Here is a 137,388-nt window from a genome sequence, read left to right on the forward strand (position 1 = left end):
TTATATGTACATGACTCCATTTTATCCACCGCCACAATTTCTGTTCGAAAACAGAAATTAGCGAAGACATGAATCATGATATATCACTCGATGGTCAAGCCCATTTTCACAACAGATTCCCTAAGCGCCCTGGGATGAGATAACCTGCGTTAGTCACAGATATATGGATCGAAGGCTTTCATAAACCAAATATATATATATATGTCAATTTAGACCAGAGCGGATTCAGCTCACTCGACTAACTGATGCTGACCACGATAGTTTATTTTAAGTCCAAAGAGTCTGGTGAAAACCACAGAGGAATACGGCTCTTGGCAATTAATCAACATCCATGTCAATAGAAGTCAAAATAGGGGCCGGGGATACTTGCAACTTCAGCCCTACGAGAATCCAAAGGATTAATAACCAACTAATCATCACATTGCCGGCGGGCCGAAACACGCGTAGTAGCTAGAGCCAATTGGTAGAAAATGCAAGAATATATTTCCATTAAAAAATAACCGACCCAGCTCGTGACATTAGCTCATCGCGGACCAACCCCCCCCATGGCCAAATCCTCCTCGATCGAGACGAAATAAAAACTCAATAATAACATAACAGTACAATATATACCTCCCCCCAACTCTGGGCCACCCACCCCAAGAAACATGACGCTTTTTTTTGGTTTCCTCCGAAGAAAGAAATACTGTAAGAAAAAGAAAAATTGAAGAAAAAAGAGAAATAAAAAAGTAAAGGGAATCTAATCGTTCCACAAGCCCTCATAGCCCCTTGAATACTACCTCAGCCAACCCTATGTATCCCAGAAAAAAAAAGCCCCGCCCAAGTGTAACTCCAATCGAAATGAGTGAATGAAAAGAAAGGTACATATATATATATAATCGGATATAAATGAATGAATTAATACGTCAGAGGAAACGTGTACGCCAAATGACACCATAAAATACGGGGGAAAAAATATAGAAAATATACAACAAACCCGCGCAACGAATACTAGAAATACATTGCCTTGAATAGGAAAGAACCAAAGAGAAGCGAGAAATAAGAGTAGCGGAGATCAGCAATATAAAGATTATTAAAGGTTGTTGTCGAAAGAAGTCTCAGCTCACACAACCTCTCTTGTAAATTGGAATCGTAAAAAGAGAGACAACAAGGGCGCCCTCCTCGAAGGGTTAGGAGCGAAGAGCTGCCGATGTACTTGCCTCGTGGGTGAAACCAATAAACTGAAATCATAGGGATCGTGATAACTGTCCCCCGTTCTTTCAAGGTGAGGCGTTTGCCTTACCCTTCTCCTCATCTGTTGGCTTCTTCTCCTTCTTCTCGCGCCGAGGAATTGCGCGCCACCCGCTCTCGAGTCCTCTCATGACAGGGGCGAAGAAGATGACGAGTTTGGCCCAGCATGCACCGACAAAGGGATCGGGGATGCAGCGGATGAGGACAGCGGCAGGGAGAGATAGGAAAGCGATGACAATACAGATTGCCCATTGGGTTCCGTTGATGGGTTTGATGGAGAAGGCCTGGTTACCAACAAAGATGATGCCGACCTGTCCACCAATCATAATACAGTTGATACCCATAAAGAAGTAGTTCCTGAACATCCCCTCAAAGATGTTGAACTTATTATCAAGACGACGGTTGCTGTAAAGATCGTCAGTATAAATAAATCATTAGATGGAATGGGAGGCGGGACATACTTGAACTCGTTGAAGATCTGCATCCAGACAAAGGTGTTGAAAATCATAGTCTTGAGTTCCTTGATCTCAGTCTCAGTGGAGTAGCCCAAGATGCTAGCACCCGCGAAGTACATGATGAATGTGACAACCAGCTGAAAGATTGCTTGACCAATGATCATCTTCCACATGTTCAGCGAGATGAGGCTGGCACTCTTTGGCGTAGGCTTTCTATTTAAGATCTCGGGTGTAGGAGCATCTGTAGCCAAAGCAAGCGCAGCGAACGTATCCATGATAAGATTGACCCACAGAAGCTGCACCGCAGTCAAGACAGAGGTACGGTCGGAGCTGGAGACGGCGGAAACAAAGGTAAGAAGGACGGCCGTGATGTTGACAGTAAGCTGGAATTGCAAGAACTTGCGGACGGCATCGTTAACGGCACGACCCCACATCATAGCCTTGACAATGGATGAGAAGTTATCGTCCATGAGAATGATTGAGGAGGCCTCCTTTGCGACTTCGGTACCGGCAATCCCCATACTGAAACCAACATCGGCCATCTTGAGGGCAGGTCCATCGTTCGTTCCATCCCCAGTGACAGCAACGGTTTCCCCAAGCTCTTTGAGACGGCGAACAAGGATACGTTTGTCCTCAGGGGATGATCTAGCCAGTACCTGCAAGCGTGGGAGTATATCGTCCATTTCAGTTTCACTGAGCTGGCGGAAGGCAGGACCCTCCATAACTATACCATCACTGTATATACCACATTCCTTAGCGATAGCACGCGCAGTAACAACGTTGTCACCAGTAACCATGCGGACGATGACACCAGCCTTTTGACAAGCGGCAACAGCTTCAGAGACACCAGGGCGGAGTGGGTCCATGATACCGACAAGTCCAAGGAAGGTCATATCGTTGAAGATGGTGTCGAAATCAGCCATGTTCGGGTCATCTTCCATCACCTTAGCACCGATAGGCGGCCATTGGTTGTAGTCCTTGTACAGCATTCCAATGGTCCTGAGAGAGCGCTCGGCGTAGTAGTTGATTGTAGCGTTCAGTGACTCAATATCCGTTCCCGTCAACTCGATTTCCTCGATTGTCTGGTTGGAAACATCCCCGGTGTATCTGGTGGCCTTTCCGAGCAAGATCTCCGAAGCACCCTTGACATAGAGCCTGTAGTTACCAGTGCGAAGCTTGACGACAACACCCATACATTTGCGAGCAGAGTCGAAAGGAATAAGTTGAACAATGTGTGCAGAAGATCTCTCACGTGCAACCGAATCCATACCAAGGTAGTCACGTGCGAACATCAACATGGCTGTTTCCGTCTTTGACCCGATGAAAGCTTGAACACCATCCTCCTCGCCCTCGAAAGCAGTAGAGTTGACCACAATAGACTGGAGCAGGAGATCTTTGATTGCCGGTGAAAACGTGGCAACGGCTTGTGCGGTTGGAAGTGTCTTCTCACCGGCGTCTGAAGATGCGGATTCGAATCTTGCATCTCTACCAATCGTCCCGGCAACAACAGTCATCTTGTTCTGAGTGAGAGTACCGGTTTTGTCGGAGCAAATCGTTGTGGCGTTTCCCATAGTCTCGCAAGCACGTAGAACACGTACGAGGTTGTTTTCCTTTAACATACGAGTGGTTGCAAATGCCAAGGCAAGGGTTACAGCCAAAGGAAGACCCTCTGGGACGGCGACGACAATAAGAGTAATGGCAACGATGAGAATGTCCATAAACTGCGATCCCTTCTCGGCGGCACCAACATTGCTAGTGGGGAGGGTGGCGAGGAAGCGAATGAAGAGCACAAAGAACAAAAGGACAGCACCACTAAAAGAACATTATTAGCACAAGATATCACTCGCAGGTCATGGTAGGATGATAGTGTAACGCACCCTCCACCAAGGTAGGCAATCTGATCAGCCAATTTGCCAAGCTTGACCTGGAGAGGCGTAGCCTCAGCCTCAGTACGAAGAGCCATCATGATCTTTCCAAAACTGGAGTTGACACCAGTAGAGGTAACCAAGTAAGTACCCATGCCTTCAAGAACCTTGGAACCGGAAATGATAAAGGGATCAAGTTTGACCGATGCGGTTCCTGCCTCGATTTGGCGCATAACCTCGTCACCAGGGGTTTTCTTCATTTGGTCGGATTCACCGGTCGCACTTGATTCGTCACATTTCAGGTTGTGTCCGTGAACAAAGATACCGTCTGCAGGAATAAGATCTCCAGGCTCGATGTGGAGAATATCGCCAACGAGAATTTCGTGAACCGAGAGTTGGATGGATTTACCGGAGCGAATAGCCTTGACAACACGATCTTCTTTCTGTAAACAGCAAAAACAAAGCAGATTAGTACAATTTCCGAAATTGGGTGCAGGAGTGCAGTTCAGGCTGAAGGCTGACCTTTTCGTTGAGCTTAACAAACTGTCTTTCCTTCTGCCAATCGTTTAAAGATCCAACCAACACAACAATAATAATAGCCACGACAATAGCAACACCTTCTATCCAGTCAACAGCCGGGGGCGACCCAGGCGCGTGTTCCACCCCAAATGTCTCATACAATCCAAGGGCCAATGAAATGACAGCAGCACCGGTCAACAACAACAGAATCTTATCCTGGTACTGTTCCCACATAAGCATCCAAATACTCTTCGCATTTTTTGTCGGTAGCACATTATCCTTAAAAACTCTTTTTCTGTCAATAAAAGATGTTGAGTTTACTGTTCCACCGGCCGTTGTAATCCTCGTAATCTCAGCCGCGCTGCTGCCTCCGCTACCCTGACCCCTCGAGGAGTCAGAATTAAGGCTATCATTTTTCTTATATGCCGACGCCTCCTCAAAAGTCACTCGTCCGTCCAGATGAGACTCGTCGATGCTCAACCCGGCCTCCAGGTCTGTTCTTAGCCCCTTTTCCAAACCCCTGATTCCCCCCACAGCCTTGTAAGCTGGAAGACTCTTTGGATTCAAAAATCTGTTAAGCTGTCCAGGGCTAAACGCGAAGGGATTGTTGTCAACTTTGAAGTCATCCTCGGTCCCTGGGTCGGGCTTAAGAGCGTCCTCGACGGTGCTAAAATCAATTCCATTGTAGGGCGTGTCGGGCCGAGCAGTGACTCCGGAAAGTATGGACGCGTCTCCGACTGAAGAGGAACGAGACCGGTTGGTATCCACACCCAGGAAATTACGTTCGAAGCCAGCTGGTGAGAGAGCTGTAGGTGTTATAGCATCTGAATCTCTTCGAAAATGGCTGAGGGACGTTGGGGATATTGGGGAACGCTCTATGGTAGAGGGAGCATCATCATTTTCAAAAGTCTAATTATATTATATTTCAGCCTTGATCTATATCTTCTCTTCTGTGTAGTCTTTTAATGACTACATGTAGGGACTAGTGTTATAACTTACGGTTGTAACCTGGATAGCAGGAGGTAGCAGATTCGGCGGTACGGGCATTGTGAAGTAAATATGCGCTGGACTACCAAAGTTGCTAATAGATGTATAGTTGATCTATCAGAATTGTGAGGTTTGAATAGATGTAAAGTCGGGATAACTAATGCTGAAGTGAGTCTAATATAATCCCTTGCTGGTTCCTCAGTTGCAATTGTTGGAGGAATGATTGAAGAATCCGGTGCGCATGCATTATCTTATACTTCTCCTATTACTGTCCATGTTTCATGGGACCTTGGCGAAAGCGCCACAGCCTAAGGCCTCGGATAGAGGGTTCTTCCTTACAACCACCGCCTGGCTAAAGTTTTCTTCTACGGCGGCGATACTACCGTTAGCTAGTCGGCAATAACATCTATGTATTGTACGTAGAGTAGATGGATTTTCTCATCATGATCTCTTTACGATTCCCATTCAAGTTCGCAGGATCTTCCTTCGGAACGTCTGGACGATAAGAATTACTTTTGCATATTATTTCTTGATTCGCGTTCGGAGGGTATTGCGTCTCGGACGGAGCTCCGTATGGACAGCACAGCCCCCCCCCCCCCCAAAAAACCTGGCCGCCCATGGCCAGCGGAATATTCACACAACAACATTTACTTTTAAATTTTGTAGGTACAGTGGAACACCAGTTTTCTTAGAAGAGGGGAAAGATCGAGGGAATTGATTATTGAAACACTTGTACGTATCGAGGGTTAAATTTTGAATAATTGATTGAGTGGGATGATTTCAGTGATACAGGCAGGCACAACCAAGAAAAAGGCGCGCGGTACGACCATCGCTATATTGGGCTAGGGGGAAAGGTTTTGTTGTGGAGCGACTAACACCTGTTCCTTGGCGCCATGTATGTAGGCGTCGGGGGGGCGCAGCTAGCAGCCACACATGTGGCTGAGCTATGAGCCAGGGGGACGATTCAAGATCCCGAGGCCGATATTCGCAATGAGCGCAGCAATCTTGATATTAGAAATCCTGTTCAGTTCTAGATCTGCTGAAGTTGACATTTAAGGTTGGTCACTAATGTGCACAGCACACGACCTTAAGAACCCTGAACAGCTGGAGGCTCTATAGAACCCCCGCAAGTAGGATCCCGTTACCCAATATTCGTACACTATATATCAAGCACAGCCCGCGAAAAAGTCATTTTTTAAAGTTTTTCGCCATCGATCAGGGAGCAGCATTCTATACCTACGTACATATGAAGGCAGAAGGGTAGACCTTGTGACTAAACCAGCAGCAGCAGAGACTCTATCGTCCGTTCTCGCCTTCATTTCGCCTTCGTTCCGTAACTAGCTTCATGAATGACAAATATCTCAGCTCGGGGACGTTTACAGTATCTGGATGAGCCATGGAAGATCAGATCAGTGACGGGGATAATCACCGTCGCCGCACTGGGCCTCAGTGGCTTTGATCTCAAATTGGCTCGAGTAAGAACAAAGCTGGAGAGTAGAAGGGCGTAGACAATGGGGAATGGAGAGGCAGTCAGGGAAGGAGTAGTTAAGAAGGTTAACGAAATTGGGATAATATTACTCAGCCTATAGCGTATCAAACCAGAATTAGAACCGATTGAGATATCGCATAAAGCTGTTAAATTTGATAATCAGAATTAAGATTGACCTTGTGATGACAGCCAAGCAGGTAAAGCCTTGGCCAGGTGTTGTTGGTTTTTGCTTTGTGACACCATGGAATTTAGGGACGAAGTTAACTGTCAACGAACGACACATCCAAACCCTCATCGACCTGAGCATGAAACTTGACATGGCATCTCATGCACTGCGGATCTGGCCGCGGCTTGCGTCATCTTCAGATGAGTCTGAAGTATGCGTAGCTTTACCCCAGGTATCGATCATGAATACATGTAGGTACCATGCAAAATCCTAAAAGTTTACCTCGTGAGCCCCATATAGCCCATTCTAGCTACGAAAGCAACAGAGCCTCACTCTAAGCCACCCACTACCATGGGAACCCAAACGAGCGCCACTCAGGTGCATGAGGACGTTACTAGCAATAACTTAGGCGACCACATCTAGTTGTGCTTCTAGCAAAATAAGCTTATAAATGTTTCTTTTTCTTCACAACACGAGATCGTGAGAGCGTCCTTTTCTTCACAAGGCTCGATGAGCCAGTCATGTCAGCTGTAAGAACATGCATCCGCGGCGAGATCCGCTATTGGCTACTCATATTGACTCGTCCTACCATCGTGCCTAGAGTAGAAGCTATATAGCTCTCCCCCTCCCCACCACCACCACTCTTGCGAGTTCTCGAGGCAGACCAGTTTCTGAGTTTTGACACCGAGCTGCGGCCATTGGGCTTTAATTACTTCACCAGCTAACTATATAAGCAGAGATGTCTGAAGATTATACGACCTCACCGATCACTCTTTGGCAGGGCTTCTGGTGTGAACATTCGTAATCGAATCCGTATATTACGAAGTACCGGCCGTATCTGCTCGACTGTGGCGTGGGTGGTGGACTTTCCGGTGCGAAGCCTCGCTGACCCAGGAATATATCTAATACGCGGTTACAGACGTCAATAAGGCTCTCGCGTGTATGTACTAGTTTCTGTGCAACCTTGGCTCACGATCCTTACGTTATTACGTTTCGCACCATTAAGGCTTGCTTACTCTGAATCCACCATAATACCTTGTGTAGAGCCTGTTATAAAAATACATCAGGTGCATATATGTAGTGCCTAAATTCTAATGAAACCTCGTGCACATAATTCCAAAGCCCTATTAATTTCGGATCGCATTGTCGCGTTCATGAGTGAAGTAGTTACTTGTACCTACATAGGTCCAAAATAGCCCATATTGCCAAGACAATTCGCTCTTCACCGGCGTCAGACCCAGGGCGCGGGAGCTGTTGATCATGAGCCACAATTCTGGAATCCTTTGGAGAGTTAGTAAATTTTGGATGGAATGAGCTGTCAGTCATACATACGTAGCGGTGGGTTGTTGGGTTTGAGAATAGATCAACACCTGCCTACATAGAGTAAAGTTGGTTCACAACAGGTGCCTACATTTTTACTAGTCGGTATAGTTTTCCACAACGGATCTTAGATATAGATCATCATGATCGGTTTAAGGGATCCTCAAGGCTGTGAACCTATCAGGGCCAACAAATCCCAACCAGGAACTGGTACCCGTGCATAGACGCTACCCGTATGGTCCAAGGCTTTTGGCGACTTGATACTCTACCTAATTCAAAACCTGGATGCTAAAATCAAGACTCAAAACTGCACCTTGAGGTTTTCCGCATCAGTCTACCCTACCCAATAATAATCCAATCGTTCCAGTATCATTCGTCCAGCGCAGACTAGGCATAATTTTGATACCCCTCAAGTTTGTCTCTCAGTACCGGATCTCCCTGATCTCAACTACCGCCCTAGCCCGGGGTCACTCTTTTGGCCCGCGCGCTCGACTGCTTTGCTCTTTGCTTTTCCAGAACCCTTCCTCAGCCTTCCAGAACGAAGCATCATTGGCCTACTCCGTTCTATTTCCACTCTAGCCTATCCAAATAGCTCTCCCACACACGTGTCTCATAATTAAGGGTACCATATGTTAGGGTTAGGGTTCGCTAGGGTTAGGTGTTTTGTCCGTTTTCGGTGTCATGACCTCCTGAAGACGCAAACTCCTAACTTCACCGAAAGGCCTGAAGTGAGCTAGGTGGTGTAGAATACCTTGGCACACACTATATGAGACCCGAAAGTGTGGTTAGCTACGGAGGGAGCTCCGTTGCATTGCATTAGTGCGTCGACAGGGGTTATGTGCTTAGTTGAACCTTTGTAGTTCGTGGGAAGTTGCGAGGTGGAGAACTTTGAAGATGAAGAGGATGGCAGAAGGTACGAACGAGGAATGGGGGGAAGGCGAGAAAGGTTAGGAGTAAAGAAGGAAACCTCGAAAGAAGGAAGAGAGTTAGAGTGAGGTCAGAGGAGGCAGTGTGTGATGTAAGGTGAAGGGGAGTAAGGTTTGCATGCCAAGAGTTAGTTGAGTTTTGACAATGGAATGCGGTTTTCAAGGCAGCAGAACTGATCACGCACTCATGCCTTTCTTCCAAGATCAACTTGTGTTCCCAGGAATGAGACGAAAAACAAAGGCACCTAACTACTCAACCTCCACCGTATATTGCGCCTCCACATATGAAACTGAACGTTTTTCTCTCTCGATGGAAGCAGTAAACAAGCAGCCCAACTGAGAAGCCATATACACGTGCACTGAGAATTTCCAGATTCTGGCATGAAGCCAATTGCCACGTTTCCGAAAAAGCAGAGGCGAATTGCGGCCTCATCTCCATCTCCGTGTATCGCTCAACGCCCCGCAATCCGCTCTTTTTTCTTTTTCTTCCCTTTTCCGCAATTCGCAATTCGCAATTTCCACGATGGGTGTTTTCTTGCCATTTCCTTCCTTTCCTTCCTCTGGAGGCTTGCAGTGCAGTCGGAGTCGCATCCGAAGAGCGGGTGCAGGTTCCATACGATATCTGTGAATACCTAGTACTCAGATGATTAGAATCATGCCTCCTCACTCATGTTTCCCGAGCGTTGCCGTGGACGGAGTACACGCCTGGTATGGAATGATCAACATTGATGCAGAGCTAAAGTGGGGAAGATGAGGAGAAGAGGAGGAGAAGAGGAGGAGGAGAAGAGGGGGGTAATGCAGGTGTGAGAGATCGGGTTATGGGCTTCGGTAATCTAGGTACAGAAAATACGCGAGCCCGTCATTGTCGAGCGAGGGAGTGTGGGTGGGTGGTTGGGTAGTTATCATATTTGAGGGAAAAAATCTCGGAACCTGTACCGAACTTGTGGTTTATAAGAACACCGCCACGATTTGTGATTGTAAGGTATCAATCACATCGTGGGTTGCGGTCACGGAAATTTGATCATTACCTCTTTGCTTACCTACCCACCTGCCTGCCTGTCTAAGCCCTCTACCCCACGGGAGAGCGTATACCTATGGGATTGGATTGCGGAATGAAACAAAACGAGCTCTCGTTTGTGTCATGGGACTTTGTTCCAAGAAGGCGTTTTGTTTGAGGTGAGTATGAGCCTTATGATACTCTTTTCCTTTTTGAACATCCTATCTACCTACCGGAAGAAATCCAAAAACTTGCTATAGAGAATACAGTAGGTATCACAGATAGGGCTAGCAATTGATGAGATTCCATTTCCGGATAATTGTATGTACGAGTCTACCTTATGTCAGAGGCTTGAGACCTCGGGCCTGGTAACGGTTACGTAGACACTGAATCAAAATCAGTAAATATCGGAAATGACCAAGAGACGCAGGAATAGGAGTATTTCCTCATGATAAGTCTTAAACATAGTATTCAGCTTGAGAACTCCACACATACTCGAACAATATTATTATATAATTATGCCCTAACTCTATGTCGAGTAAACATAATCGGCGGCGGCGGTCAACTAGTGTTTCTAAGTATAGGGTAATGTAGAGTAGTGCCTAGAGCCTGCTCTACATTTTCTGCCTGTATGCAGAGTATATTCGAGACGTGCCCTGCAATTGGATACCAGATGCCTGTGCTCACGTTTACACTTGCTGGTTGTCCCCACCCCAAACCACCATCGTGGCCACAAACATGGCCACTCTACGCGACAACCGAGGGGAACACAGGGAAGAGACGGAGAAGGAAGGGAGAATGGATGAAGTGGAGTGAGGGAGTTGAGAGAGAAGGCCGGCGCGCAGCACAGCCCTGTAGCGAACGAATATCGAGCGAGACGAGATGAGGCAGGCCAGGGAGGGGGAGGAATCTTACAGAGAGCTACATGTAATTGTTACATGTAGTTGGTGAGGTAGGCGTCCACCGACTCCTACGTATTGATGGATGAGGATGTACGACCATATGGAGAGGTGGTAAAAACGTGGGCAAACATCATATGCACAACACAAAAAAGCCAAAATCGTGAGAAGCGAAGCCACAATGCTAAATAGATGGCGAGGCCTCATCGTCGACCTTGAAATCTCCCTCTCTCTTTCCTGCTACTCAATCGCCCTTGGGCTTACCCCCCACCATCTCCTGACATCTCCTTACTACTTGACCTCTACTTTTGTAGACTTTCCTTCTCTCGTCTCCTTTAGTACCCCCTCTCTCTATCTCCCCCACCCTCATCCCCGCACGCCCGCTCTCTCTCATCACATCACTTCACTTCGGGCTTCTCTGTGTTGTTCAACCGCTTACTTGACAACGATATGGTTGTGATGCCCATGTTGTGCTGACCTGGCAAGCGCCGAGTGCACCTAACAAGACGAGATTCGAGCGCCCACCTCCATACATACCTAACACTCGCCTTGTCTCGCCTCTCTCATTAGTTAAACGTCACCTTAAAAAGTTGTTCCTGGCTTCGTCTGATTTCTCCCCCCACACACCCCCTCCAAGATCCCTATTCTGCTTTTGATCAACTTCCTACTTCACCCACCCCATGAACTGCGCCTAAAATAAAGCACTCCCAATAAATCTTCAATTTCAAAGTAGACAGGCAGCTGTTAGATGAGACTTGTCCGCGAAGATCCCATTCCATCTTTGACCTAGTCTAGTATCCCCGGGAGTATCTATCACTTTACTACGTATATATCATTCGTTTATTACATTTCATCCCTCTTACATCCACCTACCTACATACTCACATACATAACTCACAACCTTCTTCTCCTTCACCTGCGTGTGTGGTAGATCCTGGCGGAAGTTGGTCGTTTCTCTTTTCAAACCCCCCTCCTCTCTCCACCCTCCCCCACACCCACTCACTCGCTCATCCACCTGGGCTGCACGTCTCTCGCCACTTGCTAGCGGCAACTACCATGAGCTTGACCTACCACCGCACCACAATTACTGATACTACCGCCTATTCCGCGTCCCCCTCCGCTGTTTCAGGAATCGATCGTTTCTGCTGCTGCTCTCTTTGGTGTTGATCTGGTACATACTACTACTGCAGGGAAATAACAAAAAGGTCTCAGGGAACTTCTACAGGAAAAAAGAGAAAGGGAATCGAAAGTCGACGGGAAGTTTTTGAGGGACAAAGGGTATAAAGAGCAAGCAAAAAAAAGAGTGACGCATAGTTGAATAAGGGAGTTTCGAAGATCGAAAGAAGAAGGGAAAGAAAGGAAAGGATCAGCTTGAAAAGGAAGGGAGGGAGGAAAGGGAAAGGGTTATTATTGGGAAAATAAAGTCCCAGGGAAGGAGATAAAACTTGGCCCGGGTTCTTTCTTCGTACACGATATCGCCAAATAATTTGTACCCCCCTTCGGAGAAGGGCACTCACAACCCGAAAAAAAGGGAAGGAGATATTCTCCAACCTACATTGATGAAGAGGGAGCGTCGGACGCTGTCAGTGCCTTCAATACACTACCAGGACGAAGTTGGTAGCAGCGGTGTCATTATGGACTCTGGAGGGTTTCTGGGAACAGGAGCCGGAGGTGGTGGAAGAGGAGGTGGAGCAGGTGGAGGAGCAGGTGGTGTTGGAAATGGTGGAGGTAACGGGAGCGCGGGGTGGCCTCCGCAACAGCAGCAGCAGCAGCAACATCAATTACCATCATCCAATTCTTTGTCTTTAGGGCAGCCGCATCAGACGTTCAATCGGTCTCGTTCCGCCTCCACATCATCGTTATCAACACCAACGGGCGCAACCCCGTCTTCAACGAGTGGCACCGCTAAAAAGAAGGTTGTCACTGCTTGCCAGAGATGCCGGACCAGGAAGATCCGCTGCGACGGAGTACTTCCGTCCTGCAAAAGCTGCGTTAAGGCTGGTGTTGATTGCATTGAGGTCGACCGATCTGGTGATAACAACGTACCAAGGAGGTAAGAAATTATGCACTAAATTATCCTCAGTCCCCTGACTGAGATACTGTGGCGAGCTTTTGACTGACTTCAATGCTGTACTCTTTTCATCTCGTGCTTGCTAGTCATGTCCTCGAATTGGAAAATAGGATCAAATGGTTAGAAGAGCTTTTACGCACCAATTGCCCCGATGTGGATCTTTCTGTTGGGCCACCGGCGGAGCTTAGGTCTCGTCCGGCACCTCCAGCAATTCGGATTGTTACTACTGGGCCTGATATGCACCCTCCACCATCGTCGATAAGCTCGACTTCGTCTCCAGCGTTTGCTCACTCCCCCGCCTCGACTTGTCCTACCCCAGCGTCCTTTGAGTTTTCGCCCTCAGGCATGTCACCGGGCTACCTGGCTGCATACAGTCCATACACCTTCTCCGACTGCCCATCTCCGGCCCCAAGCCCAGCCCCCTCGAGCCCACTACTGCCAAGTCCTATGTTGCTACCGCAACAGGATACGACCGCTCAGGATGTTGCTCTTATATCACTATCAGCTATCGAGGAACCTAAATACATTGGCCCATCATCCGGAATTTCATTCACTCGCCTCGTATTTCGCGAAGCACAGGATGACCTCCGCCTCACTGAGTTTGATACAGGCAACAGAGATATAAAACCCAATTTTGCGGCTTCTGGAAGGCGCTGGCCAGGAACTAATGCAGAGCCAATACCTCTCCCTAGTTTGGACGAATGTGGGACCTTATCAGGTAACTACTTCGACACTGTCGCCCTACAATACCCATTCCTATATCGTCCACACTTCGAGTCTTGTCTCGAAGCCGTACATCAGGCAGCGAACAATGCGCCTTATCAGCTTCCACAAGGCTACACTCTTGCTGTCGCACGGTTTCATGTTTTTCTTGTGCTTTCCATTGGTGCAAATATTCTTTCAAATCGTACCGGCCACCCTATGGATTCCGAACGATATTTTGCTAGTGCTATGCAGTGTATCGATGACATCACTCTCACAGGAAGTGTCCAGGCAACACAAAGTGCGTTGCTGTTGGCAATGAGATCTTTCCACACTAGTTCTGGCGGGCTTAACCTCTGGTACTTGAACGCGATCATCATGGCAACTTGTGTCGACCTAGGATTGCAAAGAAAGATATTTTTGTTTCAAGAACATGCTGCGATAAAACGTCGGGTATTCTGGTGCGCTTATACACTCGACCGTAATCTTGGCATTTCTCTTGGCAGACCATTCTCGTTGAGGGACGAAGCGTTTGATGTGGACTTTCCACGTGAAAATGACAGCGACGAGGATTTACATTATCCTTCTTCATTATCGATTGGTTCAAGTATTCCCGCAGGCGCAGGGACTCCTCACTCTTCATTTTTGGGATCGATTTATCTATTCCGGATGACTAGAATACTGAGCAGCATTAAATCTACATTATATCGAATAACTCCACCTTCAATGGGGAAATGGCCCGCCGATACACAAGATTGGCAGAATAATATTCACCGCCAACTTATGGACCTTCGTGACCAAGCACGACTTGGGTTAGGAGCATCTCGAAGAGGATCAGGAAGTAGCGGGAACCACCTTGGAAGTGGCCAAATGGTAGATCTCAAGTTTCACGAAGCCATTCAATTGCTTTTCAGGCCGTCACCCGCATTTCCGCTCCCTTCCGTATCAGCTCTTCAACATTGTTTTACCGCAGCCGTAGAGACCGTTCGAATATACCACAAGCTTAAGATCTATGGAGGGCTGCAGTATACCTGGTTAACGGCGCACTCAATCTTTCTCAGTGGATTCACAATGTTGAAAGTGTACAGTCAGTGCAGGGAGGTTCAGGCGCAGACAGCACACGAAACTCTATCTGAAGATATTAGGCATTGCTCTATGCTGCTCGACAGCTTGGCTTCCTCGTGGCCTATAGCACAGAGGTCGAAGGCAAAGTTTGACGCACTTGCTCAGACTACGTTATTACAAGCGTCGGCATCCTCATCTCGGATGCTATCGCCGCATGATGGCACTCGTCGTACTTCGTCGTCATCATCTCATGGACGGATGTTCCCAGAGTTCTCAGGTCACACGCTAGAGGTTCCAGGAATGTCACATCACCCAACCCCTCACCCGAGTCCACACCCAAGCCCACACCCGAGCCCACACCCAAGTCCACAACCTCAAATGAGTAATGCAGCGGGTAGTTGGTTTCCCAGTGAGCCTACTAGTAGCGGTGGGGGGGCTGCGCCCATGGATACGAACTGGATGGAAACCCTCAATTGGCCGACTGAGCCCCTGATCTCCAGCGGTACAGGGTTTGAGGGACTGGATCCAAACGACGAGAGCCTAGGACTGCTAAGTGCATTCTTACATGTTCCAGCCCCCGGTGTCACAAACGGCGGAGATACCTCCATGTGGGGTATGGAACAAGAGCACGAGACGAGGCTGTAACAAAATTCGTTTTCCTTGGGAGTACTTCAGGTTTATTGGTTTTTGCTTCTTCTGTTTGGCTACTTCCCCGATTTACTGAAGGCTATGGCATATCCTAAGGCAGTAAAACAATGGGGTAAGGCTGTCCTATTAGACTGGGGGGCGTACGATTAGGGTTTATTTCTATCGTCATTTTTTATTACTGTCTGTTGTTTTATTGTGTTTCACTATAGGAAGGTCTTTGCGCGGTCGTACATGGAACTAAGATTAGTTATGGGGGCTGTGGTCAGCGCTTGTGTTTTGATAGCGGTACTTTTTGTGGGGATTTCATTTGGCATATTTTTCATTTTTAAGGTTCCAGAAGCAGCATCGTCTTTGGTGCGTTTGGTGTTTTTTCTTTCTTCTTTCATTTTTTCCTCCTCCCAGGCCATTGTATTTTCTTTCTTATTTCAGCTAGCTAAAATGTTTTTTTTTCTCCGTTTTTTTCCTTTTGGTTTTTGTACTGGGTTTGATCGCTTGAAATACCTATGTTCATTATTTGTGTATGTATGTATCCTGAGATTGACATTTTTGACGTCGGGTTTAAGACATTTAGCACATATATATGGATAGGTAGTGCATATCGCCGAAGGATAGTACGTACCTACATAGTACACGCAGCAGGTAGAACTCACTCATTATCATTGGGCTCCAATACTTCTAGAATATGATATGTAGATATCGATCGATGCAATGATTGGAGCGGTTATGCAACTAAAGTAACTATGTACTTTCACCTCTGGAAACGTATCTTGGAGCATGCGCACTGTTAGATGCACAGATATCAAGGCAGAAAATTGACTCTACAAGGCTTCTTCGAGTCAATATTGCCCGCTCCCCCTGATGCTTTGGCCACCGAATTCCAAGGTGACTTCTAGATGGCTTTCGCCACATCCATACGTTGCGTCGTTGTAGTAGTACCAAGACCCAAGCAACGAAAATCATTGACGCCCCTCGTATATAACGCCACACCTGCAATGCACAGCCTCAATCAACCTCGGCCCCACCCCCCCCGGACCCCGACCGCACATGTAGAGAAATATTGCCAAGCCTGAAACGTCCAGACACGCCTGAACCTCAGAGCCTGAAGAAACAATACCCAGAGCAGTAGAAGACACAAAGCGGTTGACGCTGAACAACGGGCCATATTTGTACCGGGAGAGTACATACATACGCACGCCTGACCAGCTTGCTGCTTACTAACCACACGGACGTGACTCCGTCCTGCGCACGCGTATCAGGGCCAAACCAGGTAAAGTACCTCACAGAGGTGAACTATGGCATTATGCTCCATTAGTAAGGATTGGGCATTCCGATCGCAGCGGGTACTCCACGGGAAGGGGGTACGTTGTGTTAAAACCACGGTTATTTTATATAATGGAGGCGAGATGATCACATGTTAATCGTTGTCGTTTGTGGGTTTGGTTTTGCATAGCCCCGTTATTTGGCATGGGCGCAGCGCGGTATGTAGCCTTACTGATGTTAATTTCCGGCGAATCCGTCGGGGTTGAGGGGTCCGCGGCCGGGGGGTTGGTGGTTAGTACGACACCTGGGGTTGAGGGGAAGGGCGGTTGTTTCGTTTCGAGGGTGGTCTTGGGTGTAGTTATGTGTGTTTGGAACTGGCTGTGGTGAGAGTAGGGCGTTGTGTTTATAGGATCGTGGGTGGGGATGGGGGCCCGTGGGAGGTGTAGAACTTCTTTTTAATCTGGCTACATGTAGCTACGTTACATATGTGTGTATTTGTATGGACATGAGTACGTACATATCAGCTTAGGCTGTAATCTTGTGCCAACATGTACAGTTAGGCTATATATATAGCAAAGAGCCCTTTTTAGGCTCCGTCTCATCACAAGGCTACCGTAGATAAGGGTTTAGAGCATGAAATACACGTAGTAAGTATGAAGCCAATGTCTTGGATGCGCCTTCAACCTTTTTTGGGGAGAGGAGGGATTTTGATTGAATGTCTCGGGGATTTTCTAAAGTGAAGTCGTATATCGAGTGATAATTCATGACACAGACTATCGCTTTATTGTTTAATTCATTAATTGCATGCAGACTTACGTAATTACGTAATTACGTATATGGCATTATCACACATTTTCTCCCCAGAACGCCTCTCCACCCACCGCTATCTCAACAGTAAAGAAATGGAAAGTAACTATAAAAACTCAATCTGTGCTGTCTCCCTTTGCCCTCCCTTTGGACCGACTATGTCTTTTCCCCTGTAGCTTCGATACATATCTCTAGATATAGCCCGGCATTCCTGCATCTCGAACTTGAAATTAATTCCCTCGATCTCGACAACGCCTGTTTTCCTTTCGATGTCTCTAATCTTGAAAGCCTTCTCGCCCCATGTTGTCCCAATGAGTGTCGCTCGGTTTTCGTCGTCTTTATGCCATGCTCATCCTCTCAGTGTATACTGTTCGCTGTTCGATCTATTCCATTCGTCGACAGAGACTATATATCGCGAATAATATTTATTTATTTATTTTGAACTATGGAGAAGGATGAGCGGTAAATATATTTTATTCTATTGATAGAGATTCCGAACTGCGCTGGTTATGGGCGGGAGTGATTTATCTTGAAATGATTTATATATTGGAGTACATACATAGTCTTGGGTCGTAGTGTTCTAGCTACACAGCCCAGAGTAATAGTAATAGTTAAATCTCGGATCCGTTAGATCTCGACCCCCCAAACAGCGTGGGGAACTATATACCGTGAATAGTGTAGGTAGTCATGTATGGCATTGCATATCTTGAGATTCTAGCGAGGTTTTATGACTTTGAGAACTAACCTAAATAGCCAAATAATTGGTCTTGATAAACTCTGACGTTGTGTGTATACGTCTTTCCAGCCCTTTATTTTCGATGTTGGATTTGGTTGTTCTCATTCATCATTGTATTTACACACTGTCTACGGAGGCCTATATTATTAGAACCGTCATATCAACAGTAAACCCTACTTGAATGCCGCAACAACCAGCAGGCAACACATCTCGAAATATCATAACTGTCACGGAGACTTCAAATTTCTAACCTGTGATTTGGGATATATTATTTGAATGGCTTTTGGGTTACTCGTAAGAAAGGAAGCGAACTACTATAGGCCACCAAACTTCTAAAATTTCTAGGTTTCGCCATGGCATTGAGTCTTTTACCGAATTTTCTGTTTTCTAAAAAAAAAAAGATTTATCAGAGGTACTCGGACTGCCTGATTGAAGCTACACAGGCAGAAAAGGTAACTGATCTAATTTAGATAGCAGCTCGACTATCTTCCATCTCCAAGAAATCATCTATCTCCAAGTTGTTAAGCGGTGAACACCACAATGATTTGCAACAGTACAGTCCTATTCGCGGTTGCGACCACGCCCAACCAGCCCTGCTTAGAACATGATATGACGGTTTTAATAGTACAGGCCTCCGTACACTGTCTATGTTAACAGGTTATTGAACTTCGATAAGAGTTAACTCGAATTCTGGGAGCTTGGGATTGGGTGTATGTTCAAGCTCATCTCTACTTAAAGTATTGTCCCAATTGCGCTGGCAACCATTCAACCCCTCCAAACTTGAGGCCCTATAAAACCACAACCAGTAGCTAAAACCAAGTGGATTAAAGTCATAGTCATTTTTATGCCCAAAAGTAATTATCTCCTGCTTTAATTATCATGGTTATGGTGGTGGTTGGTGGGCCTATAAAGGAAATGGTGAGATCGATGGTTTCTATCGCGAGAGACAATACTTAATTTCACCGCAAGTACATGTAGTACGTTAATTAGTTGGTATGAAAACAACGTATATATCGATTGATTTAGGTGAGCTAATCGTCGGTAGAAAAGGGTTTTGTAGTGTGAAGAGTGGAGCAGTGATTTCAATCCTTAGTACTCTAGACACATATATACTCGAAGACAAAGGCAGCGGATCGTGTAGAATCAAAGCGTTCTAGATATAGATAGCGAGTAAGAGATGCAAGGTATAGAAATCATGTTTTATACGGAAGCTTTGAAGGATAACCCTCGGGTGAAGTTTTTCGATCCTAAATGCTCCCCACTATCTCATAACCCATCCTCTGTAAAAGAGGACTAGTGATAATCTCTTTCTTCGTTGGGTATTTGCATCACATAAGGGGACAGTATCACACTTCTAGTCATACGTCATCATTTATTTCCCGCAGATTTTCCCTTTCCCCTTCTCCTGAACCATCTATCTCATGCGGTATCAACTCTAGCACATTTTCCGAGGAATTAAATCGCCATGTATATACACATATACATTCGGGTTGTATGAGAACATTACAAATTTCATGAATTTCCCTCGGCCGCACAAATCTCCATAGCATCAGGGTCTGTATGTGAGTCCAGGGACTGTTTGACAAGTTCTAACTTTCTGTCTTGATAACGCATCATGTCCTGATTAGAGGTTAGTATATACACCTGGGCTACAAAAGGAGTGTAAAGAAGTCTTACGATCTCAAATGAGTCTTTCATGATATACCTGGTAATCGTAACGTCTCGGCGTTGTCCAAGTCTATGCACACGTTCTACCGCCTGCTGCTCGATCATCGGATTCCAATGTGATTCTAAAACATGGACTTTGGAGGCACAGGTGAGGTTTATACTACACGAATTTAGGGCCTGTCATATTCAACAATTTTATGCTGGACTGAGTTTTGTGAATTACATACCCTAAACCTCCAGCCATGAGAGATACTAAAATTACGATCACCTGTGGGTTTGTAGAGAAGTTGGCGAGCGTGTTGTTTCTTTGCAAACGTGACATTGAGCCATCGAGGCGGCAGAACATGATACCATTGGATACGAGGGCAAGGCCAATTAAATCCAGCATTCTTGTCCAGCTTGAGAAGACAACGCTAAAGAGAGATGATATATGTCAGCAGGATTCATATACATGCGGGGAAATTGATCGGAGTATAGCGTATATAGAGGGCTCTTACTGTTTTGAAACCGGTTCGCGGTTCATAATGTCCTCAGAGGTACAGGTTTTTATAGAATCGATAAGTGCTTGGACCTTTGTCGAAGGCCCTTGATAATTTGGAAAGGCAGTTCCTATATTTTCTTGAACTCTAGTGCACAATCCACAGCCAGGGCTGGGGGTGTCTCTATCCTCCGGGACAGCTCGGATATTTGAAATCTGCCCAGCATCCATTTCCCAATCCCTTAGCTGCATATCGCAAATTGAACAACGAATTTCGACGTCTCCCCGAGGTAGAAGGTCTTTGCCGTGATCACAAATTAATCTCAGTCTAAGAAGCACTTGGAATGTACTGTCACAAGCACTTTTGACAACAGAGCTTAGTTTGTCTTTGTGGCTGTCATAAAGTATTCTTTCGCGATTATTGAAGTCGAGGTATTTTATGTTTACAGTCCGTGTAGGTAATCTATCACCTATCGTTTCTTTTGCTCTTCGGAGACATATCTGTCGTAATACATCACGTAAGGTCTTCATCCCAGAAGCATCTCCAGCCTTCCACTTGGCAGTAATATGGCGATCAAAGTTCTGTTTGGTATTTAAAGGTTCGAGTCTGAGAAATTTGAACAGTATAGCGATATCGGTGATATCGTTTTGCAATGGTGTTCCAGTAATACACCATCTTCGATCTGCGGAGATGGCACATGCTGCCTGGCATTTAATTGTTGTTTGAGTACGGATCTCATGCGCTGGAAATATAGGTATAAGCAGTTATTTATTTTGAATTTCGGGGGATTGCACCTTCATCTAAGACTACTCTAAACCAATCGATTGCGTACAAAGGGCCACAGGAAGAGGAGTTCCGTGTAGGCTTCCATTCTTGGGTAAGGGTTTGGAAACTGGTGAACACAATATCATATTGGCTCAGTGCTCGGGGATTGGTCGGTTTATTTCTACGGTAATAAACCAAATATCTTAAAGCTTTGGGTTGGGTGTGGCTATGGGTGCTGTTACAAACGGTTATAAGAAGCGACTAATTAAGAAAACTCACACTGCTATTTGCCCTTCCCAGTTCCCCAAAACTATACACATGTAGAAGAAGAAATGCCGAGTTAGTACATATGAGAACTAGCCCTGCTGGGGTGTTCGTAGCTTTGGCTTTGGAAATGACTGACCTGAGACAGGCGCAACTATTAATGTGGCCCCAGAACGAATCATCTCTCCAGGGACTGAAAGTAGACAACCACTTCTAGTATTCAGTGCTCGGGCTTCATCGAGAGATCTAACTATTAGCGATAATATTGTTAAAGTCTTTCCCAATCCCATATAATCAGCAAGGATTCCTCCTCTATTTGAACTTTAAAATTCGTCAGAAGGTAAATATAAAATTCCGGTGGTAGAATTCTCACTAGTTTCCGGGATAGGACGAGTTTCGTTCAGCTTGTTCTCTCATGGCAAGAAAGTATAAACCTTGGCTCTGGTGCCTAATATTGATGTTAGCTAACACCGACTTGTTTTGTACTAGTTTGAGCCTTTGGACATACTCATATAGGGGAGTCTTTAAATATCTCTTATCACCAAGAAGCTTACCTTGGGTCGTTGACCCACAGAGCCCATCAAAAATGTGGGATAAACTTGCATGAACGGATACCTCGTCTTTCGTGTCCCTTATCAAGTTGTCTACTGGTATGACCCCGCCTGTTAAAGTGGGTTTCGTGATGTATATTATAGACCCAGGTCTCGATAGAAAGTGAGGGTTGCGATAAGGATGCCCTGGTTCTGGGAATTTGGGATGCTGTAAGAAAACACTATTTTTGGATAGGAAAAGCCCAATTTTGCTCCTGATAGTTGAATCCCCATAGATATTGATGAAAATCTTTATATTTTGAGCTTAGGCTTGTCTTTTACCTTGCCGTTCTATGACCTCTTCGAAAGGCGGGAATGTCAATGCCTGCATACGGACCAAAGAGAAACCCAGTAGTGGTAAGAGTACTACAGATAATGAGGCTAGGAGGCGTCCGACTGCTGGTGACGTGGGATAGATATCGATTGCAACCTGTATTTCCTCCTGGATAACCACCAATTTCAGGCTTAGAGGACGGTGTTGAGCCTCTCCTAACCTTTCCGCATGAAGTTTCCGCATCAAGTCTAGGATGGGATCTGTTGAGATTATCGTCCCTTTAATCTTCACTGAAGTTTTAGCTATACATGATATGTAAAGTAATAGAGATCTCTTTGCTGGGACCCCGTAGGAAATTCCCGGCGTTTATGTGTCGGGAATATCTGCCCGATGAAGCTACAAGTCATCGATTCAAACATACCATTCCGAAACATGCTTCTTCATCGCCTTCGTCCAGAACGTTAAGATTGGCCATGGTCATGGTATTGAAATCTATATCTTGCTTTTCCATCCATTCTCCCTGGGATTTGCTGATGTTCGTTTGATTGCCAAATCATCGAGTGTTCCCCCCTTCCGTTCTACCTGGCTGTAGAGGGAGCTTGAGTGAGCAAGATATTAATAGGAACTTGTGAAGGCCTGGGGTTCTATACTTGTTCTAGTTCCTTATAAGGCAACGAAGAGTATCGCGCTAAATCGCTTGGACTCGGGCATGAGCTGTACCTCCCATCGTCTGCACATCGTTGTCTTTTTGTGGGCCCTTCATTAAAGTCATCCTCACTGCCTGGATCTTGTAGAAATCTGTTAGATGCCTCTCTAAAGGTTGAGAAAGGGCCGGGGGATTCCTGAGTTGACTCTAAAATAGGCGAGAAAGTAAACTATTAGTCTGCGAACTAGCTAATGGTATATTGTCTGACATCGCTCGTGATCGTTCAAATAAGAAGGTTTGTGGATCAGCTGGGAATCAAAACACCGTGGTCAACGTCCTAACGTATGAAGCATGTGATAGGTAGATACATGCATGCAAGGTATCAGGTACATAGATAACATATTCCAGAGTATGTACTCGGGGCAGGTATGAAGAACCTGAACATGAGTGTTGGCTGTAACGGTCTTTGATTCGCGCATGTTTGAACTAACTGCAAATTAATCCCTGCCTGCATATTTAATGTTCAGGTTCTTGCCTGCCCCGAGTAGCTACATACATATATGCGGCTGACTTATAGATTATGCTTTGGAGCTCTATCTGGAACCTAACCCCGCACCATCGATTCGCATTATTATCAACTTCATAACCTTTACCAGTATGACAACTGCGTTTGATAGAGCTGCAAACAGATTCCTGGCAAAGTTTACAGACGAGGAAGGAAAGAAGTATTTTGGCCAACCGACTTCTATAGACGATATCTGGGATCTGTTAGCGGATTTGCAAGCTAAACAGTCGTCCCGTGAAGGGTTGAAAAACATGGCGCGCATCGAGCCATTTATCAATGGAATGACTCAATACTCAAAAGTGATAGAGGTTTTTATACAAGTAAAGCCTGATATCTTGGCTCTGATCTGGGTTCGTTAATCATATCTCATTGTCACCTTAGTAACCACATGAACATACATGTACTGACCAGAGTACAGGGCCCTCTGAAATTGTTTCTTCAGGTATGCTCGTCGTACTAACTCTCTCTGGAAATGGGCGCCGCTCATAATTGCTTTCTACAGCTGGCTAGTCAGTTCACTGAGATCTTTGAGAAAGTACTGGATGCGATAAGTCGAATAGGGGAGAATCTTCCACGGCTCGGGAGGTTTTCTGCGGCATTCTCGTTGAATGATCAGATTCAGGAGGTCATAAGCATTGTATATGTAGATATCATGGATTTTTACATATGCGCCTGGAAGTTCTTCAACCGTAGAGGTGAGATCAAATCTGTCGAACCACAGACCTACCACATGAAGATTTGGAAAATAACATCCCAGTTACATCTCACAGTATGGAATATTATATTCCATTTGACATGGACTTCCTTTGAAGACCAGTTTGGTCCCATCCTCAGAAACCTGCAAAGGCACCAAACTTTGGTGGACAATGAAGCTCGTGCCGAAGATATCATACAATCACAGAAAGCCCGAGAAGAGGAACTAAAGCGGGCTGAGGAACGCCAACTAGATGATATGCATCGAAAGCTGAAGGATATCTTTGACTGGCTTGAGCCAGTCAACATTGTGGATCGTAGGGAGAAATGTGGGCACATGAAGCAAGATGGTACCGGTAAATGGCTCATAGAAAGCAAAGATATAAAGGACTGGATCACCGGGAAGGGGAAACAGTCGGTTTGGCTGACAGGTAAACCTGGTTCAGATAAGATAAGAGGGGATGGTTACGAGAGCTCTTCTGACGCCTAGCCCGGTATCGCTAACATCTAATCAAGGGAAAACAGTTCTTTCGTATACACTTTTAGAGCAGTTAGAGCTGGAGGTGGCATCAATAAACCCCTCTAGTTTATTCCTTTATTACTTCTGTAGCTACGAAGAAGCCGACTTGATAACTTGCCTGAATATCCTTTCCACATTGATCTACCAGATAGTCTCACAGAAGAAAGACCTCCTTGCATACATTTACCCAGAAATTACGAAGATCTTATCGGTATCAACGCTTCAAAAACTTTTGTACGATCTGATCGAAGCCTCTGTTCCTCCTTCTGGATTTGTCTATATTATTATCGACGGGCTTGATGAACTTCCAAAGACCGAACGTGATAGGTTATTGCGCATTTTAGGGGTTCTCAGGCGAAAGCCATTGAGTTTAGCTTCTAGGATATTTGTGGCAAGCCGGGACTTGACAGAAATACATGCTGTGTTACAGAAAGTGGAGAAGAATAGACCCTCGGCCTTGGAGATTTCGATAAACGAAAACAACAAATATGATATAAATCGATATATCTTTTACGAGTCATGGAAGTTGGTGGAAGATTTTCCTTTCAAAGAAGAACAGCAGTTATCTATCCAGAGGGAAATCGAAAATAGTCTTTCTACACGGGCAGATGGTATGTGAGCCATATCCCATTAATTAAGCTTTCTGACAAGATATATAGGAATGTTTCTCTGGGTTCATCTTGTCATCGAGGCTTTACGCTTACAAGACTCAATTCAAGAAATTCGCGAAGCCCTAGACAGTTATCCGAAAGGATTAAATGAGGTGTAAGTAAGCAGCTTTAGATTGAAGTCAAAAAGCAAGGCTAAGATATTAGTACTAACTAAATCATATTAACTACATTTACGAGAGAATTATAAATAGAATCAGACGTTTGGATGAAAGGCAGAGAAGCAAGGCAAAAAAGACCTTGGAGTGGATAACCTACACATACCGCCCCTTGAGGATTGATGAGCTCGAGGATGCTCTATCAATGGAACCTTGTGATTTCACTTTGGACCAAGAAAAAGATCATACATTATCCGCCTGCGTCGGCTTTGTGGACCAATAATCGAGCTTTCCGGGGGGGTTGTAATCTTTGTTCATTTTACGGCAAAAGAGTTCGTCCCGGTTTTATTAGTATTAAAACGAAATATGCTAAGATGGGCACAGGTACCTTCTGAGTAAACTCAGTGGACCTTTCATTGACCGCATAAGCTCTCACTTAAGAATTTCTATAGTCTGTATAACGTATCAATGTTTTCACTGCTTTAGGCTGGGTATTTCCAGTGATGAGGCTGTTAGATTTTTACTTAACGGCGACTTGAGACTCTTTAATTACGTTCATTCGAACTGGTTCGAACATATCCAGGAATTTTGCGGGTCCGGCCCCAGCAAAGAACAGATCGAGACTCTGTCGACATCGCTCAAAATACTCTTCCGGAAGCAACCTGTCTATAGGAACCCATATCAGACCTGTGTTGAATCGAAATCTAGGTCAAGCTCTGGCCTGAGTGAAATTTCTGGAGCCAAGGAGTTTTCTTGTTTCGAGCCTGATTTGAAAGCCAGCCTTACAGCTATTCTAGAATTTCGGGAAGGATTCGAAAAGCGAAACCCGAAGTTGGGCCCTGGAGAAGGTACGTGCTACCGGTGACGTGCTTTAATAAAGCTGGTCATCACTATGGCATAGTCATATATATATATATACAAGGGATCTTATTAACATGATAATAGAACTGTCCCGTTGGTGCGATGAGAATAATCCGTTGACATTTGCAAGGGGTGCCCGGAGACTTCAAGATGTCCTTGAAGAGTTACTCAACGAGAAGCCACCTGATCATGCCAAGATGGAAAAAGCCCGCAAAGCTTACGGAGAAAATCTCTATTTCTGCAGATATCGGTTCTGTCAGAATTCCTCGAGTGATGGATTTTCGACCTCCATGAGGAGAGGTTACATATCAAGCCGCACAGATGTCTTATTGAAGGTTGCACTCTCGCGACAGCTCGGCCATTTACATCCAAAGCCCTGCTCCGAAAACATATAAGCAAATACCACACTGTTGCACACGATAAAACCTCTGCTGTGGATATTGAGGTACATATTTCTATAATTCCCTGCGCGATTTTAGAGCTCCTTTCTAGACTTTTCTGTCTGTCGGGTGGTCCCAGAAAATGTGCGTGAGAGAAGTGAAACAGCTGAAGCTGGGATTTTGGGGAGGTGATGCCGTTTCAGCTCCTCAGCATTGGTAGAATTACCCGATAGACAGAATAGAGAGCAGGCAAGTAGCCACATGTGTAGTGGCCATCATACAACTTTCACGTAAATACTGGAACAACTGTTCGCGCATATGTGGGTATATATTGCTTGAAAATTCAATTTGGACTAATCTAGAATTTAATGGTAGATCTTGAACGAGATATTCCAAACGATGAAAGATGGAGGCAGCACCCCTCGAGCCAGAAGAGATTTGGGTGAGATTTCACTGATGCAGAAACTGGCTCGGAACCAACAAGAACTTTCGATTCTTGAAAATCAGAACCGGAAAAAGTCACATGAGGCGCTGGAAACCCGATCTACCGAGACCGAGCTACAAGCATGGCACGCGTACGAGCTACAAATACTGGAAGAGCAAGAGCTACGGGACGAGCAACAAGCACGGGACAAGCAACAGATACAGGACGAGAAAAAGTTCGAGGACGGGCAAATGACCTGGGAAGAGTTGCAAACCCGGAATAAACAACGGGCCCGGGACGAGGAACAGGCCCGGGAAAGGGAAGAGAGGTGGGACGAACAGGATGAGAGGCAGGGGCGAATAACCATGGATGAACTTCAGGCCCGGAGAAAGCAACGGGCCCGGGATAATGATCGGGCCCAAGACGTGCAACAGTTCGAGGACGGGCAAATGACCTGGGAAGAGTTGCAGTCCCGGAATGAACAACGGGCCCGGGAAGAACAACGGGCCCGGGAAGAGCAACAGGCTCGAGACGAGCAATCCATCTGGGACGCGCAACGGTTTGAGGACGCGAAACAATTAGAGGAGGGGATCAGAGAACTGATCTGGGAACGTGGGGAAAAGCGGAACATGCAAAGGAAACAGGACGAGCAACGGGCCCGGAATGAACAACGGGCCCGGAACGAGCAACGGGCCCGGAACGAGCAACGGGAACAGGACCGACAGCTGGCCTGGGAGAAGAAATTTTCCCGGGACAAGCAACGGGCTCTAGCACTGGAACACGGCTCCGGCCCGATCGGATATAATCATTCGGAATGGGAGAAGGCCGAGGATCAGTTCTGGGAAGATATTGCATCTTGGATGGGGCCCGCTTTATGAGAGAAAAGGCTCCGGATCGGGAACTTAGCCCTTGGATGACCAAATCAAAAGTTCGTAGCGAGGAATGGGTCTAGGATACGAGGTTTAATGTCAATATTAATACGGGAGAAGTTTCGATTAGCAACGCTTATATTCCACTCCATGCCTAAGTTACAGGGTCAGATCAGTCAGCAAATAGCTGTTCCCTTATAACCCGTCGCTAGTCGGCAATCCCGTGATTCTAGGACAATGGGAGGGTTGGATCGGCTTTTCTTTACTTGATCTTAATTATCCCTTAAACCATCAGGCCTAATTCAAATAACAGGATCCTAACGCAATGTGGAAATCGTGATGTGTAGAACGCAGAATTTGTGCCTGGGTTGTTGTTGCAACATATCATCTATCACACATTATCTAAGCACAAAATTCGTGATGGATTCTGTCGCTGCTGTTCCTGTAGGCGTTCCAGATATCACGATTTCCACATTGCGTTAGGATCCTCTTATTTGAATCCGGCCTGACGGTTTAAGGGATAACAGACTGTGTATATACAAGTATGTCTGTGTATACGATGAAGAATACTGCACTTGGAAGATAGTGTATACAGTACCTAAATATAGATAAATCTCATACCGTTAGACTCCGTAGCACTACGGTATTAAAAACACCCCGATTTCTGATACTATACAATATGTATGTAAATAGTAGTTACTTGACAGCGTGAGAAAATTATTGTAGAAGTATGGGAAGAGCCCTATTGGACGAGTCAGCCACATAAACCCTGTTTTTAGACCCCTGTTTCTAAAATAATTCTATCTCTCGCTGTACTTCCCTTTGGGGGGGGGGGGGGGGCTATAGCTGTGTTGTGTTATATAAATGTATATAGCATAATCTCCTTACATATAAGGGTACAAAAGTGGCGCGAAGTCGTACGGGCGTGTACCCTTATAGGAGGAGCAAATTTGTACCTACGAAGCCCATTGAGGACCCCAAACACCTACCCTTATAAGGCGAATACCCTTATAACCCGAACCCTTATAAGGAGATTGTACTGTATAAGCATACAAACCAATTAATCATTACGACCGATTGATGGATGATGAGGTTGGAACGGATGTATAGGTGTCCTACTCTATACATGTACATTATATCTACGTTATTTTATAATTAGTAACTTGGATTACATTAAAACTTCGATTTCTTGCTCGCTGCATGTACCTACTGGAGGAACAAAGCTTAACGTAACGACGTCGAACGAGCTAGTCCTGATATCTCAGCCAATCAATTGGCTAGATACCACTCTGTTTAGCTACATAGCTTCCAACATTTCTTGTCGTCGCCCCAAAAGGTTGAGGGGTCGAAAGGTTGGTGTGTGAATTAAGAGTTCCATCCAGGAGGCTCTATGATACACCTACGGTCACGGGAGCGCGCTAGATGGGTGTAAACATCGGTACAGGCCTGATATGGGAGGTGTTGGAGTAACGTTCCACCAAGCGCGTTCACTCTTCCACTCTACTCGGCTCATACAGTACTCTGTGTTCCCTTGTTCATCTTATACTTACACTCTGGCTCATGGTATGAGGAGCAACGAAGCTACAGTTACTACGAACATTGCCGACTACATCATGATGCGAAATAGACGCTGGTCTGCGTCTAGAGGCTGATATCACGAGAGGTGCAAGTGCGCTCCCCCGCTCGCTCGCGATGGAACATAGGATAGGCTACTGGTCTAGCTAGCTGGCTGGCTAGGGCTGAATTAAAGGTTTCTATATTTACCCATGGCCTGCTATCAAAACCACCCCCAACCTATGCCCGCATCTAGAGTACTCTAGAGTAGAATCAATTGATCAAGCTTCTCCTCTCCCTCCTCTACAACACGACACGACCACCGCATACCGCATACCGCGTTGAGTTACCGGAGGCTGCACGAATACCGACTTGCCTACAGTAGAGTAGGTACGATATGGAGATCCTTGGCCCATATCCTCGAGTTCCTTGTTGCCCGACTAATAAACGCCCAGAGCTAGGCGAAGAGCTAGAGTGCTCGGTTAAGGATTTAACGTTGGCGGAGTGTGCCGACTAACGTTAGACTTGGGATTTACATTATATCTCACTGCAAAAAACTTCTTTAAGGGCCAATGGGGCTATAGGGCCACGGAAACCCACTTTTGCAATAATTCTACCGGAAACTGTGCCTACAGTCGTTCACGGACACTAGGCCATGTTGCGAATAGGAATCGTTGAAGAGTATCGGTTCTTGAGCTTGGCTTTCTCTCGCTGTCTAGCTTCACCTTGTCAACGACCCGGGTTATATATGACCTAGGTTTATGAATATCCTGCCACAGGATGAGAGCTACATACACACATCGTAGTTTCGAGTAAGTACACTACAAGTCTACACTCCAATTATTACACCGCAGCTTAATCTACGGTGGCAGCCTTCATCACGACTCCACGGTACATACCGTCTGTAAGTACTCTCTTCTACCCCACCCACCCGCCAATTTTCGTACACCATATCGGTCTCATCGAGAGGAAGACCTCTTTCCCCCCTCTCTCCTGGTGGAACCATCCACCACACGACAGTTACTATCTCATAATGGTGTAACCACAACACCAGGTGCAACAGAACATATATCGGATGCCAAGGCCAGCCACAAAAGCCTTGGTTTGGCGGTACATACCGGCCTTGATATAGCGGAACCTCAGCCTCCTCTAGCTAACTACCAGTCCAGTATGAGAGCTCGTAGTTGGGGGAGGTCTGTTAAACCACCCCCGTGGGGATGGGATGAGGTCGTTAGATCCGATATGTTGAGGGGGAGGCTATGGGTTTACCTCCCTCCTTCCCTACCTATTTGATGTTAAAATCCCAAAATGGAGTAGCTACTCTCCAGTGGAAGGACTTTGCCTTATTGAAATTCCCAATACGGGTGTCTTAGACATGTACCAAAACTGCGTGCTCTGTTGGTGGGGGCCTATTTTTTGGTGAAGGTTCACGTAGATGGGAGCATATCCAACATCTATCATTCAAAAACGCTTCGATGTCTCTGACACTCGGATTGGGAACTTTCAATTTTTTCTCTCTCAAGCAAACGATTTTGACCACTGACAACCAACCTGGAAATCGCAATATCCACACGACCACCTCAATTCCATATCAACTTGGCACGCACACACATATGCGCCACAAAATTAAGCTTAAGCTCCAATCCGGTCATAACGGCCAGTAAAAGACAATGCCTTAAACCAGCCAGCCAGCTGATGCCATGAGACCCTGAGCGAGGGAGCGAGAAGTGAAGGCTGGTATAAAAAGCTATCCTCCTCCTCCTTTTCCTCCATCCCGCCCTCCTGTTCCTCCATCCCGTCCTCCTGCTCCTCCGATCTACACGTACAGCCTACATAGCTCTCGTCTCCGCCGACCAACAACGCAAAAATGCATCTCCCCACAATCTCCACCCTCGCACTCCTTCTCTCCACCCCAGCTCTCGCAGCCCAACGGTAGCCTCCCCTCTCCCCCTCATGACCCACCTCACCCGCCGCCCAGGCAGGCAGGCAGGCAGGCAGGCAGCTAACACCCCCACCTCTCTAGGAAATCACGGCGAGCCACAGACCTAGCAAAAGCCGAAATGGAGGCCCGCGTACAAGCCTGCGCAAATGCGGTCGCGGTCGGGGCGATTGACGGCGACTACTCGTCGATGCCCTCTTACTGCTACGAGGACAACTACGGCCTGGACTCCACCACGGATTCGACGACGGGCAGCAGTGGTAGCGGCAGCGGCAGCGGCAGTGGTTCGTCGAGCGGGAGTGGTTCGTTGAGTGGGAGTAGTTCGTCGAGCAGGACTGGGGCGGGGGTGAGGAATGGGGCGGGAGTTGGAGGGGCGCTTGTGCTTGGAGTTGTGGCGGTTGTGGTCGCGATGCTATAGTGGTATTGACTACATATATGGCCTTGGGGGCAATATCTTATTTGTTGTAATGTTGTAATTTTGTGGTACATACATGTATGCGGTGTTGGTGATAAGGATATGGATAATTATAATGAAAGTGCTTTACTTTGAACCTACTGAGCATTAATCAACCCCAAGCCCACAAGAAAAACCGCGATTTTGTCTGATCTGATATACTTCTCTCTCCTAAGCACTCAATTAATAAAAGATCACGGAACCCACTCTCACATACCCACATATATCAAGGGACCCCCTAAAAGTTCAACGTTTTATGTTATTGGGGGAAATTAACGTTACGAAAAAGGGCTTTCCCTATTTTTAAAAACTACTGAACGTTTAAATATGTAGCTCTGTGTATCATTTGGAAGCGGCAGCTAGCTACATGTAGCTAAGCTTAGGGGTGGTCGTCGATCCAGCTTATCAACTAGCGTAACCCTAACCCCGGAGTTAACCCCTGCCCCTTCGAACCGTGCGCGACCTTTACCTAACCCTGAGATTTACACCTAACCCTGGTAGTGTAGGGAGTGACATTTCGTGCTCAAACGTACGGTAGACGTGAAAAAAATAAGGTTGGTTGGGGGAGGGAGTGCATATTAGGATTTAGTTTTTTTTTTATGTGCGTTTGAGTGTGGCGCCTGTAGGGACATGGGAGTGATCGAACCGGGGGGCCGGGGGGAGGCAGATTATACATGATATTTTTAAAGGCTACTGATGGAAGACGTTCCTGGATGGAGGGGTGCATACGCTATAGCGAGAGTAGGCTGAATGTACCCTAGGGGCCGGACTCGCTCGCTACCAAAACACGAAAAAAAAAAAAAAATTCTAGATAGGTCTAAGGCTGGTGGGGCCTGTCTCTACAGACCGTGGCAGGGATTTGAGGCCAATGGTTACTTGTATAACTCTATGCGGACATGTAGAGTAGGTAGATGTATTTCACTGTGAGACGCCAAGGGATTATAAACAGATGCTGTCGCCAGGTGGGCGAGTATATATAGTCTAGGTACGTTGTAGAAGCTAAAACTGGTGTGCACAATTGAAGAACATGGCTTGTCTTTTACAACTGTCCCTAGCTGAGCTGCATGTACGTATCTACCTGTCACACGTATGTATATATGACATTGTCGGTTGGATCGAGGAGGTACGTATGTGACACCGGCCGGGCTCTGCTCTGGAGAATATATCTGGCTTGGCTGCTGGAATTTGAGGGGTGAAGAATGAACGCCGCTAGCTACTCCATATACAACTATATCTAGCGAGGTGGTCCAGATCTGAACTCCAATCTGGAGTGAGTGCTGCAGTACGTAGAACATGCCAGCTGGGAGAGCAGAACATGGCGGCCCCCGCGGTGTATGTGTGTCATGTATGTGATGTATGCACGTATGATGTAGCTAGCCAGCCATGAGCCACTAGCTGGATACTCTACAGGTGTCATATCCTTAATTCAGCTCAAAGTGAGTGAGTGAGTGAGTGAGTGGGTGGTATATAAAGACCCAAGTACTCCTCTGATCTGAGATTCTAGCTATATACCTGTACCCAGCCACCCACCGCACCAGCCAGACGCAAACAAAAAATGTACCTAGGCCTATACACCACCCTCCTCCTCCTCATCACCCTGCTCCTCCTCCACGCCGTCCATGGCTCTACCGCTAGCGCTGGGAATATAAAGTATCAAGCTTACCCCACCTCACCCACCTCACCTGCTGCCTAGGCAGGCAGGCAGGCAGGCAGGCAGGCAGGCAGCTAACACCCCACCTCTCTAGGAAATCACGGCGAGCCACAGAACTAGAACTAGCCGAATTGAATTCCCGCATGGGAGCCTGCAGTAGGGCGTTCCAGCTCGGGTTGATTGACGGCGACTACTCGCAGACGCCCGATTACTGCTCGGAGGACAACTATGGCCTGGAGTTCACTGACACGACGGGTGGTGGTGGTGGGGATGCGGGCGGGGATGGAATGGCATGGCTGGAGAATTCCAGGAGTGGTGTGAGTGGTGGGAGGAGGGTGGGAGCAGGTGCTGGGGCGGCGGCAGGGGCGGTTGTGGGGGGTGTTGTGGCGCTTGTACATGTGTACATGTACTGCTGCTGATGATGATGATGATGATGATGATGATGATGAGGTGGTAATGTAGAACATGGCGGTATTTATGTAGCAGAACCCCGCTGTAGATGGATGTATGTATGTATGATGTAGCTAGCTAGCTAGCTAGCCAGCCTCTGTAGCTGGGTGTTGTACTTTCACTATCCTCCAGCTGAAATCGAGGCTGCGAGAACCAAGCCTAGCTAGGCCTATCAAACAGCGAGTGATCATGACTGGGTGAGCATATATATATATATATATATATATAAACCCCCCCCCCCCCCCAATCCCCAATTCCTCCCCCGAGAGTCTACCCACCGCAGTGGCCTCGACGAAATCCCGGCGCAAAATGTACCTCTACTCACGTGTAGCATATAAAGAACCAGAAAATGCATATGCCTAGTAGTTTGCATGGCAGATCAGCGCCACTCCATTCAAACAATCCCTGCTTCGTCACTTGCATTTTCTGCTTCTTATTGCTACACGCGAGTACACCACCCTCCTCACCACCTTTCTCCTCCTCCTCCTTGCTAGCGCTAATGCTTCCGAGACAAGGTATGTACTGAGCTTAAGCTTAAGCTTAAAATTCCCCCTCCCTCCCCCGGGGGCATACATGTAGCCATGCATAAACACTAGTAGAGGCAACCCCCCCCCCCCCCCCCCGGGGGCCCCCAGGACACTACTTGAACCCCGAACGCCACTCACCCAAGCGGAGAGTCTCTATCTCGAGTGGTACTCACGGCAGAAAGAGTGCAGCCGCGGAAACGTAAATGGCGCGCTGGACGCAGACTGGTCGAATGTGCCCGAGTACTGCGGGGAGCCCTATTACGGGCTTGATTTGACGGGGGCGGATATTGATCTGTATATCAACGGGGAGCTTCGTGTGGAGGGTGTCAATGGTGAGACTGGGGGTGCGAGTGCGACTGGGGGTGCGACTGGGGATGGGGATGGCATGGAATGGCTAGAGACTTTCAGGAGCGGTGGGTGTAGGGGTGGAAGGGTTGGCGGTGGAGCTGTCGTAGTGGGCGCTGTGGCGTTTGTGGTTATGATGCGGTGGTAGAACAGTTGTGAGTGCATAGAGTAGGGTTGGTACATATGGGCTGTTGAGAGGGGAAGGGAGAAGCTGGGCCGGCATGGATGAACTTAAGCTTGTTTGTTGTAATCTTAAGATCAGGCATTTAAATAAAAGCTAATATCATGCAGAGTCACTCGCTTGGTTACAGTCCTGTGTAGAGGAGTAGTGACAAGGGTTCTGTCCAATCAGAGTACTCACTTGCACCCTGTAGACCACCAACTAATATGTGCTACCTACATGCAGAACACACACCTGCCAGCTACCACTCCAATAAAGCTAGAGGCGGTAGCACACAAACACCAGTTCGTATTACTCCCCTCCCCCTATGCAACAATAAAGTATTTTCCACCCAATCGCAGCACGCAGCCCAGACAAGCTTAAATGGGTTTTGGTAGAGTACCACCCCATGGGCCACCCCCCCCCCCCCCCCACGGAAATAAAAGGAATAAAAAGCAGTTCAAAGAGCCCCCCTCATTCCTGCACTTTCATCATCACGACATATATACACCACCGAAGATGCTGTTGCCCTTCTCCAGTTGCTTATTTGTGTGGCTTTCTCTTCAACCTGCACTGTTCGCAAAAGCCGAGCAGGCGGCGCCAGCAGTGCAGCCGCTGCAGCCGCAGGATGATGACCTGCTGGTCGTGAGGCCGCCAGGTATTGGCGCTTGGCCGGTGCCGAAGCTGTTTGAGCGGCAGGAGCGTGTCTGTACTGACCCGGCGTATTGTAAGTTCCTGCTTGTTCTAGATCTTAATTGTCAGGCTGAGTTTTGAGGATTTTTTGAAACTGATGGGTGATATGATCATAGCGACGCAATGTGCGGCCGTGATTGCAAATGGGAACTGCTGTGGGACCTCTACTTATTGTGTAATAAGGCCCCGGACCTCCTGGAATCCAATAGGTATCCAACTTGGGAGTTGAGTTTGTAATGTTGACCGCTTTGACTATGTAGTGCCCCGATAACCTTGCCTTCTGCTGCACAAAAGGCGATACTGTAAGTCCTCCAAACTTATAATCCAACACAAAAATCCCCTATTACGTTACCAGGAACATTTCTCACACGCCACCTCCAGTGCCAAGTCGTCAAAGGCGTCGAGAGCTGCTGCCCGCCCGACCGCGAAACCTGCGACGGGCGACAATGCGCCCCCCTAGGGTATGGATACCCTCTATCCCCCCATTCTCCGTCTCCCTCCCTCTCTCCCTCCACAGCTAATTAAACAAATCCCAGGTACGTCTGCTGCAATGCCTACAACCACGTCTGCGGCCCCGGTCAGGACTGCTGCAAGTCCCTCTGCTGCCAGGAAGGCACCAAATGCTGCGGCGACACCTGCTGCGACGCCGGCAACGAGTGCTGCCCGGGCGCCAATGGGGGCAACGGCGGCTGCTGCTGGCCGGGCAATATATGCTGTGGGGACTCGTGCTGCGATCCGGCGTCGCAGACGTGCTCGAATGGCGTGTGTGTGAATAAGAACACGCGGACGTCTGTGGCTAGAACGACGGTGACGACCACGGCGATAACGGCGGGGAGTGTGGTGGAGACGGGGGCAGCGGCGGCGTTGAGAGGTGGGGTGGGGATTATGGCGGTGCCGCTGGCCATGGGGGCGGCTTATGAGTTGGGGGTTGGGTTTTAATTGGGCGTTTATGTGGTCGTGTGCGTTTATGTGTAGTCCGTCTGAGAGCTGGATAATCCTCTCGAATTTAGCAATAATACATAGCTTAATTCTTTAAAGAGATATCTCGTATACAACTATAATTACTCAAGGGGTCAGTTAGGTAACGCTTATGCCGGTGAGGGAAAACATGGACGCACATAGGGAGTTTACGCTCGATACAAGAAGATGAAGTGTAGCGAACAACTAATTGTATTGAAGAGGAGAACCCTCGCTCTTGTCCGTTATTCAGGACTGTCATTAAGGACGCGGTTTTATAAGAGACTGAAGAGAATCGAATTGTATGATTGAATTGATTACTTATTAACGAGAACAGAAGGAATAGGCTCCCTTTATAACAAACAGAGACGTGCCAATTAAACACGTATTATCAGGGCAACCAAGCTCGTTGTCTTGACACAGTACAAATAGCAGATAAAAACAACAAGGACAACCTAAGCCACCCTACCATAACGACAAAATTCGGTGGTCCTAAAGCCATAGCCTCTTATAGCGACAAGTACTAACTAGGGTTAGGGGTAGATCCCGCACTCGACTCAAGAAAACTGCCCGTACCTGCTGGCATTCATTGTAGCGGCCATTCCAAGTATCCGTATCTGAGATGCAAGGCAGCTCCTCCTGGTCTCTAAAACTAACGGGTCACACGAAAAATAAACATTTGCCAGTAGCTCTAAAATTTCTCACCACCTATCACTCGGTGGTGGCGACTAGTCTATAAAAGTGTGCAATGCAACCAGAACGGCCCTCTTATCCACATGCGTACATGAAGTCTATCCTCCAGCGTAAATATACTGCTCCATGTGACTGTAGTAACTGTCTTTCACTCCCCCTTATCTAGGGGACCGCTATAACACCCCGATGTTCTAAGCCTTTCAACATTCCCAAGGCAAACTAGGTATGCCCCGTAACCTTCCAAAGGTTATTAAACCTGATCTTGCTAGCCCTACACCCAACCAGGAACAAAACACTACCCCCCAAAAAAATCAGCTCAACGCCCAGTTCTTCGGGTGGACCAAATTCAACACTTACCAGTAAACCGCAGTAAATGCGACCACGACAGGTCCTCTCTTGCTGCAGTAGATCAGGAGCAAGCAGGTGTTGAGGAAGTGCTCGAAGAAGAAGCCGCGTCCAAGGGTTTTTAGCTGGGCCTGTAATTACAAACCTTAGCTTCTCTCTCTTCCGTTATCCAGTGGGTGGGGGGGGGGGGGAGGAAACATACCGCCACATACATAAACCCATCGTTCGCCGGAAACAGATACCTGCAATTAATGATGACCGCACACAGCGGCTACACCCACCCCATCAGCCCTCTCCCCTCTCCCCCCCTCCCCCCTCCCCAAAGAACAGAACACTCACAATCGACTTCGCCATCTCCCACCCCCACCCCGCCATCAACAGCATGCCCACCGCGAGCCCAAAGCGGCCCCACATAGCCACATACCACCAAAAGTCAGCAGCGACATTCAGCTCCTGCAGCGCACGGATCAAGTTGAGCGCCTCGAGGATGCGGTCCATCTCGGGCGCGAGCGACTTGAGCGGGGCCTCGACCTCGGCGAGGTCGCCGCCGCGGGCGATGCAGGCTTCGAGCGTGTGGCGGCTCCTTTCGATGCTTTCGCGCGTCTTGCGGAGCACCGCGGGGGTGAAGGGCGGGCGGGGGGGCCCGTGGGTGAGCCAGTAGCCTAGCTTGCTGCGATGGGGGTCTGTGTATTGGGTTGTCATTTTTGTGGTGGTTTGGAGCGTGGAGAATCGGTGATGGTGGTTTTGGGGATTGGGGGGGGGGGAGGGTGATGGTGATGGTGATGGTGATGGTGTGAGGTTGATGGTGTGAGGTTGAGGTTGAGGTTGGCTTTAGGTTTGAGGACAGCTGCTAGCTTTCTATTCCTGTTTCCATGGCTGTGGCCGATGTTTGCTTCCACGTGCCCGCTCCACGCTGCGAGTGATACTCACCACATATCACTCGGCCCGCTCCGTGTTCAGCACACCTCCACATCCGGCCAACGCTACTACCCAACAGACCTCAGAATCCTAGTAGACACAAGGAGATCTTCTTTACTTGGCTGTTCCCGGCCGCGTTCAGGGCCAGACTTGCACTCGCACGGATTTCGGTGTGTAGAGGTAAACCTAACCCTGGCTTCAACACCTGACCCTCAACAGACCTACATGTATGTGCAGAGACACCAGCTCACGCACTCTGTTTCTGCCGTCTTGTGATGTTGGGATCTATTCACGAGGTTGTACTCTACATGCATGTACATAGCCACCACCACAAAGCCATATATACGTTCCATGCTGACCACGATACTCGAGTTCCACCAAAAGATTTTAGGCTCCTGACAACAATATCACTGAGTCAAGACACGCATTCACAACCCGTCACAGGTACCGATATAACACTCATGATCGATCAAGGGTATATTCCACACCCGGGCCCTCCACACCCCAACTACTCAGCTCATAAATACAACCCCCCCCCCCCCCCCCCCAATCCACAAAACAAAAAAAAGCGATAATTAAATATCCCTATAACACCCCCATCTCATACATCATCATCATCGTGAGAAATCGTAAGAAGAAGAAGAAGAGAGTGGAATGTAGGTAGGTAGATAGATAAGAAAAATGGAAGTGGTATAAAGGAGATAGTAGATACTAATTTCAGCGCCACGCTCGTTTTAAAAAAAAAAAAAAAAAGACAACACTCATCCTAGTCGCCGCCATAATCACAAAGGGAACAGAGTAAAAAAAAAAACAGAAGAAGAAGAGGAGGAGGAGCGGAAACAAAGCAAGCACCGTGCCCTTGAAATAAAAGTTAACCCTACATGCCATGTCCTAAAAATGCCCAACGCGAAACCAAAAGACACAAGGAAAAAAAAGACACAAGAAAAAGAGAATATGCAATATTTGTAAAAGGGTGATATATAGTAAAAAAAAAGAAAAAAAAAAAAAAAAAAAGGAAAAGGGGAGAAGGAGTGCCAGCTAGAAAACTACATGTGAACTAGCCAGCTACAACTACTCATGCAGCCACCGCAACACTCCTAATCAGCTTCCCGGCCTCCTCCCTCCCCATCCCCTCCACCGCCATATTCCTCGCCAGGCTCCCACTCCTCAGAACCTTCATCCCCTCCTCAATCTTCCAGCCCTCCTCCTCGTCCACCAGAAACACATACCGTCTCGCCTCCGCATCCCTGATCGTCGCGCGGACCATATGCATGCCTGCCATGCCACCCCCGGAGCGCTTCATCTGGAAGCAATCACGATAGCACGTCTTCTGAATCCCGCATATAACCGCATCCAGGTCCTCCTCCCCCGCGCCCTTCTCGACGCTCGATCCCCCGGGCGAAAACAGCCTTCGCACAGGATTCGACTTTATGGATGAGCTCTTTGTTGAGCCGGTTGTTGACGGCGGGGGGGGGACGTAGCGCGGGCAGAAGATCTCGACGAGCTTGATTGTCCATGTCTTTACGTCGTAGTCGCGCAGGCCGGTTGCCTTGAGGACGTCGTCGAGGAAGAGGCCTTCGGTTGTCATGCGGAGGATGAGGGCTTCGCTGATGCCGCCCTTGCCCGGGAGCAGCTGGGACTGCGGCTTTGTCGGGTTGCTGTTGGTGAATGTGTAGACGGCCTTGAGGACGATCTTGGAGGGGTCGGAGGTGGTGTATGCTTTGCGGGGGGGTGAGTGGGGGGGCGGCGGGGGGGGTGGGGAGGTGCGGTGGCCTGTCGAGGAGGTGACGTTCGTCCTATGTGGGGGAGGCGGGGGCGGCGGTGCGTCGAACTGCTCGGTGGTTGGTGGGGGAGACTTGACATGCACGGAATGTGAGGATTTCAGGTGATATCGCGAGTTTGTGGATGTGTCGCTCATTGGCCTGCGCGTGCCTGAAGGGGGCGGTGTCTGGTATGAGGATTGCAGTGATTTGGTCGAGGAATGATGTCTTCGGGGTGTCGACGAGATCTGCTCCACACGCTCGTGCTCTGGCCGTTTGGCACTGCTCTTCTCCCGCACCAGGCGCTGGTGTCTCTCCCATTCCAGTCGGTCGTGCTCCGATCGTTCTCGCTGTCTCTGCTCCTCTGATTGTCTCTCTTGCTTCTGTCTCTCCACTCTTTCCCGCTCTTCTGCTTCCTGCTTTTCTCGCTCCAGGGCCTTTGCGGCCGCTCTCTCGCGCTGGAGTCGCAGTCGCTCCGCTGCGGCCTTTTGCCGGGCCTCTTTCTCTTCCTGCTCCTTCTCTAATCGTTCCCTTTCCAGGCGTTCTCGCTCGGCCTTTTCGCGCTTCATGCGCTCCTCGTGTTCCCGGCTGGCCTCGACCTCTTCCATCAGCTCTCGCCGGAACTTCTCGCTCTCCTCGTTTTCCCTTAATATCCTCTCCCGCGCCTCCCGCGCCAGTCTCTGTCGCTCGGCCTGGAGTCGCTCTTCCTCTGCGCGCTCCTGCGCCAGCATCCGCCTCTCCTCTTCTTCGCGGGAGAGACGCTCCTTGTCGACCTTGTCGCGGATGTCCTTGATGCGCTCCGACTCGGCCAGTTCCCGCTCTTCCTTCTGTTTCTTCTCCTGCCGTTCCCTCTCGAGCGTTTCCTGGGCCTTGCGCTCCTTCTCCGCGGCCTTGAGCCTTGCAAGACGCTCCTTTTCCGCCCGAACCCGCTCAGAGGCAAGGCGGGCGCGCTTTTCCCTGTCCTCCTTTTCCCGCCTGATCCGCTCCTGCTCCAGGCGCTGTTTCTCCAGCTTCTCCTGCTCCAGGCGCTCCCGCTCGAGGCGTTCGGTCTCGATACGCTCCTTCTCGAGCCGCTCCTTCTCGCTCTTCTCCCGGAGCCTCCGTTCCCGCTCGAGCCGCAGGCGCTCGGCGGCCTCGCGCGCAATGCGCTCCTTCTCCTTGGCGGCTTGTGCGGCCTTTTGAATCTTGAGCCTCTCCAGGCGCTCCTTCTCCGCCTTCTCCCGCTCAACGCGCTCCCTCTCCTCCCGCTCGCGCTGTAGCCGCTCCCGCACCGCCCGCTCCTCCGCCAGCCTTTCCCGCTCCAGCTCCGCCAGACGCTGCTGCTCCTCGCGCTCCCGCTCCACCTTCTCCTTCTCCCGCCGCTCCTTCTCAACGCGGATCTTCTCGCGGCTCTCCCTCACCCACCTCTCCTTCTCGACGCGCTGCAGCTCCGCCATCCGCTTCTTCTCCACGCGCTCCGCCTCGAGCCGCGCCGCTTCCCGCTGCTCGTTCTCGACCCGCTGGCGCTCGGCCTCGGCCGCGGCGGCCAGCCGCTCGCGTTCTACGCGCTCGCGCTCGGTGTTGCGCATCTTGGCGAGCATGTCGCGTTCGCGGCGCTCGCGCTCGGCCTTGATCTTTGCGAGGCGCTCCTTCTCCTTGCGGTCCTTGTCGGCGCGCTCGAGCTGCTTGCGGAGGCGCTCCTTCTGCGCGAGCTCTGTGCGGAGGCGGTCCTTTTCGAGCGAGTCGCGCATGGTGGCGAGTTCGGCGGTGAGGCGGTTTGTTTCTGCGGTTTGTTGGGCGAGTTCTTCCTGGATGCGGGCGTTGCTTTCCTGTTCTTCTTTTTCCCGCTCTTCGGCGGCGGTGGTCTCACGTGCGAGCTTTTCCTTAGCCTCTTCTTCTTTTTGGGATGCTTCTGTTTGGGTTTGGGGTTTGGTTTTGGTATCCTGTGATGTTTCTGCTTGTATTTGTGATGTTCGGTCCTCCTGCTTTTGGGCTTGGGCTTGGTTTTGATTTTCCTGTATTGCTACTCGGTGCTTTTCCTGTTCCTCCTCCTTCTTGGGGCGCTCTTGCACCTTCTGTTCCTTCTGTTCCTTCCTTTCCGCCTGCTTACTGCTACTAGTACTACTGCTACTCTCCTCCCTGTCCTTTTCCCGCTTCGCCGGCTTGCCGTCTCCCTTCTCCTGCTTGCTATCCGCCTTTTCCTTTTCCTGTCTCTGCCTCTGCTTCGTCTTCACGGGCACCAGCGGCGGTGAAGGCGGCGGCGTGTCCGGCTTAAGCTCGGGCTTCAGGTCTTTAGCTTTCGTCCTTGTTTTCTTCTCCGACACGGGGATAGGGATAGATGCAGGCACAGGTATAGGTGCAGAGGAGGAGGAGGAGGAGGGTGAGGGTGAGGGTGAGTATGGAGGGGGGTCCGCGTGATGATGAGGATCACAGGCAGAGGCAGAGGCAGAGGCAGAGGCAGAGGCAGAGGCAGATGAAGACGCACCCGAAGAAGACGCACCTGATGCTTCTGCCGGTCTCCTCGCAGAGGAAGAAGCAGAACCCGACGACGACGACGACGACTTTGTCTGGCTCCTATGTGGCGGCGGCGGCGGAGGCGGCGGCTGCTGCTGCGGCGTTTCAGCACGTTCCTTATATTCACCCCAACTCTTACTCCCACCGTTCTTTCCCGACCAAAAGTCGTCCCCAGCAGACCGGGCAATGACCGCGCCGGCACCAGCACTAACCAGCGCAATGCCCACGCTCGCCGCGGCCCAGCTCTGCCCCCAGTAGGTCAGCACGGGCGCCAGCAGCTTGAGCAGCGCAAGGAGGGACAGCGTGCTTGCGACGCCGGCGAGGAACGAGTTGCGGTGCACGGAGAGGCTGGGCAGGTAGATGACGCCGCCGCCAGAGTGCTGCGGGACGATGATGACGTCGAAGTTTGGCTGTTTGCTGCTGTCCTTTGAGTTGTGGGGGATGTGGTGCTGTTGGGAGGATGAGGAGGAGGAGGAGGAGGAGGAGGGCTTGGGGAAGGTGCGGTGCGGGGGGGGTGCTGGGGGTTTGTCTTTGCTGTCTCGCTCCTTTGTGTCTTTGTCTTTGGAAGAAGAGGAGGAGGAGGAGGAGGAGGAGGACGGTGTAGAGGTGGAGGTGGAGGTGGAGGAGGAGTGACGGGGCGGAGGAGGGGGGGGCTGGTCTGTGTCTCTGTCTTTTGTTGTGCTGCTGGTGCTGCTGTGGGGTGGTGGTTGTGGTGGTGGCGGACCGCCGCCGCGGTCAGCCGCCATGGATCGGTGTGAGTGAGTGAGAGACGGTACGGTACGGTACGGTAGGGTACGGTAGGTACGGTACCGGTGGGTGCTCGCTCGCTCGTCTCGAGGAGAGAGAGAGAAGGGGGGGGGGGGATGGGGATTAGTGTTGGTTCGTCAGGCAGCCAGGCAGAGCAGCCAGGCAGGGTGGATGACGCAGGTTGGGTTGGGCTAATTCCGGGTTTGGATGGGATGGGATGGGTTGGGTTTGTTGTTTATTATTATTATTATTATTATCCCGTGTAATTGCAATTGGGGATATTGGGATGGGATGGGATATTGGGATGGGGATGGGGATGGGGATGGGGATGGGGATGGGGATGGGACGATGAATGATGGGGGTTAGGTTAAGTCAGGTTGAGTGAGTGAGTGAGTGAGTGAGTGAGTGAGTGAGTGAGGTTGGGGGTGTTAAAGGATGTCAGGTAGAGGCAGGTAAATTGACAATCTCCTTCCCTTAATCTTTTTTTTTTTTTTTCACGAGCAAAAAACGGGAGATTGAGAGAGAGAACCAGAGAGAGCGAGGAACAAAAGAATAATCAGAACATGTAAACACAGTTCCAGTTCCACTTCCACATGCAACCTCCGGGTACGTTAGACACAATTACCAAACGGTGGTGGGCGCAACTAAACGTATGTACTCCGTCAGTCCAGTTTCCAGTTTCCTGCAGGGGTGTGAGTGAGTGTGTGTGGAGGGGGGAGGGGGGGGTGGGTATGGCAGTGTAGGAGGGCCGGCGGAGATGGAGATGGATTTTTCTCGTCTTGTTCTTGTTAGGGGCCAACCTCGCGATTAGACAATTAGACAACAGGTTAATTGCCCTGCTGTGGTGTCTTAATTGTCATGATCGTACGTCTGATGATGGGGCCAAGTATCGCCGTGCCAGTAGACTCGTAGTGTGTGTGTGTGTGAAGGGCCAACAAAAAAAAAAAAAAAAAAAAAAATAGATAACTAGACCCTCCAGTCCAGTGCCAGTGCCAGTGCCAGAACGACTCGAGGATAGCGAAAAAGAGAAGAGAGAGAGAAATCGAAATAAACCAACCTATCTTAACTTGCCTCTCCAAATAATGTTTCCCCACCCGCCGGCCGGCGCACCAAACGCTGCGCACCGTACCAAAAAATGCTACCTATCTAGTATCTAGATCTACTGGCGCGCGCGCCGCGCAGTGTTCAAACACCCACCCTACTTACAGCTCTACAAACTCGGCTCTCGGTTCGCTTGAAGGGTTTTTGACGTCTGCAGGAGCGAAGGGGGGAAGTGGAGGGAGGGGGGTTGGGACGAGTAGAGTATAGCAAGCAGGTGGAGTAATGTAGGTAGAGATGATGTTATGATGGGGGAGGGTAGATCAGAGGGTCTGTTCGGTCTGAGCTGACTGATTGACGACGACTTGTTTCGTGGATATGGAACAGTCAATCGCCACCACCAGCAAGCAAGCAATAATGCAGGCAGGGCAGGCAGGGCAGGCAGGGCAGCGCAGTGAGGCGGAGGACTTCGAATTCGTAATCCTCTAAACACAGTCGAGCAAGCAGGATCGATGGACAAGGGAAAAAGGAGCTCGTCTCAACTCAGGTAGGAAGTGCGAGTACGAACGACTCGTAGTGAGTGAATGGGACGGACGACGACGACGCGACAGACAAGTCTAACGCTTTACAAGTTTACTCTCGTACAGACCTCTATCTACTCCCACTCTACACTGCCAGCTAGAGTGGTGGTGGTGGTACTCTACCAGCTGCATCCAGTCCATAACCACCCCCATCCCCGTAGGTATGCTATCTCCCGTATCCCTATGGTTATGTGGTTTTACCCTCTAGACTGCCACTCTACACCATACCTCGATAGAGTACCGCCGTATCATACCCTGCCAAAACGTATCTAGGTAATATGGTTTGCATGGATGGGGGCGGGGTACTCTACATACTCCATACTCGCTCTGGTAGGTAGAGACATACCTCCTAGAGTAGACTCGTAGAGTAAGTAGTACTCCTACTCCCACTCTTACTCTTACTCTTACTCTTACTCTGCTCCTCCCCCCCCCCCCCCCGCGGCCGGTCTATACCTGCCCTTTTCCCTCTCTTCCATTTAGAACCCCCAGGGAACAGCCAAATCGAAAGAAAAGATTTGTTCGGTAGGAATTCGTCCAGCCTCCCTATTTAATTTTTTTTCTCCTTCCCCCGTCCCCGTCCCACGGCGACCATCCATCCATCCATCCATCGCATCGCATCCCCCCCATCCAAATCCAAATCCAAAACTAAACTAATCCACTCCCCCATCACTATCGCTCGCTACCTACATACACATACATAACGGCTGGCGGAAGGGCTCCCGACAGATTGTACGCGACCGTTTTAACAGGCCGGGAACCCCCAGCCAGGCCTTGGGCTTTGTTTATGATGACTCTTCTGCATGATGATGGGATCTCATTTTTTTCCGTCTGTGCTTATTTTTTTTTTCTCCTTCTCTTCTCCACTGTCCCACCCATGAAACAAAACGGGTGCAGAGGAAGAAAGAAAAAAAAGAGATAAAGGGCCAGATCCAAATTCCCCTCCCACTCAACCCCCCAGTAGCCGCCGAATCTCTCTGAATTGAAGCAATCAAATCGGATAGATGATCTTGCCCCCCCCCCCCCCTCTCTACCTAGCCTTCCCTCAATTCCCTCCGAGATCATGATTGTGATTCCCTGTTGGTTCCTGAGCAGAAACAACACACACAGGCACACAACAACAACAAACTTACGCGCACGGATCGCGCCGTTGCTGTTGCCGCAGCAACCCCAGGGCCCAGTCACGGGATGGAGAACGCGCGCGATGCAAACTGCGCCTGCAAACTGCAAATGCAGCACGGACGGGGCCGCGTCTCGTCTCAGTACCCCGCTCTTCTCGACATACCATGAATCCTGCAGAGAAAAAAAGCAAGACGAGAGAAAGGAAAAAAAAAAAAAAAAAAAAAAGCTTTTGCTAAGAAGAGGACAAGCCAGACAGAGATGAAGTAAAAAAGACATGTACCTAACTAAACTCTCCGTCCGTGGTCAATTGTCAAGGAAGGTGTAACCGTGGTGGACATTTGTTTACCGGTTTTTCAGGCCAGTCGTGTTGGCTTTTCCCGGTTCAGACCTTTCAAGAGGGGCGCCACTGCATACTCTTCCCTGTCTTCCTTGTCTGCCTGTTCGTTCTCGGGAACTCTGATCAGCTAAGATTGTCAGTTGTTCAACCGTTTCAGCAGCGAATTGTAAACGTTGCTGCCCAGGACCAGGGACCACTCCTCCCTCCCTCCCTCCCTCCCAGCCCAGCCACTCCCAATTTCTCACTGGAAGAGGCAGAGGACAGCGAGAAGTGTAACTTTATTTAGCGAGGAGGCTGGGGAAACCGGGCAGTTTGGAGAAAAGGGAAAACTTGGATACATGTGTCGTGTCTATCGTGATGCTTTTGAATTAATCTGCCGGATCAGCTCGTACGTTTTGTTTACTCAAAAATTCGCGCAGAGCGGAATTGTGACGGAGGCTCTTACTGGATTGTCACGCAGTGCAGCTGCGTTACTACTATTTGGTAGCCTGGATTGGTTCGGTGTGACGACATTACTAGCCACTAGTGTCTTGGCTAATTCCAATGCCAACGCCAATTCCTAATTCCGACTCGCAAAGTACCTAGTGGAGTGCTTCTCAGGTCTTGGTGGACTTGATTCATGAATCGAATCTCAAAGCCAAGAATCCATTGATGTCAGCTTTCTATATATAGTGACTGGCTCACGATGTTCTCCATCATGGTGCCCAAACAACGGGTGTTCCGATGAACCACAAAAGGTAGACGACCCATTGGCCGGCCGGTGGGGCCCCGCATGCCTGATAACTGTGCGTTATCTTCAGTAGGCAAACGGCACCCCGTGATCGTCTTGAATCAGGCATACTATCCCGGGGGGCTGCTAAAATTGGGCTCGCCATTGACAAACATGAACTCCGAGTATCATATTCATGCGTCGTGGACCCTGGGTATTGATGTGTAGTTAGGCCATAGTCCAATGAACCTCTCGTTTGAGCCGTTCCCATCGAACGGCGATGATTATAGCTGATGGCGGGATAGACGGGCCCGTTGAAATACCTTTGATTAGCTCTGAGCTATGTAGCGGGCGTCAAGAGAATGATACTTACCCAAGCATTGAGAGGTCCTTTAATATCACATTGACTGTAGCTAGACGCTAACCTTCATGACCAGAAAACTACCACCGTCTCATCGTCCATGAGGCATTAATTTGGACAATATGAGGATTTTGACCAGTTGTTCTAAGAAACGGTACATCTCTCTGGAGATTCCAGACAGCGTTTATATGATCTGCATTGGCCCAGGGTTACTTTACAAACAACTCGGGCCGGCTCGGGCCGGCCCGAGGGCACACGAGACGGGTCGACTACCACGAAGAACCATGGCATATTGATTCCCAGGATAGAACACCAGAGCGGGCAGTACTACATGTACGTAGTGCATGTGCCTAATTATACAATCTTAGCAATTGTCTAGCTCTGTGCTGTCTGCTTGGAGTCATACCATCCCAGTTCATTCCAAATTTAAAGCCTAAGCAAAGGCATTGTTTAACCGGAGATGTGCATTACAGACAGTCCAGCTGGTTTACCATCCAGTCTTCCAGGATTATCCTTCGATCTAAAGGGCCTGTGGTGATATCGCTAGTTTTTACTCTGAGTGATCTTTAGCGGATGCATGAGTTTTATTGACTGGTTCAAATGAGCGTAGGAAGAAGCCTCTCTTATAGTGACAAAATAAGTAAGAACAAGTGTTCCATGGCAAAAAAGGGACACAACGCCTAAGTCGCAAAAGACAACTAACAGCAGCAATGCCTGGATGAACACTTCAAGTTATCATTGAAATGGGTTTACTTTTACATAAGACCTATTATGTAAGATCATGAACTCTCGCTCGGACAGAAACCCAACCGACGGGGGTATCATGTACGCAGCGAGTTACTACCTAACTCACCAAGCAAGAGCTTTAGATGAGTTAACAACAGTCGCCCGCAAGACTCTCGGTTTGCTTTAATATGAGGTATCGATATTTATTCGAACCTCAAATATCGGGGGTCGACGCCAAGACCGCCTAAACAGTCCAAAAACATCCACAAAGTAAAAAAAAAAAACGCGGAATGACAATATCCCAGAGTCGTGATCCTGGAGCTCTGGCCATGAGAATTCTAGAGTCCCATCAAGCTAGAAAGACTACTCAAAACCCGTAGGCCAGTACGAACCAAAGTTGAACTCTAGAACCTAGCGGTCTTCCACTATATCACGACCCATATAATCCGCAAGATCAGCGGTGAGTCTACCTTACCCTCCCATTGTAGCATATTACTATTCCTTCGACACATCAATCGTGAATAGTAAACCCAAAAACCAGAAGATTACTCTAGCTCCTCCCAAGCCCAACACCCGGCACCTACTCCCAAAACTCCCAAGAACCCAACTACCGGGGTGCTGCCTAGCGTACCGACCTAATCCCGATTCCGGTTTTCGGGCTCTACGATTACTTACAAGCCGAAACAAGTCTAGAGTGTACGTACCGATCCGACAAGAGTTTTGATGTGGACTACCACATTCGTATTAGTGCCAGTTGCTAACTAGTACAATACTAGCGTGTCTCAGAGGTCAATGATCTTCATGACGGAATTATTGGACCGGAGAATAGCACGTCATAAGAGACATGTCGTATGCATAGGGTCTGTGCGATATCGATATCAGGGAAGTGAATATCAAGAGGGTGAAAATAAACTATCGGAAGACAAGTGTTTTTGGCAAGTATTGCTTGTTACTCTAATAGTGCAGCCAGTTAAGGAAACCTGCCTCGCTACTGCAGGAGGGTGCACAGTAAGTGTCATTTTGTTATACCTGATAACTACATACAAGTGCAATTTGTCAAACGAAAACAGGACTAAAAGCAAGGCAGTGCTAGTAAAACAATAATAGAAATAAAAGGAGAGGAAAAATCTGCTTGTTACTGAGACTCCTTTCCTTTGCCCTTTGTATCCCCCGTGATTCCCGTCTCCACAATCTTATTATTGAGGCCCTCCACCCACTTTCCCAACTTTCCCAACAAAGTCTCCTCCCCATTCCTGTCCCCTCTCCTCTCATTCTCATTCTCGTTCTCGTTCTCTACCCCATAATACCTGGGCTTCTCCATAGCCCCAGAGTTCTGCCTGTACCCACTCGGATGGACCTCCGCACTTCTTCTCCTAGCCGCCGTATAACTCGGCTCTTGCACGGGCCGCGACGGCAACGCATTGTGGTACTCTGTGGGCACGGCCACATTCATTGTCGCAGGCCTTCCGATGTGGTCGTCGACCGGCAGATGCGTAGTCGGCCGCACCTCCTGCTCCCCTTGCATACGCGCCCCGGGGGGTAACGGCAGCGTCGATCGTGTTGGTGCCATGTTCTCGCGCAACCGCATCTGCGGCGGGTACGGCTCGGCAGGGCCGCAGTTGGGTGTTGGTGGCAGCGTGTCGTTGGGATTGACACTGCTGCAGCGACTGCTGTGGCCTGTGCCGGGTGCGGCGGTCTCTTTTGGGAGGAAAGGGGTGGCGCCGGGTTGGGGCATGGCGGGCGTGGGGGAGTGGCGCCCATTTTCACCGTGGAAGAGGGCACCATGAATTCCTGGGGCTGGTATGGGGGTAGGCTGAAGGGGGGGCTCTGGGGCGAGGGGAGTGGTTCTCGTGGGTGCTTCAGCAGTGGAGGTCGAGCTAGTTGCTGTTGAGGGGGTCACACCGGTGGGGTGTGAGGCGGTCTGTGGCTTGTCTGTGGTAAGTGCTGTCATCGTATCTTTTGTTTTATCTGGTCTGTATAGCTCAGTAGAGGTTTATGTAATTGTAGTTATTGGTGGTTTGAGATTCTTTCAGAGCTCAGGTGTTGTAAGGTGATATCTTTGAGTATATGTACCTTCGAGATTAGGTGGGTGACGTAAGCAGCTTCAGTGACGTCACTCGCTAGATTTTTCGACTAGCTACTGCCTGATGTAGAAGTGTGGGGTGCGCGTGTTCCGAAAGCGGTTCTTGTTACTGCTTCATGGGATATCACCCGGCGTGGAAGAATGTTGGTTTTCTCCAGCTAGTCGTGGGTACTTCAGTATTATGGGCCCAGAAATGAGGGGTTCCTCTTCAAACTCAGGCGCCCAACCCCCCCCAGAAATAAGCACGAAGTAGATGTGCATTGAACATTCTGGGCCGTCTAGTGGCATCGCGATATCGCATGCGAATGAATTCGGATTTCAATCTGGGCTGGTATTTTTTTAGCTGATTAGTAAATCTATGCATGCAGCTGGTTAGAAAGGGCATACATACATCTTGCATTCTATGTTCGATTGATGGAACCAATACTGTTTGATGACCATGGTATAGCATGGGCACGCGCACCAAGAGATAATGGGGCTAAAGCTACATGCACTCGGAAGATTGTCATAGAAGCCAACGAGAACATTCATTGATGTTTTGATCGAAGGGATTCAAAATTACCATGTTAGGATGTGGGTGGGTCAGAGACTTGCGAGAGTTAACTGGACTTGTATGGGCGACGGTAATTGAAGCTTGGAAGAGAGGAGAAGGAGAAGAGGAGTAGCCCCTCTATTTCCTCTCCGACGACACATGTCCACTGATATGATGATAACTATAATATGGACTATTAGGGATTACGTAGTCTTGATAACCTAATCATACGTCTACCTAGCTCCTGGTAGGTATGCGTGCTGCCCTTGCCCCACTAGCTCAGCATCACGCCCTTCTATCCTCTCTAATACTACAGCTCAATTAGCATACAATATTGATCATCGATCGAGCTTTCTCATTACAGATCGATTTCATCCCCACATTATATAGCTCCCTGGACTGTTCGGGAAGCCCCACCCGTGGTGTCTGGTGAGGTGGGCGGGGCGTCTCGGGGCTGGAACCCCCCATTTGGAACATTCCATATATTGGTGAGCCTTCTCATACAATGGGCAAGACTGGTGGAGCCATGTTTGTAGGAAACCGAATGATTGTGAGTCATTGAAGAGTTGCTAAACGAGAGCTCAATATCATATACTGACAACCTACTGTTTTCTCCACGTGTCGAGAAATTGCTCGTAGTGCTTGAGAAAGCGATTCTTCATCGATCACAATCTAAGAAACACGTTATTCCAGACTCTCTCATTTTACCGCTGCTTCTGGCTTAGTCCTTCCTCGGAAGAATCAAACCGCTTCAATAATACTACATATTTTACGATGTCTCACTGTCTCATAAACCGGTTTTCATATCTAGGTCGAAATCGAAATAGTCTGCTCCAACATTCGATTTAATTCGACTTGGACCCCTAAATCCAATAAAATCATCAATTGCCGGCCTCAAGTCAAAATCCTGATTTGATTTGACTTATTCATCGCAGGAAATCGATTCAAATTCAAATCATGCGCTGAAAGGGTATTCAGGAGACTCTTTTACTGGATTGGGGTCCACACATTATTTTCTGAGATTAGCTTCTTCCATGAAATGTATCTCAAACCTATACATTATTTAGTGTATAATTTGAAAATCAATTTCACTGGTCTAAATCGTAGCCATGATTTGATAGTGAGAGTTGAATCAGATCCAAATCAAATCAGCAAATCGATTTCTCGAACCATGATTTATAAATCATGGTACAAACCAGATCGAAAGTCTCACCAGAGTCTTGAGACTTTGATTTCAATCTCACCCGCTCACTAATGATGTGGATAAGAACCATTCAATGATATGTCCAAGCTATGCTAAATTCTTTATATCTCTAGTTTCTATGTGAATAAGAAAAAATGTTTCGTTTCAAGGAGATACAATATCTTAACCCGGACCAATGCCGTTGGAGCCAAGAAAAATATCTCTGCCGTTAATAACCTATATAATTTAGGACCCGTTCGGCAACAGTCCAAAACGGCATTTACAGTGGTGAGAACACCGCTCCAACGATCTTTTTGTTAGGCATTGACCCTTGAAAACTCCGTTTTGTCTTGTTGCCGAACGGGCTCTAAGTGGTATTTACTTGCCGGATTTTATATTCTGTCCGACACGAATCCCGAAAGTAGGCAAACATATCGTGAAAACATGCAGGTAAGATACCAAGGTGAAGTCCGCTGCAATCGAAGCAGCTTTATTGGAGTGTTTTGGCCTCAAATTTCGAGCTCAAATTTCTAGTTCTTGGCTGTCGGTAGGGTTACCTGTACTGCGCTGAACGCTGTCGCTGTTCAATCATTCATTAAGTTAGATATCGTACGCTAGTCGATGGGGAATTTGCTTATTGAGAGAGAGAACATTTCTGGCGTACAGCGCACTACAGGTGGAAATCGGGTGTGGCCAAAACACTCTATTAGGAATCAGAATAAAAAATTCAGCAAGTAGCTGCCGCCTGTAAAGCGGTATGGTTCACCACCGTAGAGAAAATCACCTGTAGGTACACCATCGGCCAACGAAGAAGAATATATACATGGACATCTGATCAACAATAAAAGAGGGAGGGCTCCAATGGAGCAAAAGAGTTCGTTACCCAGGATTCCCACATGGTCACCCACTGCAGTACTGACTAGGCGATATGTTGTTTATGTATGGCAGAGCGGACGGGATGCCCAGTTTTCAACATTCTATGAACGAACACATTGAAAACTGTTGGTTTTTAGTTTTTCTTCAGGATTCGAGAAAGATGGCGAGTGATTTTTCATGACGAATTTTCTTTTTTTTTAGTTTGGGGCTGTTGTTTGCGATACAAGGCATAGATCTTATAGATACATAGTAGCTCTTGATTAACTTGACGAGGAAGCACCTCGCTTTTATTAGAGAGTTTTAGCTACACAATTTGACAAGATCTCGAGCATTTGGACAGAAATTCCTGCACTTCCCATTGGTTGCAACGTGCATGAGTTTCTGTCCAAACCGCACAGCTAAAATCCTCTATTGCTTTAAGGTGCTTCGTATGACCTTTGAGCAGATGCAGGGGTAAATTTATCCCAGTCAACGGCGACATGGAGAGTAATACTAGGACATCGGGTATTTGGGAGGTTGTGGCCATGGCCTTGGCTTAAGACTTTGGTTGAGTAATATATCGGCAGGGTAACCAGCGATCTTCAGGAGTGCCGTATTAGATAATGTGGCCATGGTGGCTGATCATTAGCTAGCGCCGTCGTCAGCCACCCTTAGCCCGTCGTCACCATCCATCCAACTTCAATCGCTCGCAACATTCCAACTTCTTCCGACCTCCGAACCTCATCTCCCCACAACCACTCCGCAGAGATAGCTTCTATATATCACTCTCACTCAGTATCGTAACATAACCAGTCACTATTTACTCAACGGACCCTTCCCACAGCAGAACCAATAGCAATCAATAACACCGTAACTAAGCAACATGGCGTCACGCGAAGAAGCAGGTGCACCAAAGCTCAGCAGCAGCGTGAAGCTGGTGCTTCTGGGAGAGGCCGCTGTTGGAAAGGTTGGTCCTCCAGTCCATACATAAGCCCACCTTCCCAACTGCCCGCATCTGTTATGCTTGCAGATGCTGCTCGGATGAGCTCGGGTCAGATAAGGGGCTGAGAGATAAGCTGTCGCATGGTGGATGGGCCGGGGGGCGGTGTTCTAAGTCACAAGAAAAAGCTGACAGTTAGTGTGGTTGTTGTAGTCTTCTCTCGTCCTTCGTTTCGTGAATGATGATTTCCAGGAGAACAAAGAACCCACCATCGGAGGTATGCATGCACACGCCCCTTCTCCCTTCTTTTCCACCCCAGCACTTCCCGTGAGCTAGTGTGTCCTGGTTAGTACTGACTTTGGGAACGTTGCAGCCGCATTCTTGACCCAGAAATGTAACCTTCCAACAAGAACTATCAAATTCGAGATTTGGTAAACCACCACATGTGCTACCGGTGTAAATGTTTGTGGATGTTAACACGTACTCAGGGACACTGCTGGCCAAGAACGTTTCGCCTCATTGGCGCCAATGTACTACCGCAACGCCCAAACCGCGCTTGTTGTCTACGATATCACCAAGCCCACCTCCCTCACAAAAGCTAAGCACTGGGTAGCTGAGCTTCAGCGCCAAGCTTCGCCTGGCATTGTCATCGCCTTGGTTGGGAACAAGCTCGATCTTGCCTCAAACAACGCCATCTCTGCAAATGCGGATGATGTCGATGATGCGGAGAATGAAGATCGCAGAGCTATCCCTACCTCTGAGGCAAAGGCGTATGCAGAGGAGGAGAGCTTGCTCTTTTACGAGACCAGTGCGAAGACTGGAGAGAATGTGCAGGCCGTCTTTGAGGCGATCGCGAATGCCATTCCTGAAAGCACATTGAAGCCGAGGGGCGGTGCTGGAACCGGGATGGGCGGCGGTGCCAGATCTGGTGCCAATGAGGGGCATAGTCATGCGGTCAACATGGCAGACGCAACCAGAGCGGCCAAGGAGGGATGCGCGTGCTAGTTGTATCTCTCTCTCTTTTCCTTTACTTTTTTTCTTATTGGTATTTTTCTTTACTGTTTTATGGGAAGATGAAATGTGAGACGAGACGAGAAACAAAGTGTTTGTATGATCCAGTAGTTAACAAGAAGCACAAACACTCTTCCAACCTTTTTTTTTGTGTCCCCTCTCTATCATTTTTTCTAACTCTTGGTAAGGGAAACTATCGAATACTCTAACGAAGGTCCGGAAAGTGATAATACATGTATTTTCCTCCACCTCTCCCCAAACTTTTACTTTTTAGGGTATGGGGGTGCTGCTTTCCTCTCTAACCTTTTTATTCTTTTACTTTTTTTCCCTCTGCTTGGTTCGGCTTGTCTTCATTATTTTGGGTCGTAGTGGGGGAGGGTGGTGGCTGTTGTAATAACTTCATGGCTCAGGTGATCGGTTGTAAAACTGAGTGTCTTTATGGGTACTACGGAAACGGGAAATAAACATGAATCTTTTTTATATACAACAATAGTAAGAGCCTAGGTTTGGGAATGTGAATTGTAGGTTTGTGATTGTGATTGATGTGGATGCGTCGTTCTCCATTGGTTGGCGGATATATATATCCTGCTTGGTTAATTGAATTGCCTATATGTGGATTGGATTACTATATTACTCTGCATATTGCGTTTCAACATCGCAGCAAAACCTACGTAACCTAGCTTCATAGCGTATTCAATCGGGGGGATTTATCCTAGGCATCGATAGAAGAGTAGGTTTTACCAGTCCTCAGATTACCTCTTGTTATACCCTTCTCCAGAAACCTAAGAACAGGTGCAAAGAAGAGGTTTTATCTCCGTATATAACTCCTCGGTAGCGATGGTAGTGATGACGCACCATCAGCCACAGATCGACCGAACAACGTGAAATTAAGGTTTGGGTTTAGTCGCGCCCCGATTTGCACACGTCGGGTCTGGGCGTGGGACTAGATATGCACCAAGACAACGACACGGAACTGCACCCCCACTTTACTTCACTTTCTCTACGGTTCCTGGATTCACCAAGTTATCATCCCTCCCCCCGCGAGAGATGGGTATCTGGGACTATGAAAGGAGCAAGTGGCTCTGTGGGGAGCTCTGATGGGGGAGGTTATGTGTAAGTGCACCAACGTTAATTGCTCTAGTTCGTGCTTGATGACAGGCTGACTTACTGGTGCTTTGAGGGGATAGCTTCGTCCTCTGTGCGTAATTATAAGTGGGAGCACACCTCTGTTCTGGCATGGTAGTCGGCTGCGAATGTAGTTTTACGGAGTATCAGCCTAGAGTACGCAACAGAGGTTACTCATTGAAAATTGCTTGGGTATGGAGGTTAGTTTTATCGAAAGAGTTCTTTGAAATATTTGACTGTACTGGCTGATAGGGATGAAATTAGTTCCTGGCTACTCACTCCAGAACGTTTTTAGTTCTAGGCCTTGACACAGAAAGTCAAGTTACAAGTGGAAGTTTATCCCCCAGATATGATTCGTGCCAAGCACATCATCATTGGGGGAAGGTTAAAGCACCTGCCAAGACCAGGCAGGTTCACCCAAAATCACTCGTGCACTAGTCGGGTTGTCTAAGGCGAGTCACACATGTCTCATGGCGGACTACAACTACATCTGAAAAGTAGATATATTTTTTAGAAAGTAAGGTAAATATGCCTCCCAGGAAGAATAAAAAACAAATGAAAAAGCGCCTGCTAAACCAAGGTTTACTCCAGAACCAGAAGAAATGAATGTAGAGAAACACCCTCAACAAGAAGAAACTCCGAAAGCCCTACCGGAGAGCCCAAGACATGAAAAAAAGACTATTTACAAGATAAGTCATAAAAGAGGAAGAAACACTCTTACTGAAAGCTTGTGATCTAGCGGCGAGCGCGTCTAGCACGTCTGTAGCCACCACCGTAACCGCCACCGTAACCACCACCGTAGCTACCAGATCCGCCAGCAGCAGTAGTCGAAGCAGTACCTTCGCTATCCAGCTCCTCGCTGTCACCAAGAACACCCTCTGTACCGGCTGAAGAAGAAGGCTGGGGTGCGGAGGTCATAGTGACCAAGGTAGTTGGGGAACCGCCTTTGCCATACCCACCCGAGCCGCCCGACTTTCCGCCAGTGGGAGCTTGAGTCATCTGTCCGTTTCCTTGGCCGTCACTGCATGGCGCACCAGTTGCTTCAACTGTATCTGCGGTAGTGGTTGGCTGCTGGTTGTAGTCTGTGGGGGTTTCTATGGGAGTGTTGAAGCCATTGTCGCCAGAGCTAGAGCCTACATCCACGGCAACAGATGTGGTGGGCTGTACGCTCGGGGAGCTGGTAGTCGCGCCATAATCGGGAGATCCATAACCCTTGGTAGAAGTTCCGACGATAGCAGTAGAAGTGGGCAGCACAGCGATAGTAGAAGTTCCGACGATAGCAGTAGAAGTGGGCAGCACAGCGATAGTAGAAGTTCCGACGATAGCAGTAGAAGTGGGCAGCACAGCGATAGTAGAAGTCTTTCCAGAACCGGCGCTAGAGGTGGCTGTCGGCTGAACAGCTACAGAAGAACTGGCACCTGGAGACCCTCCTGCACTTCCGGGAGCGTGGCAGTTTCCTGCTGACGGTTCCTTGAATGGAATTCCGGCAACTGTGACCTCTGCTACTTCGGTTCCAGGGTTGGGGTACAACAGAGCATTTCCTGCTGTGCTGCGGCATTCTCCTGTGGCAATCTGTCCGGGAATATTCATATCGCCGACAAACATGGCTGGGTAGTCGGCAAGTGTGCTAGTTCCGGAACCAGTAATTTCAACAGATGCGCAGTTCATATAAAACTCGTCACGGTTACCGGTTACAGCTGTCCATGTCCTACATTTCAAACAATTAGCACCATATAAATAATAGAAAAGGTGGTTTATCAAATAAACTTACCAGGCGAAAAGAGCGGCTCCGGCCTTGGCTTCGGCAGGGATAGGGAACGGGAAGACCTGATCGGGTCCAGCCAAGTTTGAATTGAGAGCGACATCTCTTGGGCACCCTCCGTGGAATGACTTCAACACGCTCCATGTGGTACCGTTGTCGTAGGATAACGATGCTTGGCAACTGCCTCCGCTGTGTGCTGCCAGAGCACCCTCGCCGGAAGTAACATGACCCAGAATTCTGTTCAAATTGCAGATTAATATATATTCATTGGATCTCCAATTGAAACAAAGATAATACATACTCAAAAGAAGCACTTGACCCAGCAGCCCATGACTCAGTGGGTGTCATATCAACACCCGCTTTCTTGTGGAGCTGTTTACAAGGGAAATCGCTACCATCTGGGTTGAGAGGTGCGTTGTAGGCGTTACCGGTGGGGTCCTCAACAGGAGCGTCGAGGGGCTTGGGCGACTTGATACGGGCATGGCCAGATACCAGACTTGCTGAGATCGAAAGGAGTAAAATTGCCAAGAAACGCATTTTTTTCAAAAAGTGGGTTTAGTTGATTATTACAAAAAAAGGCTACACTAGGTAGATTGAGAAGGGAAAAAATAGGATGGAAGAAAGTATTTAAAGTGAAAGTGAAAGTGGGTTGTTGAGGGTGGTCGATTGACTTGCAATTGACTTTGGTTCTGATGGATTCTAAGTGACGGGAATGCAAGCTACTTAAAAGCAGAAGGAACTGGATTATGAATATTTGTGGCTTGAAGGGAAAATACGAATCTGGAAACTATTCTGGAATGTGGTAGGGAGGCGCGCGCCTGGCCGTTCACGGAAAGAGAAAATGCCACATTCAGACAAGGATCCTGCCTCTCCTAGGTGGCTATTTTTTCCAAGCTAGCCAATAGCTTCGTTTGATCAGCCAATAATCTAACTACATGGACCAATAGATCCCTACAGTTCGGCACCTTTCTCTGTTCAGCTTCAGCACTACTCATTTGGGGCGGGTGACGTTAATTACAGCCGCTCGCGAACGATAGGCGACAACTTACCAGTGCATGCGAGATTTTGTAACACTACTCTTACTGCGGCTCAAGAACAAGCTTTCGTTTCAGGCCTCAGGTCCAATGAAGAGCCATACAAAGGCTCTCATCAACAAGTGGCGAAGCCGACAACTCGTGTCATTGGACAGAAAAGTGGAAATTAAAGTATTGTCAGATGCAAAGTTTTTTCGCCCTCGGTTTCAAGAACATGTTAGCTAACTATGATGGTACACAGAGAAACCCCTGAGAGGTACCAGCACTGAAGGAAGCGTATGTACTGTACGTCTAAGGCAACAAGGTATTTTTGTGTGCCTACTGTCAATGTTCGGTTAGGCTTTTGGCCACCTAACAATAGGACGAGGGTGGAAGAAGATCTGAGGCCCCTCTTGATCATGCAAGGGGTAAATGTTCCCGACAGGGGCAGGGAACGACATACATAAATGCAAACGGCGCAATCAATTGCACTTCACGTGGTGACAACTGAGACCTGCAGAAGAAGTCGTTGATGTACGCACGGAACGGTACCTGCTTAACCGTTGGCTTGGGGGGATTCCCGAAACATGGTCATCATATGAACTTGCCCAACCTCTTATATGATTTGATGTGTATGCCTTTATATTTTGTTTTTGCCTTACTGTCACTGCATTCTGCATCCCTACCAATCCAGCCAGCCACTTAAACAATTGGCGAGAATAGGAAAGTTACAACACTGCAAAACATTTGGTGTATGAGAGAGTGAAAGAGGGGTTGGGAAAAGAAAAGAAAATCCTGAAAACAGTAAGGAAATACATATCTTCATTCATATGCAACATCCAGCATAAATGATTCATTAATTACAACTTTTTATAGGTAAAAACTCACTATCTTCAACTTTACTCATGACGTGGCTACGAGGACACTGACAGACCCACTGACTGCACTGCACTCCGATGTTCCTCCGTACTCTCCAGAACCTTTTACGCCCTTTACAAAACGGCCAGCAGGCCATTTTCTGTCCTCCACAATGACTACATCTTCACCCGTGATGCGGACTGAGCCGGACATGCTATTTCCGGTAACGACACCCTCCCAATCCCCCGGATATTCAACTCTAACCGGCCCGCTTATAGATGTGTGCTTTGCGGTGAGACTTTTATTTCCGTTTCCTAGACGGTTTGTAAATGATATGTTGGTGGAGCCTTGTCTGGTGTCTGTGATAAGGGTCGAATGGCCTTCACCGGTGGCGGTTATGGAAGCTGTGATACTTCCGCTCACTGTACCATGATAGAGGGATTCTCCAAGTACGTAATCACCGCTGATGGAACCGCTGACGGTATCAACTTTTGACCGGTAGCTTCTTCCCTGCGGAAGGATAGCTGTATCTCTAGGGAAAATCGTTTTTATGTGCCCTGACATAGTCACTGCAACGTACTCAGCGATATGGGAGTTTGAGTCTTGAGGAATGACGTTTGCGGTTATGCTCCCTCTGCAGATCACCGCTTAGTACAGTTCTCAATTGAACTCTTTCGTGGAAGGGGGGTGCTTACGATTTTGTTTCCAGATGGACCAAATCATGGAGCCCGAAATCACCATCGATATTACCAGAGTCAATGATAATCACGGTCTTATTTGACTCTACACCGAAGGCTGATCTTGTGATAACACTACCCGCTATAGTTTCGAGTGATAAGTTGTTAACTACAAGGTCTAATGATGGTTGCAAAATCACGTTTAATCCTTCAGTGCGCAGGGAAAACCTCGGGAATCCGGGTTTTTGAAGTGGGACTGAAATTGTCGCCCGTACTTCAATACAGCCGCGAAGGCCTCTGAAAGGAGTTCTATTCGTCTGTAACCTGTAAATATTGATATTAAAAGGGCGTGTCGAGGTTTTGGGCCTACCTTGAAGACAATTCCTTCTTCATTCATATCAATACTGTACTTGTCCCCCAACTCCCTCTCCGTCATCTTGACCTCAAAATCGACAGTAACATTCTTTAGGTCCTCGACGCCCTGCACGAACACATCGCCAAGCACCTGAATATGTCCGCCGTGATCCCAAGCTTGGGGATCCGCTGTCGATATCTCCGAAAATGCAAACGAACTCGGGCCAGAGAATATATATTTTTTCTTGGCGAAGAAATCAGGCCCCGGCCCAGGAGGGCACGCGTTAAAATCCGGCCACTAAACAGAACCGACAGTGTCAGTATAGTAGCTAACCATCCAGATAACATGAGCCCAAACCTTTCGCCCAGGTTCATCTGGCGGCGGCCCTGGAGGAGGTCTGCCTGGTGGCCCTCCACCATGACCGTGCCCTGGAGGAGGTCTGCCCGGTGGCCCTCCACCATGACCGTGCCGTTTTACGGTAAACATTTCTGCGAGTAGAAACGATGCAAGAAACACAAATGCTATCCGGATGAAGATCCACCTGCAAATTTCGCTCGTGGAGTTTTCCTTTTTGATCCTTTCAAAGGTTCCCCACGGGTCTCGGAGGATATCTGGGCGCCTCCACCCTTTATCTTCTGGCACAGCCTGCGCGCTTTCTCCGGCCCCGCAGTTGCAATTCTCGGTACACACGTGCTGCTGCGCATGATCGGCACTGTAATACGGAGGAGCTGCATCCTCCTCTTCTATTGCATCATTGAACGAGCGATCTCCACCACCCATTATCCTCCCCGTAGGTGTGCTACCGTAAGTTGACGTTGAGTAGTTATATGGAGGCGAAGGAAGCGACGGACTACTCCGTTTTGAATTGTCCGTAGGGGGCCTGAAAAGCGGTGTCCTCTCGCCAATGGGCTCCATCTCTGAATCTGAAATCTCGGGATCTAGGTCGGAGTCGGAATCATCGGAAATATATACAATCCGCTGAGGATGGTTTCGTGGACTGAAGTAGCCATCCGCGTCCGTCATCCTTCTTTTTTTTCACTTTGAGACTTCAAATCTTTTATCTAGCTATTTGCGCGGCCTATTAACGATGACTGGTAATGAGTGAGTTGGTGGTGGGTTGAATGAGCGTTTGGTTGGTTGGGGTTAATGGTTTGGTTGATTACCTTCTTGCGAACACGCAAGCAAGCTGCAGAAACAAAAAAAAAAGACGAAAGGAGAGGCAACAGCAGCACTGGCAGAGAAAAGGAATGTTATGGGGAGAAACTGAACCGGTGACGCGCGTTCTGCTTTCCCCCGATCCCTGCCTGTCTCTCGGTCTCCTTTCGAGAAGAAGAGCCCCCCCTTGCACGATTGAAACGAAAAAGCCCCCCTCCCTTCCCCTCGCCACCCGCAACGGGCAATTCGTTTCGGGTTTCGGAGAAGATGGGTCATGGGATATCACTCATAGTGCTGGCTGTAATCGAGATTTAGTTGTTTAGAACTAAGGATAAATCGAGATCATGTGCGTATGTGTGCGCCCGTAAACTGATGACGACGGGCCTACAATTGACTCGGAGAAACGCGTAAACTGGAAGTTGAGAGAGGGGGTGGTGATAGTGGATAGTGATGAGTAAATTGTAAATATATGTTGTAGATCGAGTATCTAGAGAGAGAGGTTGAATAGTAGACCTTCCTGTTTTGGAGCCTGCTTGAGAGATAAGCATTTATGCTTATATGGGTTTAGCTAACCTTCTGTCGCTTGGTTGGTTGGCCGATTAATAGACATAAGTAGGCGGGGTATGGTATATTATATGTGCAGAGCCAGGCGGTTAGCCGCTCAAATGCAAAACTTGTGCCGGCCGACAGGTACCGGGAGGTGGGTGATCAGCGGTGACACTATTAATACGAGAGGGAGGTCGTAGGATTGCGACTATATCGACATCATATCTGGGTGTCGGTAGTGCAGTTCTGAGGTCTCTGTTGCTCTAGAGCTAGGCGTAGGCTTGGCCGCCAGAATTATCAAGAGCGTCCTCTAGTAAGATCTGCGTCGAAAAAAGCAACTTTTCTAAGCAGCCAGATGGTAGCGATATATCGACTCAAAATAAACCCGGAGTATCATTCAGAGGATAAAACAGCCCACTAGCTAAATGGCCCAGCTGAGATCGACCGGCCCACTATGTATCTCGGTCTGCTAGGTTCGGGAGACTTATATTCCAGCACGGTCGGTTGGTCGCTCTCCCAGTATACATGATGGGAAACGAAACCGTAGTCGGAGTGGTCCCATTCGATCTGGTCCATCATTGAAGGCAGATTTCGGACCAGAAAAGTCAATAGTGGGGACTTTCTAAAGCAGTGTTTTGTTCTTTTACCGACCTGGTTCATTCCTTCTTGACATATGTCGGATAGAAGAGCGGAGAGGATGTCGATATATATGGCGTAAGAAATATATCCATAATTAATCGTAGAGATTATGATACTTAACGGCCCTTCGTATTTTTTAGGCTCTGTATTAGATAGGTTCGGTATAATTTGGCCAAGTCTAGTATTTCCATTCGATTCAGCGGGATGTTTTGGCCTCTGATATTAGTAGAGTGAAATTCCCTAGTCAGTACCAGGTGAGGTGAAGAGAGGTGTATTTCCTTTTCACCACATCCTCCCGCCTAGAGCTCCGGGGTTGTGATTTTTGGGCGGACCACTGTCATCTGGCCAAATATACCGCAATACACCTCGATATCGAGCTACTAAAGCATCATAATTTTGAGGACCCTCACGCCGTTTGTATATGGATTTTCGGGGTACATACGCAATTTCCCAAAGGATCTTCTTTGAGGGGTGAGATAAGCCAACTAGGTGATCCAAGTGAGATCTGGGTTCAACAGCTAGACATAGACCTACAAGCCTGCCCGGTTTCCTTCCCTCTTTATAGTTGTTATTAATACCACTTTCGACTACTATTTTGTCTTGAGGGATCACATCTAACAATATTTCGCATATAAAACACCTCTTCTCAAACTCAACACCCGAACTGACATCGGAACCAACCAAAAACGAAGTTGATGATTCGATTCGAGTATAAAAGAAATTAGGGTTAGGGTAAACTCCCTAGTGGCACAGATTATAGGTGTATCGTAGCCGCCAAGGAAAACTCCCATGATGGGGCCTCTTGATGGGCTGGACAGGACAGGATTCATCACTGGCTCAGCCTTGGCCTACGACGAATGTGCTGGCCTGGCCCGACTGGCCCAGATAACGTCTTCATGATTTATCGGTCCATGCCAAGCAGTTATATGGGACATAGGAGTCTCTGGCACCGAAGTCGGTAGATGGGTTCTCTTTGGTTCATATGATGGTCATTGATACAGAACACCTGCAAGGCTAAGTCAAGCGCGTCTAATCTTTGTTGATTGTGATCATGAGCTTCGCTGAGTCTGGCCTGGCTTAACTTCGAGAATAATAAGCCCAGGCCGAGGTCCGTAAACATTTTTATTCAGCCCTGGGGGGGGGGAATACCCTGCCCCCGAAACCACCCGAGGGCGAAGAAATCGTTTATTAGATTTTCTATTTCTACTGCAAAAGCTTTGAAGAATTATCTCAAAACTTGACGATACGCCTTCCACAAACGATATTTCCGAGTGATAGTATATGACGCCAATTATTCCTAAATAGTTGTGCACAATATTTTTTCGCTAATCAAAGGCCCACTAATCACCGTCTTTTCGACACAAAGTATCATTACGAAGCTATAGTAAAATTCTCGAGACTTTCAAAACTAGACTGAAACGAGACAAGACGAGACGAGAGGTTGGTGTAAATGACTGTAGCGAGGGGATGCTCTTGAAGCAGCTGAAGAGCATGTAGGTGTCCTTAATTCCAGACAATACGATGGTAGATGTCGGAATAACGTACGAAACTACAGATAGTAATAACAACTACCTTAGGGTTATTACAGATTGATAGGAAGGGAAGATTACATCAAGGAGGCCAAGCTCGCCGTAAAACGAGTCATTCTACTACAGAACAAAGTACGTAGTACTGTCTATTGTGCCAATGAAGCAGCGTTACCAGCGCAATTGAGGTGCCTTCTTTTCACTACTCTTGGTCCGATGAAGCAAAAAAAAAAGCGGATATTTCTGCTAAAACTGTCCTGGTTTCCCAAATAATGTGACGTAATATGTGTTTTATTTGGCCGGAATATGGCTTGACGAGTCAGAACCCCAGAGGCTATCGACATGTTACAAAGAACCAGACGAGAAAGAGGATGCTCAACCAGTGACTTCTTCCAGTTTCGTACTAAAACCACACGATATCACGCTTACTAGGGGGAACTTCATATAAGTTCCGGCGAGTCTGTCAAACCGCCGTGTTCAGTCATAGAATGTTGAAAATTGGGCATCCCGTCTGCTCTGCCATACACAAGCAACATATCGTCCAGTTAGTACTGCAGTGGGTGACCATGTGGGAATCCTGGATACTGAACTCAATCCCCAAACTCTTATGAATTTTTTGGCCCAGGTTTGGGTAGCTGGGCGTTGGTTTTGATAGAGTTGAGGTTGGGAGGCTTGAGTACATGCAGAGTGGTTGGGTTTGGCAACCGGCTCTTAAAGCAGCTCACACCAAGAGAGAGTTTTTAGCAACTCGAGAATGACAGAAAATATATGCTTAACCTAACCCTTAGTCAAAAATTAGGTTTATAATAGCCTTCGCGGGACATCAATCCTGAAAACGCAATTATCGGGGCATTATATGGTGAATAAGCCTTATTTTAATATTACGATTTGCTTAAAGATTCGTCAAGGGCCTACGCTATATTTTTACTTATTTAGACCGTAACTTAGCCATAATGCCAAAGTCAGATAGAGGCTCGCAGAGTTATTTCCGGGTCAATGGAGAGATTTGTGCATGGCGAATATAGAGTTTTAGTCGACTGGAACGTAGAGGTTCGCCCTGGTCAAGGCAAATGGGCTGGTGTGCTTTTTGTTGATCATTCGCAATTGACCGGGTTCGCCATTTACCCGAAGATAACGAAAGCTCAGAAATCCAAGGACGTAGGAGACCAAAATCCATCCTTAAAATACGATATTTCTCCATATCATTCGTTCCAGCATTTCTCACTCCATTGATGGTAATTTCAGTTTGCTAACCAAAAATAAATTTCCACTATCCACTCATTTCCCCGTGTTCAGTCATAGAATGTTGAAAATTGGGCATCCCGTCTGCTCTGCCATACACAAGCAACATATCGCCAAGTTAGTACTGCAGTGGGTGACCATGTGGGAATCCTTGGTACTGAACTCTATCGACTCAATTTTGTGAATTTTTCGTGAATTTTTTTGGCTGTGTTTCGGGTTATGGGTTGCTGGTTTTCGTTGCATAATGTTTCGTGGTGTTGACGATTTTGGTGTTGAAGATTGTTTGTTACGAAGCACGCTACTCTACGTAGCAACCGAGTACACGGCAAGTGAAATTTGAAATAGAGTTTGGGAGAATATTCTAGACATCATCGGGCAGGACACGGGACCTTGCAAGTCGTTATGGGTCAAGGAACCTTGTTATCTTCTAGATCATCGTTCTTTCACTTAAATTGACACATGTAATCCTTATCCTCTGCTCAGCCGGGATGTTGCAGTCGGGGTGAAGACATTAGTTATGAAAACGTCAATATTATACGCTCTAAGCACACACAGCTCAACCAACTACCGCGCGATACAAGATTCATAGTGAGCAGATGTATGAGCAGACAAGTAAACAAGAAGGGCTTTAATCGCTTCATGTCTGTTCCCTATATCACGCAATAGATTCGGAGTAGGACTGACGCCATCTATCCCGAAACTTTCCACTTTAATTGCACGATATAACGATCACAAGCAACATACTTTCGCTGTGCTCCTTAACCAGAGTATCGCCCATATCCGATCTCAGTTGGTATCCACGCGTCGCCGTCAAACGAAAGTAAATCTGTGACCACGGCCCCCAATGGGGGCCAACTCATCAAATCCGTTCACATAATACCTACACATCTACCCGAACCACCCCACTGGAACAGGAGGTACATCTCCGCCGTACGAACACATACCCGGGTCAAAGCGAATCGAATCTTGGTCGCGATCTTCGCCGCCCTCTCCCCACACCCCCTGGCCGTTTGCTAGCTATAGCACTATTGCTATCGGCTCTCTATCCGACTCCGTGGATGTGAGACTTCTATGTATGCCGTAGTTTAGTTAACGCCAAGATGATATTACGGCGTGGTATTTGTACCCGCAGTGCCGAGTCTATTGCCATCTAGTATTGTTGGTTGTTAGGCTGACTAAATGCCCTCGTTCATGGTCCATGGCATGGGTCGAGAATACTGGCTTAATTCTTGACATGTGGGAAAGGGGGGGTCACCAGTACTGTTGACTCTAATTCTATTAATTGTTCCACGGTGAAAGCCCCTTATTTTGGTGTCAGAATACTCGCAATATGACGTATGGCGGAAGGATAGCATCGTAATAAAACCTGAGGTTCCTGAGCATATCCCAGTACGTACTTGTACTCAGCAGCTAACCAAAATACGAACACGACGCCGAACATCAGGAACCCTCTAGATAGCGAAGCCCTTATCTATTGGCCCAGCTAGCTAGTGGATCGTAGGTACTCCTGGCATAAAGCGCCGATAAGTCTCCGAGGCCGGCCGGCATGGCAACTAGAACGATGGTTAATTTCTATTTTGTTACTGCGAGGCGGAATGGACATGACCGACCATGACAGAGGGCAGGTAATCTCACTTGACACAAGCACTGAATTCCGTTTTAATTGTCATCATTTCTCGATGGTTGTACAGGCTGTCAACGGTTGTCAAGCAGAACCTGGTTAGTTTGGTGTTGCATTTTGGGGGGGGGGGGGGGGGGGGGGGGTTGCATTGATGTTGCATTGGTGGTAAGGTAGAAACGACGTCGTCTCACCGTTCGTTCCGTACATGCTCGTACATACACAGACATCATGTAGGGGTGGGTACATGTAGGTACATAAGGCTGACTGGCCCAGCTACTAATCTTGGCGCGTCACAATGCTGTCCCTGTGACCTTGGCCAACGATCAGCCTTAATAATTTGAGCCGCATCTAAGCCGCATCTCCACGTGCACACAGCCTGGGAGCTGAGAGTTAGAGTGAGAGCTGCGCAACGGGCCCGACCGCCGAGCTATCGGGTTTGGGTCAAGCAGGTTTTGGGACTGAGGTAAGCTTTGGTCTAGTGGACGGGAATGGCTTTTTATGCGTTTTGTAGGTTGTATATTGAGACCAAATGCTTGACTAAAAAATGATGCACAGCTAGAAATCTGACAGAAGACTAAAAAGAAGAAACAGAACCATCAAGACACCCGTGACACCCATGAAACAATGACAACATGACCACATGTAGCACTGTATGCAGGCTTAAAGAAAAATAAGAAAAATCAAATGAGAAAACTCCATAGCTCCTTCCCGTCGACTTTTCACCATCCCTTTTCCCTGCTCCTGTTCTCTCCTCCCCTCTCCCCGATCCTCCCCGCCTTCTTCGACCTCTCCCCTTCGACCCTCCCCCCTCCCCTCCCCCCTATATCCTCTATAAAATAAAAGGAATTCCATCATGAATCGACGCTTGGACGAGACTCTATCGGTCACTATCGATCGTTCAAAACGGAGTTGCAGAGCCAAAGCTCAATGCATCCTGAACGCCGAGAGGCCACGAGTGGAGAGACGCTGCAATCGGTGGAGCGGAATAATTTGTTGCTGTGCTGTTGCAAAAAAACGGATTTATGAAAAAATCGGACGACTGTTCGACTACTGTATGAGTTGACCGGTTCGTCCGTGGGTTGAGTTGAGAGTGTATATAAAAACAAACATACAATTCAAGAAAACATTCCTGCCGGGGCGTCTGGAATGTCTGGAGTTCCGAGACGGGGAGGAGTAGGCCTTGGTGGTGGTCCGCTTGGAGGCATGTTTAAAGGTTTGTGGTAGAGTGCGGTAGTAGTAGTAGCGATGGTAGTAATATTTGCAGCTAGTAGCTTTTGGCTTTTGTTTGAGACTCGAGTGTTATTGTGATGTGGAGTAGTAGTAGTGGATGTGGAATAGTAAAAAAAAAAGGGTTGAGCACGAGGGTAGAGAGTCTTCTTTATAAAGAATTTTCAGGACCGCAGCAATATATATGTGAGGCGCGGGGGGGTGGTGGTAGTGGTGGTGGTGTATGTGAGGATCGTTCGTCTCACGTCTAAGCCAAGCCTTGGGGATCCTCGACTCAAATGGCCCCTTGATCCTCACTCAACAGCAACCAGCAACCGTTACTGCATACGCATCCTAATGCGCACTGGAAATGTCCCTTTTCGCACCTATCATCTGGAATAGTTTTTATTTTCTTTTACCTACCGACCCCAGGCTTAGCAGTTTAGTTTAAGCGAAATGCACCTTATTGAGGCGATACTTCTGCCTGAAGAGTTTCGGGATATAGGATCGGCGAACTAACTCATTATTCAGCAAGGATGTGACTCTTTCTTTTGCTTATTTTCCCTCTATGGGCACAGATATATTTAAAAACCGTGACTGCTTTAAGTTAAGGGTGGTGGTAATGATACCGGTTTGAACGGGTTGCACGGTGAGTCGGTAGCGGTCCAACAATGAGGCCGTACCCAATACTACCGGTCCGACTGTGACGTCCGTACTCATCGGAGCAGGGTCCGGTCATTTGGCTGCCTGTGGCTGGCCTGCTTTAACAGCGCCTCAACCAGTCATCAAGTATGGGCAATGAATGTATGTGGTGTAACTGTGTGATGCTTCAGCCCTGACCAGCGATCATTCTCGAGACATCGTACCTGCGTCTGATCAAGATTAAATCAGCGACTCGAGCATGAGTGAGTGAGAGTGGGTGTTCGTCAAGGCTCCCTGCGTATAAGATCTATTGGTCCCGCAATTAGAAGTGTTGAGGCTAGCGATCCTACTGGCCTTGTTTCCGTTCTTCCATTCTGCTGGCCGCAGCATTTTAAGGTCACGTAAATGCTGGTCTTTTTTGACTCATAGGCGTGTACGCAATATTAATGATGAGGTTAGCGAACACACATCACGCACCATATGAATCTTCACTTTCTACCACGTGTGACCCACATGTCACAGCGTTATTCTATGCATAAAGTGCCTGCATACAGCACCCTGGGAGCATAATATGACCCGTTTGCGTGGGGTCCAGAAGCCACGGTGTTGAGTGAAGGCGTGAGGCGGTGCAGCGTTTTGGAATCCCCCCTTGAGCCCCCACGAAAAAAGACCAAATGCGAAGTTTTATATAGATGCGCTGGTCCCATCGAAGTCGATAAATATCTAGAGGCACAACTGATAATCTGCCTGATATATGGCTGCTTTGGCTTTTCAGCGCCACATACATGAGGCGGCGACGGCTTGAGATCTATTTATTCACAGATCACAGAAAATCCCCGCCGACCGCGGCCCCAACTGGGCAAGTGCGGAAATAACGATTACATTAGCACAACCGAATAAATGTTTACTCAAACTCCGAAATAACCTTGACTCAAGCGTAGATATGGGTATGTAGGTACTGTACTTGCCTAAGGTATGACTACATAATAAGTAGATCTATACAGTAACTCGCTGGATTTGATGGCTCAAGACATCGATTCTATTAGAGTATTTTAGCTGCGCGAGTTGGACAGAAAGTCGGGCGAGGTTGGACAAAAAGTCTAGCAGTTTTGGGAACGTACTTGCATGGTGCATATGCGCCGAGCCAAACCGGTTCTTGTCAATATCTGTGAGTTGTCTCGAGTTCCATCAATCCAAGTGCTAACTATCGCGAGTTCCATCAATAGTGAGTGCGTTCCATCAATAGCTATCTCGTAGTGAGTTCTTCCCAGTGTGTTGTATGCGGGTCTCATCACTAACTATATAAGGTATTCGATAAAAATAAATAATGCCTTCTCACTTTGTGATGCACCCGGTAGAGCCTTCAGATTTCTACAGTTTTAGGGGAGGACAAATTCCGGGCCCTGTTCTTGCTCCTATAAGTGGAAATCACACTTTTGCGAGTCATGCCCTTGCATCATCTACAACTAGTTACTGTCCAACAGACCCGGATCAGCCTGAAAACTATGATCAAGGAAACCTCAGTACCCGCTCAAGCAGCTATCATGAGGTCCCTGTACCTTCCAGTCCATCAACTCAAAACCCAAATGGTGTTTTGGACCCGCAATTGGTTTTCTCCAATCTGCACCCTGTGAGCTATAGGAACAATTCAGTGGTACGCCCCGGACCTGCCGAGAATCGCGCCGAGAATGCCGAGAGTGCCGAGAGTGCCGAGACTCGCCCTCAATCCATGGAATCCGATACTTCTATTGAGTCGCTGAGGAAGTGTAAAGCGTTGGTTGCAGAAATACATCGCCTGCGCCCTTATGCTGCACCATATGGGAAATCTAAGAGTGCGTGGGGGGAGGTGCTACTCGCTTTGCAGTCAAAATATAATCTCTATACAGATATAAAGGATGCATTACCAGGTTTAAGACGAGACTTGAGAGCGCTGATTGCTTTTAAAGAGGACTTGACGGAAGAAGGTGTAAGTCAACTTTTGGGAGAGAATTTAGCTCGTAAAGGGCGGAGAGGAGGGAAATCTAATGCAGAACCCGCTCAAGCTGTTGATGAATCGCCTGACAACACTATCAATGAAATAGTACTAAATGAAGTCAGAAAGGGAGGCACTGGTAGCGGACGAAGGATCGGACAGACTGGGAGACCTAAAAAGTATGGGTTTACCCATGAGCAGGTACAATCTCATATTGATATTACGGTTTGAATTGATTTTTAACATGATTGCGGGTGTTCCCAAATAGTTAGCGGATGGGCTTGCATCACATTTGGAGCTTTTGACGGACGATATCAGGAAGGTTAATGAGGAAAGAACTGCACGTACAAAAGAGAAACAAACAGCAGAGGAGTTAGAAAGGCAGAGAGGGGAAGTGTTACGTGAGGTGACATTTGAAGGAAGAGTTTCATTAAGCGATCTCCAACCAGATGAAATGCCGACTACGGTTGATCCTCAAAGACAGCGTCCTCAACAATGAAATAAAAGGAGGAGATTGGACCTTGATATAGCTGATACTATTGGAAATGAGAGTCCAAATAGGAGATTGGGTTTACCGGCTATAGACTTTCCTTCTTTATGGAGCGAAATCACACAGCCACATGATGAAAAAGAAAGAGAGAGGCATACGGAAATTGTTACTTTACTTACGGAATTGCTAGAGCAATCAAGAAGGAATAACGGTTTAATGGAACAGTTATTGAATGTAGCGAGATTATAGATATGAAGTAGTCGTACTTTCTAGTTTTGTCTACGTACAGGGTATTGTAAATAGTCTTTTAGTTTAGGAGGTGTACAATGAAAGTAAGTAGACGTTTCAGACCCGTACAAACAAATATGAATATTAGTAAGTAAAACAGCGACCCTATATTGCGAGCCAATAGGGGAGGTAAAGATCCTCTGGTTTGACTTGAAATCAAGAAATGTCCAAAGGCGTAAGACGTCAGCAAACCCCCACTCCACCGCTTCTCTACAAGAACTCATACCCTTATTAAACCATTTCTGATTATCAGTTAAAGCTTCTGTTAAATGTGAAAACGGAGATACCAATACAGAACTCAAAGGGTATGCAGGATCCCCATATATGCAAAATCCTGATGCAAACTCACGGCATCGTTCAAGCAAACCACTATCACGTAACAAAGAATTATCGTTCCTCCTCCCCTCATATGGACCATAAAGGTGATAGATAATTCCATCAGGACACTTAACTGCAGAGTATTTAAGCGCGTGCATGTGCTTATACCCATTATAGCAGTCTCTTTGCCATTGGGAGGGTCTACAAATCTGCCGGATCGTGCAGTCGATAAACCCCCAGCAAGTAGTAAGAGGTGCGCCTCTCTGGTGTATCTTTTGGGCGAAATGAATTAACCGGGAGGTTGAGAGATGACCAGATGAAAAGTCATTCAGAAGGAAATCCCATTTATCGTGGATAAATTTTAATACCCAATTGATTATTTGTGAGATCGCAGTATAATGATAACCAAACATAAACTGCATGGTTTTCAATCTCGTTGGCCATGCCATCCGACAACAAAGAATGAACAGTGCTTCTTCACGGGTAAAAGGAACTCCAGTAGGAATAACTATCCTTGCCGGCAACTGAAGAAGATGAGATATCTGATTTTTAATGTGTTTAGTACTCTTATCTTGTGGGCCGTATCTGCACCCTACTAAATGAAATGAATAGCTGACTCGGATTTTCTTACATTTACAATATCTCTATAGCTAAACCGAGCTAAATTTCGGAATTCGCTATCGTGGATTGTTTTTAAGTCCACACGGCTTCTCTTCCAGTTCAATTGATACAAATCAATTGTGCCGACAAGGTATAGGAAGACAATCTCTCGACGTGCTCTTCTCAATCGCTCACGGGTTTCAGGAGTAATCCGATCTAGTACACCCGCAATATTTGTTGATTCCGACCTGTCAGGGACCGTGGAGCTAACACTTTGCATAATGGACAGATCCGTTGTGCTCGTTACAGAATTTGGACGTAGAAAACAATAGGAGCTGTTTACGCGTTTTCATGAAGTACCCGAGTACAATTCAGCGCGGGGTATCTGGGACAGCGATCGCTGCTGCAATGAAGTTGTGATTTTCCATTTTTGCTACTCGGCGCATATGTATCCTGCACCTACATTCCCAAAACTGCTAGACTTTTTGTCCAACCTCGCCCGACTTTCTGTCCAACTCGCGCAGCTAAAATACTCTATTCCAGACACAGGATAAAATCCAGTTTCCACACGTCACCTGCATGCGGCTCATGAAAAGATCGACCAATTTGTTACCAGATTTTGATGCTTCTTGGCGGCACAAGCCTTTATTCTACCTGCAGGATCTTGTCACTCTGCTTTTTTAGCAATTGGCCAGTCATATAACTCAATCGCATCAGTCACGGTGGCAGTGCCGAAACGTTAGTTGAAAATGACAAAGAAACAGAGTACATTCACGATCGAATCAATGAAGGAAGTTGAGCCAAAAGCCTCTTGGTGCTGGCGGGGGGTCCTAGGCAATATCAGTCAATTCTGTAGATCGCTCGCTAAAAGAAGCTTGAGGCTGAAATCCGGGTGTAGTTAATTCCGAGTTAAACGCTTGGATGCAATTTGAGTATAGGCTATGATTATGATTGCGGCCTTGTAGGATCTGCTGTTTTCAGAATTCTGTTATGGTGAGGTGGTCTTAATTGCGGGGCGAGGTAGTCGGGCTGTACCTATTTCAACTACTATCTTGTACCTCTAGGTGTTACCCTTGTTCACTCAGGATAACTGTGTGCGTATTTGATATCCTGCCAGCGTATATCACAGTACTCATAACTCGCCTCCCCAGGCAAACTGACCAGGAACTACTTCAAATTCAAGTCTTTGAGCGAGCTAAGTATTATTATATTAATATCTCTAGTAGAGTGGGTGCCCATCCAATGTATGGGGCCTCTGTACGCACATAGCGATTGGATCTATGTCCTCCACGATGTCCCTTACATGAGTACCCTACTATATTACATGTAGTGTCCTCATGGCCATGGTACCCTGTAAATCAAGCTTAGAAATTCAATATAAAGTATTCCCCAAAAATCACCGACTCTAGCTGAGAATCAAAACCCTGCACACTCGATTTCATCCGCCCTATATTTCGAGGTTCATCGCTAAAAACCGAATCCCCAAATAATAAATCCACGTAAGCCAATATTAGATCAGATTACTTCCCAAACTGGGTAATAAATTCCCGAGCGCACTAGGGATCCATTATTGCTGGGGTTGTAGCTAAGACTGAGAACTACTAGGCTGATTCTCAGGACAACAGCTGAATTTCTGGTCACGCTTGATGCACATAAGGCTGCCCACCCTTTGGTGTCTTCTTCGGGCTAAAAGATACGCCGGTAGGATGTCGAATACGCGGGGTAGGTAGCACATACCCAGTTGGGAACGTGTGCGCAGCATCTGGTACCTGCGTATTCAACATCATAGATGCGTATCTCACGGCCCAAACGTACGCGCACGAATAATTAATATTCACTCCAAAGAAATCAAAAAAAAATCCGCACTCTTCACGAAGTTCAACCCAACATCACACACCTCACACTCTACTATTGTCCAGCTATGTTAACATGGCTAGGCAACTACTTGTATAGCACCTACGTCATTCTCGAAGTCTTCCTGACTTTCCCGCTCTGCATATCGTCGGGTTCCACAAAACAAAGAGTAGGTACAGCGATTCACAGGCATTTGGCGAATACACCCATTTGGCGAATTTGTATGTAGCAACCAGCCAGCAACCAGTCAAACTGCGAGTTTGACTAAGATATCCTGATTCTTATTGGCCGTGACCCCTGTTCGTCAAATGGGTGTATTCGCCAAATGCCTGTGAATCGCTGTACTACAACCAACACGAGGAAAGTCTATTTACGAGCATACGAGAAACCGCCAAACGTATGGTATACGTAACCTATATTGTTTCGAATTATAGAGAGTCGTGTGATCATTTCAATACCAGAGTCTGGGCTCTAGAATCGATAAACGTAACATCCGTCACGCTTGAGCGTTACAGGGTCCAATAGCTAGCGCAGAGCGACAACCACGACTGTCCTAACCACCACCGATCGCAAGAAAAACAATGAAGCAATACTCGCCTGTCAATGAATATGAGAATGAGTGTGATCCCAGGCTCAGGGGCGGAGGTTATCGCAGTTGCGCACTGATGGTCTATCTTCGCGAACGCGAGATTTTTTTTGAGCTCGACCAAAAAAAAAACCGCCATTCTCGAGTACATACGTGAGAAGCTGAGAACGACGTCAAAAGGATTTCAAAATGAAGCTCTGAGACCGATTTGAACGATCGACCCTGCGATCTGCAATCGCATGCTCTAACCCCTGAGCTACCAGAGCGTCTGCTGATTGACGGTCGGCATATTTTCCTTGACTCGCCGGGGTGTCAGAGTCTTGGTGTCTTGTCCCCGGTTAGGATGATCTGGGATTTGGACATCCTGGGGTTTGAACATGTCTAAACAACTGCCTCTCTCAAGAATATCCCATTTCGCGCATGATGGGGGGGGGCCTTGTTTTCCATCGTGCTCTACATCTCTGGAAAATTAAAATTTACAGACGCTCCAGACTCCACTTATTTCCTCTTCCTGAAATTTCCGTCCTCGTCTACGAGTCTATACGACTCACTATTCCCGGTATCTGACTCGTACTAATGAGTCACACGTACATGGGTGTTTCAGGACACATTTCCTACAGTGCTAAGTAAAGAACACATGGAGATAATGCTAAGTCCTAAACCCTCTAGCAAAAAAGACGACACCGACGAGATTCGAACTCGCGCGCCCGAAGGCATCCGCTTACACTTTCCGAAGAATAGCAGGCGAACGTGATAACCACTCCACCACAGTGTCCTTTGTTGGGTTGACTGCTGGGGTCTTGTGTTTTTAGGGCAGACGCCCAGGCAACGCTATCGCTGGACAGGGGACACGAGGCGGACTCAGTGTTATGTAATCGTTCTGCACATCACTCGTTTTAGAGAAGAGGGGAATTGTGCTTCTAGGATTTATAGAACACTCTCAGGTCATTAATAGCGCTGTAAGAAGTAACCCATATAAAACGATCTGAAAGGTCACAGGTTGCATGTGGAGAAAATATCATTTACAACCTACGTCTTTTCGGAACATAAGGGTTATTGCAACGTTATATAAGGCTTATAATATGCTTATATATGGCTTGTCACAGGCTTATATGGGGAAACAGCTTATTAAGAACCGAGTTCTACATAAGGGTTAAATAAGAATTGGAAAAGGTCTACGAGAAAACCCAGGTACTCTGGGGCAAGGCACAACTCTCTCGTGTGATTTACTGAAAACAGAGTGTTCTCAAAATAAATGCATCTGGTGCGCTGTTGTTCAAGAACTCTGCCTATTCAAGACAATTTCTGGGTACGCCCCTTTATCAGCTCTGTCCGTTCACCGGTCATGGAATGCCTAAATCCAGGAAAGCCTAAAGGTCTCATGGTCATGTCTTTTGTGCAGCCACCTATGTCAATCCCCCATTGCATCACCCCAAAGAGCAGCTAGGCCCGATCATTGGTAAGTAGTCAGGTTTGTCCAATAGAGAACAATAGGCTTCGACCACTCATTACGGATTAATTCTCAGCTGCTATATGTAGACTGAGTGATACGAGAAATTAACGGAAAACGCCAGTCCACCACGTTATCCAACTGAGTGGACCAAAGGACTATGAGAATCCGGGTCATAAACGAGGATCTAAATGTCGATAATCATGGGCAGGTACTGAAAGCTGTCAACCACGTACATACCATACAAGGCGTTTTTGATGATACAAGTACATGGAACGTACGTACATCGTATTACAGCTGTATTAAATTTAACTTCGCAAAAAATATCGGTTTTTTCCTCGTGGTGTTCCGTAGACTGCAGAATCAGATTAGGGTCCGAAATACAACACAATACCGAACCTTTACTAAAGATTGACAGAAACACTGAAGTCGAGTACGTATTTAACATGAATATGTACCACGTATCACCTCATGAGGTAGCACTTGGTTAAAACAAATATTGATCATTAACTATCACTCGTTTGGTTATCACGCCCAATATATTTTAACAGCTTAATCTCATTTACGCAAATATACAACAGCATATCGGAGCTTCTACACATACATAACCCAGCACTACCACAAGTGTGGAACAGCGTGATGGATCGAATTGACAGTATTCTAGGCAGTTAATTGCGGACGTGCTAAACGCTGATCCGCAACGCCAATCCGGCCACGAGTGGATACTACAGATGAAAACACTTGCAATTTGAAACATGATTCTTATGCCCTATCACTCGGCACGGCTAACGTCTGGTGGTTTTCAGTGTACCGATCTCCTTCGTGACGGGCTTTCTATATTACCCTCTATCTACTGCAGGTGTCAGGTTAGGTCCATCGAGAGTTATCGATGGCTTTCCCCCAATCCACTAGACAAAATGTGTGTTACTTTGTAGGTGTAGGCCGGTTGCACACACCAACGTCGTCACAATACCAGGCAAGCTAGACTCAACACCAACGCCTCCCAACCCACCACAACCAAACCTAGGCCAAAAAATTCAAAAAATTAAGGAGATTGAGTTCAGTACTCAGGATTCCCACATGGTCACCCACTGTAGTACTAACTGAGCGATATGTTGCTTGTGTATGGCAGAGCAGACGGGATGCCCAATTTTCAACATTCTATGACTGAACACGGGGGAATGAGTGGATGGTGGAAATTTATTTCTTGTTACCAAGCTGAAGCTGTGTGTGAACGGAAATATGTTTTTTTTTTGGCTACGTGGGTTTTTTGGGTCTAATATTTGATCCAGGGCGGTGCAGGAATGGGCTTTGAGCGATTGCGTTATACTCGTTTTGGTAGTAGTGTTGGTGGAGTTGGTGGTCTTTGATATTCGAATGAGCTGACCGTGTTCAGCGCATGAAGGATGTTTTTGGGTTTACACACGATACCGCGCTAAAGTGTGAAACCGATCTCGCGGATCTCGAAGATTTCACAATTTCTCACTCGGATGTGGTGTAAACGCATCCCACCTACCGGCGGCCACTAGAACAGGGCCCAGCGCGCTCGGCGAGCGCCGACCAACCGGCAATAGCAAGAACCGTATACATAGGTAAGAATAAAGACTGATATCGCGTCTATACACTCTTAACGCATGGCCAACCCCGACAGCCAATATTTACAGCTACAGGACAAAATACTAGTTTCTAGGCGGTACTGTGTCCTAGTCAACAGTTATCACCATCAGGAAAAACACAGTATCTAGAACCACTTCTAGCACAATATTGCCACTCTCACACGAAATCGAAGCCAGGTGCGCACGCTTATAGCGCAGATATAAAATACTTTAGCACCCATCTGTGTTGGAGCAGAATTAAACAGACCCGCACATCTTGATACTTAGCTTCGTGAGGGTTCTGCGACTACATATCTAGAGTCGCTGTACCCTTCCACGCACACAGAGGGAGATCAATACCAAACCCTGGATATTTACAAACCTGAGTAATCTCCGCACAAGTACTTCTAGAAACCAGCTGTTTTCACACCTCCTAGAACGGTATCCGTACCGAAACAGATTCACACGGTGCGGCGGCACTAGCTAGCTGCCTACAGGCTTTCGGAGTCATACTTCTCACAGTACGCTCCCGACACAGTCGGGGGCGGTGGTTGTTTTTGGCCAGATAAATGTTTATTTATAGAAGCTATCTAATAGGCTACACCCAACCAGGGTTTCCAACAAACTTATAGGTGGCTTCGATCATTGGCCCTGGTAGAACTCTACTTGTTCGGACCACATGTAAGTAATCCATCCAAGCCACCTTGTATTAGAGGATCGACCGGCCCGCCCTAGCCACTTCCACCTCCACCTCCACTTACCACCGCCGCCGCCGCCGCATGATTGGCCGCCCTACTAAAACTACGTAGTGCCCGCCATCTACATCTACTATTTGCCCAACCCCCAACCCCAATACCAGTATTCACGATCAAGAATATTAGTAGTGGTCACTCATGTCACCCAACAACTCAACACACTACAAACAGCCCACCACGTAGACCCAATATACTTCACCCACCCACAACCTTCCAGAACCTACCACCCCATCAGGGTTAGGGTTTATTCCAGCCCCATCCATAAACAAAAACAAAGAAACGAATCCACAAGCACGTGATGCGGTGGTCAGTGTTATGGTGGCCTGATGAGGTGTTGATGTCATAGTATTGCGTATTTGTTCTCAGTAGTGTTATTTATATGGCCTCGAGTTCGCTGCTGTCTTGGTGTTTTGATAGCATGTTTGGTGGTTAAGCTACGGTTTTATCTATATACGGCTTTTATAATAAGGCTTTAATATGAGTGTTCGCTCACGGTCATGGTCACGGTCGTACTCGGTATCGACAGACAGGTCGACTGATAGTTGTGGAACTGCTACGACGGCGAGCTCGGTAGTGGATGGGGAGTGTTGTCTCAGGGAAGGTGGGGAGGTATGTTTCCGGGAGGTATTTACACCTCCATGGGAGTCTACAACCAGCTCTACAACCAGCTCTACAACTCCTTCCACGCGGGCAAGCTCCATCTCAGAACCCACCAGGGACTCCAAACCCGCCCCCGTTCCCGTTCCCGCCCTCGAGCTCACAGTCGGTGTCGAACTGGAGTTCCTCCTCCTCTCCCCCGTCCCCACACCCCACACGCTCCTCTACCCCCTCCTCCGCACCGCCCTCACCCCCCTCGCCACACTCCTCTCCACCACCGCGTCCCCCCTCCTAGAACCCCACCCAGAAACAATCTTCCAGCTTAAAACGGACGATACGATCTCCTCCAACCCATGGGGCCTCCGCGCAGCACCAATCGAGATTGCAACCCCAATCCTCCGCAGAGGCGACTGGGAATGGGCCCTTCCCGCGCTGTGCACGGCCGTAAAATCACTCCCGGGTATCACCGCCCGCGTAAATAGGTCCACCGGACTGCATGTCCATGTGGGACTCGGACGGCCGTATACGCTCCCCGAGCTGAAGCGCGTGGCGAAGGCGGTGGTGTTGCTGGAAGGGTGTATGGATGCGAACCACCCGCGGCATAGGATCCCGAGTGATGCGATGGGGAGCTGCTACCGCAGCGTTGTGGGGAGTCTTGTGTTTCGCGGGTGTTCGCCGTGGGACATGGTGAAGATGGTGGATGACTGCGGGAGTGTCATGGAGCTGTTGGGGGTTGTGAATGCGGTGGGGGGAGGGGGGAGGGGCAGTGGGTGGTGTAGGCTATATAAGTACAATTTTACGGCGGTGGTGGTGTATGGGAGTGTGGAGTTTCGGCAGGCGACGGGGACAGTGCGCGGTGGGAGGGTGAGGGAGTGGGTGCGGTGTGTGATGAGGTTTGTGGAGAGGGCGGTGGGGACAGGGGAGGAGGTGTGGGAGGAGTGGGCGGCGAGAGGGGAGGTGCCGAGGGCGTTGTGGAGGATGTTTGGGGCGCCGAGTGCGTGTGGGTGGGGGAGGAGGTTCAGGGAGAGGGGGGCGAAGAAGAAGAAGGGGAGGAGAGTGCCCATGAGGTTCAGGCTGAAGGGGAGGAGGAAGAGCGTCTATCTGGCCAGGCGGGGCAGAGGGGGATAGCTGGTTAGTTAATTGTTGTTTAATTGTGCTAAGTACCTACATAATAGTTAGTATTAATAGTCATGTGCTCAATGCGGTTAAGTGGTGGCCAATTAGTAGCGGGACTTTCCGGTTGTTGTCGTCGGCGGCGCCAAGAAAAGCGGGCAGCTGCAAGAACAAGAACGGCAAAGGAAGGCATCAATCTTCAGGCCCACCATCGTTAGATATGAAAATATTAAAATTACCCAAATTCTTGTCGTAATTGTCTTCTCTTCAGCTGTCAGTAAGTGGTATGATACCTAGTAGATTCTCGAGGAATGCATGCTGCAGCTCGTCCTATTATTATGTATTTAGCACACTCGAACCACACGATCACATGAATGACCTACTAACTAACTCTCCCTACATTCCTGGATTGACCGGCAAGCCGGACTAATCACACCGCACCGGCAAACACCCGCACCGGCACACCCAATCATGAACTATCACCAGCAGCGCCGATCCACGCACGACCGGGGGTGTGTGCAGAGAGACTCGTAGAGCAACAAACAGGCGATTGGCTGAGTTGTCCAAGTTGCCCTTGCCACCGGTGAGCAGGGATTCGCAGCTGCTCAACCCCAGTTCATATAAGAAGCTGTTGTTTGCGTCACCAAACTCCCCCGCAAATACCTAGCTACATAACCCCCCCAATTGCTCTTCCTCCTCTCCCGTTCAAACAAAATCAATCAATCAATCGGTACCAAAATGCAGATCACAACAATGACCCCATTCCACACCAGCTCCCGCGAACCCCGTCTCGAGCACCGCGGAAACAAGACCTTCCTCGTCTGCGAAGCCCGCCGCAAAGACAACACCTGGACCCGCGCCGAACTCGACCTCGACACCATCCTCGGCAACAGCGACGGTTCTCCTCCCCCTTCCTCCCTCCCCCCTCTCCATCTCCCCCTCTCCATCTCCCCCTCTCCATCTCCCCCTCTATCCCACACCCCGCACCCCACTAACACCCAACAACAGGCAAATTCGACACCACCGGCAAAGGCAGCAACTTCACCCAGAGCGCACAAAACATCCGCCTCGAGCGCGGCCACGATGGCCGCCCCGTGCTCCACGCCTCGCTGGCCAACTGCGCCGGCGAGTGGAAGGATGCGGTGACGCATCCGGCAGAATGGATCATGAATGTTGATGGAAGGCTGCGGTTTGGGCGCCAGAGGGACCTGAGGGCGTTTGAGGTTATTGCGGATGACCGCACGTTCTTCATGTGTCAGAGTCAGCGCCCAGACGGGTCGTGGGGTGAGGCGAAGATGGATCTGGATAGGGTTATTGGGAATGATGATGGTTTGTTACTGTCCTTCTTTTTTGATGTTTCTCCTGATGTCTCCTTTGGTTTGGTTGTGGGAGGGTGGGGCTGATGGGGTGTGGGGCATGTGTAGGGAAGTTTGATATCTCGGGTGGAGGGACGGCATTTACGCAGTCGGCGCGGAACATAAAGATGAAGTATGGCGGCGCGGGAGGGGACCACCCGATGCTGGTGGCGGAGCTGAAGGATGTGAAGGGTGAGTGGAGGGCCGGGGAGGTGGACCTGCTGGAGGTGCTGAAGAACGTTAATGGGACTCTGGAGTTCCATGGGAGGAACCAGCATGGGCCGCAGTGAGTGGGTGGTGTGTTGAGCCCTGAGCAGAGCATTTTGGGTTTTTCTTTTTTCTTTTTTCTTGTTGGCGGTTTCGTAACTCATCCGGCAGGGGAGATCTCGTAAAATAAAAAAGAGAATTGATATCGCTGTGGAATTTCAGCTGTCCATCTTCTGTTGGCCCGATGCTGGTAGTGTAGTCCAGGGTAACGCCTCTATCTACCTAGAGAGGTAATTGCAAGCCCAGGCGTGCTAGAATAGCGTGAAGCGTATGAACGCCTTCTAAGTTAGCAAGAGATATTTCCAGCATTCAATGGTGCTCAAAAGGCCTCTTCAGGATCCATGACTCGGGATCCGAGTGAGTGTTGATGCAATGGCAGGCAATCGCTGGTACAATGCTTCTTAGAGGAATTTACCTGTGTGGAAATCAGCTGGCATTATATTACTTAGAAGAATATTTGGTAGTGATGGGGGTTATACTGACTGTAGATATCAGTGCTCGTGGGGAGTGATTAACGATGATGGGAAGGGAGTGAAGTCAGGAGGGCAGGATGAGAGGTAAGGAGCCACCATAGTTCTCTCTGTGGGTAAAGAGCATGAGGTGACAGCCGATAATTTATCGAGACCGAAGGAGACAAAAGAATATCGGATCCCTCTAAGAGCACGTGCATCCCCACACCACCACCGGTACCGGCTACAATCGCTCCATATTATCAATATCAGATTCAAACAACGGCCAATATCCCAACCACAAACCACTACGATTGTAAACTGAATTGTGGACTTCTAACTTTCCACTCCATTGATGATAATTTCAGCTAGATTCCTCAAAATATATTGCCATTATCCGCATGCTCCAATGTGTTCAGTCATAGAATATTGAAAATTGGGCATCCCGTTCGCTCTGCCATACACAAGCAATATATCGTCCAGTTAGTACTGCAGTGGGTGACCATGTGGGAATCCTGGATACTGAACTCAATCTCCATATTTTTATGAATCTTTTTTGCCCAGGTTCGGGTTATGGGGTGTTGTTTTTGGTGGAGTTGGTGTTGGGTGCGTTGGGAGGTCGTGGTGTTGAACATGTGCCGTTGGATTTGGCAACCGGGTTGTAAAGCAACACACTTTCAAGTTGTTCCAAGTCAGTGTTAGAGAGTCTAAGAACTCGCAATTCTCTGAGGCGGACCCAACCATAACGCTGAGTTGGATAATGAGCAACAGATAAACCCAAGAACACGATCAATACCCACCCTGAAAGCTTGGAGGGTTTCCCACAATTGAATCCAATGCCCGAACTGCCCATTCTGCTAATAATAATTTCAGCTTGGTAACTCAGAATAAATTCCCTTTACCCAGTTGTTCCAATGTGTTCAGTCATAGAATGTTGAAAATTGGGCATCCCGTTCGCTCTGCCATACACAAGCAACATATCGCCAAGTTAGTACTGCAGTGGGTGACCATGTGGGAATCCTTGGTACTGAACTCAACCCCCTCCTTTTTGTGGATTTTTTTGACCAGGTTTGGGTTGTGGGTCGTTGGTGTTGGCGGAGGTGGAGTTGCGAGACGTTGGTGTTGAGCACTGGAGTCGGAAGTAGAGTGTTGGATGGTGGTGTGCAACCGGCTACACTCAAATTTGAGGGGTGCGTACTGGGCTCGTTCCGCCCTTGTCGATGAATTATTTGATATCAATTTGGCGGATAGGGAATTCTTTAGGCTTGTCCGAGAACATCTGTATTCGAGGTGGGGATATTGAAGCCCTCTAGTTGGTCCTAACACCGTTGACGAGACCATTACTACTACTGGGGCGTTCTGCAGTTTTTTCTCACTCTGTGGGCGAGTGATAATTCATGCATGTAAATTAACACACCCTTCTCAACCGGTCAACCCATCCACGATACAGGGAAAATTTGAAGCAATTCGCATCATTAGTGATGCAGTATTGTGTGAGAAAGATGAATTGACTTCACGACTCAGAGATACCGTACCACTGTAGCAGTTAAGTAGCATGTTGATAATTACGGCTACGATATCATTGGCATTTCTGAGATGGTAGATTGCAAGATTCGGATGGCAATGGCAATGGCAACACGTTCAGGGGCTGTATAATCTACGCAATGGACCTCACAAAGTAATCAGGAGCACAGGGATTGGAAACGGCCAGGGCAGGTGATTCATTCTCGCCACAAAAAACACTATTTTGTGAAAAATTACCGAACAAAGCCTCTAAACGCCCACGGTCCCAAAAAGACAAAAAAAATTAAGAAGAAAAGAAAACCCGAGCCAGCAAGACAAGATTATTCCCAGAGCAGAAAACTTTTTTTATTTTAGTTTCGTCCTCCCTTGTACGCTTACAAAAGAGTTCTATTCCACCATCTAGTACTCGCCAACGACGGGGAACTCAAAGATGACGTGCTTGCCAGTGAGTTTGCGGTACACCTCGCCGAAGGTGTCGACCTTGTAGTCAACGCCGGCGCGCTCCTTGGCGTCAAGGAAGACCTTGATGACCTTGTGGGAGTCCTCCTTGGTGCGGATGCGCTTGCCAACGATCTCGGTGGGGTAGACGAGGTCGGAGAGGATGGCGTCGTGGACAGCGGTCAAGGTGCGGGACCTTGGGCGCTTCTGGGTGACACGGCTGCGGCGCGAGGGAAGAGGGAGGATACGGCGCTGAGCAATGAAGAGGACGTGGCGGTCGGAGAACTTCTTCTCGAGCTCACGGGTGAGTCTATTCCATTGAGTTAGTGGATGGTGGTGGAGAGGAGTGTGGGGAAGTCGTTGGGGGAAGTACCTCTGCTGAACGTTGTGGAATCCCTTCAACAAGGGGACGGGCACAAAGATGACGATGGCCTTCTTTCCGTGGCCAACCTCGAGCTATCCTCCCACCGAGTACGAACCCGAATCGTTAGCTTTCCCGTACCTTCCTTCGTTCCCGCCTCCCCCACAAAGGGCGGGGGGACCTGGTCTGAAGGGGAGACTGGGAGACTGCGCATTCCGAAGAATGGCTAAAGAATTGAGGGGATTATATTACCTCCTTGGCGGAGTGGAACTGGAGAGGACGGAGAGCACCCTTGAGGTCAGCGACGGAGGTCTCGAGATCGTACAGAGCCTGGGCAATGTTGGTCTCCAACTCCGAGGGCTTGGAGTGGGACGGGGAGTTGGCGGCGATCTTGATAAGGGCGGACATCTTGATTTTTTTGGGGTGCTGAAGTTGTTCTGCTGGATGGGAAAAAAATGCCGTGATGATTTTGTCGTCGTCGTTGGGGTGGTCGTGATAAATTTCGTGGTGGTTGAGGTTCCAGGGTCGTATGTGTGTGGGGCTTAGTGAGGCGGTGGTGACTGTGGGTAGGGCGTTGCCCTATTAATGCCAAGACACTGTGAATCATGGTGCAGCACTCGACATGGACGCAGATGAAGGTTAAACTGGGGGAGAAGCCGGCGAGACAAGCAGGAATGAATGTTTTAACGAAGGTATTTGCTCCTCGTTTCTGAATTTTTCTTTTGACTAGTACTCATGCGCGCAACAACAACAAATACCACAGCTTATCAAGCAGGATAAGAAGATAGAGCCTGAAATCGCATCTTGTTTGTGTTGGTGCTGAGAATCATTTTCTAAATCGACATTCTAGAACCTTTTTATGGAGTAGAATGTAGAGATGTCTATACAATTCTTAGGTCCGCTCTACTGATAGTTAAAATGAAGTTATGTGTTCTCCGACTAATCTAATCTACTTGTAGTTGTCCCTGTACGTACGTTGTTTTTAACTATTAACGACGCTCTAATATATCAAAACCATCTGGGTCTACTCATTGAGGGGTTAAACCAAGAGAGTGAATACTAAAGGTACTCAGATCTAAAAGCCTAGGTTATCCAGCCCAACCCGTTCAAGATAAAGGGAACTGTAACTACTATTTAGATTACAGTTTGTAGAAATATCTACTACAAGACAGGCGTTAGTTTGAAGATGGTCAATGATCAAAAACTGTATTTCGGGGGCAATATCAACGATAAAAGCTCACAACGGCTTTCACATGCTCCATTCACTTTGTCCCTTCTATTCTTCCTAAGCCGGCCGATGAGCTGGGACGAAATCCACGATACCGCCTTGTAGGCAAATATAGTTTTGAGGCTTTATAGAGTTGAAGAGCTCGAGTCCTTACTGCTATTTTTATGGGATATATCCGCATAAACCCACTGCTGAGACACATAGAATGTAACACGAAAAACATCAATCCCTTCCCAACACCCCAATTCCGTATCACTACGGATCTTATAGTAACATAGCCATGCCTCGCACACATGTATCGAAGTTTCAAGTGCAAGGACACCCGTAAAGTGATTCATTAGACTGCAACCCATAACCACAAACTACTCCACCACCAATCACCACCACGAAGTAGAGCTAGCTTTACAGCAACAACACTAGATGCCCAACAGATGAGAATGCAAGCAACTATTGTTTAACAAAAACATCACCTGCAGCCACAGCCTGGGGCATATCCCAAACTAAACTCGAGGATTGCTATCGTGCGTTACCCTCCCCCATGCACCCATCCTCCTCTGAGCCCACAATAACCATACCAGGGCCTTCTACACCAACACAACGTTAAACTTAATATACTGTTGTACGTCAACATTATACCCCTCTCTCCCTCTCTCAGAGTAGATGGCGGCGGGGCCCATAGTCATCTACACCCACAGCAGACCTCTTCACACCGGCTCCCGAGTCTCGCACACTCACACCCACACCTACACACAGCATGACTCGCCCGCTTACCTGAAGCATGGCTCTGCTAGACCCACAGAGTGGCTAACACATTCATATCGACCAGTTGGGTTTTCTATACAATGATGTGGGTCATAGATTATCACTCGTATATCGAAGTGCTGGCGCTGAGCACCTCACTGGGCTGCTACCTCATAGCTATGGTTTCGACGCCAGGTAGAGCGGCTATAGCTTTTATAGAAATGTGGTACTGGTCACCCACGGCCCCGGTATCGGTGGTTTAAAGCACCAGCGCTGTCTGGATGGGGGCCCACGTCCGGCGGCCGCGGGGTAGATCGAAGTCAGCGCCATAAGATCCTCACTGCACTGGCTCGATATAGTAACCGCAGAAGAAGACGGCATACCCCTCTCCTCTCAACGTCGCGCCAAGTTCAGTGCTGTCAACGCTACAAGCCAACCCGGTACCGGTGTTAAAAACCCTATACCACGATCTCCGGTCCGGGCTGGTACTTGAGCTCTCCGCGGCCGCGCGCGCGGAGATGGCGGTCCACCAGTAGCAAAACTGGCAGTGGTAAACGATACAGCCCGGTAGACCTAGATATGCAGGTTATCCGGGTCTGGTATTAGGAACTCGATTCACAGCGTCGCACTCGGACATCACAGCCCCTCACTCGCCCTACACCAACCCATTGTTTTCAATTCATGTCCGTTTTCTATTTTTCCGTTTCAGTTTTCAGTACAGCAATGATACACCCACCAATCCATCACACACGCGTGTAGCTACATGTATTCATACGAGTCCCCGGCCATAAGAACAGAACAGAAAGAAAAAGAACAGAGAGAAAAAGGATGCCTAAAACCGACCACACCACAGTTGAGAGAGGAGAGAAACGAAGGAAAGAGAAGAGGAAGGAAAAAAGTTAATACTAAGAATAATCATACTAATAACAGGAGGAGAAGGAAGAAGAACACCACGCCCACGAAGTCCCCGACATTACCACTTCCACCTTACTACTACACCATCCACACCATCTACACCCGCTTTTCCATACCCGCGAGTCTCCTACCTACATTCCCAAAGCACACGCAGCTGCAGAACAGCACAGAGCATACCCACACCCATACGCCAATCCTCTCGACTGGGACCCACCCCGCCAGCAGTCCCTCTCCGCGGCTCTGAACGCCCGCACCATACACAATCTCCGGCGCCTGGATGAGCCCAGGGCTGGTCTGCAGCATGACCACACTCCCGACGACGCCCACCACGGCACTGAACCAGAACCCGGCGCGCGTGCGGTCAACAAGGTACCACAGGAACGGATTGATGAGCGCCAGCGTCAGCGACACCTGCAGCGTCGACTGCCAGGGAAGCTTCCGGATCGCATAGGCGATACCGACGAAGGCGCCGATGCTGCGCACTACCGGCTCCCAGTCAATCTTAACGCCTGCGGTGGTGCCGTCGAGCCATGGGAGGATGCTGCCGAGGGCGATGCCGGCGAGGCCCCATATTACGAGGTATTGTAGCCCGTAATGGACGGAGAGCATGGAGGTCGCTGAGAGTGACTTGGAGTGGTGCAGGTGCGTGACGATAATGCCGTAGGCTGTTCCGAGGACGAAGAGGGAGGTGATGCGCAGGGCATGCCATGCGAGAGCTGTCCTGGTGTTTTTCTGGATTATCTTCTCGCGGGTGACGAGGGATTGCGCGCGCGCGCGCTTGTGCATCTGGGTTTGAGGCGCGAGGGTGGCGGGCAGGGTGGGTTTCTTGGTGAAGTCAAAGTCGCTGATGTTGAGCACCGAGGGGGCCCGTGACACCGTCGTGGGTGTTTGGGCGCCCGGCTCGGTGTAGTCGTAGATGCCGAAGAGGGTTGACGAGGTCAGCGCTATGGACGACTTTGTGCGCTTCACATCGCCGTTGGAGGAATCGATGGGGGATTGTAGCTCGGAGGTGGTTTCGGGGGTGGAGGCCCCTGGAGGGGTGGCAGAAGGCGTGTCGAGGTCGAAGGGACGACGGGGAACTGGACGCAAGATTGGTACTTCGGATTGTGAGGACATTGTGAATGGTAGGTAGAGGATGTTTGTATAGAGTTTCAGGGACGTATGGATTGCTGATATAGTGTCGAGGAGTGGCCAGGGAGAACAGGAGCTGTGAGTAGGAGGGCGAGGTCGTGGTGGAATGTGGTGGACACTGTGTTAAGTGGAATGAATGCACTGGTATGAGGTATGGAGGAAGAGGAGGAGGTGAATGACTCTCTCTCTCTTTGCTTTTGAGGGCAGACAGACGTGTATGAACAGGAGGTAGCGTGACGTCCTTCCCGGATCTTCGTCTCTTTGCAGATCTTCTGTTGTTCCTGGTATTGCAGACAGGGGAGTGAGTGAGCAAGTGAGTGAGAAGCGGTGTGGAGAATAATGGCAGAGATGCAGAGATACAGATGGAGTCACAGACAGTCTACAGAGTCTACAGAGAATAGAATCAGACAGAGACAGAACAGAGACAGAGAGACAGAGACAGAGACAGAACGGAAACAGCCAGCCAGGAGAGTGAGAGAGAAACAAATCAACACGCAAAGGGGAAAGGCCAACCTAAGTACCCCAGGCCTATGCATACGTCCGGATTGCGCGAATGTGAGACCCGAGAAGATGCTATGTACTTTACCGTACAAGTATGTACGGTGATATTGATGACCTCAACAATTGCATTGGCACGACGGAAGACAGCAAACAGAGGCAATTAACACACAGCTGAACATCCGTACCTGTCTCCTTATTCTGCCCGTCTGCTCCCGTGCCTATTGTGCTTTTCTGATTCTGTAAAAGAAAAAATACCTCCAGCTAATTACTAACTACTCTCCATTCTATCACCATCATATGCTCACTCCACACTCACTGCTCGCTCACCCCTGAGGGCTGAGACAACACTCGATGATCTCAACTATTTGCACGTGAATCACCCGAGTAAGCTTCTGATCACTCCACGGCCGGTCCGCCCAACAACTCAACCTGCACCCCTCTCCCGCTCTACCCAAAGTAATAATTGTTTTATCCATCATCATCATATCGCTCATAGAGAACTTTGTATTTAACCTCTCTATATCCAAACCTCCTTCTCTCCTCGCTCGTTTTCTTCCTCAACAGAAAGAAAGAAAGAAAATCTCTAGCGCGACAGCCCCCAATCCCTACAGGACCCTTGCATTACATCTCTGCTCTAGAGCACCTGTATGTACTCCACACTCAGAGTCTACTTACATGCCCCCCCCCCCCCCCCTTTTCCCCCTCCCCGGTGTGATTGATCGTTTTTTCTTGGACCTAGGTACAGGAAAATACCCCGATCCACGACCCCCGAGGAGGGAGGCGTTGCCGCTTTCGATCGTTTGCAACCAGAGCCTCACCTTCCAACTGTTTGATCACCAGACGTACCTACCTCCACCGACCGTGGGGAAGAAGAAGGGAGGGGGAGATTGAGTGCGGGGTTGACTACTGACTTACAGTCTACAGGAAGAAAGATCACTACCATCGCTCGATTTGAGATTTGCTGCCGGTCGTGTTTGAGATTGAGGTGGGGCCGGGTGGTACATACATAGATGTTAGATATAGGGGAAAACGCTTAACTGTGGGGTGTGTGCTGCTGTGCTATGCTATACTATGCTACAGCGATGGGGAAAATTATTGTAGAAGTATGGTAAGAGTCCTATTGGCCGGGGCAGCCACCTAAACCCTGTTTTTAGACCCCCTGTTTCTACAATAATTTTCCCCATCGCTGTAATGGGATTACATCTAGCATGTGTTAGTAGGTTTTGGATCTTGGATTGACTTGCAAGTGTCTGCGATGGATTGGACTCTGCTCTTCTACTCGGGCATAGTACGGTAGTTTGAAGACGTTACAACCACTTGAGCCACAAGCACCACCATCGACCAATTAAAGCAATGGGGATATAAAGCAATATTCTGAGGCGCATATAAATAGTTAGCTGTTGATCTGCTTGCCTGCTTGCCTGCTTGCTTACTTACATGTGCTTTTCTTGCCCAACGGGCAGCTCCGAATCGGCGTATGAGTTGTTACTAGGACAGCACACTAAAGGCACTTTTGCAACAAAGTGAAGAACTGGTGCTTTAAATTCTATATGGGGTAGTAAACTTAGATCTGCTGTAATTTTTGCTAGTTCGCCGCGCGCCGTGTTTCGAGAAATAGTACACCTGGGAAATTGCCTTGGAGGACGCTCCTTTAGAAGAAACCATGGGATTGGTTTATTTATCAAACGGTTAAACACTGGACACAGTACCTCACTACACTACTACAATACATGTACATAAGCAGAGGCCACCGCCAAGCCACCGTGGAGCTACATGTAGTTGTTGGAAAGCCAGTATAATATAAAGAATCTATCCCGCGGCCCGTCCCGTTCCATCGATCACATTACTTGTCTTCATCTCCGCCTTCTTCCTGCTCATAGTCTTTCTTTAGAGTCCATCAGTCGAATTCTCGAGAATGTCAAATACTCTACATGGATCGAACAATGTGTTGGTATTGATCTTCCAATACTCTACTGGGATGATGATGCAATTAATACCCTGTCCCGTTTATACATCGAGCACCCCCTGTCTCACGATCAGTCCATTGGTGGACCCGGACATATGTCGTTATATGGAATTTTATGTCTGTTTTCCTGCACGTTATGCATGCAGTTACTACGGCACCGTCCTATCAGCTTGCCCGCAGCAAATCTGGCATACAATTCATTACAGCGAGAGATAGAATTATTGTAGAAACAGGGGTCTAAAAACAGGGTTTAGGTGGCTGACTCGGCCAATAGAACTCTTCCCATGCTTCTACAATAATTTTACCTCACGCTGTAGAAGGTATTAAAAACTTACTGGAAGTAGGTATAATATGGAGACGGTTTTCACTGGTACGATGACTTCACATGCTTCGGCCATCTCTTCGTGCATTCATGGGCACTATTTCAGTCATCGAATATCACTCGAATATCAACTGCACCAAATAATCTCATTTTGGTTGTATTAATGTTTACACAGACTACCTCTCTATTTAAACAAAAAGAATATATAACATAGAAATCTAAGAAAAGATCGACTACAAGATCCGACATGACTAGGAAAATGAGAAGGGAAAAAATATTACAAGCCGATTCGCCAGGAACCGACGAACATCCACAAGGATGCAACCTCTATTTGTGCACCTTAATTGAGTTTGAGGTCCCCGAAAACGTATAAGTCCCACCCGCCTTACGGTCGGTGTTTTCGCAATTATTCATGATCTCCATCGCTGCTAATCCCGCTTGCTCGCAACCTATGCTGCCATCCCATAAGCCGCAGAATGATATTTTGCAGCCACCAGCTGATGAGATAACACCACATTGGTTGTTGCTAATTAAAGGGTTCTTTGTGCATATCTTGCCGTCTTTACCGGAGGCTAGGAGTTTCTCGAAGGCGGCCTTGATATCATCGTGGGTGGGAGAGCCACTGCTGGTTTCGCACCGGACGCTGTTGGCGCGGACAACGAGTGGTATTGCGTGGGTACATGCCATGAGGAGTGTGAGGAGCAAAAGCAGTAGAGATGTGAATTTGAACATTATCGCGGGAAGGAGGGGATTGAGTTATCGTGGATGCGGTCGAGAATGTTTTTGCGAATGAAGGTAAAGTACGTCTACTGAACCGAGTGAATGATACCGAATTTTCTAGAGCAGGATCGAAGGACTTAAGCGGATGCCATCAACCTTATAAACCAGTCTCCCTCGCTCGTCATTGATAAAATTTATAGTGGTGTGCACGGCACAACTCAGCAGAATACAATATCTCCACGACCTATAACCTATCTCGTTCCTTTCTCTCTCCATGCAGCCGTTGGCTTGCCTGGCAATCAGAGCGGCGGCGAAAAATACGAGGGTGTGCGCGCACATGTGTTCTGCAGTCTGTGGGCGAATCAGAAGGCCGCATATCGACGGAGGTTCAACCGGGCGAAACTAGAATGAAACTGGCGGATGTAGATTTTATACGCGGGAGTTGAATATGGCACCTTAGAAACGAAGGTGTTTTTTTGTTATTCCCACTCTACTTTCTTCATGATAAGGGGTAATGAAAGAAGGGAGGAATTCAAGTTTGAGGTCACGTGTTGTGTTGGTTGATACTCAGTTGACTGGCAGGCAAGCACCTGGGTATGTCAGGCTTAATATAGATTTGGGATTACTCTACTCTAGAATTAGAGTGGAAAGGCGAACCCCGAAGAGCACTGCATTGTCAGCCAATTGATTGTGATCGCACTCACTGGACAGGATTGAAATCCTTAAATATCTACATTCAGCACTGGCCAGAACCCGGTATATACCCGCCCTGCAATGAAAGTAGATAACACATTTTTTTTGCAAACGGGATCGGATACCTAGAAATGGCGTATGATGTACTATGGTAGGTATTACTACCCGCCTGTCTGTCATGTCAGTAGGTAAGGAGCTATGGTAGAGGGGTAGGGGTTATATTCGTCCGTTCGTGTGGGGAATATCTACATGGACACCGATAAAGTTTTCATCCAAACTCTGGAAAAGTAGAAGGCGGCGGCGTCGGCAGTGGTGGTGATGGATGTGCGTGCATGTGGAACGTGGTTGGCTGTTGTACCGAAAGTGTTTCAACATGTGTGAGGCTGGGATCATAGGTTGTCACTCGAACTTGATAGGGAGTTGGGATGAACCCTTCATGGGAAAAGAACTTGGTTTTGGGGTCTTGGCTCATTTTTGTGGAGTGGGTTAGATGAGGGATGAGGGATGGGGGATGGACAGGTTGTGGTTGTTTATGTTGGCGTTTCATCTAGGTATAGCTATAATATGGCACATATCACTGTTTATATTACTTTTTCGTCTGAGCTAGTTACTTGTTTTTAAAAATTTCTGGGGTTTGTGTAAGCATGGGAGGTTTTGTGTTCCGTGGTACACAGCCAGTAGTGGGAATTGATGGTTCTGATATGAGGGTCCTACCTAGTTCTCTGTGTGTATAGGGCTGCTCTTGGTGTGGGCCTGCTCTTTTTATAGAGATAGAGGGATCTTCTACATAGTCTTTATGACGAGATATAGATAAGTGCACTACGCATAATCTTCTGTGAAAATGTAGATACCTCCCACTTAAGTTTACCGGGAAACTTTTCCTAAATCTGTTCTAGATCTGGCCGTCATCTTTGCCATCTGACCACCATCTCTCTCTTTATGTAAAGGTTTCCGGCGGCGGTACTCATAGGCGGGCGCGGGGTGGAAGAGAGGGAAGTAGAGTGGAGCTGAATTAACCAACAAAATATAGTATACAGTCGACTCACCCTATAAGGGTACCTCTTATAAAGGTAGTCGCCTTATAATGATATGGATTCACGGGCTATATTAGCCTTTGTATACACAAATTCTCCCTGCATATAAGGGTACAACTTTGCGCCAATTTTGTACGTTATAGGGTGATTCGACTTTAATAACAAGCACAAGATAGGAGTTACCTATCATAGACGGCCCTATTACCAAGTCTCAAATCTCTTTGAAACCAATCCTTCTGTTAGCTATGTATGTAATAACCCATATTCTAAGAGCACCAGTTACGGTTATAAGTAGGCCCTCCTCTAGCTGGCTGTATGACGAGGACTTGTAGGCTTCGCAGGTATGTTATGCGCAATAGGTTATATGGTTTCTGGCGGGGATGAGGGTGGAGGGTGAGGGTGACGTTCATGTCTTTGGTGAATGGCCCAGGATGGAGCTAGGGTGGTGGGTCCGGATGGTGGGTTGAGTAATGTAACTAAGAACGGTGACCATTTACCAGGGCGGTGACCCTGGGCAACTTATGTAAATACAGTGCCAGCCTAGCTGCAGCTGTTAACTTCTTTTGGAGCGTTTTTTTCCACGACCAATTCATGGTAAAGGAAATCCTAGCTGCTCGACGGCCAACGAAACAAGGCCCGTAACCTTTTAGAGCACGAGCTCGGATATTGTGGATATTTGAACGAGACGGTTTGTTCTTGTAGGGTTGGTGGTCTGATGGGTGTGATATAGGTTGACTAATTATTTTGATTTAGGGTTTTTTCACCGATGGTACTCGGGATCGGTGGACTGTATTAGTATTTTCTCCGCCCTGATCTGCTCCTGGATACCAATGAATAGTCCAACATTTCAGGTTCAAAATGGTCCTTCAGATTCCAAATTTTTGAGACATCTCGAGACCAGCGTTAACTACCGCGTGTTACTACCTTATCTCACCATCTATCTTACGCCGTTGTAGCCTTTCCAGATGACTTATGTCCATCATCAATAACTCCAAGGAAGATTTGGAAGAGCAGGTGCTAGCAGGGCGACTCCTAGTTGTGGATAGTATGTATCGTCAGCCAGTAGATTCAGACAACGGGCTTCTGTTAAGTATTTTCGTAGTAAATGGTTAACAGTATAAGCATCGACGGGGGATGATAATGATAATGGGGAGGGGATTGGAGTGTCAGGACGGGCGCCTCTCATGAGGGCTTTCGCCTTATCAGTACCAAAACTGAAAGCTGTCTATCCCTCCGTTTGACACGAAATGCTGACCACTTCTTGTGAGACCGGTAAGGTGGCTAGTTCTAATAAGTTCAAATCAATTATTCCATCTGGATCAACCTCTGGCCAATCTCTCGTCAGCATTCGTTGTGGCGTCCTTGGCCCCCATCAGAATGGCCAACCTGTCAGACGAATTTAAGAGATAACCCAATCCCCGCCATCAATAGAAACCAAGTCATTACATATGCCAAGGCCTGCCGGTCTCGTCCAAACCACTAACTGCAAATAGTTCCGAGTGAGATCCAGTGATTGCATAATCAATTAAAACTGCTATGTCTTCAATTATGCCGCCCCATAGAAGCCTCGAGGAGCTTCTAGATGGGGGGCAAATGGACTCGGCTTTGACCGGCGTTCCCGGGGAGCGTTGCGGGGGCGGCCATTGTGGTTTGTGCTCCGCGGTGGTGGCACGTTGCCTGCTCACAAATCAGCACTTGGCTTCAGAGCACAAGGCATGAATGAGACAAGACGAACCTGTGAATACGAACAATTCCTGTGTGAACCCCTGCGAGCGAGTACAAAAATGTAGCCATGGAAAAATTTACTTCTGAGAATATAGCGGGGGTGGGTTGGCCGGTTACTTGCTGATCATGAGCACATACCAGAGGGGCCGTTCAGTGTTATGTATAGATGACAGGAAGACTATCAAGCTTTCCTTTTCTCTAGGTGAATTATAGTGTGATCAACATATGCACGTGTATTCACCAAGGCGCGCGATGGTTGTAAGATGTTTGCATACATGTAAGGATATCAACCCCCACGATAAGATCGACCCAAGTGCTCTAGAGGGATAAATGTAGTTTACACCTGCGTCCTAGAAGGAGGATGCAGATATCGGCTAGGCCATATTCATCATATAACTACGTCATTTTAAGATTTCTTTTGGTGTTGGGTTGTTAAGTGGTTCATGTAACCTCACTCGACCAGCCCACAACAAAGTCATTCGTCTGCGCTTGACTAACCTCAAAAACTCGCCTCATCACCCAATCTAGCATTTGACTCTTATAATGTTTGCCCGAAACGAAAGAAATAAAACCAGATCCCAATTCCAACATCCATTTGCATGATATCTAACAAAAATAAAACCCCGTACTGTTCTTCATATACGATGTTTATACAGAGTCTTTTTCTATTTAGAAGTACCCTTGATGGCCTCAGGGACGATATCCTTTGCCTTCTCGACGATGGTGTTTTCGGCCTCCTTTGCCTTCCGCGCGAGCGCCGCCTCACGACCTCCGTAGCTGTGATCCTTGTTAGTAGGCTACAGTGGAAGAAAGTGTGATAGTTTAGGCGGGGAGGGCAATTGAGACTTACTTCCAGTAGTTAATGTAACGGTAGCTCTGGGCGAGCTGGGCAGCCTCGTTGACAAAGTGGCATCCTGTTCCTCGTGGTTAGCGGATATAGCGGCGGAGATAAAGACATGGATCGCGGCATACCGAAGAGGAGGTAGTTCTTAGGAGTAACAGCCATTCTACACAATGCGATATATTAGTATAGTGGCGAGCTAGTGAGCAGGAGAAAAATGGGGTAGGCGTACGAGTATCTCATGAAGACAGCGGAGTAGACGAGAAGCGCAGCGGTCATCTTTCCCGAGATACTGCATTACTCATTATTGTCAGCGTTTCCCTTACAGAAGAACGTGCCGAATTCAGAATCCACATACACCTCAGGGTCCTTTCGGGTAATGTCCAACACTGCTGCGATGGGGATTCCAAAGTTGGAAACCGGTCCCCAGAAATCTAAACCACCAACCCATGAGCAATGACTCTACTACTACTGCGGACGAGGGAAAGGGATCGACGACGTACGGGTGGAGCAAAAGTAGCTCGTCGTCGGATTGCTCCGGATTTTGGCGTTGAGGGCGGATATCATTGAAGCCATGGATGCTGCTTGTGGGGGGTTATGAGTTGGATTTGATGAGGTGGTGTTACTGCTAGGATTCGAACCTCAGGCACCGAGTTGTAGGAGGAGGAGGAAGGGGTGGGTTTTGCTGGATAGAGCGGTTGGAGTTGATGGAAGGGAGGAGGTTTCGTGGAGGGGAATTGCTCTTGTGAGCCAGCAAATCTTTGGCTTCTGGCTCGGTCGGTAGCTGTACCGTACTGTGGGACCCAGGTACGAAGATTACATGATAGGAAGACCCTGGTCCGCGATTCTGAACCACATAAACAGAACAATGGCATTCTACTCAACTTACATTGTATACAGCAATAGATCATCGAGCAGATTTCACTGTGAATTGGAATTATCTTTCTTTCCTTTTGCTCTACATCCTCGGAAGTCTGTTTCGTCTTTGAGATTTTTCTATTTTTCTTTTACTCGTATGGTCTCAGAGTGGGGAAAAACGACATGCATACATGGCTTGGCGGCAACACCCAGGCTCCCATGAGTTTTCTGATGCACCCCACTAAGCCCCATCCGCTCTAAGACGACATAACAACTGACAAACAACTGCAAGATGAATTTACAAATGCTCTTTTACATAAGTTACAGGCAACAACCCACGAGGGACCACCCACGCACCCACCCGCTACCGGGATGCATCCAATGTGCTTGTGTATCTAATTTGATTACATTACACATCAACGGGCGGAAATGCAGCGAGCAAGGAGACGAGACGGTGCCGAAACGAATAGAAAACATGACGCCCAGTTAACTCGTTTTTATCCGCCATGTTCCGCCCTATCCAAGGGCTAGTGGCCATAAAGCATCTCTCGTCCTGCCCCTCCATAACTAACCCCTCCTCCCTCCTCTTCTCTTCTTTCTTTCCTTTCCTCATCCCTCATCTCATCAATCACCATTCTGTTATCTGCATTCTTTCGCAACCTTAGACCTCAGATAATAAAACACTTTTATCTTCCTCCATACAATTTTAAATACTCAACTATGGCTGAAGAAACTAAGGCAGTGTAAGTAATATAATTTCGTCATAGACTCTAGATCCCCGCTCCCGCAACATAACCCCTCTTTGTCCGTACCAAGTCCTTCGGGCTTGCGACGGGAGCTCCATTGTTTGCCTCTCTGCTACCTGCGAGGGAGAATTTCAAGTCTCGACTCAAAACTTTAATGTTGATGAAGATCTTTTCGCTGACTTTAGAGCGCGACTGGCCGCTATTGCTGGCGGCTTTGCGCATTCAACACATAGTGGTGGTTAGTACTATCCAATTCTAGTAACAAGTATTCCTCAGGGATTATTTTTTTGCTTTTTCCTTATCCAGTTTTAGGCGGAAAAAATCTCCGAGGAAGCAAGCGGCAGTTTAGGGAAACTGGGATGCTGACGATGGTGGAATAGATTTCGGTCTCATTGGTCTGGCTGTCATGGGTCAGAACTTGATCTTGAACATTGCGGACAACGGTATGTAACGAGTTAATTGGACATTGGTACTGTCGCTAACAGGAAATAGGCTACACTGTCGTTGCCTTCAACAGAACTGTTGCTAAGGTCGACCACTTTTTGGAGAATGAGGCCAAGGGTACGTTCTAGAAATTGCAATTGCCACATTTGTACAGCTTCTAAATAGATTACAGGAAAGAGCATTGTTGGAGCTCACTCCATCCAGGAATTCTGTGAGAAGTTGAAGACCCCCCGTAAGATCATGTTGCTCGTCAAGGCTGGTCCTGCTGTCGACGATTTCATTGCTTCTCTTCTCCCATTCCTGTCCCCCGGTGATATCATTATCGACGGCGGTAACTCCCACTTCCCCGACTCCAACCGCCGCACCAGGTACCTTGCCGAGAAGAATATCCGCTTCGTCGGCGCTGGTGTTTCCGGTGGTGAGGAGGGTGCCAGATATGGACCTTCCATCATGCCCGGTGGTAATGAGGAGGCTTGGCCATACATCAAGGACATCTTCCAGGCCATTGCCGCCAAGTCTGATGGTGAGGCGTGCTGTGAGTGGGTTGGTGATGAGGGTTCTGGTCATTTCGTCAAGATGGTCCACAATGGTATTGAGTACGGTGATATGCAGTTGATCTGCGAGGTAGGCGCAATTCGTTCCGAGACAAGACGAAACATCTCTGACTCCATATAGGCCTACGATATCATGAAGCGCGGTCTTGGAATGACTTGCTCCGAGATGGGTGATGTTTTCGACAAATGGAACACTGGCGTTTTGGACTCTTTCCTCATTGAGATCACCCGCGACATCATGAGGTACAACGACCCCGAAGATGGCACCCCGCTCGTCGAGAAGATCCTCGACAGTGCTGGTCAGAAGGGTACCGGAAAGTGGACCGCGATCAACGCCCTTGACCTCGGTATGCCCGTCACTCTGATCGGAGAGTCTGTCTTTGCCAGATGTCTTTCTTCCATCAAGGCCGAGCGCGTCAGAGCTTCAGAGGTCCTCGAGGGCCCTGAAATCCCGGCCTTCACTGGCGACAGGGAAGCTGCCATTGCAGACCTTGAACAGGTTAGCGGAATTCAATATATAAATCGCACGGGAATTTAGGCTAATTTGAATTTCCAGGCTCTGTACGCTAGCAAGATCATCTCTTACGCCCAGGGATTCATGCTTATCCGTGAGGTATGTTATCGTCGCCCCCTCTATTCTACCCCACTATAAAATACTCATCTCAACGTGATTATTAGGCTGCCAAAGAGTACGGCTGGAAGTTGAACAACCCTGCCATCGCCCTCATGTGGCGTGGTGGATGCATCATCCGCTCTGTCTTCCTTGCGGACATCACCAAGGCCTACCGTGCCAAGCCCGACCTCGAGAACTTGTTGTTCGATGACTTCTTCAAGGCCGCTATCCACAAGGCCCAGCCCGGGTGGAGAAGAGCCATTTCCAAGGGTATCGAATACGGTATCCCAACTCCTTGCTTCTCAACCGCTCTCTCCTTCTACGACGGTTACAGGACCAAGAATCTTCCTGCAAATTTGTTACAGGCCCAGCGTGATTACTTCGGTATGTTTTGTCATGAGTGATATCTTGTTCTATTTTCAATCTCTAACTTTCTTGTAGGTGCCCACACTTTCCGCATCAAGCCAGAGTGCGCTTCGGCCTCTTTGGTAGAAGGAAAGGACATCCACATCAACTGGACCGGAAGGGGAGGAAACGTTTCTGCATCAACATACCTTGCTTAAATTAAAACGTGAACAAATTTGAATGAACTTTTTCTTTCTTTCCTCTCTATCATGACTGAATCCAAATTGCTGGATAAGAGTGGGCCTTTTTCTTTAGCGGCAGTGTAGTTTTAAAACTGGAGAGTCATTTTCTTAAGGACGAAAACGGTGTGTTATATTAAATTAAAATAAATATCCAGCAAAAGATATGACAGTCCTCTCCACTGTGTGCTAAATAGATAGTGATCCGGCTGAGGGGCTTGGCAATTAAAAAACGTCCAGCATGACCTGCGATTAGAAATTGGATAGAAAAGGCCAAGAGATGAGCGAAATAAAGGAAACCCTGTATTCTGAAGAAACGCCGCCTATTCATTGCGCCTAAATTAGCGTTGCTGTATAATTTAGGCGTGTACATATGTAGCTAATTTTGCATGAACTATCACTCGGATATAAAACACTGTCTCTGACTCAATGATAAAAACTCAGACAATCCCTAAAACATCGCAGATATTCTCCCCCCACGCCGTAACTTAGCATCTCGGATAGCGACCCACCAAATATCGGCGCCGGGCTTTTCCGACGGAAACGCCGGAAAAGCGAGACGAGCCACCACCTCCGATGTTTGGTTGCGAAGCTCCGTGGGTTCTTTCTCCGGGTTGGGGACGGGAAAAAGCAACGGAAATATAAAAATTTCGCTGACTGTACCTACTCTACTAATCTGCTCTACCAGATTCAGTTTATCACCAGATAGAAAAATTGCTGGGGTAGTTACTGCTATGTAGTACAATGCTAGCTGGCTTATATAAAGCCCATTGGTCTCCCGCCTTAGATTCACCATGAACCAGCCAAGCAAGCCACGTGCCCAACGGGGTTCTGAAAATATGGTAGCCCGAATCACTTATCATGATGCTACAGTATAAATTACTATTGAAAACGCATGAGTGCATATGAAGTAGTATCATTTACTTATTCTATCACAGAGACGCAGCACTATCGAGATAGAAGAGGTTATGTATGACGAAAAGCTAACTTTATGTTTCAAACAAATTCGGCATTGCGTATTATCCAGAGAACAGCAGCTGCGCAGGTGGTGGCTTTTTTTTTTAACTGCACAGATTTTTTTTCATCGTGGGGTACCTCTATCTCGTTACAGGAGTCCAGACAGGTCTAGATGACGAGTTCAGAATTGATGTCGCAATCTCACATTTAGGTTGATCACCAAGCAAGATATGCACAATTTTTTTTCGCGAAAGGTATTCATGAATTAACTAAGTATAAAATTATTATCTCCTTCGACAAAGAATCTCTAATTAATATATGGGCAACCCGCTGCACCTGATTGAGACTAAGAACGCAAACAAAGAATGTAGTAAAAAAAACGAGAGAAAAAGAGAACTCCAGCTCCCTCAAACATAACGCCGAGGACATGATGATGATTAAGAAGCCATAAAAAACCCTCTACCAAGTCAACTTGAAATTGATATTTCCACCATCGATGTGTATGATATATTCGCCGCCATTGTTGCCCGGTTTCCTTGGTTCCTTATTGGGGCACTTCTCGACGACCTTCTCCAGTGCTGTCGCGATCACATCGCAGCGCCGTCTGACATTTTCAGGCGCACATATCAGGATGCCAACCCCTTCGTCACTCTGTACAAGAGTCGTGCATTCGGTGTCGTTGGGCCGAGTTACGGCGGTTGTCTGCCTGCAGTCTTCAGTGCGCTCTCTGACGATTTGGATGGCGGTATCAATATTGGCTATTAGCTCGTCGCTGAGCATTGTTGTGCAGATTATCTCGACAGGCGAGGGGCCTGGAGCGCAAAGGGCGAATGGAAGCATGACCAGCATGAGGAGGAAGAAAGTAAAGTTGAGCATTTTCGTAATTAATTGATATTCGTGAGAATTCGTGAATTGTGACTTGACTAGCAAGTAATCTGGCCGGCAGGAGGAGGAGGGGGTAGGGGTGAATGTATGCTGCTGTTTTCCTTTGTGGTGAAGAAGTGCAGAAAGACTGCCGATATGCTAGATATATAGCTGTGGTAGAGTGCGGCTTTCAGGTACGTTGAGCTCAGGAACGGCGGACTATTGTGCGTTTCATCTTGCCCTGGTCGTGTCGTTTCAATAGGCCGGCGCTTACTAGCATTTTCTATATTCTATTCAAACCCACACTTGGAAAGCTAGTTCGGCGCTTGATTTGATTGGCTACAACCAGGGGAATCTATTAATATCGCAATTAATTCTAACCCCCAAGACGGGAAGAAAGTTTAAATAGCTGACTAGCCGTCAAGTTGGGTTTTTAGCATAGAAAACATTTGGATTCGGGTTAATTCAAGAACGAACGCAAAGGGGTATCCATGTCCAAGATAGGTACGCAATCCAGATCTAACCGCTGATCGGCCTATGGGTGAATAGTTAAATAGATTGAGTCCATTCATACCGTAGGTGACCGCGAGTGGGCGTCCCTAATTAGAAATCACACGAATTGGCTAGCTAGCCAACTTTCGCATTTTGGCTATTTACGAATGCTGTGAGCAGGTCCTAAGAACCTGCCTTAGCGCGATTGTTTTGAGCGCAGTCCGTTTTCCCAATTAACAGCCAAAGAGAAAAGGTTAGAGACTCAGTGTCGGAGGATTTGATTTCTGATACGGATTAAGACGGCCACGTTATGATCCACAATGTGGTTTCAGTCTCAATCGGCACGTCAATGTCTTTGATTTGAAACCGCAGTTTTTCTTTGACGCTAGTGCCGATGCAACAACCATAAACGCGACCGAATGGTCATTTCCGTTTTCTGGTAATGACTTGAAATCCAGAGTATTGAACTCAGCGTTTCTGACAGGAAATTCGCGTGGCCATGTCTCGCCGAGAGAATCCAGTTGCTCTGGACCGTACACTTTCCTAAACATTAGATTCCAGATACTTTAAGAAATGAGAGCTTTTTGAGGTCCATAAGCTAGCGCGAGATAATTTCCTTTTTTCCTTTTCAGGATTTGACCAAAGCAGTTTTAATTAAGGTCTTGTTGTCCCATAAGCACTAGTTCCGAGGGAGTAGAAGAAAACGATTGACTCTGGTTGCTGTAATAGCTGCTCAGCTTCACTTGAGCAAGAGCAACTTGAGAGAGGCTCGACATTTTAGTAGACTCCAAGATAAGAATGAAGGCCCTAGATAAGGGCTGCAAAGTCCAGCCCGGACAAAATATTTGGCTCGGCCTGGTCTGTCTAGCTGGTAATAAGCAACTCACAGCCAGCCCAAGTAAACTAGCCTGGTCCGCCTATCTCAAATCACGGCCTATTGAGGTCTTTAGCCCTGGAAAGCACGAGCTTTGCAGGTCAAATAGAGAGTAAGCTAGGGCCAACTATAATTCTGACGATATCTGCTAACGGCTGATCGAAGATAATGATGGGCACGAGACAAGACGAAATCATTTTGGACGAAGTCTCGTCTTGTCTCGTCTCGTCCCATAATAGCCTTGAAAGTCTCGAGACCTGAGGAAAGTCTCGAGACGAAACTCGAGACTGAGATAAACTAAACTAAAACCAGATTTGAGGTAAGAACTTGTGCATCAATCTAATTTTCATTATTAATAACATACAAGGGTAAACTGTGGACCACAAGTCCTTGGCGAGGAATGGTGGATTGAATCCAAGGCTAAAGTGTACATCCGATTTCCAGCCAATTAGAATAAGCCTGAGAATAAAGAAGCCTTATACTGGATCATTTAGTATCACTCGGAGTCTCGAGACTTATCTAGAGATTTCAAAAAAAAAGAAAAAAGGTCTCGAGACATCAGCCTCGTCCAAGAGTTGTCTAGGGACATTGAGTCGTGCCTATCATTAATCAAAGATGAGGGCTTTAGTGAGCCCGTCCCGTAGAAAATGACATTCTTGGATTTTAATGGCATAGCTGATCTAAAACAATTTCTTGTCAAATTGTTTTGTTGTATATAAGGAAATCTAGAGACTCAACTTTATTTTCTAGTACTCCCGTGCCAGGTACGCGAGTCGAATCTATCATACTAATATAATTGTTGGTGTTGATTTCGCTAGCAGTAAATTCTCCGAGTTGGGTTATAAAAGGAAATAAGGTGTCCCATTCCTGGGATTTTTGTTCCCGGATTTCATATCAAGGAATGTTTTTCGAAGGGACCGAGAATAAAGTTCTTAGTGTTGAATAGCTGGCTTTTCAACTGATGTCGAACCCATACAGGCAATCTGTCCGAACCTGTCACTGTCATGTCGACACTTGTACGATCCGTGACTATGTAGCTAGCTAGGCTCTTTGTCGAGATTAGAATCAAGTCACTTATCTCGTCCTACTTTTTCAACACTTAGCATACATTTTGGCGTATATACGAGCCTATAATTTGATATTCAAGACTTTAATAATATTTCCGCTACATTCTTTAGTTGGTTTGACGAAACGAGTGATCCATTGTGATGTGCCATTCAGGGACACAATTCCGCCGCTTCCGAACGTTCCCCGATACCGCCTGTCAGCCTGGAACACTCCTGGATAGGAAATCTTCATGATTGGACTAGAGAAAGCACATGTCAGAGAGTACGAATAGCACCCGACTTCTGAAAACCAGCCTTCACCACCCCGCACGGAGGCTAATGGCAATACAGTGATGTCAAGTCTTCTGGTCTCGTACCAGTCACCAATAAATCCATGTTCTCTCGACATCCGAAAGAAGTATCATGTCCGTCCCACTGGGCATATCGATAAACGCCCCGTTATAGTTATTTCCTATACAAAGGAACTGTTGGGGAACTCCGACCCACTCCACAGGCCCCGTTGATCGGAGAGAAGAGAGGCGCCCAATCCCAGCTATAGGACCAAGCTTGACCAGAACCCTATGCACGACCCATCACATCTACACGCCCATATAATTCTCCATAGCCTCAACAGCACATTACGCGTCTTGAGGCTTGTTGAGACCATGAATACTTTGGTTCCGAGTCATGCATGCCTATCTGGTGTCACTGTAGTAAACCAGTGGTAGAGAGATGAGGCTTCGATTGGATCCATGGATCTGCTGTATCAGCGGTGTAGTCCGGCCGGCCACGAGGGCGTCACAAGGTAGACAGCATACCGCATGCACGCCTCGAGCGCCTTGAGGTATGACTCGGATAGTCTGAGCGGCGAGCCTGCATGAAGCTAAACAAACTTTATATCCAGTTCTGCCCGCCTCGTTGTGCTTCGTGAATGACGTCTTTTATTCAGAAGTGGGGTTATGAGGGCGGAGCAAAAGAATACGAGAACCCGATTCACCCTCAACACACTTAACTAAAGTGAACCCCAGCGACACGTGACAAGGCCGACTGCCTAGCCTCGTCCAGCCTTGAGTACCATAGCCACAGTAAAACAGTCAGATTGCATGTTATATCGCCGCTCGGACGGTAATTAAACTTATCGCGCGTGCTGTTACTTGTCTTTTTAGGAATATCAACTTTTGCCTGGCAATGTGCACTAGCAAGTAGCTAAGTATTGTAGCCTAGTTGTATCAGACCCGACCCCAATGATTGGATGAGTACGCTATTGATTGGAGGTGTATACTATTGCATGGGCCGGCCTCGTAGTGCTTACGGAGACGGGATGGTTCGTATATTTCCGGGGCGCTGCGTGATGCCTCATGATTGGCGATCGAGCCTGAGTGATAGTCTATGATCCTGGTCCTATAATGGATCTTCTTAACCCACTCCGCCTGCGCGAGAAATTACGTGCCCACCTACTCCGCCACGGTCAGATGTAACCTTAGCATACCCCTCTATGCTCAATCCCAACCCAGCCCAGCAGCAGCTTGCCCGTGGCCAGCGAAACATCGGCCGAAATCTCGCCTTGGCATTCATTGCATGTCCTAGTGCAACCATAAGTCAAGTTCTGCTCGTAACAGTTACTTTCCCCTACTGACACTGTAAAGTATTGCTCCAAGTATACCTTTTATCTCGGGAAGCAGTTCTATTATAGTTTTACCCATAACCTAAAGTAGGGTTAGGGTTATTGTATTGGTATAGTTCTTTATATCTCCTGTGACCTCTAGATTCTTTTGATAGAGTAAAAATTCAATAAAAATATCTTCTTAGTAGCTTCTACCCCTGTATAGAGCTTGCGGCTTCCAGGTTTTCTTTCTTTTATGTACGTCTTCTGTTTGTGGTTGGCTTTTTGCTTAATTGATCGTCGTGGCGTGGGGGTCTGGTGTTGCAATTTTCATATAGATAGCTAGGCCTATCATGAGACGATATTGTAGCCGTTATATAGGGAGCTAGATATATAGCAAATTATTTCATCGAAGGTTACAAGCTGCAAATAATTGCAATCACTCGAATCCACCGAAGGCACTCCCATAAGCAATAACAAGCGCTCACAATGACAACAGTTCCAAAATCCTTACTATGCCTGATAGCATCATAAAATTCTTCTAAGAAAAAAGAAGTCGTACCATATAACCCCCGCCTAACAAAAAAAGGCCCAAACAAACCCCATAACTCCAATAAACACCCCGCAGTAGTCCCAGCCTACTCACAATCTCCCTTACGCACACTTCGACTGCGGCCAAAACGACACATAGCACTGCATCAGGCGGTCCGAGATCTTATCCATCCTCGTATACCCCTTCTGCCCGCACGCCAGGTCCGCCGTATTCAGGCATCTTCCGCACTTTGTGATGTCCGCCGATGCGTCGGCGACGGTTGGGACGGCGGCGTTGCCGGCGCTGTTATGCGCTTGGAGAAGCTCCATGCAGTGATCGAGCTGTTCACTGGAATGTTAGTATGGGTTTATGGGTTTATGGGTTTATGGGTTTATGGGAGGGAGGGGGATGAGGGAGGGGAGGTACAGAGGTGCCGAAGTTTGCGGTGGCAGGAGCGACGTTGGTGTTGCGAACGGCGGCGGGGGGGATGCCGCCGGGGACGCCATTGGCCGGGATTACGGCTGCGGAGGTGAGGGTGAGGGAGAGGGTTGCGAGGAGGAGGGTTGTGTAGTGCATTTTGGCTGGTGAGTGTTTTTTGTAGGTAAAAAGAGTGTGGAGACTAGACTAGCTAGCTTTTTTGATGTTGGTGCTGAAGAGCTGAAGGGACTGTAAACTGTGAGGGGAAAAGAAACCTGGCCAGCGGGGCGGCGGGGAGGGTCGTATTTATCTAGCTGGCTGACTGGGTGGCTTTGGGGGTGGAGGAGCGGCCCGGTGAGGAGGGTTCGGTAGGTAGATACGAGCCCCGGTGAAGCCGTATCGAAGCAACATACGGTGTTGGGTGAGGAATCACAATAACTAAGCTCTCTACTCTGGCCGGTGCTTGGGTTGGTAAGCACTGAGTTTTATAAAGGTTTTGTCGTAGAGGGGGACGTTGGTTGGTAATATCATGTCTGTCTAATATTTACCGGAGTTCATTACGAGTAGAGAGAGATGCGGTTATTGGAGCTATGGATGCAGTAAGCGGACGTCGCAATAAAGGTCTTACAAAGTCTCGTGGGTGTGTTCTGGAAAATATCTTTTTCGGAACTCAAGTCCCAGGAAGCATTTTAGTTGAATGTTAATTAGTAGATACCCAAATGCGGCGTTGAGTACTAATCGTGCTACCCGCATCCGATCGAAGCGCACCCACAACCACCCGCAACACTACCACAACTACAACGTTAACCACCTACACCACTCCCTTCGCAAACTCCCAAGTAACAGCACCCTAACCCAAACCACCTTCTCCCCCAAATCCCCAAATCCCCAAATCCCCAAATCCCCAAATCCCCAAATCCCCAAATCCCCAAACCCAAAACCCTCCCTTCGCCGGACCCAAGCGGCACAGCAATGCCTTATTTTAGAGTCCCCCACCGCCACACAGCGGCGTCCGCCTGCAGAACATTCTAATTCTCCGCTTTCAGTACCGGACAGCTAGACGTCACCCGTAGATCAGATCATGTGTATCAGCCACTTTTTTCCTTAAGTGCTGCTGCCGTGGTACCGTCTCTACCAAGATTTTGCTACATGGTGGGCAAGCATTCTAATCGGCTGGTGTAACGTCAGAGGTGGGGTATATATAGCGTCGATAAGTGGAGTGATGTACTCATGCGTTTATTAAATGGTCGGAATTCTTAGTAGGGATTTGGTTGCAACGATATCCGACCATTTAATGAACGCCCGAGTATATACTTGTATTAAGGGCCCTGCATAGTAGTGATATGTGGTGCTTGTATGGGAGGTAGGCACGTGCTAGGGAAACGACTGACGTAGAGGTGGTTCCAGCACGCCCGAGCCTGTACTTTCGTCCAGTCTGCTTCTAGCAACGTCCGTTACACGTGGGATAGGAGAATGTAGACTTTCAGAACTGGTGAAGGATTGGGGTGCGTAATTCATTCAATTGACTATGACCCCTTACTTCAAGCTGTATACGGTGTCAATGGTATCCAGAGCATGTTTTCGTAGTAGCTATCATTTCCAAGCTTGGGTGTTCCCAATTATTCACATATCACGTAACTCAATTGAACCATACCATTCTTCAAGCTCTACGCATGGTATTCAGCAATCCCAATGTCAATCTCGTTTTTAAAAAAAGCTATCTATTACCCCCCCACCTCCTCTTACCCCAGGGCATCATCTACACAGTCCTCCTATCCGTCATAACCCTCACAATCGCGCCCTCGCCGGCAATCTCCACAACCTACCACACACCCATCATTAGCCCCCACTCCTCTCTCAATCCCCCCAAGCCCGCCAATCCCACAAAAGAACAACATACCTTCTCATGCCAACTCAACAGCACGCTCATCCCCCCTCCATCCCCTCTACTCGGCGCGACCCCAAACTCCCTCTGCGTGCTGCCCGTCGCCTGCATCGAGATCGCCTGCGGAGCACCGTTGTGGCGGGCCATGCCCTTGTACAGATACCTACACCCCACACACCCACCGTCAGCAACCCACCCCCTCCCCCCCCAGGAGCGGAGCAACCCACTTCATCAGCGTGTCCAGTAGCTCTGTGCCTGCAGGGCCAGAATACAGGCGCGACAGGATCGGTGACATCTCGACCGCCTTAATGCTCGATAAAATCTCGAGCACGGTTGCGAGGTGGAGGTCCTATTTCGTCAGCTATGAGATCGGATGAACTGGGTAGGGGGAGAGAAGAGAGAGGGGGGGGGGGGTAGAGGGGGCAGTGGAGGAGTACTTTCCCGGCGTCGTCAGCGCCGTAGGGGACGTTCTGGAGGGCGGATATGAGGGCACCCTCTTGTTCGCCGCGCTGGAGCTGCTGGCGGCAGGTGTTGGCGAGGCTCTGGATCTCGCTGGAGGGGACGGGGTCGAAGTGGGGGGTGAGGAGGTCGGCGGGGAAGGCGGCGTCGGGGTCGAGGGCGTCAATGTCGATGAGGCGGTAGTTTATTGCTGCCATTGTTGATAGTGTGGAGGAGGGGGGGAGGTGGTGGTGATGGTGGTGATGGTGGTGATGGTGGTGATGGTGGTGATGGTGGTGGTTGTGGTTGTGGTTGTGGCTGTGGTGGGGGTATGTTGTTCGGTGGTTGTGGTTGGGGAGCTTGCATGATTCGGCTATCCAAGGGTGCTGCGTGAACCCGTGCACGTCAATTACAGAGCTTATGTAGGTACGGATAACTGCCGTGGCAGTCCGTTCACGCCCATTTTGATAGAGGTACGCTACTACATGTAGTATACAGTCTCATACTCTACTTACTCTGCTTGACTTACCTGCAGTATATGGTGCTCTACATCTTACTTGGGTGACAGCTATGCAGGTGTATGAGATGACATGTGACGTATGTAGGGATACATGTCGTTTAAATAATATATACATATAAATGTTCAGGCTCGAGGAATTCGGAATGAGCCTAGTGATAAGCCTTAATATTTCATGAGCACCACTAAGTCAACGAATAGAACTCTAAGCTAATCCTAGCTCGGTTCAAGAGAAATTCCGGGTTGTTGAAAGCTCATGTACGTGGTTCTTACTCTGTTATACACGGGGAATCTCGTTATCGTGGGAATTATTGTAAAGAGTCATTCTCACTTGGCTAGAAGGTCAGAAGACCGCCAGAGCTGCCAGACATACCCTTTATAGAGTACCCCCTTCCCCATCTCTTTCTTCACTCACATATCGCACAACGATGCAGCAAACACGAGCAATGTCACCAGAACAGACAGCCAAAGTTAGCTTTTTCGTCATCTCTGACACCCACGCTCTGCAGCCAGATCCCGATACGATATTCCGGAGCCCCTTCCCAACATGTGATGTTCTTGTTCACGCTGGCGACCTCTCTAATGAGGGGACGCTCGTTGAATATGAACAGACGCTCAACTGGATTAAGGCCTTCGAAGCAGAACTGAAGATTGTTATACCTGGTAAGCCCTCTTACCCCCCCCCCCTTTCTCCACTCCTCACCCACTGATCTTATATGCCACATACAGGAAACCACGACGTAACGCTTGATCGGTCGTACGACAATAAAGATGATTGTGTATTGACCGTCGCCGCGCACGAGCTGTGGACCAACTCTGCGGCGAGAGATGCAAATATAATATTCCTAAAGGAGACCACACGCACCTTCACTCTCAGCGGGGGCGCGCAGTTCAAGGTCCATACATCTCCGTATCAGCCCGAATTCCATAACTTGGCCTTCAACTACCCTCACTTCGAGGATCGCTATAACCCGAAACCTACTTCACCTACGGAGACAGCCGTGCCTGGAGTCGCACCGATTCCGGAGGGGATAGATATCCTGATCACACATGGGCCTCCGGAGGAGATCAATGATTTTGCGAAGCTGACCACAAAAGATAACGTTGGGTGTGAGTGGTTACTTAAGGCGCTGAAGAGGGTGAAGCCGAGAGCGCATTTCTTCGGTCATATCCATGAAGGGTTTGGGGCAACCCGGGTGCGGTGGGAAGAAGACGGGGAAATGACGAAAACCATACTAGAGCCACCAAGTATAAACGAGTTAAGGGAGATAGCGTCCCGTAGGGGTGCGTATACTTCGTGGAAGATAGACGTGTCGAGGGATGGAAGCGATCCTCTCGGGAAGAAAGGTGAAGAAACTTTGTGCGTTAATGCGAGCATGTTAGAGGATCCTACTGGGGATCCTGGGAATATTAGATGCGGGGGTGTGCTGATTGATATGGAGCTACCGGTTGTATGAGAATTCCGAAAAAAATGTTCTTTCATTCTTTTATAGGGGATCACCCGGGACCCGGCGTGTAGGAGCACACTTATGTAATTTTCATCCTTGCTCAGTCAATGGTCTTTCGTTTTTTCTATATAAATTGTTCATGTAGTAATTTTTATATTTCTTTCTCTAGAAAAACTGGTGTTAGCATATAAAAATCCGAACACGAGTTGTGAGAGCAGGAATACCTTTAACACTTAAAGCCAGGAAGGAAGTGTGTGGGAAACTCATTATCTTTGAAAGTAGACCTGATAAAATTGAAGTGATTGAAGAAGTAAAGAAGTGGAAGGGTGATTCTCCATGAAGAAGAGAGGTGGTTAGAGGCATATGCATGTAGTTTTGTTTGCGATGACGTAGCATCGCAGAGTACATACAGATTCTGGTAGAATTAATGCAATAATTCTACCGGATACTGTACAACCACGCAGACATTTACTCTCGATTGCAGTTCTTTGTGCCTGTGCCTACAGTTACCCCAAGACTCGCGTCGTGCATGAAAGTGCTGCAACCACGCGGGTCTAGATCATTGGACCAAGAAAATGCATCCCTTCTTCCATTTCCGCCGATGTAGAAACTGGACATTTTCAACTATTCTAAAAGATAAAGATGTGCGAGGGACTAAGTTCAAACGGTTCTGTGGTTGATTAATTTACTGAAAATCTTTCAGTTTATTGAGTAACATCTGGCTAGCTGGCAAGTGTAGGAACTCTAATGTCACTCGTCCTAGGCCTTGCACTCCACAAGGAACCTGGTGCCCGCTATCCTGCCGCAAGCACAAATAGCATTCAGATGAGGGGCATCGGAATGTTTGGGCTACCCAAATCCTTAGAGCTTAATGATCGATGTGATATTTATGTTGAAAACAGGAATACCTAACGGAATATGCGCGCGACTCTATCGACAGAAAAGATATTACAACAGCCCATAGGCCGTAATGCCATACAGAATAATATATCTTACATAGAATGAAACAAACGATCCAAGAATGCACCGCTTTAATTACAATGATATGTAATCCAACCTCGCCCAGACCAAAGCGCCAGCAAAAAACCCTAGAAAATAAAATGAAGCCTCGTAGAAATATAATCAAACGTCGTGTAAGATTTACAGTCCCAACTCATCCTCACTCAGATCAGAATCAATTGTTTTTCTTTTCTTTTTCGCCCGAAGTTTCTTTTTCTTTGAACGACGCTTCTCGGCTGATCTTTCTAGTATTTTTTTCAGGTCTTTCGACTTTGGTTTTACTAGGCTGGTGTTTGGGGATGCTCCAGGATCGTTAATGTTGACCATTGATCTAAGTGCGCCAAGAGAGGTGCGTTTCGGAGGACGGGGGTGAGGTGGTGGGGTTGGTGGCGGAGGTGATGAAGGAAGGGCTGTGACAGAAGGAATATCCTCCTCTAACATATCATCCTCCATTTCCTGGTCCTGATACTCTTCATCTTCCTCGGACTCCTCAAATTCTTCAAACTCTTCGAGTTCTTGTTCTTCTCCAGAAGCTTCAAGTTCTTGTTCTTCTGCGGAAGCCTCTAATTCTTGTTCTCCCTTATATCTTTTGAATTCTTGTTCTTCCTCTTCTTCCTCAGAAGAACTGTATTCCATAAGCTCTGATAATGGTATCTCTCTCTCGCGTTTCCGCTTAGATGGTGGTGTGGGGAGAGGTTGCGGGGATGAGTACGGTGAAGGCGAACCGAATTGAGCGTCACCAAATGATATATCACCAATAACTTCTTCTTCCTCTGACTCATCGTCCGTCTTATCGTCGTCCTCAGTAGGTTCCTGTCTTCTCTCCATTCTTCTCAAAACAGGTGATGAGTAGTCTTCCATCATCACTCCCTCAGAATCTAAATCTTGATCCTCATCCTCCCAGTCGTCCTTGTCAATACCAAGTCTCTTTATAGTGGAAGAAACTACCGAGGAATTCCTGAAGGGGGAAGAATCAACAACAACACTAAAATTGAACTGCCTCTTCAATCCACTTGATTGGGTCCGCGAAGGTGTTCTAGTAAACATAGGAGAAGACGACTTGATAGCAGAGAAATAGGCAAGACTCTTCTTGATTCTGGCGGTACCACGGGGGGAGCGTCGAACTGTACGAGGAGGTGTAACTCGAAGATTGGAGTAATAGTCGGCATCCTCGTCGGAGTCATCCTCCATGAAAGATGACGAGGATGATGGGGTGACGGGTCGATCATCATCCTCTACATCTTCTTCCTCTTCCTCATACTCAGACAAGCCGATAGAGGCTTCATCCGCCTCATCCTCCTCAATAACAGAAGCCTCTTCAACGTCGCTGGAGATAGCTTCATATTCATCTCTCCAATCGTAATCGGCATCTTCCTCCGGCATCTCGACCTCAACACAGTCCATAAACAGCCCCTCTCTCCCCTCCTTCCTGCCGGGAGTGGCGCCGACAGCGACCCACAGGTCCAGCCCTTCTTCATATCGCCATCCCTTTCTTTTCCCCTTTTTCTTTTCGATGCTCTTTTTCTTCCTTTGGTTGGCTCTTGTGCCCTTCTCTAGTTCATCTTTCATTTTCAAAGGCTGTAAGAAACACTTGACCCTCCCGGGTGTCTGAATTTTAAGGCCGATAACCTTGTGCTCAAACCTTCCTAGCCAATCAATCCACGAAGTATTTGATTTGACCTCCTCTGAAACCGAAAATGTAACGGCAATCTGAAGCGCCAATTGCGCAACCAAGTAACGCTTAGTTTCAAATAGCTCTTGATGCGGAGCAAGATCAGGTTTGCCTGGAGTAAATGTTACCATCTTCATTCCTGAGGCGTTCCGTGGAGTTTCAGGGGTCATTTCTGAAAATCCAGATTTCTCTTGTCCATGGGAAGATGACCATGCTTTGCTTACGGCAGCAAGGCTCAAGAGACGGTTAGAGAGTTGTTGGATTGGATCTTCCTTTGCCCGAAAAACGCCATGGTAGAGAGGTATGTAGCACTCTACTATAAATACCGCCAACGATCTTAACGCATGTTTACCGCCGGAACTACAGATATCTTCAAGACATCTAGCGAGCTCGTCCATAACCAAGTTGTCATCTCCGGCACTACTACCAAGACCTTGGAGAAGAATTGCGATTTTAGCTGCAACTGGCCAATTCCCACCCCACACCTCCTCTGTACTGCTTTTGACTCCAGCATCCTGGACTAGAAAACCTCGCACGAGCTGTTTCACTACCCCTACAGCTTCTGACCTAGGGTTAAATAAGGAGAGAGGCACGAGTTCTCTAGTCGCTTTAAGGATTGTATTTTCTGCTTTTGTGGCAACATTATATGGCATTACTGCCGCCGCCTTTTTCGCAGCTTGGTCACTGTTGAATTTAGAAGCACGCGAGGCACCTTTACGTCTTGAAGCCTTTTGACGCCGAGCGGAAAGGGCATTGATGTGCTCTTCCCCAAAGAGGCCAAAGGCTGCCTCGAGAGCCCGTGTTGTAAGAACTTCGAGACCTGGGTTTTCATCAAGATCAAGTTGAAGAAATTTCCTGATGTCGGTACTTCCAAGCCAAGATGGATTCGATTGTGTCGTTGGGAAATTCCGCGCAAGAAATCTGTAGATAATTTCCAGGTCCGAGAACCAGAGTTTCTGAAGGGTAAGAATTGGGGGGTGGTCGGAGGAGGAGATAACTGGGGAAAGGTCAAATAAAGTTTGGAGGAGAGACTGGGCCTCCTGTTCAGCGTCACAGCTTCGACAGAGTCCTATTAGTACACCAGCCATTCCTATACCTCCGTTGTTTCCTTGTCGCCCTTTCATCAAGCCATCTGCAATGGATTCTCTGACAAGCTCAATCGCGTGCCAGCGAACTACATCACGGAGGTATTCGCCACCAGAACCCAACTCTGCAGCGGCATCATACCAGATGTCATCAGCGTCAACCTCGCCAGATGTAGCGAGTATACAATGTGCAATTTTGCGGGCAGCAAGTGTGCGGAGAGGGAGAACTTTAGTTTTGGAGGGCGGAAGTTTAGTTGAGAGGAGTACAGACTCGAGCGCGGTGTAAATGCCAAGGTAGACGACGAATATAGAAGGATGGACATGAGACTTGAGTGAGTGGAGAAGTACAAGTGGGTTATTTGGATCCTGAGGCTTTGCTTGATGCGACCGTTTTGGTTGTGATTGGGATTCAGACTCTGCCGGGTTGCTGGCCGAGTCTCCCCATATTGAAAGATAAGAATCATCAACATGAATTGACGGTACTTCATTAGGAGCTGATGGCGGGTGGTTCCTGTGATTTCTTAATCCATTATTACCACCAGCTCCCACATATGTCCGCTGTGGTCTTGCCCGTGCCCGCCTCGCTCCCATTCCAGCTGTTCCCGCTGCCTTTTCAACTACTTCGACGAACAAAGCATCGGGATCCGTGGGGTCGCGTTTCGGCCTTGGACGAGCTGCATTTTCAGTGGTAACAGAAGGGTTCGATTTCACAATGCTCCTGAGAGCCTGTAGCTTTGAGGAGAGCGGCCGAAGGAGACGGTGGCAACGCGCTGTTGTCCACTGCTTTGTTGGGTTGTGAGAAGTAGTTGTGGTTCCAGTTATGGTTGAAAGACTACTTCTGGATTTTGGCAATGCTTCGGTCATTTCGCGGTTATCGGCAAGGGTTGGTGGACGAAACGAAGCTGTCACATGAAAACCTCCGGAATATCCAGCTCGTTATTATTATCTTTGTTGTATGGATAGCGGATTCGGTGGGGGAGGGGAAATTGCTGATGGAGATTTCACGATGAAAACAAAAAGTGATGGTGGACGCGTTGCGGTGGCTGCGCGTGTGGCTGAAAGTTGCCCTGTTGACACCTTGATAGAGTAGGTACCTAGATACCTCAACCTTGTTAATCCCAGGACAGGGCGATAAGGCGCTGCAACTATTTAGAATATGTAGAGTGCCCACAAGACATGGAACATATGCATTCTCAAGCACTTTCCCCTCAACCGAAGGAGCGATAAGATTGCGGTTGTTGCGATATCGTTGCTAGTAGTGATTCCTTTTTGATGGCCCATAGCTTATATGTAGCGCAATACATATGTAGGCACCTCACGTCGCAAAGACTGGGCTTTAGATAACCGCGGGATTGCGGCTCTACGAGTTTGTCCGATTGGATCAACTCCAGCTCTTGCCCTTTGGATCCTAGGCACGTATCCTTTCGAGGGGCAGGGTCCCGCACGCGACGTTTTGCTTATTTTAGTGGGCCTTTTACTGTGGCGGCGGGGCATCAAATCTTTAGTGTGTGAGAGAGTTTGTACTCGACACCACGATTTAACAGAATCGTCGAGAACGAGGACTGAAAAAAGCGGAAAAAAGAAAAGGATAAGGAACAGAAAAAAAGTAAAATTCGGAACGTGAACATGCAAGGAAGAAAGGGAGAAGGTTTTCTTGAGGGAAAAACAAACTAAAAACGAGTCTTGATGTGGTTCCCCTGGTGAACGACGAATATCACAAGTACATGTAGGAGCCTGAATATCGAAACCTCCCCTATCGTAAACCTTCATACCGAGACTCCGAGAATCTCACCCGCAAGGGCTCTCCTATACATAGCTTCTACATACGCAGAGAGCAATTTCAACCAATGCTTGTTTTCATATTATCAAAAGAACTTCACATGCAGCGCCAGTTGTTCCGGTCATCATACCGGTGGATTATGATAATGATGTTACAATACATGTATTTAACTGGAGAAACTGGGCGGCAATGTGAGCTTTTTGAAAGAGCTGACACCTAATCTTTTTCACCAAGCTCGTGACAATATTGAAGTCTGATATTAAGTAATACCAGATCTCCATGTGCCTTTTATGGCGTCTCTTTTCAAAGCGGCGGCTTCTTCCCGCAGTGGAGAAAATGCTGGAGAAATGTCACCTATGTGAATTCATGGAGATTCTTGGGAATTCCTTGTCCGGCTGCCGCCAGAGGCAAGAAAGGATGAAGGGAACCGAATTTCTCTCCACTTGGATCCCTGCGCAGTGATGCCGCCCTAAAAAAAATTGCTTCCACAAACATCGGGGCGGAACGGGAAAAGCCAGTCTCAGCTATGCCTCTTTAAGGCGAAAACAGGGATCGCTCCAGCCTCTGTGAGCGGCGTTTCACTTTTTTTTCCCCTCGTCCTCAAGCAGTGTGAACAGAATTTGCCAAGACTTCTCTCCACCGACCCCGTTCAAAAACCCATCGTCCTCCGCAACTCTTTCCCTCCCTTCCTCCTCTCTCATCCATCCCCTCTCTCCCATTTCATCAAGACAACAGTAAAGAATCGTTGACCCGATCTTTACCGTCATTCATCTTCTTTAGCCTCACTCTCCCCTCGAACGTTTGTTAAGATGTCGTCGACACAACAGAAGCCTCAGTCCGTAAGTTACCTGAATTTTCTTTTCTTTTTTTCTTTGGCGGAGCCGGACCCGATCTCAGCGGTGCTACCACTACCACGATCGATAAGATGAACGTCAATTGACCCTCCACGATGAAGTGGGGGATTCTGTTATCGTTCTGGGCCTCTTATCGTGACGGTTACTGGGCGGTTGCTGGGCGGTTGCTGGGCTGACGGGGGTGCATCATGGGTTTCATCTGAATTGAAAGAATTTTTTGCTAACTATTATTGTATTAGACCTTCGTGGTTGACTTCTTGAGTATGTTCATCCATCAACCCAGCAATATCAGAAATGATACTGTTTTTTTTCTCGAAATTTCGAGGAAACTCGATTAAGAATTCGATATGCAAGATTTAGATTGCTAACATCATTTCCTTTGGGCAACTACAGTGGGTGGTGTTTCCGCCGCCGTCTCGAAGACTGCTGCTGCCCCTATCGAGCGTATCAAGCTCCTCATCCAGAACCAGGTTAGTACATCCCCTCAACGCAAGAATATTGGAATAATATCTCCTCTCTTCAAATCATTCACTTTATTATTCTAACCTTGTTTTGTTTGTATAGGATGAGATGATCAAGGCTGGCCGTCTTGACCGCAAGTACAACGGCATCGTTGACTGCTTCAAGCGTACCATGGCTGATGAGGGTAATATATATAAAATCCAGTTGAAATTTTCCCATTATCTAACAATTTTATACAGGTACCGTTTCTCTGTGGCGTGGTAACACCGCCAACGTCATCCGTTACTTCCCTACCCAGGCCCTGAACTTTGCTTTCCGTGACAAGTTCAAGGCCATGTTCGGATACAAGAAGGACCGTGATGGTTACGCCAAGTGGATGGCCGGTAACTTGGCCTCTGGTGGTGCCGCTGGTGCCACTTCCCTCCTCTTCGTCTACTCCCTTGACTACGCCCGTACTCGTCTTGCCAACGACGCCAAGTCCGCCAAGAAGGGTGGTGAGCGCCAGTTCAACGGTCTCATTGATGTCTACAAGAAGACCCTTGCCTCTGACGGTATCTCCGGTCTTTACCGTGGTTTCGGTCCTTCCGTTCTCGGAATTGTTGTCTACCGTGGTCTGTACTTCGGTATGTACGACTCGCTCAAGCCTGTCCTTCTTACCGGAAACCTTGAGGGCAACTTCCTTGCCTCTTTCGCTCTCGGATGGGGAGTCACCACTGGTGCTGGTATCGCTTCTTACCCTCTCGACACCGTTCGTCGTCGTATGATGATGGTAAGTTGATAATTCCTCCAAACCGATCTTTTGAACACACTCTTACACATAACAGACTTCCGGTGAGGCCGTCAAGTACAAGTCCTCTTTCGATGCATTCACCCAGATCGTCAAGGCCGAGGGTGTTAAGTCTCTCTTCAAGGGTGCCGGTGCCAACATTCTCCGTGGTGTTGCCGGTGCTGGTGTCTTGTCAATCTACGACCAGGTTCAGCTCCTCATGTTCGGAAAGGCCTACAAGGGTGGTTCCGGTTAAACGGATCGACTTTGATGAAGTAAAAATACCTCTCGGCGGAGAGGTGGGGTTAGCGTAATATGAAGGCGTCAGGGATGGGCGCTTAGTGTTAATAGTTAGAGTCTGATCTCTTTCATACGTCTAATATACAAAAAAGTGTGTTGCGTTTGAGCGAGGTCTTCTTTTTTCTGTTAACAACTGGGTTCTTAAAAAAGACGGACGGGATAAAAAATGGGGTTTCTTCACTACTTTTTTGATTTCCTGTTTTTTTTTTCTGTTTGGTTCTTGGTTAGGGTTTCTTTTTTTGTCGTAAAAATATAGAGACCCGTTGGTGGGTTACAACACATTCTTCATCTCTTGTGAACCATCTCTTGTGAATTGTGCACACTGTCCTTATTTTCAGACCGAGATATCTTCATATCGGATTTGTGGAGTTTCGATATTAATCCCGAGGTTATGGTTTCGCCTAAAACGAGGCACAACATCCATGGATCGATCTTGCTCCCTACATAACGCATTTCGGAAAGGTGTCAACAAGCCGACCCGTTTTGCACTGAGGCGGTGGTGGCTTGGTAATTTCTTTCCTTTTTCCCACAAGCACCGTCGAAAATACCACACGTATCCTTATTGAAAGAGCGCATGTCTCGGAAGCATTAGTTTAATAGGAGCGGTTTGAGGGGTGAGGTCAACGATTTATGTACGTAGAGTACTCCACTTCTCTACTCTACTCTACGTATGTAGCTTGGTGTGTTGTCGAAAATAACTTTACGGGAGTGTAGGTACTAGGGTGTAGCGAAAAGTGATCAGAATCTGATAAGACAAATACACGTATTCACCGCGACGTTCACTTATCAGATTCTGATCACTTACCTCAACACCCGGTACCTACTCTACAGACGTTGCATCATGTGTAGATATCCCTCGGGGAAGGGCGATTTCTATTGGATTGAACGGACTGCGGTGAGTAAGCAGGCGCGAGTGATACGTTGTGATCGAGGGTGTCGTTCGTCTCAGAAGGAGCACCCGCAGGATGACGTACAGAGAGCCCCTCTCCATTTCCCACCAAGTACATACAACCCTCGACTCGTACCGCAGAGCCCCACCATGACACACTAAGTCCATTCAGAACCCCAAGGGTCCCAGACTTCCACCTCTGCCTCTGCCTCTGCCTCATGTTATGCTCACGTTTGTATTGGTTTCAATCACCGAGAAGGAAAGAAAATGGTGTCTGTATACGTAAAGAAGCAAGATTTATTCCGTTCTTTAAGCACCCTCCGAGTACCCCGCCACTAATTGAATCCTCCACTCGACCATTAAGTCTTTCACACTAAAAGAAAAAATGAATTTGAAAACTCCATCATATAAATGTTCTCATCCCTTTTCTGAAACCTTGCAAATATCCTTGATATGCGGTATATGGTTTTCCGTAAATCCTCCACTCTCAGTTAACGAACCCGCTCTAGCGGTTGAGTGTTCAGAAAATGAAAAGGAAAGAAGAAGAAAACTTCATACATACGTATACCGTATGTAAGGCAGGCAAAAGTAGGAAAAGAGTCAGAAAGATGGTAAAGAAAAGAAAAAAGAAATAGCAGCAATAGAGAAGAAGAAAAATATCAGTAGTAAAAGAAAAAGAAATCAGAACTCCCACCACCACCCCGATTTTTCCACTCTCCCATTCCAGGACCCCACTTTAATCACGCTTAGCATGTATTATCTTGCTTCATGCAAGCTTCGCCCCTGATTCCTCCACTAATCATCTCTGATACCCGCCGGCTCGGTGATAAAGTGCAATGAAGGATCATCGTAATCGATGGTTCCCTCTCCAGTCGCCCCAATGGTATGGATCTCATTGCCGAGGCCGATTGAAGCCAGTATCTCGTTTTCTGCTGCACGCTCGGCAGCCAGAAACTCGTCGACTGTGTAGCCACCGATGTACTTGCGTTCCTCCTCGGGGGGGATGATACGATCGTTCTGGGTCATATACGAGGGGGTGTCTTGGGGGGTCGAGGTATTCCAAGACCAAAAATGTCCACAAAAGAAGAGGTTTATGATAAACTCGATGAAGTCCATTGTTATGATTGCTTCTGTTTGAGGGAGATGATTATAGTATGGTCTTTATGAGGAGCAACGAGGAAGATGAGATGGTTTTTAGAGGAGTGATGAGGGTGAACGATGGTATATAATTGGTGGTGACTCGGGATGATTCGAACTGTGAGGGACAAGGTGATGGGAAGGAAGTGAGTGAGAGGTTGTGACAAGTCTAGACCACTTATATACACTGCTAGGTGGCATAGCTACACAAGTATTATTTACATAGAATAGTTGTGCTTTTGGTCATGGTGTATCACTCGCACAAGATATGCGCACTACCACGAGGGCCGCTTAGGCAGATAGGCAGATAGGCGGCAAACCACTTCAGCGTACCCTAGCGGTTGTGTAAAAGTTTAAAAAGATGCCGTACGTCAAGAGGTTTCTGCCTCTCTCGGTACATATTAGCCTCTTCGATGTTCGGACAAAGATCTTGAGGCTACACTCTTTATATGTTCAGATTTTATAGATATTTTCCAGCTATGCTGAAATCTATCTTGAGCTGTTCTATATTTAAAATAAGAAGTAAAAAAATACAGAACGATAGAGTCCTAGATAATATTGATACGTGTAGCAAAAATTAATCTTATAATTCAAAGAGTAATTTTTTTTATAAGGATACTGTTATACATTCCTCCATTTTTTTAGTGGACAACCGGTAAATAGACTGGTTAAAACCATTTTATTTGACGCTTGAACGAATACATGTAGTGTAAGGTTAGGCGATTTGAAGGGGGACTCTGCAAAACCTTATTTTGTGTTCTGCCGCAACCGTTCTTCTTGGACTGTGGGGCGGGGGGTTCAGACTCTGTGAGCTATGAAAGAGTTGATTCGATTCTTCCCTAAAAAGGTACCGAACGTACCATTACAGCAGGTTTTCGCTGACGCAGTAGCAGTTCTTGATACAGGAGATAGAATGGAATCAAAACCCCGACGGTTTCGTCCCAGCATCAGTTGAAAATATACCACGTGGTTTCCCCATACTTTTCATCCCTTTCCCTTTCCCTCTCCCATCCGTTTAGGATTATGCTGTGTCAGTTGGTGGCTGTGCCGTATTGTGTCCCTTTCCCAGCTAGTGGTCCTGGCTGGTTTTGAATGTCATTTTCTGATGCATTTATGGGTACGTGGCCGATATGGGGCCTCTGTTTCTTTCTCTGCGATAGCTGCACCAGAAGATTCCCTGTCTTTGGATCTACACATCTGCAGACAAGCCTCGTTATATACTCGCGCGGCCGAGTTTCGACCTAATCACATGACCTATGAGCAACGCAAAAACCTGTTAAATAGCGTCACGTGAGTAAGTCGAAACTCGGCCGCGCGAGTAGAGTATCGGAAAGCTAATGAGCTGCGTTTGCCGGTGGAAAGCTGCAGATCAACTCCGGCGACAGGTGCTCTCCTCCGGGCTCTCCATCACACTCTGGATGGAATAGGTACTCAGGTAGAGTACAATACCCAAATACTTCGACTCATTACTCACATCTGATAGCTATTCTACAAAACACCACTCCAGACACCTCGCGACGTTCCATGACGTCAATCGCGCTCTCAGCACGTGACCATCAACGCCCAGTCACCATCCAACGCGTCGACCCACCTCACCCCTCCACCCAAGCAAGCAAATCAGCCCAAAGCGGGGAACGCCTGCATAGCCTAACCGCAACCATGGAGAATATCCGTCCTATGCCCGGCTCCGACGAAGCTCTCCGTCGGCGACGACAGCAGCAGCAGCAACAGGCACCCCCCACCAAACGGCCCCTCACCGACACCACCAACTTTCCCGTGAAACGCATGAACAACGGCCAGAAGATGCTGGACGTGGCGCCAGACTGGGGCGGCAATGAGATTACGTCCTCGCCTTCGCTGACGGGAGGTATGGCTGCTGCGTTGACGCAGATGCCGCCACCGATGTCGACGCTGGCGGGATACAGGGACACAGCGAATCCGTTGTCGCTGTCGAATCCGATGTGGGGGTTGAAGAGGGAGGTTGTTCTCGGCTTTGGGGCCTGCGGGATTGCAACCATGTATCCGTGGCAACTGGCGTGTCTGTCGTTGGCGGGATTGCTGGCGGGTGAGAAGAACCTGGTATATACGGCGCCGACATCGGCGGGGAAGTCACTCGTTGCGGACGTATTAATGATCAGGAAGGTGGTGATTGAGCGAAAGAAGGCCATTGTGGTCGTGCCGTACATTGCAATCGTCCAAGAGAAGACAAAATTCCTCAAGAAGGTATTGGAGAAGGTAAAGGTGCAGGCTGAGCCGCGAGGCGACTGGGATAAGACCAGGCACTGGAGGGGATTGAATATTGTTGGTTTCCATTCTGGCACCAGGTCCAGGCTAGGTTGGGAGGAGATTGATGTGGCCGTGTGTACGATCGAGAAGGTCTGTCGTTTTTTACCGCCACTACTATCATTAGAATTTACATTATATAGAAAAAGACCTACCTTACCTATATCTCTCTTTCCATCTGAAATAAAAGCTCCACAAGCTCAGACACTATGTGCATAATACTAGGCCAACGCTCTCGTCAACGCCTCCATCGAATCTCGCACCATCGACACGCTCGGTATCATCGTCTTTGACGAGCTGCACATGCTCTCAGACTCGCACCGCGGCCATATCCTTGAGCTCCTCGCCACTAAGATTCTCTGTCTCAACGACGAGCACATACAGATTGTCGGCATGTCCGCAACGCTGTCCAACACCTCTGTCGTCGCCAAATGGCTGCAAGCCGAGTGCTACGAGTGCACATACCGCCCCATCCCGCTGCAGGAGCATCTGGTCTATGACAACAGCATCTACAATGCGGAGATGGAGCTGACAGCGCATATCCCGCCATCAGAGCTCAAGGAGCTGAAGGACCCGGTGACCAATGCGGTCGTGGCACTGGCGTATGCGTGTGTCAAGGAGGGGAATGGCGTACTGGTGTTTTGTGAGAGTAGGAAGAGGTGTGAGGATTTGGCGCAGCTGCTAATGAAGTTCATGCCGCGCCCCAATGCAGAGACGAGAGGGAGGCGGTCGGAGGTTATTAATGATCTGGAGGCTACCAGCGCTGGGCTGGATTTTGTGCTGAAGAAGATTGTCCCCTCCGGCGTTGCTTTTCACCATGCTGGCGAGTCTTAATATTTCCATCACCATTGCTTTCAAATGCCGAAAGATCGGTTGCAATCTCGTAAGACTATACGCCGTGGTGTTGTGTCGTATCAGATGATAGTCGATCTTTCGGCATTTTCTCATACTAGTTTAAAGCTCAATGATTAATTTTCCGGTTTTACTATCTTAGGCCTCACGAGCGAGGAGAAGGATCTGATCGCGGGAGCATACGACCAGGGGCTTCTTAAAGTGATCTGTTGCACTGCAACTATGGCAGCGGGTGTAAATCTGCCTGCAAGAAGAGTTATCATATCACCGCGTATGGGCCGTGATTTTATAACGCCTGCTATGCTGTGAGTATATGGCTTTTCTGGGGATAATTAAGAGAATTGGGCTGATATATGTGGATTTCCAAAGGCGGCAGATGAAAGGACGAGCTGGGAGAAAGGGGAAGGATACAGTGGGTGAGAACTTTGTGGTCTGTCGGAGGGAGGACCTGGAGGCGGTTAGGGCGATTATAGACGCGGATATGCCGAGTGCTAGCAGTTGTCTTACTGGCGAGAGTGAGGGTCTAAGACGGTATGCCTCTCATATTCTCTTGAAAATAGTATAATACTGACTGATATGCTACAAGCGCTCTCCTCGAAGGCATCGCCACCAAGCTCGCCACCTCCGCCGACTCCCTCGACGACTTCCTCCGCTGCACACTCCTCTTCCACACAACGCCGACCCCAATCACTACTCTTCGCCCCCTCATTACCACAGCCCTTACCTCCCTCACTACCTCCAATCTCATCACCGCACATCCCTCCACCTCCTACTTCTCCGCGACGCCTCCCGGTCTCGCCACCGTTGCCGCCGGCCTCGGCCCTGACGAAGGTCTCTTCCTTCACGAGGAGCTCTCCCGCGCCCTCAAAGCCTTCAACCTCGAGTCCGACCTCCACATCATCTACCACTTCACCCCAATCCACTCCTCATCCACCTCTAGCATCACAATCGACTGGAAGCTCCTCCGCGACGACCTCGACACCCTCTCAGAGTCCAACCTACGCGCCGCCTCCCTCGTCGGCGTTAATCCGGCATTCGTAAACCGTATGGCCCAGGGCGGCACACTGAAGGAGGATACGCCTGCCAACATAGAGAAGGCGAGGGTCTATAGGCGCTTCTATGTCGCGCTCATGCTGCGTCAACTCATCAACGAGCGGCCCGTCCACGTCGTTGCGGAATCGTACGATATTGCGCGCGGGTTCGTGCAGGGGCTCTCCACGACGTGCAAGGGGTTTGCGACGACGAGCGCGACCTTCTGTAAGGTGATGGGGTGGTCGGGGCTCGCGGTGCTGCTCGAGCACTACTCGGGAAGGCTGGACCTAGGCGTGCGCGATGATCTGATGGAGCTGGCGAGGATCCCGTTTGTCAAGAGTTGGACGGCGAGGGTGTTTCATGAGAATGGACTGAAGAGTGTTGCGGCGGTTGCAAACGCAGATGTGGGCGAGTTGGTGAGGGTTTTGGGGCTGGCGAGGTGGGGGAGGGGTGGCAGGGAGGAGGAGGGCGTGAAGAAGAGGTTGGAGGAGAGGGCGGAGGTCATTTTGAAGTGTGCGAAGAGGCTGTGGGATCAGGAGTGTGTCGGTGATGTGGAGGAGTATTATTAGGTAGTTAGTTTTGTAGATTGGCTATTGGAGTAGGGCGGTTTTTTTTATTAGTATTCTGCTTTCTATCTCCTTTCTGCTTTCTTTCTTGGATATTGGAGCAAGCGGCGTGGGGACACGTATGGTTATGATGGTTATGTCTTTTTTGAGTTTGTTTCAAATGCGATACCTTATGACTTTGGTAACTACATATTTTATTGTGATATGTTAAAAGGATGCTGGTTAAGTGGTGATGATTGTAGCCAATAATTTAAGTGCGAAAATACGCTGCGGGTCGGGCTCGGGGCTCGGTCATAAATAGTCACTCGGCACAGGGGCTTGGCACCAGCCGGCTTAGGCTGGGGAGAACCATCAACGACCTTTATATCATGCCGTCCCGATCCACCTCCGGGGGTATTCACAACTCTGGTAATACACGCGCCCTCCATTTACAAAGATTTACTGGCCCAGTATGCGCGATGTTCGGAGGATCTGTATATATTGATGCAGGATATATATCCCTTATATATCTATACTCATATCCCATGGTCATCGCGAGATTATACTTGCATACAAGAACATGTACACAGAGTGCATTACCTTATACTTCGTTAGATTTAGTAGACACGTAGACCCTAAATACAGACAGATCGCAAGGTTTGGGAATACACCCCTACACGGCAGCCCTCATCATATAAACATACGGGGTCCAGTTCCTATTCTGCCCAGGTCTATCGTTTGTCATGTCACGGCTATTTTTACAGATGCCAAGGGATATTTCGCCGACACGCTACGTTGCCTCTTCGCTAAGAAACAATGTGGCCTTTCGTCCAGATGTTACCCTCCTGCGAACACGTTTGTTTAAAAGCCTTTTTTTGCCCGTAATCTTTTTCTTCCCCTTCTTCTCTCCTTAGGGGCAGCGGTAGCGAGTGGCCTTCCACAAAGGGTAGAGTCTCGCCTACCTTTTTCTCCTTAGCCTTTAATTTCTGACTTGTTTTGTTTATTAGACTATATCTCCGAAAATAAATTATAAGTATTTCCTTTCCCTTCTTGCCTTCGTTAATTTCTGACCACATCTTGTATCAGCCATAATTGCGGTCTCACTTTCTGCGATCGTTGTGGTTGGGAGAGCATGGACACTACATATGAAGTGCAGGGCGCCTAGATGTGCTGTTCCCATTGTCAAGTTGTTTGGACTTGGTGAGGGAGTTGTGTGTTTTGGCGCTCTCCACCGCATATGTCGTGTGCATACTCTCTCAGCTACAACGGATTTAGGATGTGAGATCGTGCTCGGTGAGATCGTGATGCTGGGGTTGGTGTGTTTGAATATTTGGTTTTATTTTTTTCCTTTACTTTTTTTTTCTTTCTTCTTCAAGATTTCTTTGCCATGTATGGAACGCTCTTTTTCCCACTGGGTTTTTTAATGAGGTTCCTGTTGTTTGTCATGTCTTTCATTTTTCGTTTCATTTTACTTTTTTATTTTCATTTTCATTTCATTTTATATATTATCGATAATATACTCTACAAGTACATGTATAACAGCAGTATCTACCACTACAATAATAAAAAGTCGATTGCCAATATTATGCATGCAAAACCAATCTTAATTTTCTCCAAATCGTGAATGAATCGCAATCGATTGTGGCGGATTAAACCTTTGTTCATGAACTATATATGCTCCTTATTTCATGAAACCATTTTCCAGCCAAGCTATGTCTTCCTATCGTGAAGCCACTTTATTAATTATGACACTCGGGGTCTGTTTTCTATGTTTGCCCATATATAGACCAGCCACATATCGTATAGCATATTCACTTCCACCCGAGAAGCCCAACACCCCACGTAGCCTTACCCAGTCGAGTGACAACCCATGAACCACACCACACCGTCGTAGCCCCGGCCCCGGCCCTAATATCCCATACCATACCAATATCAAGCATGAACAAAAACCAACAACGGGAGTTTCCTCCTCCTGCCATACTAAGTATGTAGTTGCCCGCCGGGGTTCAAACCTTTGAACCCCGGCCGCTAGCACTTTTCCGGTTAAACAAGCCGCTCTCTCCCGCAAGCGCCCAACGAACGACAGAGATCTAATCTAATCTTGGGCGAGCTGTAAATCCAACCTGCAATCCCCAATATTCCCAAATCTTCAAACCCTTTGAATCTAAATCTAAATCCAAAATAATAACCACCCACAGAAAAAGCAAAGCTTCAACTAGTCAGCTAACCAGTAATCCGTGCTATCTATCTCGTACTCTACCACTCCAACACTCTCGCGTAGGTACTAAATTACCCCCCCCCCCCCAACCCCCCATGCCCACCCCAGCCCACCCCACCGCCGGCGGCGGCGCAAATCTAACCCACTTTCGGCGCACATCCCTAGCTCATGCTCGCGCCAAGATTAATTTCCCCACAGAATGATCACCCCCCCGAGACATTTGAATTTGTGGTGTTGATTGTTTATGTACCCCCTCCCCGCGTCGGGAATGAATGGAGAGTTTGTATAGTTTGGTGGGGGTAGCATGGGGTGGGGTGGTGGTGATGGGCGCCGGCCGGCCCCCTTTTTATGATCGGGGTCCGGTGCGGCTTTTTAATTTGTGGGGTGTTGGAGTGGGTGTGCCAGTGGGTTTAGATGCTACCTCTTATATATATATAAATATGTGCATATATTTATTGGATACATGATGATACGGTAGAATATATGTATTATTGCGGTACTAAACCCTAAAGTTATAATAGGGTCGGAGCCGGTACGTAGTATGTAGGTAGGGTGAAATGCTAGCTGCATGTAGTATGATCATGAGCTGTTAACAACATCGAGATATACGGTACATTTTCAACCCTTCGCCGGTCCACCGGCACCAATTTTTAAGGGATTCATTTAAAACTAGACCAGGGGAAGCTTAATTGTTTTGTAGGAGACCTCGAATTTGTATGGGGCTTGGCAAATTTTCACGACTCTAGATCTGAGCCATGCAGTACCTTTAATAATTGTCGCATAAGAATGAAATTCATAATATAGACTATTTATAAGTATATCTAGATCTAGAGTACCTATTTCTGGAATACCAAGTATTCAGGCGCGATATTGGGTTGTGGGAAAATTTCGGTGATTTAATATGTCATATCATGCACCGTATTTTATGTGAACCTCAATCTCGCATTTCTAGATCTAGAGCACACGTATCTACATACTCTACCTATTCAAGTCGTCATGGCTTTGAGATAGCTCCTATGACGATTAGAGCATCTACTTCCTTAAGCTCAAGGCACCGGCCACCCAGAGGTTAGAGCTAACTACCCCCCATACAACACATGTGAGACATACCTATATGAGACACACTACGAATATAAGACCCTAACTACTCCACAACTGTATTCCAACCCCGAACGCGTCGCTCAGTAGCGATAGATAGTCGCTCAGTAGCGATAGATAGTCGCTCAGTAGCGATAGATAGTCGCTCAGTAGCGATAGATAGTCGCTCAGTAGCGCTAGATATTCGCTCATTGGACTCATAAAGCACATAAATACCATCATACTCCCACGCTCAATTCCAACTCTCAATTCCTCAATATTCCCCAATCCTCAGTACCCAATACCCAATTCCGCAGACTTTCAGAATTCATATCAACCCAACCCTCAAAATGAAGCTCCAAACCGTCCTCGTCCTCCTCGCCTCTGTCGTCTCTGTCCACTCCCAATTCGAAGGTGCGCCGGTGCTTAGTGTAAGTCCCTCGCCCTAATCTTCTCAATTTAGCGTTGCCTTCTAATAATAACCCACCAGCAATGCCTTGAGCTCATCGAGAGTGGAGCTGCTCAATCGGACACGAGCCCATTCAATATGGAAAAATGCAAAAAGTGCTTGTGAGTTTTTTTTTCCCGCCCCGGATTGCCCGCCCCCATCGTCACGTCACGCAACTAGCAGCTAACATATAACGTGGTAAAAAAAAAAAACAGTGATGATGTGGAGAGAACGTGCCTTCCAGACCATGAAGGCGATCCTAATACGTTAGCGCAGCGTGTCGCAGAGTCGGGGCAGGCCCCTTGCGCAGAGAGCGAGTGTGCAAATGTCATTTTCGGCACTGCAGATGCGGCGGCGAAGAGAGATGTGACGAAGAGGTGCAGAGGAAGGTTGTGTCATGACAATTAAATCTAGCATTACCTCTAGAGGCTGGTGATACGGATGCTTTAATGTGTATTGTTATGTATGATGTATCGATTGGGGGGGGGGGGGGGGGTTTACTGTATTTGAAATAATAATTAATAGTGCACTGTCTGCTTCGATTATTCAGAGGGGCTTGTTACCTATGGAATAGTAGTGGCCGCTTAGTCTATGGCAGTGAACAGCTTCTTGATTTCAGTTCTGATTGCCGCACAGCAGTAAGGTGCTCATAGGGGCCCGGTGTGCATGAAAGCTTAACAGCAAAGCAGAGAAGCTGCAGTTCTAGCCACCTGAGCGCATGATCGTCGAAGAGGATAGAAGTAGATGAGCTACAGCTTCCTGTAGCTGGCCAATGCTGATTCAGTGACGAAGAAAGCAAGATCGTTCCCATAAGAAAGCTAGAGAACACGTCTCGTGCGGTCAACATAAGAGTTATTCGACACGATTACTGACAGAAAAGATAAGCATGGCAGTAGCAAGCTAGCTAGCCAGCATCTCCATGCATGACCATTCGTACATGTAGCTACATGTAGTTCCTAGCTAACCAAGCTTTCTTACAACCTAGCCAGAAGTCTTGTTCCTTCCCCACAAGGACGTCCTCTACACCTGCCCAGGATCAACAACAGGCAAATACCATGCCTGTTACGTCTCCATGGCTTGCTTCACGACATACGGCCGATCAGAGTGTACCTTGAGCCGAGTACATATTCGGGGACATCAAAACGGTGATAGCAACGCCAAGTAACAAACACCATCTTCAGGCCGATACACGATCGACGGCACCAGTATCGACATCTAGGAACGGCCTTAAAGCCGGAAGGCCCGGCTCGCTGGCTGGCAGTTAGTTGAGCCTTGCAGTTGAGCCTTGCAGTGGTTAAGCAATCGCCCCACGAGTGTCTCTGCTTACGTTGTGTGTGCAATAGGACTCTGTTTTATTTAAGCTTTTCGTCTGTTTAGGCTCGACGCCGTACCCGGGACTTTACGAAGCTCACCGGACGCGGACGGCATATCGTGCCCGCGGGGGGGGGGGGGGGGGGGTGGGTGGTCAGATGGCATCAGGAAATTCGAATTCAGTTGTAGGAAGCTAGATAGCACAGCAGTATGATTAATCAGTCACGGTTTCCAATCCGTCAGCTACCTATTGGAGGATCCGAGCAAGAGCTTGATATCGATAGGTGACCCGCACTAGTACTCATCTACATACATGTACTCTACACCCACGAGAAGTATTTCTCCCACGGTCACAAGCTTCAGCTTCGTTATTCTCAGCACTGCCGCGCGACAGCGTAACTCTCAGATCTCGGGACCTGCATCCCTCACCGGGTTTCCCCAACATCACTCGGGTTTACGCATCACATCACAGATCCTCATGTCCCCCCACCCCTCCGAACGAGATCTCTCAAGCTGCCACCTAGAGTAGAGTACTCTATCGAGCATCGAAAATAGCTGTCACTCAGTACTCTACTCTCTCCAGCTAGGTACTCTACTCCCCCAATGTGGAGCTGTATGTACCCCATCAAGCGCTTTCATCCCACGTATCACCAGATCGACGATCTCATCGAAAAAAAAAAGAAGGGTCTCGGCCGCGTCACATATATTCCCCGGTGTCCTGCTGCAAAGCAGCCAATCTCAACCCGTTGCGTTTTGGCAGCTTGGGGGGGGGGGGGGGGGGGTGAAACGTTTATGTAAGGCTGACGTGACCCTTCCTTTTCTCCCGCCCGGGTGCACGAGCGGTCGGGTTCATCAGGTCAAGCCGGTTTTTTTTTTTACCACTGTGCTGCACTGAGCAAATTGACACTCGGTGGGTCTGCCCTGCCGGGCGGATATAACTCGGCTGCGGCCCTTTTTTTTTTTTTTTATATATATATATATACCTCTCTACTATAGCTATCTACTCTGGCCGGTATCTTGTAGCTTGAGGTGGAAGTTACCTTTATTTTTGACCTCACCTCACCTCACCTCACCTCTTGCGTTGATATGTAAGGGGTCCTCCTTCCTTGTTTGTGTGTAATTCTCCGCGTGCGGAAACGGAAACGCAAGCGGAAACGATAACCGAGCCCGTGGATTGGGGAATGGGAGGTGTGGTGGCTATTACAAATAGGGTATGGGCTGGGTCCGGAGTTTGGTGGTGGGGTCACTGTAATGTTTTGCTTTACATGCTGTACTTTAGAGTAAGCACTTTAGAATAAGCACTCTAGAGTAGCGGAGGGCCTAAAAAGGTGGTTTTTGATCAGGGAGGAGCAGAGAGATCTGGGGAGCTGCTCCATAAGCATTAGTAGGCAGCTGCGCAGGCTAGATACCTAGTAGGGCGATCAACACAAGGCAAAGGGACAAATCAGGAACCGAGTCGCTTGATGTTAATGGCAATTGCAAGCTCAACTGTAGGTAGGTAGGTACTGTCAAGGCTGAAATTTATACATACATAGCCGTGTTATCTCGGTACACAGAGAGAAACCCACACTGCTATCAACCACCACCACCCTCCACGACATCAACCCCCCCATTCGTTACTACTGGCTGTAGATTAGTGACCCCCCGGGGGGGGGGGGGGCAGAAGAGAGAGAGGGGAGAAAAGAGAGCGTTTAGATAAACCATGTACTCGTCTCGCGCTGCTAGCTAGCTGCACCAACCACACCACCGCGCGGGATCCCTGCAAGTTGGCCCATACTGTTCCCCACATCTAGACCAAGATCCCCCCCCCCCCGGGGGCCTCCCCATAGTGTAGAGTGGGTTGAGTAGTAACCTGCCTGCTAGCTGGACATCCCTACCATACCCCTACCTGCCCTGCCTGCAACCCTGCTGCTCAGTAGAGTACTCTACCTACCTACCTGTCTTTGCTGCGCTGTCACGCTGGTGGTTTTTTTTTTGTCGAAGTACCGCCGCGCTTCCTGTTTTTTTTTTTTTTTTCTTTTTTTTTTGTGTGTGTTTGTGTTTGTTCCCTTTCTACTACATACACCACACCTCCAATTTCCAAACTTCAGACGAGAAGAGAGGAAGAGAGCAGTCGAAGCTTTCTACCAGATCAGATTGGATATCCCATTCCCACCCACCACCACCACCACCACCACCATCTATCTATCTAGCTGCTAGCTGGCCATTGTGGGAGCAGTTGTTACGATGCCGACCTCGACGGGCGTGAGCAGTGTTGACGTGAGCTGGATGCATTTCCCCCACCGAGGTATGTTCTGTCTGTCTGTCTGTCTGTCTGTCTGTTTGTGTGAGTTGTGTCGGATTGGTCGTCGAAACATCCTCTTCCAGCCAACCAGGAAGGCAACCACAACCCCCCTCCAACCCCAACCTCTAACCTCCCCTCCATCCATCCATCCTTCATCCACCCATCCACCCGTCCATCCATCTCCATCCATGCCATGCCATATCTCCACATTGCCATTATCACTATACCCACAAGCCACAGCCCCCAATCCACAATTCCACAATCACAATCACAATCCCCAACACCGTAATCCGTAATCCGTAATCGCTCCGTAACTCCACAACTAACCGCCCCCACGCCATGTCAGAATCCCGCACCCGCTCGCACTCCAACCCCAGCCCCTCCACCGTCTCCCTCACCTCCCCCTCCACCTCCACCTCCCCCTCCACCACCACCATCAACCCCCCGCCCCCGCCCCCGCCCCACCACCACCCCACGCAACCGCACACCACCGCCTCGCCCAGCCTCACACACACCACCGCCGCCGCCGCGCCACACCCACACCCACACCCGCCCACGCCCTCCCGCCGCGGCTCCTGGCTCAGCAGCATCTCCAGCAAGTTCTCCTCCTCCTCCGCCTCCTCCACCACCGCCGACCCCGCCGCCTCGCCACCAGGCCAACAGCCGCCCCCCGTCCCCGGCTTCCTCATCAGCACCCTCCGCAAGCTCTCCACGCCCGGCCGCAGCGCCCGCGCAGGCGTCTTCGCGAGCGAGCGCGTGGTCCTCAACCGCGACCCCACGCGCGAGCGATGCAGGATCACGGAGCTCGACGGCGGCAAGCTGCGCAAGGTCGCCTTCTGCGTCGATGTCGAGGTCGCCCCCATCATCACTGCCTCCGCCGCCGCCGCCGCCGCCGACAACGACAAGGACAAGGACAAGGACAAGGACAAAGCGCGCAGCGAGAAGAAGCGCCGAAAGGCCGAGCGCGCGGAGCGGCCAGAGTCAGAGGCGCCGGAGGAGCGCGCAGCGCGCAAAGAGCGCAAGAAGGAGCGGCGCGCCGCTGCTGCTGCTGCTGCTGCCGCAGCGGCCGCAGCGGGGGAGGGCGGCCCGGGAGGAGAGGCGCCGCTGCTGGACCTGCCGGACCCGCCGAGGCGGGTGGTGCATGTGGCGCCCACCACGGACCCGGCCAGGATCTACAGGCAGGTGTGTCAGCTGCGGGAGACGGCGATGCTGGCGCGCGTGACGGGGCAGCTGGTGGCGCCGATGCTGCAGATCCTGGATCTGAGCGGGCACCAGTTTGTGCTGGCGGACGCGGTGGCGCTGTCGGATTTTTTGGCGCTGGTGCCGGTGAAGAACCTGCTGATGGAGGGCTGCGCGCTGACGGACGAGATGGTGCGCGTGGTGCTGTGCGGGCTGGCTGTGGTGCGGCCGCTGGCGGGCGGCGGCGGCGGCGGCGGGGGGGCCGCGAGGAAGGAGGAGGGGGTGGGCAGGGGCGTGATTGAGCGGTTGAGCTTTAAGGATAATCCGAAGATTGGGAGGGATGGGTGGCGCCATATCAGCCTGTTTATACACATGTCGCGCAGCCTGAAGGCCGTGGACTTGTCGCAGATCACGCTGCCGCGGCCGCCGGCGGTGCATGCGCCGTCGCACCCGGGGCACCCGGGGCACATGCACAGGGCGAGGAAGGAGCGGGCGCTGCCGCCGAACGATACGACGGCGCTGTTTGCGCGCGCGCTGGGCGAGAGGTTGGTCGGGGTGGGGCTGGAGGAGGTGGCGCTGGGCCGCTGCGGGCTCAGCACGGAGCAGCTGGCGTGCGTGATGGGCGGCATTGTGAAGGGCGGCACGAAGAGGCTGGGGCTGGAGGGGAACGAGATTGGCGATGACGGGCTGGCGATGATTGCAAAGTGGATCAAGGGCGGGGCGGAGGGGCCGTCGGTGTGCGAGGCGCTGGACCTGTCGAATAACAGCATACATGTGCGTAGTATCATTCACCCTCACTCTCACTCTCACTCTCACTCACCCTTCCCCTGAGAGTCTCTGGCTAATGAAGGATCAGGACCACGTCGATATGCTCTCCGCCTCCCTCGCCGACACCTCGCCGCTCATCGCGCTGAGCCTGTCGAACTGCGGCCTCTCCGCCCAAAGCCTCGCCCGCCTGCTGCCCGCGCTCACGGCGCTCCCGCGCTTCCGCCTGCTCGACCTCTCCGGCAACCCGGCGCTCTTCAGCGCGCAGCCCGACGCGCTCACGCTGCTGCGCAAGTACCTGCCGCGCCTGCACAGCCTGCGCAAGCTGCAGCTCGGCAACACGGCCATGACGCCCGACCACGCCATCGCGCTCAGCGAGATCCTGCCCGACATCCCCATGCTGGCGCACTTTGACATCACGGCCAACAGCCTGCTGCTGCTGCCCGCCGACGGCGGCGGCGGCAGCATCGAGGAGGGCGCGGCCCTCTTCACGGCCCTCGTCGCGGCCGTGAAGGTCTCGAAGACGATCGTGCGCGTCGACACCGACGACCCCGCCGGCGACGTCGTCAAGGCCCTCGCCCGCCGCGTGCTGGCATACTGCCTGCGCAACATGGAGGCCGGCGCCTGCGACGACTGGACAATCGACATGCCCTCGCCCTCGCCCTCGCCCTCCTCCTCGACGCCGACCACCACCGCCGCCGCTGCCACCACCACCACCGGCGACGCAGACCCCGACCCCGACCCCGACGCAGACGACGACGACGACCCCGACGAGAACTACGTCGTCGGCGGCACGGGCGTCGTCAAGGCGCTCGGCGTCTGTCTCGGCAACACCGCGCTCTCCGGCGAAGGCGCCCACGAGATGGCGCGCACACTGCTCACCCGCGCGCGCAAGATCAAGGCGCGCATCCAGCCCGCGCTGCGCAAGGCCGTGCACGGCGAGCTCGAGGAGGCGCAGCACCGACGCCTCATCTTCCTCGACGAGACGCTCTACAAGGTGATTCTGCGCTTCGAGCAGGAGTACCCCGAGTGCCGGCTGCCTGCGCCGCGGCCGGCAGCAGCGGCGGCGGCGGCGGTGGTGAGCCCGCATGTGGATGCGGCGGATAAGCCGCGAAGGGCGGTGTCGCGGCGGGGCAGCGAGGTGTCGCTGGCGAGTCGGTGTCTGGAGAATGAGGAGGGGCAGATGCATCGGTTGGGGCACTTTATTAAGAAGGAGGTTGTGATGCGGCCGCAGACGCCGGATATCGAGCGGATTAGGAGGGTGGTGGAGGATATGGCGGGGGAGGAGATACGCAGGAAGGTGCAGGAGGGCGGG

At 48.4% G+C, this 137,388-nt stretch overlaps 35 protein-coding genes across 35 annotated transcripts in view; 18 read left to right on the forward strand and 17 right to left on the reverse strand.

The window, feature by feature from the left end:
• Nucleotides 1-1,259: 1,259 nt before the first annotated feature.
• On the reverse strand, nucleotides 1,260-5,116 carry H6S33_002911 (uncharacterized protein; the record flags this gene model as incomplete). Its single annotated transcript, XM_044834512.1, has 5 exons — nucleotides 1,260-1,635; nucleotides 1,692-3,497; nucleotides 3,563-3,993; nucleotides 4,073-4,978; nucleotides 5,069-5,116. The coding sequence occupies 5 exons, from the start codon at nucleotides 5,114-5,116 to the stop codon at nucleotides 1,260-1,262; spliced, it is 3,567 nt and encodes a 1,188-aa protein (XP_044692118.1).
• A 7,296-nt stretch (nucleotides 5,117-12,412) lies between these two features.
• Nucleotides 12,413-14,633, forward strand: H6S33_002912 (uncharacterized protein; the record flags this gene model as incomplete). Its single annotated transcript, XM_044834523.1, has 3 exons — nucleotides 12,413-12,906; nucleotides 13,011-14,499; nucleotides 14,541-14,633. 3 exons carry the CDS (start codon nucleotides 12,413-12,415, stop codon nucleotides 14,631-14,633), a joined length of 2,076 nt encoding a protein of 691 aa, XP_044692119.1.
• Nucleotides 14,634-14,697: 64 nt separating this feature from the next.
• Nucleotides 14,698-15,336, forward strand: H6S33_002913 (uncharacterized protein; the record flags this gene model as incomplete). The annotated part of the gene is made up of 1 exon (XM_044834534.1): nucleotides 14,698-15,336. One exon carries the CDS (start codon nucleotides 14,698-14,700, stop codon nucleotides 15,334-15,336), a length of 639 nt encoding a protein of 212 aa, XP_044692120.1.
• Nucleotides 15,337-19,654: 4,318 nt separating this feature from the next.
• H6S33_002914 (uncharacterized protein) lies at nucleotides 19,655-20,198 on the reverse strand (the record flags this gene model as incomplete). Its single annotated transcript, XM_044834546.1, has 3 exons — nucleotides 19,655-19,762; nucleotides 19,820-19,970; nucleotides 20,038-20,198. The coding sequence occupies 3 exons, from the start codon at nucleotides 20,196-20,198 to the stop codon at nucleotides 19,655-19,657; spliced, it is 420 nt and encodes a 139-aa protein (XP_044692121.1).
• Nucleotides 20,199-23,485: 3,287 nt separating this feature from the next.
• Nucleotides 23,486-26,628, forward strand: H6S33_002915 (uncharacterized protein; the record flags this gene model as incomplete). Its single annotated transcript, XM_044834557.1, has 8 exons — nucleotides 23,486-23,743; nucleotides 23,812-23,835; nucleotides 23,896-24,517; nucleotides 24,603-25,217; nucleotides 25,266-25,371; nucleotides 25,469-25,587; nucleotides 25,825-26,220; nucleotides 26,318-26,628. The coding sequence occupies 8 exons, from the start codon at nucleotides 23,486-23,488 to the stop codon at nucleotides 26,626-26,628; spliced, it is 2,451 nt and encodes an 816-aa protein (XP_044692122.1).
• Nucleotides 26,629-27,012: 384 nt separating this feature from the next.
• On the forward strand, nucleotides 27,013-27,915 carry H6S33_002916 (uncharacterized protein; the record flags this gene model as incomplete). The annotated part of the gene is made up of 1 exon (XM_044834568.1): nucleotides 27,013-27,915. One exon carries the CDS (start codon nucleotides 27,013-27,015, stop codon nucleotides 27,913-27,915), a length of 903 nt encoding a protein of 300 aa, XP_044692123.1.
• Nucleotides 27,916-31,327: 3,412 nt separating this feature from the next.
• Nucleotides 31,328-31,817, forward strand: H6S33_002917 (uncharacterized protein; the record flags this gene model as incomplete). Its single annotated transcript, XM_044834579.1, has 2 exons — nucleotides 31,328-31,392; nucleotides 31,484-31,817. 2 exons carry the CDS (start codon nucleotides 31,328-31,330, stop codon nucleotides 31,815-31,817), a joined length of 399 nt encoding a protein of 132 aa, XP_044692124.1.
• Nucleotides 31,818-33,408: 1,591 nt separating this feature from the next.
• Nucleotides 33,409-34,974, forward strand: H6S33_002918 (uncharacterized protein; the record flags this gene model as incomplete). Its single annotated transcript, XM_044834590.1, has 3 exons — nucleotides 33,409-33,503; nucleotides 33,599-33,896; nucleotides 34,660-34,974. 3 exons carry the CDS (start codon nucleotides 33,409-33,411, stop codon nucleotides 34,972-34,974), a joined length of 708 nt encoding a protein of 235 aa, XP_044692125.1.
• Nucleotides 34,975-35,505: 531 nt separating this feature from the next.
• Nucleotides 35,506-36,139, forward strand: H6S33_002919 (uncharacterized protein; the record flags this gene model as incomplete). The annotated part of the gene is made up of 4 exons (XM_044834601.1): nucleotides 35,506-35,713; nucleotides 35,796-35,854; nucleotides 35,940-35,981; nucleotides 36,035-36,139. The coding sequence occupies 4 exons, from the start codon at nucleotides 35,506-35,508 to the stop codon at nucleotides 36,137-36,139; spliced, it is 414 nt and encodes a 137-aa protein (XP_044692126.1).
• A 118-nt stretch (nucleotides 36,140-36,257) lies between these two features.
• H6S33_002920 (uncharacterized protein) lies at nucleotides 36,258-36,584 on the reverse strand (the record flags this gene model as incomplete). Its single annotated transcript, XM_044834612.1, has 1 exon — nucleotides 36,258-36,584. The coding sequence occupies one exon, from the start codon at nucleotides 36,582-36,584 to the stop codon at nucleotides 36,258-36,260; it is 327 nt and encodes a 108-aa protein (XP_044692127.1).
• A 1,098-nt stretch (nucleotides 36,585-37,682) lies between these two features.
• On the reverse strand, nucleotides 37,683-38,376 carry H6S33_002921 (uncharacterized protein; the record flags this gene model as incomplete). The annotated part of the gene is made up of 3 exons (XM_044834623.1): nucleotides 37,683-37,805; nucleotides 37,877-37,945; nucleotides 38,014-38,376. 3 exons carry the CDS (start codon nucleotides 38,374-38,376, stop codon nucleotides 37,683-37,685), a joined length of 555 nt encoding a protein of 184 aa, XP_044692128.1.
• A 1,291-nt stretch (nucleotides 38,377-39,667) lies between these two features.
• H6S33_002922 (uncharacterized protein) lies at nucleotides 39,668-43,591 on the reverse strand (the record flags this gene model as incomplete). Its single annotated transcript, XM_044834634.1, has 1 exon — nucleotides 39,668-43,591. One exon carries the CDS (start codon nucleotides 43,589-43,591, stop codon nucleotides 39,668-39,670), a length of 3,924 nt encoding a protein of 1,307 aa, XP_044692129.1.
• Nucleotides 43,592-49,598: 6,007 nt separating this feature from the next.
• Nucleotides 49,599-50,414, reverse strand: H6S33_002923 (uncharacterized protein; the record flags this gene model as incomplete). Its single annotated transcript, XM_044834645.1, has 1 exon — nucleotides 49,599-50,414. One exon carries the CDS (start codon nucleotides 50,412-50,414, stop codon nucleotides 49,599-49,601), a length of 816 nt encoding a protein of 271 aa, XP_044692130.1.
• Nucleotides 50,415-53,999: 3,585 nt separating this feature from the next.
• Nucleotides 54,000-55,061, forward strand: H6S33_002924 (uncharacterized protein; the record flags this gene model as incomplete). The annotated part of the gene is made up of 4 exons (XM_044834657.1): nucleotides 54,000-54,083; nucleotides 54,270-54,333; nucleotides 54,430-54,487; nucleotides 54,545-55,061. The coding sequence occupies 4 exons, from the start codon at nucleotides 54,000-54,002 to the stop codon at nucleotides 55,059-55,061; spliced, it is 723 nt and encodes a 240-aa protein (XP_044692131.1).
• A 1,866-nt stretch (nucleotides 55,062-56,927) lies between these two features.
• Nucleotides 56,928-58,491, reverse strand: H6S33_002925 (uncharacterized protein; the record flags this gene model as incomplete). Its single annotated transcript, XM_044834668.1, has 3 exons — nucleotides 56,928-57,900; nucleotides 57,964-58,191; nucleotides 58,256-58,491. The coding sequence occupies 3 exons, from the start codon at nucleotides 58,489-58,491 to the stop codon at nucleotides 56,928-56,930; spliced, it is 1,437 nt and encodes a 478-aa protein (XP_044692132.1).
• Nucleotides 58,492-59,870: 1,379 nt separating this feature from the next.
• Nucleotides 59,871-61,880, reverse strand: H6S33_002926 (uncharacterized protein; the record flags this gene model as incomplete). The annotated part of the gene is made up of 4 exons (XM_044834679.1): nucleotides 59,871-60,459; nucleotides 60,521-60,644; nucleotides 60,731-61,154; nucleotides 61,215-61,880. 4 exons carry the CDS (start codon nucleotides 61,878-61,880, stop codon nucleotides 59,871-59,873), a joined length of 1,803 nt encoding a protein of 600 aa, XP_044692133.1.
• An 8,881-nt stretch (nucleotides 61,881-70,761) lies between these two features.
• H6S33_002927 (uncharacterized protein) lies at nucleotides 70,762-71,637 on the forward strand (the record flags this gene model as incomplete). Its single annotated transcript, XM_044834690.1, has 1 exon — nucleotides 70,762-71,637. The coding sequence occupies one exon, from the start codon at nucleotides 70,762-70,764 to the stop codon at nucleotides 71,635-71,637; it is 876 nt and encodes a 291-aa protein (XP_044692134.1).
• An 8,182-nt stretch (nucleotides 71,638-79,819) lies between these two features.
• H6S33_002928 (uncharacterized protein) lies at nucleotides 79,820-81,067 on the forward strand (the record flags this gene model as incomplete). The annotated part of the gene is made up of 1 exon (XM_044834701.1): nucleotides 79,820-81,067. The coding sequence occupies one exon, from the start codon at nucleotides 79,820-79,822 to the stop codon at nucleotides 81,065-81,067; it is 1,248 nt and encodes a 415-aa protein (XP_044692135.1).
• A 738-nt stretch (nucleotides 81,068-81,805) lies between these two features.
• Nucleotides 81,806-82,697, forward strand: H6S33_002929 (uncharacterized protein; the record flags this gene model as incomplete). The annotated part of the gene is made up of 3 exons (XM_044834702.1): nucleotides 81,806-81,950; nucleotides 82,061-82,381; nucleotides 82,477-82,697. The coding sequence occupies 3 exons, from the start codon at nucleotides 81,806-81,808 to the stop codon at nucleotides 82,695-82,697; spliced, it is 687 nt and encodes a 228-aa protein (XP_044692136.1).
• Nucleotides 82,698-85,046: 2,349 nt separating this feature from the next.
• Nucleotides 85,047-85,854, reverse strand: H6S33_002930 (uncharacterized protein; the record flags this gene model as incomplete). Its single annotated transcript, XM_044834703.1, has 3 exons — nucleotides 85,047-85,395; nucleotides 85,459-85,541; nucleotides 85,699-85,854. 3 exons carry the CDS (start codon nucleotides 85,852-85,854, stop codon nucleotides 85,047-85,049), a joined length of 588 nt encoding a protein of 195 aa, XP_044692137.1.
• Nucleotides 85,855-88,426: 2,572 nt separating this feature from the next.
• On the reverse strand, nucleotides 88,427-89,446 carry H6S33_002931 (uncharacterized protein; the record flags this gene model as incomplete). The annotated part of the gene is made up of 1 exon (XM_044834704.1): nucleotides 88,427-89,446. One exon carries the CDS (start codon nucleotides 89,444-89,446, stop codon nucleotides 88,427-88,429), a length of 1,020 nt encoding a protein of 339 aa, XP_044692138.1.
• A 3,131-nt stretch (nucleotides 89,447-92,577) lies between these two features.
• Nucleotides 92,578-92,982, reverse strand: H6S33_002932 (uncharacterized protein; the record flags this gene model as incomplete). Its single annotated transcript, XM_044834705.1, has 1 exon — nucleotides 92,578-92,982. The coding sequence occupies one exon, from the start codon at nucleotides 92,980-92,982 to the stop codon at nucleotides 92,578-92,580; it is 405 nt and encodes a 134-aa protein (XP_044692139.1).
• A 4,105-nt stretch (nucleotides 92,983-97,087) lies between these two features.
• H6S33_002933 (uncharacterized protein) lies at nucleotides 97,088-97,839 on the reverse strand (the record flags this gene model as incomplete). The annotated part of the gene is made up of 6 exons (XM_044834706.1): nucleotides 97,088-97,199; nucleotides 97,273-97,336; nucleotides 97,395-97,429; nucleotides 97,496-97,555; nucleotides 97,622-97,697; nucleotides 97,767-97,839. 6 exons carry the CDS (start codon nucleotides 97,837-97,839, stop codon nucleotides 97,088-97,090), a joined length of 420 nt encoding a protein of 139 aa, XP_044692140.1.
• A 1,002-nt stretch (nucleotides 97,840-98,841) lies between these two features.
• Nucleotides 98,842-101,041, forward strand: H6S33_002934 (uncharacterized protein; the record flags this gene model as incomplete). The annotated part of the gene is made up of 9 exons (XM_044834708.1): nucleotides 98,842-98,864; nucleotides 99,053-99,105; nucleotides 99,248-99,310; nucleotides 99,360-99,428; nucleotides 99,484-99,935; nucleotides 99,987-100,364; nucleotides 100,422-100,478; nucleotides 100,544-100,862; nucleotides 100,920-101,041. The coding sequence occupies 9 exons, from the start codon at nucleotides 98,842-98,844 to the stop codon at nucleotides 101,039-101,041; spliced, it is 1,536 nt and encodes a 511-aa protein (XP_044692141.1).
• Nucleotides 101,042-102,478: 1,437 nt separating this feature from the next.
• Nucleotides 102,479-102,895, reverse strand: H6S33_002935 (uncharacterized protein; the record flags this gene model as incomplete). Its single annotated transcript, XM_044834709.1, has 1 exon — nucleotides 102,479-102,895. The coding sequence occupies one exon, from the start codon at nucleotides 102,893-102,895 to the stop codon at nucleotides 102,479-102,481; it is 417 nt and encodes a 138-aa protein (XP_044692142.1).
• A 4,657-nt stretch (nucleotides 102,896-107,552) lies between these two features.
• H6S33_002936 (uncharacterized protein) lies at nucleotides 107,553-108,006 on the reverse strand (the record flags this gene model as incomplete). The annotated part of the gene is made up of 2 exons (XM_044834710.1): nucleotides 107,553-107,771; nucleotides 107,857-108,006. 2 exons carry the CDS (start codon nucleotides 108,004-108,006, stop codon nucleotides 107,553-107,555), a joined length of 369 nt encoding a protein of 122 aa, XP_044692143.1.
• Nucleotides 108,007-109,606: 1,600 nt separating this feature from the next.
• On the reverse strand, nucleotides 109,607-110,388 carry H6S33_002937 (uncharacterized protein; the record flags this gene model as incomplete). The annotated part of the gene is made up of 4 exons (XM_044834711.1): nucleotides 109,607-109,669; nucleotides 109,748-109,895; nucleotides 109,960-110,081; nucleotides 110,170-110,388. The coding sequence occupies 4 exons, from the start codon at nucleotides 110,386-110,388 to the stop codon at nucleotides 109,607-109,609; spliced, it is 552 nt and encodes a 183-aa protein (XP_044692144.1).
• Nucleotides 110,389-111,133: 745 nt separating this feature from the next.
• Nucleotides 111,134-112,144, forward strand: H6S33_002938 (uncharacterized protein; the record flags this gene model as incomplete). The annotated part of the gene is made up of 3 exons (XM_044834712.1): nucleotides 111,134-111,350; nucleotides 111,417-111,971; nucleotides 112,071-112,144. The coding sequence occupies 3 exons, from the start codon at nucleotides 111,134-111,136 to the stop codon at nucleotides 112,142-112,144; spliced, it is 846 nt and encodes a 281-aa protein (XP_044692145.1).
• A 1,131-nt stretch (nucleotides 112,145-113,275) lies between these two features.
• H6S33_002939 (uncharacterized protein) lies at nucleotides 113,276-116,755 on the reverse strand (the record flags this gene model as incomplete). Its single annotated transcript, XM_044834713.1, has 3 exons — nucleotides 113,276-114,844; nucleotides 114,935-115,434; nucleotides 115,519-116,755. 3 exons carry the CDS (start codon nucleotides 116,753-116,755, stop codon nucleotides 113,276-113,278), a joined length of 3,306 nt encoding a protein of 1,101 aa, XP_044692146.1.
• Nucleotides 116,756-118,480: 1,725 nt separating this feature from the next.
• On the forward strand, nucleotides 118,481-120,009 carry H6S33_002940 (uncharacterized protein; the record flags this gene model as incomplete). The annotated part of the gene is made up of 6 exons (XM_044834714.1): nucleotides 118,481-118,510; nucleotides 118,765-118,786; nucleotides 118,919-118,995; nucleotides 119,090-119,171; nucleotides 119,227-119,756; nucleotides 119,812-120,009. The coding sequence occupies 6 exons, from the start codon at nucleotides 118,481-118,483 to the stop codon at nucleotides 120,007-120,009; spliced, it is 939 nt and encodes a 312-aa protein (XP_044692147.1).
• Nucleotides 120,010-121,737: 1,728 nt separating this feature from the next.
• On the reverse strand, nucleotides 121,738-122,058 carry H6S33_002941 (uncharacterized protein; the record flags this gene model as incomplete). The annotated part of the gene is made up of 1 exon (XM_044834715.1): nucleotides 121,738-122,058. The coding sequence occupies one exon, from the start codon at nucleotides 122,056-122,058 to the stop codon at nucleotides 121,738-121,740; it is 321 nt and encodes a 106-aa protein (XP_044692148.1).
• A 1,680-nt stretch (nucleotides 122,059-123,738) lies between these two features.
• H6S33_002942 (uncharacterized protein) lies at nucleotides 123,739-125,196 on the forward strand (the record flags this gene model as incomplete). The annotated part of the gene is made up of 2 exons (XM_044834716.1): nucleotides 123,739-124,455; nucleotides 124,588-125,196. The coding sequence occupies 2 exons, from the start codon at nucleotides 123,739-123,741 to the stop codon at nucleotides 125,194-125,196; spliced, it is 1,326 nt and encodes a 441-aa protein (XP_044692149.1).
• A 240-nt stretch (nucleotides 125,197-125,436) lies between these two features.
• On the forward strand, nucleotides 125,437-126,815 carry H6S33_002943 (uncharacterized protein; the record flags this gene model as incomplete). The annotated part of the gene is made up of 3 exons (XM_044834717.1): nucleotides 125,437-125,519; nucleotides 125,584-125,745; nucleotides 125,801-126,815. The coding sequence occupies 3 exons, from the start codon at nucleotides 125,437-125,439 to the stop codon at nucleotides 126,813-126,815; spliced, it is 1,260 nt and encodes a 419-aa protein (XP_044692150.1).
• Nucleotides 126,816-130,436: 3,621 nt separating this feature from the next.
• On the forward strand, nucleotides 130,437-130,942 carry H6S33_002944 (uncharacterized protein; the record flags this gene model as incomplete). Its single annotated transcript, XM_044834719.1, has 3 exons — nucleotides 130,437-130,517; nucleotides 130,577-130,656; nucleotides 130,750-130,942. 3 exons carry the CDS (start codon nucleotides 130,437-130,439, stop codon nucleotides 130,940-130,942), a joined length of 354 nt encoding a protein of 117 aa, XP_044692151.1.
• A 3,526-nt stretch (nucleotides 130,943-134,468) lies between these two features.
• H6S33_002945 (uncharacterized protein) overlaps nucleotides 134,469-137,388 on the forward strand; it is a gene marked incomplete at both ends in the record, with an annotated part of 3,097 nt that continues 177 nt past the window's right edge. Inside the window, 2 exons of the mRNA XM_044834720.1 lie at nucleotides 134,469-136,082; nucleotides 136,165-137,388. The exon at nucleotides 136,165-137,388 is cut by the window's right edge and continues 177 nt beyond it. Coding sequence (XP_044692152.1) covers nucleotides 134,469-136,082; nucleotides 136,165-137,388 — 2,838 coding nt within the window. The remainder of the gene's footprint in view (nucleotides 136,083-136,164) is intronic.

This window comes from Morchella sextelata (genome assembly GCF_020137385.1).
Source record: "Morchella sextelata strain SCLS chromosome Unknown scls_14, whole genome shotgun sequence".
NCBI lineage: Eukaryota > Fungi > Ascomycota > Pezizomycetes > Pezizales > Morchellaceae > Morchella > Morchella sextelata.